This window comes from Martes martes (assembly GCF_963455335.1).
Source record: "Martes martes genome assembly, chromosome: 16".
Taxonomy (NCBI): Eukaryota; Metazoa; Chordata; class Mammalia; order Carnivora; family Mustelidae; genus Martes; species Martes martes.
Genome location: NC_137904.1, coordinates 21,708,749 through 21,815,833, shown reverse-complemented (window position 1 = coordinate 21,815,833; position 107,085 = coordinate 21,708,749). Strand labels below are relative to the sequence as shown.

The 107,085-nt window shown below is 38.8% G+C and overlaps 1 protein-coding gene across 1 annotated transcript; it reads left to right on the top strand.

Annotated features, from left to right (window-relative positions):
* Positions 1 to 22,527: 22,527 nt before the first annotated feature.
* CPD (carboxypeptidase D) lies at positions 22,528 to 99,003 on the top strand. Its single transcript, XM_080826855.1, has 21 exons — positions 22,528 to 23,311; positions 29,220 to 29,467; positions 54,072 to 54,214; positions 55,007 to 55,176; positions 56,022 to 56,371; positions 56,852 to 57,043; positions 58,756 to 58,923; positions 67,539 to 67,648; positions 75,520 to 75,622; positions 76,113 to 76,255; positions 77,721 to 77,890; positions 81,425 to 81,748; positions 83,954 to 84,149; positions 86,535 to 86,670; positions 87,600 to 87,731; positions 88,727 to 88,822; positions 88,925 to 88,989; positions 92,950 to 93,081; positions 93,610 to 93,795; positions 94,220 to 94,319; positions 95,840 to 99,003. The coding sequence occupies exons 1-21, from the start codon at positions 22,578 to 22,580 to the stop codon at positions 96,064 to 96,066; spliced, it is 4,125 nt and encodes a 1,374-aa protein (XP_080682981.1). The 5' UTR covers positions 22,528 to 22,577; the 3' UTR covers positions 96,067 to 99,003.
* The last annotated feature ends 8,082 nt before the right edge of the window (positions 99,004 to 107,085 follow it).

Below are 107,085 nucleotides of genomic sequence, written 5' to 3'. Positions count from 1 at the left end.
TGCTCAGGTAAGGCATATAGAAATACTTTTTATAGGGACGCCTTGATGGCTCGGCAGGTTAAGCATCTGCCTTCAGCTCAGATCATGATCCCAGGGTCCTGGGATCAAGTCCTACATTGGGCTATTTGCTCAGCAGGGAGCCTGCTTCTCCCTCTGCTTGTGCTCTCTCTCTCTGACAAATAAGTAAATTAATAAAAGTCTCCTAAAAATTAAAAAAAAAAACTTCTTGTAAAAGCTACATAATGATGAAATCCAGCCAATTTGGATATTTCAGAATAAAAAATTAAGGGAATGGGGGATATATGATATAACAGGACTAGTCATGAAGTTGAATCTATGTAAATCTAGAAAGAAAGCAAAGCAATTACAGGTCATTCCAAAACAAGTCCTCCGTGTTTGAACAAAGAAGAGCCAGCATGCAAAGTGAGGAGGACATCCATGTGGTGGTGTGGCCCAACACAGGGTGTCAGAGCCTGAGTGGAGCAAGGATGGCATCCACGTTGAGGAGCAGCCCCACACCGGGAGTCTATGCAGGGTCCTGGCATTGGAAGGCTGCTTGAGTGTAAGGCATTGGAGCCTGTGCAAGGTAAGAATGGTATCCAGTGGGGTGGTTGGGGGGGGGGGTTGGTGGCAGTGTGGGGGGTGTTTGGTGGCGGTGGTGGTGGTGGCTGAGAGCAGAGTGTCAGAGTCTGAGCCAGATGGCAAAAGTGTCCATGCACGGAGGTGACCTGGCGAGGGTGTCAGAGCCCAAGCAGGGTGAGGAGGACCTCTCCATGGCAGCACAGACTGGCACCTGAGAGCACTATGAGAGCTTGAGCCTTGTGAAAGAGAATCTCCGTTGGAGGGCTTAAAAAAAAAGTGTCTTGTCCTTATTTGTGATTTTTCCAACAGCATGTAACTATTTTTTTAAATGGGCACACACAGACTTTTTCTCTGACATCGCAGCTACCTACGTGGGAGGAAACAACACAGAAAATGGTTTTAAAGTCTTATTTGATATGTATGTATACAAATGCTGGGAGTATCATATTAATCAATCACATGATATGGATTCCTTTCAACTGTGTCTTGCTTTTCTAATACTTTTGGCTATATCATTAAGGAATTTTGGTATGCTAATGAAAAAAAACATTTTAATGCTACTCAAAGAATATGAAGTGGGTAGACTGTAGACAGTGAGACTTCCTGGACCACCTCACTTTGCTGTGCCCATTCACTTCTTCCCATGGCAGGTGCACGGAGCTTAGTCAGTGCTCAGGCTCCCAGGGTTTTCTGGGACTCCGCTGCAAAGGCTGAACCCTGAAACCAGCTATGTCTTTCCTTGTAGTTTCACACTTGTTATACTTTTTTTTTCTCACCTTACCACCACCCAGACAAGCTCAGCCTCCCTTGCTACATCAGCTTTCGGTGGCTTTACTTCCTGGCTTCTGGGAAACCGCAGCCACCAGAGTTTTTGCAGGCTAAGCAGTGCCCCCATTAAAAGCACGCAAATTAGAAGGTAGATGCAAGAGAAGCACCAGTGCAGTATCTGAGGGCAACAGGGGGAGGAGAGCTCCATTTCCACAGCTTTCTTCACCGTCATCCTCTGGTCAAGAGGCCTCTCTGGTCTTCACTATTTCAGTAGCTGTCTCCGGGACATTGTTGCATTAAATTCTTCCATATGAAAGAAAGCCTGCTTTCAGGACACTAGAAATGTCGTATTGGATCAGAATAATGGTTTGGGGGGCTCAGGATTTCTATGGCTGGTGGTGTTGTCGATCCCTACTTTGTAGTATCTACAAAGACTAGTCTCTAGTTTCCCAGTTGGTGCTAATCTGGGAAGTTTTGTTTTTGTTTTTGTTTTTTATTTGCCAGTAATGAAATAAAAAGTATAAGAATAATACAGGAGAACATACCCAGTGTCATTTTGGGGAAAGAACTGTTTTTTTATCCTGAGGATGTGTCCTTCTTCTTTCTTTCTTTTTTTTTTTTTTTATTTGACAGAGAGAGAGAGAGCACAAGCAGGCAGAGCAGCAGGCAGAGGGAAAGGGAGAGGCAAGCTCTCCGCTGAGCAGGAAGCCTGATGCAGGACTGGATCCCAGGGATCTGGGATCATGAACTGAGCCGCAGGCAGCTGCTTAACCAACTGAACCACCCAGGCGCCCCTCCTTCTTACATTTTTAACTTCAAAAATATACCTCCTTTTATGAAGAAGATGAAGTTATCATCTTCTAACTGATAGTAGATGGCAGGTTACTGTTCTTCAGGGTGCTTATTTGGCAAAACAAACAACAGACAACTTCATGTCAATCCGTGGGTGGTCTTTTCTCAGTACTCTTTTTTTTTTTTTAATTGTGGTAAAATACTTATAACTTAAAATTTATCATATTCACAAATTTTAAGGATACAGTTCAGTGACATTAAATACATTCACCCTCTGGGCAGCCCTCACCTCCGTACCCCTTCAGAACTTTTTATTTTGTAGACTGAGATTCTTTTTTTTTTTTTTTAAGATTTTATTAATTTATTTGACAGAGAGACACAGTGAGAGAGGGAACACAAGCAGTGGGAGAGGGAGGAAGCAGGCTCCTCGTGGAGCAGGGAGCCCAATGTGGGGCTCGATCCCAGGACCCTGGGATCATGACCTGAGCCAAAGGCAGATGCTTAACAACTGAGTCACCCAGGTGCCCCTGTAGACTGAGATTCTGTCCCAGTTAAAGAGCAATTCCCCATTCCCTCCTCCCCTCACCCTCAGTAACCATCATTCTGCTTCCTGTCTCTATGAATTTGACTCTAGGTACCTTATCTAAGTAGAATCATATAACGTTTGTCCTTTTGTGATTGGCTTATTTCACTCAGCATGATGTCCTCAATCTTCCCATATAGGGATAAATAATCTTCAGTATTATGTATATACCATATTTTATTTATCCATTCTTCTGTCAATGGACATTTGAAGGCTTTCACCCTTTGGCTACTGTGAATAATTCTGCTATGAACAAGAGTATACAAACATTCTTTTAAACAAAATCAAGATATAATTTACATATAACAAAATGCAGAGATTTAAAGTGAACTGTTTGATGAACTTTGAAAAAGGTATTGATTAATGTAACTGTCACCTGAATCAAAATACAGAATATCTCTATTATCTCAGAAAGTTTCCTTGTGCCTCCTTTCAATCTCTCCTCCCCAACAACTGTTCTGACTTTTATCACCATAGATTCATCTTGCCTTTCTAGAACTTAAAATAACTGAAATTATACAGTATGTACTCCTTTGCGTCTGGCTTCTTTTGCTCAGTATAATGTTTTTGAGCTTCAGCGACATTGAAATTCACTCTCCTCTATTGCTAAGTGTTATGCCATTGTATGAATATACACAATTTGTTTATTCATTCTCATTTGGGTTGTTTCCAATTTGGGGCTATCATAAAGCTGTTCTGAACAATCTTGTATATCTTTTTTTGTGGATATATATTTTCCATTTCTCTTGGATAAATGCCTAGAAGTGGATTTGCTCTCATCAGAGAGGTGTATGGGTAACTTTATTAGAAAACGCCTAACAGCTTTCCAAAGTGTTTTATTTTTATTTTTTACCATTTTACCTTATACTCTCCGGCAATGTATGAGAGTTTCCATTTTTTGTACAATTTTGCCTTTGGTATTGCCAGTTTTTTTTTGTTTTGTTTTGTTTTGTTTTTAATTAACCAATGGGGCACCTTGGTGGCTCAGTCAGTTAAGCATCTGCCTTTGGCTCAGGTCATGATCTCAGGGTCCTGGGACTGAGCCCCACATTGGGCTCCTTGCTTAGTGGAAAGCCTGCTTCTCCATCACCCACTCCTCCTGCTTGTATTCCCTCTCTCGCTGTGTGTCTCTCTCTCTGTCAAATAAATAATAAATAAAATCTCTAAAAAATTTTTTTAAACCAGTCTAGTTGGTGTGTGATGGTGCTTGTACAACTTTATATCAATTCCCCAAGGCAATCAATTTCAAGGAATATTTCAGATTAGCTTTGCTAGGATAGCACTCTTCAAATAAAAAACATAGCTTAAACTAGTTTAAATGGAAAACAGTCTCTATTTCCTCCTCAAGCTAACCATGGACCACAGAGTTGGAAGGAGCTGCTCTCAGAAATGATTGAAACCACCCCCAGATCACTTCTGTATAACCTGTTCTCTCTGCCTCTATTCACATGTTGGCTTCATTCTCAAAATTCACTTGTCCCCGCTGAACTGGAACATTGTCTTCAGACAAGTCTAGGCTTTCATCCATATAGTCTTCTACCTGAACAGAAAAGAAATCATCTTCCCATTAGTTCTGGTTAGAAACTGATCATTCTAGCTTGGGGTACACGCAATCCCTGAACCAATCGCCATATTTATGGCAGAGACCAGCCTTGGTTGTGTGCCAGTCCTGTAGCTGTAGAATGGAGAAAGTACGATTGGACTGTTCCACCATAACTATGTTTGGAATGGGGAAGAGCAGTTTCCAAAGAGGTTGAGTACTCTTTGAGGCAGGTAAAACAATACACATCTATATATTCATCTTGATTTTTAAGGATGTTTCTAATGCCATGAGATCCCAAAGTCCTGGAGCCCATGTTCTTCACTTGACTGACAACCATAAGTCAGAGATATAGCCCAGACACTTCTTTTTTTTTTTTTTTTTTAAAGATTTTATTTATTTATTTGACAGACAGATCACAAGTAGGCAGAGAGGCAGGCAGAGAGAGAAGGGAGGAAGCAGGCTCCCTGCTGAGCAGAGAGCCCGATGCGGGGCTCGATCCCAGGACGCCGGGATCATGACCTGAGCCGAAGGCAGCGGCTTTAACCACTGAGCCACCCAGGCACCCCAGCCCAGACACTTCTAATCACACTTAACTCATTGTACATCTTTCGGCTATGAGTCGATCTATCCAGCCATGACTTAAGCACTGGGAGGGGACTGCCACTTGAATGACATCCTTTTGGGCCCAGTAGCCAAATGCTATCTAGGCCTCCTAACAAACAACCTACCCCACCTTGCTAACATGTCAACATTCTCTCTTCCTATATTCCCCTTTGGCTACTTCTTCTTGCCTTCAGAACACAACTCCAGTCAGCAAATCACTGCTTTTATTTTCTCTCCCATTGTCCAGCTTTTAACTTTGGAAACTTTTTCTGCAATTCCCAGGCTCCAAATCTAATTATTTTGGCTCTCAGAAGCCATCTCAGGAACTCGCTTTTCCTTCCTGGCCTTGGCCCATTCCTATACTGGTTTTTGCTGGACCTGTTATACACCAAGTCCTGCCTAGTTTAACGTTATACCCAAGCTTTTGTCTCTGGGCTCCATTGCTACCCAAGTTCAGCTTTGAGAAGTGACGTGTAATTCTAGTGCTCAAGGCCATGGTAAAGAAGCCCACATTTGCTGAAGCCATATCTTTATGATTGGGGTCGTATAACTTCCCAGTTTCTATATTTCTAGATATTCTCAAGGTACAAAATGATTGAGAAGATGGAAGCCATTCTGCTTCCCTAATATCTTGGTGTTCTCAAAAACCACACTTTCTCCACACTTTGAAGCACTACTACCAAAAGCTCATTCAGTATCCTGATGAAAGAGACCAATGATTTTGTGGGCTTTTGTGGGATTTTGTCAATAAGCAGGTTGGTTCTTTTTCGAATACCAATTCTTCCCTTGTTCCCACCCCATCTTCCTTTCACTCATTAACAATCATGATGACTACCAGAAATTGGGAAAGAGAAGAGCAGTCATGATGGCTAGAAAAGTAAGAGTCATTTCCCCATGAGCTTTTAAAGGGCAGGGAAAATGCCCAGAGATGGGAGGAGGAGCAATATGGCAGAGGAATAGGAGACCTAAATATCAGCAGGTCCCAGGAGTTCGGCTAGACAGTTATCAAACCTACAAACTCAACAGGAGATCAAAGACATGAAGAGAAGTAATTCAAGGAACAGAAAAGCAACCACTTTCTGGAGGGTAGGATGTGCAGAAAGGTGAATCTGAGGCAATACATGGGAAGAGAGACTGTGGGGAAGGGGCCGGCTCCCAGCAAGGAGTGGAGCAACAAAATTGGAACTTTTAGAAGTCTGCTCCACTGAGGGACGTCTCTCCTCCAGAGGCTAAGCAGGGGGTCGGGAGGGTGGGGGGTGGAGCCCTTGCAGGGATAGTGTGGTCTCAGGACTCATGGGGTCACAGAAAAGACCAGGGGTGTGTGAGTGTGGCAGAGCCCCCAATTATCAGAGCAGGGAAGCAGACTACAGAGATGGAGCTGAGGAGGGGGCTTTCAGCTCTGGGTTACCTTAAACCATGATCCGAGCCAGAGTCTGGCCATTGCTCTTTGAGCAGAGACCCCACAAGTGGCAGATTTGGGAGACTCACCTTCCACCTCCAGGAGGAGCGGTGCAGGAGCACGCTGCAGGTTTCTGCTGGGTTTGGAGACTCCAAACAGGGCCGTGTGCCAAAGATAGAAATGCTTGGTCACAGGCCGGGGGAGCACAGAGTGCTGCCGGAGACCAGGGAGACAGGAGAGATTGACTGCTTTTCTCTGAGGGTGCACTGAGAGTGGGGCCCTAAGCTCTCAGCTCCTCCAGCGGGAGATTTGAGGCTGCCATCTTCATTCCCGTCCTCCAAAGCAGTATGGAAAGTGTTCAGGGAACAAAAGCTACTGAGAGCAAAACCGCGCAGATTGCTCAGCCTGGCCCCTGGCAAGGGTGGTGTAATTCCGCCTCGGGCAAATACCTTTTTAAAAATCTTTTTAAAATTTCATTGTTATAGTCATATTCTATTCCTTCATCATATTTAACCTTATTTTTTGTATACAGATAGGTTTTTCTTTCTTTAAAATTTTGGGATACAGTTCATTCTAATAGATCAAAATATACCCTAAACCTACCACATGGCTTTGTTCTAATCTCCAGCCAGATCACATTCTTAACCTCTCTCTTTTTTTTTTAACCAACTTTTTATCTTATCAATTCCTTTTTTAGAATCTTTTTAAAATTTTCATCATTCATCATTCTCCATCCCTTCATCGTGTTTACCTGTATTTTTGTATACATATAAATTTTTCTTTCTTTATAATTTTGGGAGGTACTTTCTTCTAACAGACCAAAATACACCCAAAATCAAGTGTGTGGCTGTTCTATCCACCAGGCAAATATATATGCATATATATGTATATACATATTTTTTTCCTTCTTTTTATCCTCCTTTCTTCTACCCCTGGTTTCAGGTCTCTTCTGATTTGGTTATTATGTATCTTTCTGGGGTTGTTACTAACCTTTTAGTATTTTGTTCTCTCATTCATCTATTCTTATCTGGATAAAATAACAAGGTGGAAAAACCTCAAAAAAAAAAATGAACAAGAGGCAGTACCAACAGCTAGGGACCTAATCAATACAGTCATTAGTAATATGTCAGAACTAGAGTTCAGAATGACGATTATCAAGGTGCTAGGTGGCCCCCCAAAAAACATGCAAGATACTAGAGAATCCTTTTCTGGAGAAATAAAATCCCTTTCTGGAGAAATAAAAGAACTAAAATTTAATCAAGTTGAAATTAAAGAAAGCTATTAATGAGGTGCAATAAAAAATGGAGGCTCCTACTGCTAGGATAAATGAGCCAGAAGACAGAATTAGTGATATAGAAGACCAAATGATGGATAATAAAGAAGCTGAGAAATAGAGAGACAAACAACTACTGGACCACAAGAGGAGAATTTAAGAGATAAGTGATACCATAGATGAAACAATATTAGAATAATTGGAATCCCAGAAGTAGAAAGAGGGAGAGGGACAGAAGGCATATTAGAGCAAATTATAACAGAGAAGTTCCCTAAGTTGGTGAAGGGAACAAGCATCAAAATACAGGAACAAGAATCAAAATCCAGAGAACGCCCCTCAAAATCAATAAAAACAGGTCAACACCCCGTCATCTAGTAATAAAACTTACAAGTCTCGGTGACAAAGAGAAAATCCTGAAAGCAGCTTGGGACAAGAGGTCTGTAATATATAATGGTAGAAATACTAGATTGGCAGCAAACATATCCACAGAGACCTGGCAGGCCATAAAGGACTGGCATGATATATTCAGGGCACTAAATGAGAAAAATATGCAGCCAAGAATACTATATCCAGATAGCCTGTCATTGAAAATAGAAGGAGAAATAAAAAGCTTCCACGACAAAGAAAAACAAAGAATTTGTAAACACCAAACCAGTCCTACAGGAAATACTGAAAGGGGTTCTCTAAGCAAAGAGAGCCTAAAAGTAACAGACCAGAAAGGAACAGAGAGAATATATAGTAACAGGCAACTTACAGGCAGTACAATGGCACTAAATTAATATCTTTCAATAGTTACTGAATAGACCTAAATGTAAATGGGCTAAATGCCCTGCTCAAAAGACACAGGGTATCAGAAAGGATAAAAAAACAAGACCCATCAATATACTGTCTGCAAGAAACTCATTTTAGACCCAAAGACATCACCAGATTTAAAGTGAGGGGGTGGAAAACAATTTACCATGTAAATCGACATTAAAAGAAAGTTGGGATGGCAGTCCTTATATCAGATAAATTAGATTTTAAAACAAAGACTATAATAAGAGATGAGGAAGGACACTATATCATATTAAAGAGTCTGTTCAACAAGAAGATCTAACAATTTTAAATATCTATGTCCCTAACAAAGGAGTAGCCAGTTATATAAACCAATTAATAATAAAATCTAAGAAACACATCGACAATAATACATTAATAGTAGGGGACTTTAACACCCCCCTCACTGAAATGGACTGATCATGTAAGCAAAAGATCAACAAGGATATAAAAGACTTTAAATGATACACTGGACCAGCTGGATATCACAGATATATTCAGAACATTTCATCCCAAAGCAACAGAATACACATCCTTCTCTAGTGCACATGGGACATTCTCCAGAATAGATCACATCCTGGGTCACAAATCAGGTCTCCACCGGTACCAAAAGATTGGGATAATTCCCCGCATATTTTCGGACCACAATGCTCTGAAGCTAGAACTCAATCACAAGAAGAAAGTTGGAAAGAACTCAAATACATGGAGGCTAAAGAGCATCCTACTAAAGAATGAATGGGTCAACCAGGAAATTAAAGAAGAATTGAAAAAAATCATGGAAAGAAATGAAAATGAAAACACAACTGTTCAAAATCTTTGGGACACAGCAAAGGTGGTCCTGAGAGAAAGTATATAGCAATATAAGCCTTTCTCAAGAAACAAGAAAGGTCTCAAGTACACAATCTAACCCTACACCTAAAGGAGCTGGAGAAAGAACAGCAAAGAAAGCCTAAATCCGGCAGGAGAAGAAAATAATAAAGATCAGAGCAGAAATCAATGAAATAGAAACCAAAAGAACAGTAGAACAAATCAACGAAACTAGGAGCTGGTTCTTTGAAAGAATTAATAAAATTGATAACCCCCTGGCCGGACTTATCAAAAAGAAAAGAGAAAGGACCCAAATTAATAAAATCATGAATGAAAAAGGAGAGATCAAAACCAAAAGCAAAGAAATACAAACAATTATACACCAGCAAATTTGACAATCTTGAAGAAATGGAAACATTCCTAGGGACATATAAACTATCAAAACTGAACCAGGAAGAAATAAAAACCTGAACAGACCCATAACCACTTAGGAGATTGAAGCAGTCATCAAAAATCTCCCAAAAAGCAAGAGCCCAGGGCCAGATGGCCTCCGAGGGGAAATTCTACCAAACATTTAAAGAACAATTAATACCTATTCTCCTGAAACTCTTCCAAAAACAGAAATGGAAGGAACACTTCCAAACTTATTTTATGAGGCCAGCATTACCTTGATCCCAAAACCAGACAAAGACCCCATCAAAAAGAAGAATTACAGACCAATATCCTTGGTGAACATGGATGCAAAAATTATCACCAAAATACTAGCCAATAGGATCCAACAGTACATTAAAAGGATTCTTCACCACAACCAAGTGGGATTTATTCCTGGGCTGCAAGGTTGGTTCAACATCCACAAATCCATCAATGTGATACAACACATTAATAAAAGAAAGAACAAGAACCATATGATACTCTCAATAAATGCTGAAAAAGCATTTGACAAAGTATAACATCCTTTATTGAGCAAAACTCTTCACAGTGTAGGTATATAGGGTACATACCTCAATATCATAAAAGCCATCTATGAAAAACCCACAGCAAATATCATTCTCAATGGGGAAAAACTGAGAGATTTTCCCCTAAGGTCAGGAACACGGCAGGGCTGTCCACTATCACCACTGCTATTCAACACAGTACTAGAAGTCCTAGCCTCAGCAATCAGGCAACAAAAAGAAATAAAAGGCATCCAAATCACCAAACTGAAAGCAAGAGAAACACTCATGTTTAATTAACATAACAAGAATTTTGTCATCCTTCTATCTAGAAAGAAGGTATTTTAATTTGAGCATGTATGTAAGGTTTCGTGGCATTTTAAACAATCTTATTTTGAATTTTCTTCTGGGAAGGCGACACCGTGATCTTTTCAGTGCTTAAGGCCTTGGGGGGGGGGGCTTTCTTAATCTGATCTTAATTGTGTTTTTTCACTTCCATATGTCCAGAGCCTTGTCCTGGGTCTAGCATGGAGACCGCGCTTAGTCAAGGTCTGTTGAATGAACTAATGGATGGGATATCTGCAGAACAGAATGCCGGGAAAGAGGCAAAGATGAGAGTGAGGGGTGGGGTGGTATTGGGAAGCAGCATTTGAGAATCTGCTGGAAACATCCGCTCCGGTGTCCTTAGAGATTGGCTGTAATTTCCACTCCTTCTGTCTTTGCTTTGGTTGGATGAGTTCACCTTACTTTCTCTGGCTTCGTTGTCTTCTTGTTCCTTTTTTTGGGTGCTGTGAAAAGTGGTTCCCTTCTCTAGTGAGTATATGAGCTGCTAATTGCTTCTTACAAGGGTCATTTTGCAAACCCACTGCCTTGTTCTGTGTCCCCGGCACTGGGGGTCTCCTGGGAGATTTGGCCCCTTTGTAGGCTTACGGCATTTTGGTAGCTGCTGTCTCCTTATAGCTCCTTATACTCCCTTGTGCCATTTCCACCCAGACCTATAACAGAAAGATGACTGCAGATTGTTCCCATAAATAGCATCAATCTCTTCACCTTCTGGAGCTTTATCGTGTACTCTTGAGATGGAGTCCAGCTGGCTGGGTGTGAATGTGCGTTGTTTGTGCCAATTCAGTCTCGGCAAGTATTTTCATCAAAATTAGAGGCTGGAATTGCTGGCTGCCGGAGCCTCCCTGGTAACTGACTACTTTTCTGGTTAGGGGGGTGTGGGTTGTGCTCTGAGGTCTTTATGCAAGAGTACATAATCTCAGTTACTTGCTCTTTTTTTGGAGGGTGTCTTTGGATCTGGGCATTCCTTACCACATCTGGGCAAGAGAGCACCTGGTCCTGTTCGAATGTGTGGCTAGAATCAAGGGCCCTCCTTGGGTAAACCTGTAAAATAGGTATAAGGTATTATCCCCAAAAAACTAGGCTATAGTTAGCCCTTTCCCAGCACAGAATCACATCCAAGAGAAATCTGAATCCAAATCCCATAAAAGCCTTGAAAAGTAAAGTATGGTTAACTCTACATTTTGCTTTACAATTGACCTTACCATTACAGAGCACGTATTCTCTCTCCTAAAGTCTCACTTCTTTTTTTTTTTTTTTGAAAGATTTTATTTATTTATGTGACAGAGAGCGATCACAAGTAGGCAAAGAGGCAGGCAGAGAGGGGGAAGCAGGCTCCCTGCTAAGCAGAGAGCCTGATGCGGGGCTCAATTCCAGGACCCTGAGATCATGACCTGAGCTCGATCCCAGGACCTTGAGGTCATGACCTGAGTCGAACGCAGAGGGTTAACACACTGAGCCACCCAGGCATGCCTGAAGTCTCACTTCTTAAGAGCTTCCTCCAATTTTCCTTTTTTCTCTGAGAATCTCCACCCTCATACATGCCCTTTATTACCCTCTCCCCTCTTAGGGCACTAGTATCTTTTTAAAATTTTAATGGAGGCACAATTCACATAACATAAAATTAATAATTTTGTTTTATTTCTTTTTAGGTAGGCTCCAGGGCTGGCATGGAGCCCAATACAGAACCTGAACTCACGACCCTGAGACCAAGACCTCAGCTGAGATCAAGAGTCAGAGGCTTAAAATAAATCATTTAATCATTTTAAAGTGTACGACTCTTTTTTTGAAAAAAAGATTTTATTTATTTGGGATAGAGAGACAGAAACAGAGCATGAGCAAGGGGAGAGAGAGAGGAAGAAGCACATTCCCTGCTGAGTGGGGAGCCCAATGCGGGCCATTCCCAGGACCCCAAGATCATAACCTGAGCCAAAGTCAGACGCTTAACCAACAGAGCCACCCAGGTGCCCCTAAAGTGCACAATTCGATGGCATTTAGAACATTCACAACGTTGTGCTACCGTCAGCTTTACCCAGTTCCACAATATTTTCATCACCCCAAAAGGAAACCCTAGCTCCGTCAAGCAGCCATCCCCCATTCCCCTTACACTTGTGCTTTGTGTAAGTTCCCTAGGTGATTCTAAAGGGTGACCAGAGTTGAGAACCATCAGCATCAAATAATCCCGTGTTTCCTGGGGCTTCCTTTGCTGACATCTCCACTCTTTACCCCAGCAGACTAAGCAGCCAAGCCAGCCAAGCCAAAGATCCTCCATAGAAATGTGGGGGCAAAGTCTGTTTTTGGCTCCAGTCACACAGCAACCCTATTCTTAGTATTTCTCTCCTTCTCCTGTCCCACGCACCTATATTCCACTCTCATGGGCCCAGCTCTCAAGCAGCTGTTAGCTGAGTCCTTTCTAAGGTAAGAATCCCCACCTTTGCTGCCCCACCCCTGGTCTGAGCTAAGATTGCAAGATCCGTGACATGTTGCCTATGAATTGAGAGAAAAGCCTTTCAGACTCCAAGGAACCCCTCTCTAATGGTATATTTCAGGCACTAGACATGTGGGGAAAGTGAAGGACTGTTTGGGGATCAAAGAAGCCTTTCCCAGTTTGTCCATTACCTATGAATGAGGCATGTACTGAAGAAACTGGCTGGAAGATCGTTCTGGTCACCAGTTACTTAATCTCTCAGACCCTGTATTCTCACCTGAAAAATGAGGACAATAAAACTGACCCCAGGGATGCCTGGGTGGTTCAGTCCGTTAAGCATCTGCCTTTGGCTAAGGTCGGGATCTCAGGGTCCTGGAATCGAGTCCCACATCCGGCTCCCTGCTCGGTGGGAAGCCCGCTTCTCCCTCACCCTCTGCCCCTCCCCACCAGTCTCTCTCCCTCTGTTGCTCTCTCAAAAAAACAAACAAAAAAAACACCAAACACACAAACAAAAACCACCAAAACAATAACAACAACAACAAACTGACCCCAAAGGGTTGTATTTCAAAAGTTGCAGCCACAGAAATTATTCTGGTTGAAGATGAATTTATTAAAAGGATATTGGTTTGTTCGTGGAATTGCTAGGAGGCCTGGAAAACCCGAGATTCTCCCTGGAGAGTCACAATGCCCCAAAGCAAGCAGCAGAACTAGGGGAACTGCTCCTACTGTCACCAAGTACCACCTGCTGTGGCTTACCCTGCCACAAGCCCTGGCACTCAGAGTGCGGTGTCCTGTTTGCTCCCTCACCTGGAAACTATGGGTTGCGGCCACGCTCACTCCACTGCGGTCAGAATGAATTTCCCACAGTCTCTGCCTCTTTGTGTCACAATTCAAAGTGCGTCTCAGGTTCACCTGCTTGGCCAAGCCCAGGCTGTGGGCCAAGGTCCCGGGAGAGCAAGCACCTGGCATGTTCAGCCTGTGGAATGGGAGAAGTTCCCGCCTCCCAGCAGGACTCATGAAGGTGGAAGATTCCCTAAAAGAAGGGACGGGATCTAGATATTGGAGAGCCAGAAATGAGGACAAGTGTTCCTCTTCAAATTGTGGGGATGAGCAAGACGGACTGTACGGAAAGCACATTGTAAGCTCTAACACTCACACGGGTGTTAGTTACAAGCACTGCCTATTCACACGGTTACTTATTCACGTATTTCTTACACATTCCACCATGTTGCTTAATTCACTGCATTACGGCACTTCCTCTTCCTTCTTCCTTCCTTCTGTCTCATACACACTTACTTACGTGCTTCCCCCCACCCCCCACCACCCCCGCAGGACAGGGCACATAGATATACCTCATAAACATTGAGAGAGTAAAGTGTTCCAGTGCTAGTATGGTGATGCAGGTTGGTATAGGTTGGTTGTCTTCCCAGCTTCCATTCTCCTCTTACTTTTTGCCATAGGCCCTGGTTTCCATTCGGGGATCCAGGCAGTGCCTGGGATCAGATTCTGTTCGGGGCACCAGCTATGGAGTGCATAGCCTAAGTTAAGCCAATCAGTGTACTCCATCTCGCCTGTAGTGATTGGTTCAGGGGTGGCCATGTGACCTAAGCTGATCCAATCCAAATGAAACTCAGCAATATTAAGAGGACAAGGGCATCCTGTTTCTTGCTGAGTGTGAATGAGAAATGGGATGTGGGGGAGCTTCGGACAGCCCCCATGGGACCACAAAGGGAGACAAACTTAGAATAAAGTGAACATTGCAGAAGGCAGGTGCTTGGTGACCAATTTAGTCTCAGGGTAAAGCTATGCCTCAATGCAGACTTCTCAGTTATATGAGCCAATAAATTCCATTTATTATTCAAGTTAGAATGAGTCAGGTTTTCTCATATGTATAACTGAAGGTATTTGATACTTGCTTCCCTCCCTTTCTACCTCATGAGACTAGAACTTCTGTCCATTTGGTGCTGGCTAATAGTGAGTTGTTGTCTTTTGTTTCGTTTTGTTTTGTTTTGTTTTGAAATACAGAGCCGAATCACTGTGGTGGCATTATGATTGGGCAGCAGCATTTCTACAACCTAGAAACACGTCTAAGTAAAATTTAAAGAACAGGCCTACCTAACCAAGGTAAATTGAAAGCGATTTCAATCAACATGTTTCATTTCTCTTTGGCCCGGGAAGATACAGACTCCAAGGACGTAAGAGCAAACTCTATGAAAACAAAAACAAAAAACAAACAACAACAAAAACATAAAGCAAAATGGATTCCATCTAACTCACAGAGAGAAGTTCTGTGGTGTTACACCCTATCTGGGTGATCTTAAAGCAGATTTTCTAGAAGCATAGTCTGGGGCAGGGATTCTTGGATGAATGATTTACTGAGGAAGTGCCCTCAGGAGAAACCTATAAGGGATTAAAGGAAGGCAAGATAGAGGAAGAAGCTAAATAAAGATGAAAGAACTCTTACTTAGCCTGATTCCACATAAAGCTCTGGGTCATAAATTGCTCCTAAGTTTTCCCATCCAGAGGCAAGGGACCCTGCATCTATGACCCTGGTGGGATAGTGGAGTGAGGAGCGGGGAGGGGCATACAGGCCGTGTGTGTAACTTGACAGGGATTTCTGGGCAAAGCATTTCCTGTCAGCTAAGGAAAAAATCTTCCAGAAAAGGGTGCAGGAGTAACAGCAGCTAGGGGATGGATATGCTGGCTTGGTAAAGAGGATCTGCGCAGTGAACCAACAGCATCTGCAAGAACGGATGTGGCCAAATCTTCTCTCAAAATTTTCTTACTTCACCCATCTTGAGGCTTCATTCCCTTTTTAAAAATTCCCCTCCAGAAATTAAATCGTTCTTGTGTTTTGCTGCTGGGAACAACAGCAGCACATTTGTGAAAATTTGAATTGGATATTGCTTCATGTTTTCTTCATCCTCGTCTCTTGTAGGCACATTTTTGTCAGTTTCTCTAATTCTTCTTTAAGTGGACGTGTCTACGGCCCTCAGTTAATTCTCCAGTTAATTCCTCCACAGGCACTAACCATGTGTCTGGTCACCTGAAAAATGCCTTTCACTTCTTTGTTAATAACGACTAACCCGATAAAATTGGTTTTCCACATTCTTCTTTTTAAGATTTTATGTATTTGAGAGAGATTTAAGATTTTATTTACTTGAGAGAGAGAGAGAATGAGAGAGAGAGAGAGAGAGAACATGAGAAGGAGGAGGGTCAAAGGGAGAAGCAGCCTCCCCGCTGAGCAGGGATCCTGAGGCAGGACTCAATCCCGGGACTCCAGGATCATGACCTGAGCCAAGGGCAGTGGCTAAACCAACTGAGTCACCCAGGCACCCCATTTTCCCACAGTCTTCAAACAGTTTTCACCAACATACATTTCAACTTCTGTTTTAGACTTGGTTGCTTATTTCTTTCAAACTCTCTTTTTGTAGGTCAGATGCGCACACCAAGTACGGACAGCTCAGAGTGGGCTGAATGAAAGGAGCCCCAGGGTGTGACGGCAGGAGCTCTGGAAAGATTTTGCAGATAGGGCTGGAGTTCCCAGCTCTGCCATGTGTCTAGCTAGGGGACTTGTCTGAGCTGGTTAGTGGCAGCTTAAATCTAGAAACTTTTTAGGCTGCCCTGCTACCCCTAAAGAGTTGTTGTGCACATGAATGAAATAACATACATGAAAGCACGTTTAAGGTGATATGGTTACACCAATTTGCTAGGTATTGACATCATGTCTTTCTTTCCAATCCCAAGTTTGCTTTCAGATGGTTACTTTGGGTCAGAATGAGATGACTTAATCTCTTACTCGTGCGTGTTTCTTGGCCTGCAAGGTGCTAGGATCGGACATACTCTTGCAGAGGCAACCAAGAGCAAGTGGTCACTTGTCTGGGTGAGTTAACACTAGAGGAACTTGGGCATGGAGCAAAATTCAAATGAAATGGAGAATGTAACTGTGATCCAGTCTTTCTCTTGTCTACGGTCATCTTCTCAGGGGCCCCCCATCCCTTCAAGCTGGCTTTTCAGAACCCAATTCTTTGGACTCTAACTATACTTTTTAGGCTCCCAGATGATCTCCTCAACAAACAAACAAACAAAGAAACCCTTCTGTTCCATGTCCCATTAGCTTTGAGGTATAGAGGACATGATAAAAACAGCTGGTCCCTATTACGTATTAATGACTAAAAAACATAATAAAAAAATAAGTATCAATGACTGAAAACTATTATTATTCTCCATTTCTCTCTCCCACCTTCCTGTCTTTTCTCGAACTTCTGACACCTACTATAACATCCTTACTCTCTGCTGATGGCCTTATTTCCCATTTCATTAAGAGAAGCAGGGCACCTGGGTGGCTCAGTCGTTAAGCTTCTGCCTTGGGCTCGGGTCATGATCCCAGGGTCCTGGAATCGAGCCCCACATTGGGCTCCCTGCTTGGTGGGAAGCCTGCTTCTCTCTCTCCCACTCCCCCTGCTTGTATTCCCCCTCTTGCTGTGTCTGTCTCTGTCAAATAAATAAAATCTTAAAAGAAAGAAAGAAAGAAAGAGGCGCCTGGGGGGCTCAGTCGTTAAGCTTCTGCCTTGGGCTCGGGTCATGATCCCAGGGTCCTGGAATCGAGCCCCACATTGGGCTCCCTGCTTGGTGGGAAGCCTGCTTCTCTCTCTCCCACTCCCCCTGCTTGTATTCCCCCTCTTGCTGTGTCTGTCTCTGTCAAATAAATAAATAAAATCTTAAAAGAAAGAAAGAAAGAAAGAGGCGCCTGGGGGGCTCAGTGGGTTAAGCCTCTACCTTCACCTCAGGTCATGATCTCGGGGTCCTGGGATGAAGCCCCGCATCGGGCTCTCTGCTCAGCAGGGAGCCTGCTTCCTCCTCTCTCTCTGCCTGTCTCTCTGCCTACTTGTGATCTCTCTGTGTCAAATAAATAAATAAAATCTTAAAAAAAAAAAAAGAAAGAAAGAAAGAAAAAGAAAAGAGAAGCAATCAGAGAATATCCACTAGCACTCCACCTCGCCTACCCACTTACTTGTACCTATGCCCGTGTATTCTGGGTGACTACAGATCAAGGATCCGTGCTCCTACCGAAGGCCAGCCCTTCCGCTGGTGGATTAGATCCTGTGACTTCAGCCATTTTCCGCCCTATTGTATCATCAGATTTTCCCTCTTTACTAGATCATTCCCATTAGCACACAAACAACCTATAATTTCTCCCACCTTAAAAACAAAAAACAAACCCATTCCCAAGTATTATTTATTTATTTGACAGAGAGAATGACAGAACACACGCAGGGGGAACAGAGGAAGAGGGAGAAGCAGGCTCCCCACCAAGCAGAGAGCCCGATGCAGGGCTTCAAACCAGGACCCCTGGATCATGACCTGAGCCGAAGGCAGACTCTTAAGGACTGAGCCAGCCAGGCGCCCGCTCCTAGTCTCTCTTGAACCCTGTCCATTCTGGTTTTTCCTGCACCACTCTGCTACAGCTGGTCTTACAAAGGTTACCAGGAACCTGCGCATTGCTAAATCCAAAGATCAATTCAATTTCATCCTCATCTTAAAGAGATTTTCTACTGCCTTCCTTGTCTTGGACCATGGCAAGGCCATCCATCTGGGCGCTCTCGTTAGCTTGTGAAGTCATCTTTTTCTTCTTTTTCTTCCCTCTTACCCACGCAGTTGTTCAATCTTGTCAATCCAACAACCCAAACATCTTTCTAATTTATCTTTTGCTTTCTAACCTCACAAAGCTTGCCAGACAGCTCTTGTCCAGACGGTAACTACTCTTTAGCCCTCCCCACACAGCCCCTGCAATTCTCTTGCTAGAACAAAGATGTAATCCACACCACTCCCCTCAGAAGCAGCTCTGTAAGTTTCCCATTTCCTGTGCAATAAAGCAAAACCCCCCAGCATAGTACTGAAGTCCTTTCACCATCTGGCCCCAGCCTGCCTTCACAGCTCCTCTCAACACATCTTATATTCTAGCCACCATTCACAACCTGCCGCTATCCCTCTACCCTTGCCGGTCCCTCTGCCTAGAGTGCCCCTTTTTCCTTTTTTTTTTCCTATTTGAGATTTCTTATTATTATTAAAAAAAAATGATCTCTGAAAGCTTGTAATATGCAAACTATGCCATAAATATTATACATGCATTGTTTCATTTAATTATCAGAAAACAGAAATAACTTTATCATGTTTAAAACAGCTGGGGGGTGGGGTGCCTAGGTGGCTCAGTCATTAAGTGTCTGCCTTCGGCTCAGGTCATGATTCCAGAGTCCTGGGATCGAGCCCCGCATCAGGCTCCCTGCTCAGCATGAAGCCTGCTTCTCTCTCTCCCACTCCCCCTGCTTGTGTTCCTTCTCTCTCTCTGTCAAATAAATGAATGAAATCTTAAAAAAAAAAAAACAACAACAACAAGAACAACAACAAAAAACAAAAAACCACCTAGGAAATGGTTGATCTAGGATTTCAGCTTGGTTCATGATCTGACAGTATTGGTGAAAATTTCTCTGACTCATCACAATTAGTTGCCTTTTCCTGTGTTCCAATAGCATTTGTTGTTGTTTTGTTTCATTTTAGTTCACTACACAAAAGCAGTTTTATTACAGAGGTTAAACATACAGACTCTGAAGCCAGACTCCACGGGTTTGAGCGCTAGATCTGTGGCTTGTCAGCTGTGAGACCTTGTGCCTCAGTCTTTTTATCTTTGAAATGGGAATGATAGTAGTACCTTCTTCAGGATAGTTGTGAGGATTAAATGCATCAGCCAACAGAAAGGGTTTAGCACAGTGCCTTTGCATAGCTCTGGCCCTATGGGTATACACTGTCCTGTCTATGTTCTATCTTCCTCACTAGACTCTGGCCTCCTGGGAGAAGAGAATCTCATTCATCTTCCAGTCCTCCTGTGCCCAGCAAAGCAGATCTTTCACTAGAGTGGGTGCTCCATAAACCTCTATCAAACTGAATTTGTAAGTTTATGGGTGTTTGTGTCAGGCAATGTGACATTTACAAGTTCATGGTTTATGCTGTTCTTCAATTACCTTCAAGTCTTTTAAAGAAAGTGATCACCAAAGTCAACAAGGCCATCCAACAGCTCTGTCTTGTTTTGAAAAGTCCAGGTCTTTACCGCTCTGCTTTTGTGAACAGGAAGCCTTTTCACCTTCAAGCTTTTCCTAACTTCCTTCATTTGTGAGGCCAGCACTTTCCCTGTGGGGGAGGAGGAAAGGGACACTTGTCACAAGATTCAAGACTTCTCTGGGCCAGCTAGAGGTATGTAGCTGGAGGTTTCTCCTCCAGTGAGCCGTGGCCAGGGTCAGGTTTCACTTTTAGCAACTGGCACAGTGTACCTGCTAGGACCGGAGGCTCTAGACCTGAGAGAGGTCTGAGGATTCCTGGGAGGGCTCAGGCTCAAGTCATATCACATTGTCTCACTGCCCTCAAGCTTATTTATTTACATTTCAAGGCTGCTTCCCTAGGTGAGGCTGCGGGAGTGAGGTGGCAGGAAGAGGTTTCAAAGGAGAGCAAAAATAGTAGAAAAGGAAATATTTGATTAGAGCTTAACATGTCCCCTGGGGTTTCTTTGATTTGGATTATTGTAAAAGTGCATCACATAATGATTAAGCACTCCCCAGGAGGAAGTGGTCTCTGTACCAAGTGGGGGCTTCTGTTCCTGATGAGTTACGCTGCTGTGTATGATGTGGACTCAACCAAACGAGGCATTTATAGCACCAGTCACAGTGACTGTGCTAAAGTCATCATCATCACCTAAGCCTGAGCTCTCTTCTCTCCTATATCTTGGTGAACACCTGCAAAAGTTGCTTAGGCTGTAACTTGGAGTCAGCCTACAGTCCTCTCTCTCGGCCACCAGACCTTATATACTTCCTCTCCCGAAAGTCTTTCACATCCATTTCCTTCTCTCTGCTTCCACGGGCATCGCCTTTGAAGGTTAAAGGCATCATCCTCTTGGATTGTATCTTCCTCACGAGTTTCTTGGTCTCAAGCCCTAGGCCTTCCACTCCATTCTCTATGTTAGGGTCAAGGGGATTTTTCAAAATTAAAATCTACCTGGTTTACAATCCATCCATGGCTCCCCATGGTCTTCTCTATTATGTGTTCCCCAGACCCTGGCTTGTGAGGCTTTTCGGGTTCTGGTCCTGCTTCTCTGGCTTATGTCCTGTCAGGTCACTTCCACACCTGTGAGCACCTTCACATCCGTAAGCTTGATCTGCACCCAGTCCTCAGAACATGGAGTAAGTGTTCTCAGGCCTTGCAGTTTTCTGGGCTTGCTCCTCCTTCTGCCCAGAATTCCTCCTCTCCCCTTCAGCTTTTCTTCTCCTTTTCTCCTCCTCAGGTTGAATGAGGTTTCTCTCATATCATACCTGAATATCTCTATCAGAGACTGTATCTGATCTCTATCTTACCAGCATCTGGCTCTGACATACTGTAGTTGCTCAATAAATATTTGACAGAGAAATTAATTAACTCTTGACTAGTCGTATTAGGGTTCAATCATAGTTCAAGAAAGGCCTTGAAATGCCTGGCTCTGAAAGAAGGAAATACCACAGTTATTGTAATTATGTTGTTAGATGGGTAAAATTTCACAATTGATACAAAAATTGTGAGGTTTTGTGTTTCTTTAAGCTAAAGTGACTGAAGCTTATTTTAAAAACCAGTTTAAAAGGCCTTGTCTCTAGACAATAAAAAAACCCCTATTTGCCAGCTTTGACAAAACATTGAGTTCAGGAATTATACTCACCAAGCAAGTGTTTCCAGAAATGTCATACCTGCTTCTTTAAGAATGTCATTCTAAGGCCACAATTAAACAAATAACTCTTTCAGGAGAGTTGTGAGAGGGGAGAAAGTGAACTATGAAATGAAATCTGCCGACAGAGGGCTGAGACCAGCACACACAAGAATTAGTGGCAGTGAAATAACCTGGAGTGACACCTAAGGACATATATACATTATACACGATTATACATCAATACAAAGGGAGCCTACTACGTAGCAGATTTCTGCTAAACATAAAGAAGACACCTTCTTTCAACACAGAAACTAAAAACTGGAATGGACTGCCTTGTGAGGTGAGCTCTAAGTGTCCCAGTGTCCCACTGTCCTCAGTGGCTTGCAGGGCGCTGGGCTCAAGCCAAGGCAGGACGGCTCCAGTGGAAAGGGAGCGGGGTGGAAACGGCTAGGGCGTCCTTTGGCTCTTTCAAGGTAGATTCTTTCGAACCTTTTGATTATTATTATTTTTTTTATTGTAGTTCTTTGATTCTTTGGAACCTTTTGATTCTTTCGATTCTCGGTTCGAAGCGTTAAAGCGCAGCGGGGAAAACCTGCAACAAAGATGGGAAGGGAGCTAATAAGAGTACTCAGATAAGAGTGGGTGAGAATTTAACGGGTAAGCCATAAAGGAAAGATTGCGCGAGTAGAGGAAACGCGGAGCAAACGCAGAAGAGGAAACGGGGAGGAGGGAAAGCGAGGGAGAGGAACCCGAGGGAAGGAAGAGAGCAACCAAATTACTCCGGGACAGGAGGAAGGCACGCCCAGAGAGAAGCTGCTGCTTTAAGGAAAGCCCCGCCCCCTGCGTGACGCCGCAGCAGACCCGTCCACGATTGGCTGCGACTGGAGGGCGGGAGGGGGGTTGCTAGGCGCGGAGGGGATCCGGCGGGCCCCCGCCTCCCGGAGCGCGGAGCCGCGGGAGCGGAGTGGGGATTAGCGGAGCTGCTGGAAGATGGCGAGGGGCTGGGACGCGCGGCCGCCGTGGCGGCCCGGGCGCCTCCCGCTTCTGCTGTGCCTGCTGCCGCTGCTGCTGCGGAACCCGGCCTGGGCAGCGCACATCAAGAAGGCGGAGGCGACAACTACGACGAGCGCAGGCGCCGAGGCGGACGAGGGCCAGTTCAATCGCTACTACCACGAAGAGGAGCTGGGCTCGGCGCTGAGGGAGGCGGCGGCCGCGGGGCCCCCGGGCCTGGCCCGCCTCTTCAGCATCGGCAGCTCGGTGGAGGGTCGGCCGCTGTGGGTGCTGCGCCTCACGGCCGGCCTGGGGCCGCCGCCTCCTGACGGCGACTCGGGGCCGGACGCTGCGGGGCCGCTCCTCCCCGGCCGACCGCAGGTGAAGCTAGTGGGCAACATGCACGGCGACGAGACCGTGTCGCGCCAGGTGCTGATCTACCTAGCCCGCGAGCTGGCTGCTGGCTACCGGCGCGGGGATCCGCGCATCGTCAGCCTGCTCAACACCACCGACGTGTACGTGCTGCCTAGCCTCAACCCCGACGGCTTTGAGCGCTCCCGAGAGGGAGACTGCGGCCTCAGCGATAGTGGCCCACCCGGGGCCAGCGGTCGCGACAACAGCCGCGGCCGTGACCTCAACCGCAGCTTCCCCGACCAGTTCAGCACCGGCGAGCCCCCAAACCTGGACGAAGTGCCCGAGGTGCGCGCCCTCATGGACTGGATGCGCAAGAACAAGTGAGTGTCATAACCCTAGCCCTCCACCCCCACCCCAACTCGCCCATCCGCGTGAGCCTGCGAGGTCAGAGGCTGAGTGGGCATTCAGACAGTGCACTCAGTAGGCATTCAAACAGTGCTTGCTTGCAGGCCCAAGGGACGGGGGTAGTGAAGGTGGAAGGCGACACCTGGTAACCGGGGCAGGGCCCAGGCCGCTTAGTCTCTTGTCCCACTAATAGTCCAAGAAGCGCTGCCTAGAGGCTGTCATTTGTTCAACCGATGCAAAGAGCTGTTTGGCTAGAAGCGAGACTTCTTTCCGACATTCTGCTTCCTACTGTCACAGGATCATAGAATATGAGCAGTAGAAGAGAACTTAAGGGTAACTCCTTAGGTCAGCTCACTCATTTTATAGATAAGCCGTTAATACTGCTATTATTACTGTAGGCACTGTGCTAAGTAAGCTCTTTCCCTGGACTGCATGATCTCACTTGATGTTGGTCACAACCTCATGAAACAGACATCGTTAATATCCCTGTTTTGCATAAAGGGGAAATTGAGGGTCAGAGAGGTTAAATAATGTACACAGTAGGAAGTGTAGCTGGGACTTGGATGCAGGCAATCTGACTCTTTGTCAGTGCCCTTAAAACAGCTGTAGAGGGAGGCTGTAACCCATTAATGATAAATGACACTCTCTGGGTCTTGGTTATTTGGAGGAAACTGGTTCTCTTCCAGTCTCTTCTTCTGACTCAGCTAGGGAGCATATGGCTATGGCTGGAGAACTTGCACAGAGCTGATACTTTCATCTGTGAGCTGCTTCATTTTAGCTTCTCTGAGAGGTTTCTGATGCTATTTGTGTACTTTACTAGTGGGCCAGAGCTGAATGGCTAATTATCACATTTAATATCCTAAGTGTTATTAAGCACTGTGTGTGTTGTAAAAAATTAAAAGCAATAGGACCTCAAGAAATTGATAAACAACAAGAGAATATTATAAATATCTGTGAGATGTGTTTATGTACCCAGTTAAACTTTACAGGAATTGTTCCTACTGACAAAATGTGTGTGGTCTGCAATAATATTCCATCTTTGTGGAAGAGGTAGAACTTGAACTGTGTCTTCAGAGATGAGTAGGATTTTCAGCAAAAAGGAGGAGGAGAGGAATAAAAGAAGAGAGAACTTACTCCAGATGGAATAATGTCTGAAGTGAGCATGTACTTCTTCTCTTTTCAGGCTTTGCCAGCTTCCCTTTTTCGGCTTTGCCCCCGTATCCCCATTTTTGTCTTTCATAAGGCTTGCGAGGCAATAGTTCGTTTTTCCCTCCTGATTTAAAGATTTCTAAGTGACAGATACAATAAAAGTAATAATGAATAGAGAAGTTTCTCTCTGGGACTTGGGATCATCTCATCTACAAGATTTCAAGGCATGTAACAGACCTAGAAAATTCATAGGCATTATTACACTCCTAGATTTTTTTTAATCTTCCACCTTTCACTTTGCTCCTCCTTTTGAGATCCCTTGTAGATATTTAATTTCACATACATATTCTGGGAAGAATTTTTTTTCTTGTAAAGATAACCATGCCATGAGCTCTGAACATTTGCCTAAGAAACATGACTTTAATGTATATCTTGCTGTCAGAAGCTATGATGGCCAGGGCTTTTCTGGGATGATATATCGAATGAACTGTTTGCATTGCTTAAATGAAAATGCCCTGGGGCGCCTGGGTGTCTCAGTGGGTTAAAGCCTCTGCCTTCGGCTCAGGTCATGATCTCAGGGTCCTGGGATCCAGCCCCGCATGGGGCTCTCTGCTTAGCAGGGATCCAGCTTTCCCCCTCTCTCTCTGTCTGTCTCTCTGCCTACTTGTGATCTCTCTGTCAAATAAATAAAATCTTAAAAAAAAAAAAAAAAAAAAAGAAAGAAAATGCCCTGTCATGACCCTTGCAGGGATATAAATTCCGTGACTAGATTTTTCTCATCATTATTAGTTCTGCGGTGACCAGAAATGAAAATGAGCTTTGCCTTGGTGCAGGTCACCTTGAGGCTATACCAAAAGCCTTAAACTTTAAATGTGGAACCAAAAAATTTGCCCTTGGTTAACTTTTTCATATCATAGCGTTTAATGATTATAAGTTTTGGTTTGGGCCAGTTAGTTCAATGATAGGAGCTTGTGATGAATTTACAAGTTAATCTGTGTTTTTTGTCATTACACAGAAAGTAATTTTGTTCTGTGGCTATGGACTATCCCAGTCATAACGAACCACGTTTCAAACATGTAACTCTAATAAGAAGGGAAGGTAGGTGCCTATATAGGGTGAAAAGTACATCTATCCATCCTCATTTTTCACAAATAAACTCAAAATGTATATTCTTTAGTGATAAATTAGTAACAGGACACTGATATGTAAATAAAATTAGAAGCATAAGCATACACACAATCTGAGAGTGATTCCTGGAGTCAGCTCTGTGAATAGGAAATTTAAGAACTGAACACATCAGTCTAAATGGGAAAATTACCTTTTTCAGTGTATTTTCTGAAATCATTTAAATAATTTCTAGATATGTTATTCACCTGGCTAGATTAGAAATAGATTTTTGTTGCTATTTTGGGTATGTAAGAATTTAAGACTTATTTCAATAACTTCTGCTTAGGAAAGTGAATTTTATTTTCTTTATTTACCTTATACTTCACCCAGTGGTGTTTCTGTATTATTGATAATTGACACATACTTAGGAAAATGTACAAGATTTTAACCCCATCATGAAAATAAAGATTTTATAGTTTTCTTGGCCCCCATTTTTTGCATACGAGGCTTCTCTAATTAAATATATCTGCTTAGACTTTAATAGGAGATTAGCATATAAATGATTTTTTGGTAGTTGTTGAAAAGTATTATCTTATGGCTGGGGGTGGGTACAAACTACTGTTGAGGGCCTTGTGTTATATCTGTAGTTTCCTGAATCTTTAGAATTTATTGTATCAGACTCAAGTTCTCATAAATTTTATTTATTTTTTGTTTTTATTTATTTTTAAATTTATTTGAGAGAAAGAGAGAGAGGGAATGAATGTGGGAAGGGAGGGACAGAAGGAGAGGGAGAGAGAAAATTTCAAGCAAACTCTGCACTGAGCTGGAGATGGGGCTCGATCCATGACCCTGAGATCATGACCTGAGCCAAACTCAAGAGTCGGACACTTAACCCACTGAACCACCCAGACACCCCTCAAGTCCTCATAATTTTTTTTGTTGTTGTTTTGTTTTGGTTTTTTGTTTGTTTTGTTTTATTAACATATAATGTATTATTAGCCTAGTCCTCATAATTTTTTTAAAAAGTTATTTATAGGGTTATCTGGAGGGCACAAGAATTAACTTAAAGATTGACTTTTTAATATCTATAGATCTTTATAATATGTTTAGGAGGTACCTTAAATCTTATGCAAGGAATAATATATGATCTGAAGTCAAGTATTAGGAACATTTGAAAGAATTGATTTGCATGGAAGCCATAAAATACTTTTCAAATAAAATCGGATTGACATGCAAAGTTGGTTTGATAAAGACTAAAAATGATAAACTTCTAGCCACGGTAAGAGTTATCACTTTGTCTTGAAATCCTTATAAGAGTGGCATTCATACTTTTAAGACTACATAAGTCAAGTAAGGAAAATCTAACAATTGAATTTTATCACTCAGGCAGATTGAAATATTTTGTTGTTCTTGAAGTATTCAGTTAGACCATTTTAATATTTCTGAGAAACATTGCCAGAAATGCCAAACAGTGAAAACAGCATTTAGTAGAAAATCTCAGACGGACTTTAATAAAGTTTTAATTGAAAATATACAATTAAAGTGGCTTGCTTCATTTATTTAGAATATGCAGTTATCCATTTTATTTTACAAGAATATGAGTGCCATGAGGACATTTTTGTGTTTGTTTGTTCCCTTTTGTATTCCTTAGTGCCTAGAACGTTGCGCACATAGTTGTCATAGTGGCTGAATGGATTACCTGAACTAGGCTAGCCTTCTTAATCTTTCCCAAAATCAGAGCGGGAGAGAAAAGTACTTAAATTACTTTAGACATACAAATCTGAAGTAAATTGATAATACCTTAGCGGTGAGGGCCAGATGGGTAGAATGGAGTTTAAATGCTAGAATATATACTTAGGCTTTGTTTCTGTGTCATTCTATCACCCAAGAGCTAGCACTGGTAGTGGGGAGTAGAATGAAAGTCTGAAGGCAGTGATTCCCTGATTCCCTAAGTAGGATGCTAGATATCTTTAAAGGAGTGAACATTCGTTGAGCAGAAGATATATAGCAGTGGTTGTGCTGAAGGTGTTGTACATGTAATAATTCTTATGACAACCCTGGGAAGCAGGTAGCTTCAGCCCCCATTTTACAAATGAGAGAGAAACTGGGGTTGAATGACTTTGGGGGCAGTAACTTCTTCCTGATCATATTTTATTACTGGCAATATCATATTTATTACTGAGTGACATTATATTTATTACTGAGTGACAGCTCTGGGAGACTGAATGTTCTTGCCCACATTTGCCTGGCTCCAAAGCCTGAGCTATTGCTGCTCTACCAAGTGGCATTCTCTGGTGTCTGGAAGATTGCTAATTATAATTATATATGTTAGTTTTTAACTAGTCTCTTTTCATAGTCTATTCTAGTATTTAATCACTATTTTTATTGGCTGAGCTTTATCTTCTGATGAACAGATTCTGTGTTACAAGTAATTTTCACTTTTTGATATTTTCTGGGATGGTACTGACCACGCTTAAAATAACCTTTCAAATTAGACATACTATAGGTTTAAGTTTCTTTGAAGCATATAGAAGGAAATGTTATATATAACCCCCTTTAGAGTGTCTGTAGGTCAGTTCATTTCAGCCACCAAAAGGCAGAAGCAAGAAAATCCAATTTAAAGTGCAAAGAGGAAAGTGTTTAATCTGTAGTCACATTAATAGTTTGAACTGTTCCATGAGGGAAAGATGTATAAATAGGACTTCAGCATGTTTTTGCTTTTACTTTCACCATAAAAGGAGTTCTTCAGTATTTCTGTATCTATAAATTTCACCAAATTATAAACTGGTTCACTTAGAAGTAGAAACATAAAAAAAAAGTTTCTTTTATGGGAGCAGCCCTGTCTCCATGTCAGTTTATTTTTTAATGGACCAATCAGAAACCTTGGGCTTAGAAAGCTGCTTCTATGGTGATGCACTGAAGGACTAATCTTCTCTGTGTTATATTGTTTTTCTCTGAAAGCAGCTCACTGTATCAGGTTCTCCCCACCCCCAGTCTTCTCAACTGTGGCTTCTCTCTTGAAAATGTGAATTTAGTATATTGTGAAACTGGAGTCAGGCAAAACACATACTTTTTAAATTAGACTCCCTACCTTAAACATTTTGGGATAGTAAATATAAAAAATCATGAAGCTTATTAACCTAACTCACGTATTCAACACATATTTATACAAGCCACGTTTTCTACAATGTTAACATGTTATGAAATACAAGTATTAGGTTGAACTCTATGAAATTGTCACTTTTGTAGGTCAAGAAGTAACTGAACACTGGCAAGTTCATACTGTTCAACCTAACACATACATTTGAATTCCCTGAATTAGTTGTCTCCCGGAACGTTAATTTATACTGTTACTCAGCTACTTTTTCAATGATGGCAAAATTCTTTAAAGTTACTTGAGGTTGAGTTAAGTTGCAAAAACTGCCTGAAATTTGTTGAACTGATGTTTTCTTTCCTTTTCTTTCATTGTTGTTGTTCTGCTTCCAGTAGCTGATAGTGTTATCTCTTCTAGTTCTCTAAGAGATACCTGAGTTCATTTATAAAAGATGTAGAATTTTTAAATACATGGCATTTTCTGTACCTTTTTTTTTTTTTTTAAGTGACATGTGCTTTGGTTTTTTTCCAAAGGTTTGTGCTTTCTGGAAATCTGCATGGTGGCTCCGTGGTAGCAAGCTATCCTTTTGATGACTCTCCAGAACATAAGGCCACTGGAATCTATAGCAAAACCTCAGATGATGAAGTCTTTAAATACTTGGCAAAAGCCTATGCATCAAACCATCCCATAATGAAAACTGGTGCCCCTCATTGTCCAGGAGAGGAAGACGAGACTTTCAAAGATGGGATCACAAACGGTGCACATTGGTATGATGTGGAAGGTATGGAAAGCCCTGAATTTGCTATATTTTCCCCTTTATCATTTGACTTTTCTCTCTTTTCTTTTTCTTCTTCTTCTCCCCTCCCCTCCCCTCCCCTCCCCTCCTGTAGGCTGTGTGCCCAATGTGGGCATGGACTCCCCCCCACCGCACACCCTGACCCCGAGATCAAGAGTCACATGCTCTACTGACTGAGCCAGCCAGGTGCTCCTCATTTAGCTTTCTTGTGAATACTCTGAGTGGAAAAGAGGAAACTTTGAGGAATTCTAATTTTTAAAAATCTTCTGTTTTTTATTTCGAAATTTTCAAACCCACAGTACAATTGAAAGACTACACGAAGGCCTATATATTCTTCATTTAAATTCACCAACTTTTGTTATTACCCTAAATGTTCCTCCTCTCCCGTCCCTTCCCTTCACACATTCTCTTTTGCCAAAGCATCCAAAAGTAGGTGCAGATTCCTTAATACTTCACCTGTAAGTACCTCAGCATGTGGTTTCCAAGTACCAGAACATTTTTGTGTACAACCATATATTATTATCATAACTGAGAGGTCAACAGTAATTCAGTACTACCACCCTACATTCTGTCCATCACTCGAATTTCCTTTATTAGTCCTCAGATTTCCTTTATAGCTCCTTTTCTTCCAGATCAGATCCAACCAAAGTTCAATCATTGCATTTTGGCTCTTGTGCTTTTGTGGTTTCCCCAGTTTAGAACCATCAATATCAATATTTTCTTAATGATAGTGAATCCTTTGAAGATTTCAGGCCAGTTTTCCTACAAAACATCCCATATTCTGGATCCTGGTCCAATTCCCCAGCAAGACTCACATAGATTACATCACATCATATACAGACACATAAAGTACCTGTGCCATGCGTCCATTGTAGACATCTTAGTTAATGGGCTGACCACCAGTTCTCTCCCTTTTATATAAGGGCATGGTTTCCTTTTATATTTTAAGCTATGGGGTGATCATGGAATTTTTTTAAAATTGTGGTTGAATACACACATATAACATGAAATTTGTTATTTTGACCATTTTTAAGTATAGAATTAAGTGGCATTCATTACATTCACAGTGTTGTGCACCCAATGTCCTCACTACCTACTTAAGAAACTTTTTCAGCATCCCAAACAAACTTGGTGACAGTTAAGCCATAATTTTCCATTCCCTTCTAATCTATTCTCTATCTCTCTGGATTTGCCTATTCTAGATATTTCGTAGAACTGGAATCACACAATGTTTGTCCTGAGTCTGGCTTATTTTACTTAGCCCGATGTTTTCAAGGTTCTTGCAATTTGTAGCATATCTCAATACTTCATTGCTTTTTATGATGAAGAAATACTCCATTGTATGCATATACTCCATTTTGTTTATCCACTCATTTATTGATGGGCGCTGGATTGTTTCCACCTTTTGGTTGTGAATAATGCTACTTGAACATTGGTGTACAAATACCTGTTTAAGTCCTTGTTTTCAGGGCTCCTGGATGGTGCAGTCAGTTGAGCAGCTGACTCTTGGTTTCGGCTCAGGTGTGATCTCAGGCTTGTTAGGTTTGAGCCTCACATCAGGCCGCATGCTCAGTACAGTCCGCTTAGGACTCTCTGTCCCTTCCCCTCTTCTCTTCCCGCCTCTATTCATGCTCTCTTTTTCTCTCTAAAATAAATACATCTTTAAAAAAAAAAGTTCTTGTTTTCATATCTTTTGGATATGTGCTCAGGAGTGGCATTGTTGGATCATACAGTAATTTTCTCTTTAACTTTAAGGAACCATCGAGTTGTTTATTTACCCCAGTGGCTGTACCATTTTACATTCCCATCAGTAATATATAAGGGTTCTCATTTTTCACAGAATATTATTTTTAAAAGAGTTGTTAAAGTAAGTTTGTTTACCTTTTCTTTTCAAATGTTATATAAGCAGCTATTGTGCTTTTTAAACTTTGGATGTCCTTTGAATAATAACCTTTTTCTTTTTATGCAGTCTTAGACTATTTAATTAAGACTAAGCAGAAGGAAGAAGTTAATTCATGGAAATGTCATCTGTATAAACTTTTTCTCCTCTTAGAATCTGCTGATGGTAAATGCCTTAGCTCTTCCTTATTTTTTTAATGGCTGTGAGTTACATTATAAAGTGTCTTAGGACATTTCTTTTAATGGGCCTTTATTTAAACCTTTGGATTATTCTTTGACTTTATCTGTCAAGCACTGTTTACTCAGATTGGATCCTAAGTTTGAGGACTTGATACTTTGAGGGTCTTTTGATTCCCCTGTAGTTTCTGCTAATATTTCTTGTATGTAACAAACATCCACAAAGAGGTTTAAAATAATTAGAAGCCATTTCTGCCCATGACAACTAGAGATGATTTGAAAATCATTTAATTTCTTTTATAGGTAAGAAACATACTTTGATGTTTAATCCCATTTCAGTCTTCAGCAAACATATTTAATAAAGTCTGACTTTATGAACTAATGGTTTTATGATGTAGTCAAGTTGCTTCATTAATTGGAGATACCATTTAAAATAATGTGTTAAAAGTAATTTACTTTTTTTTGGAGAAAATTGCAAACAGAAAGAAATTTCTAATTGATGATTAAAGAAGGCAAATCTATGTTATACTATTAAAAAAAATAGGGTGCTGCCTTCACAGTAATTAAGGTTATTTGGTTAAATACAATATCTGAAGACACTACATTTTGCTGCTGCCACTATTATTGTTTTTATGAACATCAACTTTACTCCTTTTCTAGCTGGATGGTCAGATAATATTTTCTGGTTATTTCTACAACTAGCTTATATCTCTTCCTACCCCAGCAATATTGAGCAGTTTTAAGAGTTTCAGCAGGGCAAATTCACTTTGTTTATCTTATCCAGGACTGCAGTGAGTAAGATATTGTGAAACCTCGTGACTAGGCATGTACTCAGACCCGGATGTCCTGGAGTAATTTGACTGCCGCTTTATGTGATGTATTTAGAAATTCTAGCTCGAAGTAGTATATACTTTTAGAGCTAAAAGCGAATGTATTGATCTACTCTAACCCTTTTGCTGTATAGGATATCAAGACCCCAAAGAGGGAATAACTTGTGCAATAGCATTTATTCCTTCAGCAAATATTTACTGAGCTTCTGCCATCTCCCATATACTGTATTAGGTAATGGGAGTTTGAGCCAAACAGGAGCAATTCCTGCTGTCAATGATTAGACCGTGTTTTAGGAGTATGGGATGCGGGGTGATCTGGTTCCCCCATGTTCACATTGGTTAGTAGGGTTGACCCAGCATATCTAGCTGCCTATGTGGGTGGGCCTTGCTTCTCTCAACATGTCTCTCAAATCTGCAGGATCCCTCTAGGGAATGACTATCCTAATAAGGCCTCTGAATGAGTAGTCATGCTCTGCTGCTAAAGTCTCCTTATTGTGTGAGAGCCTAAGGCAAACTTTTTCATGGCGCAGGCCCTCTTCTGCTGCTGCTGCTGCTGCTGCTGCTGCTGCTGCTTTTTTTTTTTTTAAACCACAGTGTGCTAATTTCTTTGCCTTTTGTCTACCATTCTTTTTTTCTTTCTTCACGGTTAAGGAGACATAAAAATCATCTGATGGTTTAATATGTTTATTCCAAAACAAATTTAATGAAACTGAATGGTAGTTTTAGGTCAACTTGTAAGAATTGCTTTCTTTTAACTTACAAAATTTTAAAAAGGACAAGTAGCCCCAGGCCACCTATAATTGAAATTATATGATCAAAAGTCACAATTTGATATAATTTTTAGAAGCTTTCTTAGGCAGAATGCTGTTATATTTTTTTCTTGCAGATAGAAGAACTCTGGAAGGCAGTGTAGTATAGTGGCTAAGGGCAGAGCTTTGGAATCCTGCTGCCTTGAGTTTGAATCCCAGCTCTGTCGTTGACTAGCCACGTGTGTGCAAGAGAAATAGCGTGTGCGTGTGTGAGAGGCGGGGGTGGGGGGAGAAAGAGAAGTTTGCAGAAGTAAAGTAATTTCTCTGAGACTCATTTCCCACATACATAAAAGGAAGACAAATACTATCTACCTCATAGGATTATGAGGCCCAGGTGAGAATGGATATAAAGCCCTTAACCTAGCAGCTGGCATCGTGGGTGCTTATATCTGGTGGAATTTAAACTTCAGGAGGGCAGGAACTTGATTTATTCAGTTTTCAGTTTTCTGTTTCTAGCACATAGAGCTGTGCCTGGTCTATAGAAGGTAAACAATAAGGCTTTTTTGAATTTTGAATAACTGAATCCTTGCATCTGAGAAATGAGTACACAGTTATTTAAAATCTTAGATGATGTGTAGACAAGATAATCTTACAAAAATTTATAAAAATATTCCTCCGAATTTTGTTCACACTCTGAGAAAATAAGTTATCTTACTGGTAAATCTGAGATGACTGTTTTTCAAACTTTTTTTTTTTTTAAAGATTTATTTGAGAGAGAGAGAGTGTATGCGCACAAGTGGGAGGGGGAGAGGGGGAGGGAGAGAGAATCCAAAGCGGACTTCACACTTGGAACATGGAGGCCCACACTGGGATCAGTCTCACCACCCCGAGATCATGACCTTAGCCGAAACCAAGAGTCGAATGCTTAACTGACAGTGCCATCCAGGTGTCCTGAAACTTTTTTTTTTTCTGAAACTTTTTTTTAAATTGTAATCTAAAATGTAAAATTACCTTTTAGTCATTTAAATACATCTCATATATGTGTGTACATAAAACCGAAACAATTTCATGAAATGGTACTTTGTGATATATTCTGGTATTGCTTTTTTCTAGTCTCTACTAGTTCATTAAACAAAAAATGCTTATCTGAACCTACTTATATATCTCACAGTCCACTAATGGGTCATGACCTATAGTTTCAAAGTATACTGTTTATGGTTACTCTTGGTAAAATTGATTTATTTTCAAATTCTAAGTAAAACACCTTATAAACAAAACAAAACACCTTATAAATTGCATGTAGTAACACTTACTATTTAGCCTTTTTTTTTTACCCTGTCTTGTTTATGTTAGCCATTTCCAGTGAGGACTGAGCCATCCGTGTTTATCTGAGATCACCTACTTTTAGACTGTTTTCCTTATATAAAAGAGTACTGAGATAAGAAATTGGTCAGAAATATTGTCAGGCATGTGTGTGGGTCATGTGAGCCTGTGCATTCTCTGATTAATTAGGTCAGCTGCCATAGTCTTTAAACATTGCTAACTTGGGGCTGAGTCTTTTCAGACTGGTAATTATGAATTTTTTTTCTCCTCTGGAAGAAGAAAATGTCTGTGGATTTATCAAACTTTCTTTCCTCTTCTTTTGTACTTTATTTCAACCTTTTCCCCCTTCTCCTTTTATGGGCAGAGAGTTAGGAAATGTGGCCAGATAGCATATAATGTAACTAATTCAGTTTTTTGTGTGTGAGAATAAACTTCTTTGGTCCTGTGGGCAGCTGTTCTCTGCATAAAGTGGAGGTCAGACTGAGCAGCACTAATATGCTCTAAATATTGAGGTATATTTGGCTTGAGGTAGATTGTTGCCAGCAAGGGGAAAGCATGGGGAAAATAATTACCAAATTGTTTTGAACAGCATGAAGCTTATACTTGGTCCAAAAAATGAACTGAAAAGCTTATTCTTGGGGAGCACACTCTGTGTCATTGAACAGGGCATTATGGTGAGGATGTGGAGAAGAAGGAACTCTGGTACAGTGTTGGTGGGAATAGAAATTGGTGTAGCCATTGTGGAAAACAGTACAGAGGTTCCTCAAAAAATTAAAAATAGGGGCGCCTGGGTGGCTTAGTGGGTTAAGCCTCTGCCTTCGGCTTGGGTCATGATCCCAGGGTTCTGGGATTGAGCCCCACATTGGGCTCTCTGCTTGGCGGGGAGCCTGCTTTTCCCTCTCTCTCTGCCTGCCTCTCTGTCTACTTGTGATCTCTCTCTCTCTCTCTGTCAAATAAATCTTAAAAAAAATTAAAAATAGAAATACCATATGATCCAATAATTCCATTATTGGGTATTTACCCAAAGAAAAGAAAGACACTAATTTGGAAAGAGATATGATATGCATCCCTTTGTTTATTGCAGTATTGTTTACAATAGCCAGGAGATGGAAGTAACCTAAGTGTCCATCAGTAGATGAATGGATAAGGAAGATGTGGTATACACACACACACACACACACACACACACACACGTGTATATACACATATGTACGTATATACACAAATATGTGTATATGTATATACACAATGGAATATTACACCGCCGTAAAAAGGATGCAGTCATGCCATTTGAGACAACATGAATGGAGGATATTACACTTAGTTAAATAAGTCAGACTGAGAAAGACAAATACCATATGATTTCACTCATAAGTAGAATCTAAAAAAACAAATGAATAAAAAAACAAATAGCCTAATCAGACGATGGAGAACAAATTGATGTTTGTCAGAAGGGAGGGAGTGGAGGCTTGGGCAAAGTAGGTGAAGGGGAGTGGGCGATACAGGCTTCCAGTTATGGAATGAAGAAGTCAGGGGAATAAAATGCGCAGCATAAGGAATACGGTCAATGATATCGTAATAGTTATGTGTTGGGATAGGTGGCAGCTGCACTTGCAGTGAACATGGCATGGTGTATGAACTTGTTGAATCACTATGTTGTACACCTGGAGTTATACTCAAATAAATAAACAAAAAGCAAACAAACCCAGGGCATTATGAGTTAATTATATGATGCCAGGAAATTGGAATCTGTTTAAAGCAAAGAAAAAAATCAAATGGACAGTGCAGAACTGAAAAAAATGCAGTATCTGATATTAAGAATAGACAAATCCATAAATACAGTAGGAGGTTTTAAACATGTCTCAGTATTTGTTAGATCACAAAGACAAAAATATCAGTAGGGACACAGGTTTAAATAACAGAAATAAACCAACCTGACTAATGAACGTATACAGAATATTGTTCTTGTATCTAATTTTCCTGCATCTTTACTAATCTGAAGTAGAGAGGAAAGGTAATTTACCATTAGTTATACTTATGTGTCTGGTTCTATTAGTGCTTGTATTACTTTGTTTTTAAAATTATATATTACAGGCAAAGTAGCAAAAAACCCTAAAGCGTTCTTACACCTTTTCTTGTTTCACACTTTAATAGCATCAAGTTTAAACTTACTAGCATGACACTAAAGGGCCTAGAGTCTGACTCAAGCCTAGATTCCTGGTCTTCTCTCTTACCTCTCCTCTCTTCTCCTCTCCTCTCCCCTTCTCTCCTCTCCTCTCCACCCCTCTTCTCTTCTTTCCTACCTCTCCCCTGTCATTGAACTGCTTGTCCTTTCCCCAAAATGTGAACCTTGGGCTATTTTCTGGGATGCTTTTCTCCAGTTCCACTGTGGATGGAAACTCTAGGGTAGTAACTGTCACTCTCTGGCCTTCCCAGAGCTTTTTGTTAATATCATCAATATGATGCTTGTCTGGTTATGTTAATAGTTTTTTGTGTGTCCTACTAGACTGTGAATTATTTGATACGGTCAGTGTGTTGCTATTCATTTGGAGGGCTTTTTTTGTTTCTGATTTTTTTTTTTTTTTTGGACAGAGATCACAAGTAGGCAGAGAGGCAGGTAGAGAGAGAGGGAGGGGGAAGCAGGCTCCCTGCTGAGCAGAGAGCCTGGTGCGGGGCTCGATCCCAGGACCCTGGGTTCATGACCTGAGCTGAAGGTAGAGGCTTTAATCCACTGAGCCACCCAGGTGCCCCTGGAGTTATCTTTATACAAAATGTATTGGCAGGGAAAGAGTGCTAGAGGAAGAGAGACTAGGGAGGTGTTCACAGTTCTTTGGTGCAAGGTTTTTTTTGGAGATAAGGGCTTTATCTAGAGGGATGCCAGGGGAATGAAGAGGGAGTGTGAGATATAAGAAATTGTTGCAAAAAGAACTACAGGATTGACCATCCGTTAGACGGTAGAACAGAGTGTCAAAAAGAGGGACCCAAGATCTAACTTGGAGGTGATTGAGCCTAGGAATACTAATTGGAGGAGTATGTGTGTTTGTGTTCGTGTTCTCTTCAGGTGAGAGAGGAGTGAATATCAGGGTTGGTGCTTGAGGTACTAGTTACTAGTTACAAGTGCCCATTGGGCAGTTGGGAAATAGGCTCTGGAGATTGGGAGAGAAGTCAAGATGATAAAGAGATTTAGCAGTTTTGAGATAAGGAAAATGTATGGCAGCATATATGATTTTGAAAATTGAATTGGTATTGTTTCCTGACATAATTTAATTGCTTAGAGCTGGAGCCAGAAATTCAGCTAGAATATATATGTATAATAGAATACATAGGGGCGCCTGGGTGGCTCAGTCCATTAAGCATCTACCTTCAGCTCAGGTCATGATTCTAGGGTCCTGGGATGGAGCCCCATATCGGGCTCCCTGCTAGTGGGGAGCCTGCTTCTCCTTCTCCCTCTCCCCCTGCTTGTGATCCCTCTCTCTCTCTCTCTGTCTCTGACAAATAAATAAATAAATAAATAAAGTCTTTGAAAAAAAATAGAGTACATATATAAATGAACAGATGGGTGGGGTTTTGGTTTTGTTTTTGTTTTTTAACCTGTAAAAAGTATATGTACTTCTGGCATTTCGCTCTGGGATGTTTTCTTTAAGCAATGCTGGAAGTTCACATATTAATTCTCACGCCATTGTTCATGCTTGAAGAATACTATTGATAATCAAATGTGCATTAGTAAAGTGCTTTTGGTCTTATCTGAACTTGTACATTAAGGAGGTACTTGGACCTCTTTCTTCCTTTTTCTCTATTCTAATGTGAATGCTGCCTAATTTGGAAGGAAAGCAAAAAGGTAAAACAGTCCTCAAACAGAATATATTTGCTTCTACTCAAGTCACGAGTTTGCTTTAGTAAACTGAAATATACAGCCTGATATAAAATCTGACCTTTAAGAGCAGCACAACTGTGTATTTTGTAATATGATAGACTTATTATGTGAAGGTGGAGAACCATATGTTAATCACTACTTTAGGATTTGGTCCCTAAATCTTCAGATCTGAGGTCTAGATAATCAGGTTTTTTTTCTTCTTTCTTTTCTTTTTTCTATTTAACTCAGGAGGTAGAAAATGGGAAAGTACTTTAAAAAAAGGAAAATGCAGTTCAAAGAGCTGTGTGCGAGATTGTGTTGACCAACTTAAACAAAATTGAAAACAGATGCAGAACTGTGTAATTTAACTTTGTAGAACCATATCATTAGCAAATATATATTCAGTGGGAGTGGTGAAGGAAATAGATAAAGTTGCTGAGAATACAAACACCAAATTCAGTTAAGATTTGCTCAAAGTAAACTTGAATTTAAAGACCAGGAATATGGGGAATTTTTAAAGGGCCTCTGTTTTTTTCTATTCATTTGATGCAGATGTCCCACTTAAAATTTTTTGAGCACTATGCTCATTAGGTTTTAAAAATATATCAGGGAGTGCAAAATTATCACTTATTAACTCACTTATTATCTATAAATAAATTGTTCACAGATGTCAAAATTGTGAGAACTTCTCACTGTCCTTTGAAGTAGATTTTTTTTTTAAAGATTTTTTAATTTATTTGTCAGAGAGAGTGAGAAAGAGCTTAAGCAGGGGGAGTGGTAGCCAGAGGGAGAAGCAGACTCCTTGCTGAGCGAGGAGCCCCATCTGGGACTCGGTCCCAGGACCCTGGGATCATGACCTGAGCCCAATGCAGACACTTAACCAACTGAGCCACCCAGGTGTCCCTGAAGCTTTTTGGTTTTGTTTTTTAAAGATTTACTTATTTGTCAGAGAGAGGGCACGTGCACAGTTTGGGGTAGTGGCTGGCCGAGGGAGAAACAGGCTCCCTACTGAGCAAGGCAGGGTGGGGGACCTCCCAGGACCCTGGGATCATGACCTGAGCCAAAGGCAGATGCTTAACCAACTGAACCACCCAGGCATCCCTCCGTTGAAGTAGTTTTATTAAAGAAATATCACTAAGCTCCAAATTTGAATCTACAGTGGAAATTGCCTATCTATATTCCTATACTCCAAAATGGTTTTCCTATAGAATTTCCTAACATGTTGTAATTTTTTTTCTATAAAATACTTACAAGGTTCTTGTATAATACAGTTTGATGCTTTATAGTTTGGCCCACTAAGGCAAGTTAAAACAAACTTGCTATGTTTAATTCTTAACACTGAAGCACTGATTATATTTTTTTCTATTGACTTTCTGCTTGAGACATAAGAGTGAGTTATTCATTAGTTCCCTGTTTTTGAATGAAGGGTTGAACTTATTTAAGTACCTCTCCGCCCCCAAGAAAGCTAGATCTCTCTAGTGAGAACAGTAATGGGGACTGGTTCCATGATAACAATGAATCGAGTGACTAAAGCATATGAAAATTTGTTGTTAGACAAATGAAGGAGTTTAATGGGTATGAGTAGATCCTTTTATTGGAAGATTTAGCCACCCGTAACAATTACTGTTAATCACAATTTGTTGTACTACTGGACAGTTTGCTAATGGTTACATTTTTAGTCTTTTTTTTGATGCTGGTAAAGGAATGAAAGGATTGTAAGTTTCATAGTATATTACATTCAGTTTTTTCCAAACAAAACTTTGGATTGGCAAGGTAATGGTTTTTTTTAAGGTTTTTTTGTTTTTTGTTTTTTAACGTAATCGCTACAACATGAGGCTCTAACGCACTACTCTTCTGACTGAGCCAGCCAGGCACCTGGGCAGATAGGTTTAAAAGCAAAATTTGTACCATTTTTCTTTCTTTGTCAATTCTTGTGAGTAGAGGAAAGAATCTAAATCAGTGATTTTCAAACTGAGATATGTGTGGGGAGAAGGAAGAGACCTGTTTTGATAACTTTAAGGAAATAAATTTCCAGATCTTCCATTCCTACTCTTTCCTAAAATTAAAAAATATTTTTGGGGTACCTGTGTAGCTCAGTCAGTTGAGCGATGGATTCTTGATTTTGGCTCAGGTCATGATCTCAGGGTCATGAGCTCAAGCCCCACATCAGTTCCGCATCCAGTGGGGAGTCTGCTTGGGTTTCTCTCTCTTCTCTCTCTGCCCTCCCCAGTAAAATAAATAAATCTTAAAAAAAAAAAAAAAAAGATATTTTCAGTAATTATTACCTGTTTATTGCTTAGTAAAATTGATAATTTTGGGGCGCCTGGGTGGCTCAGTGGGTTAAAGCCTCTGCCTTCAGCTCAGGTCATGATCCCAGGGTCCTGGGATCGAGCCCCGCATCGGGCTCTCTGCTCCACGGGGAGCCTGCTTCCTCCTCTCTCTGCCTGCCTCTCTGCCTACTTGCGATCTCGTCTGTCAAATAAATAAAATCTTTTTAAAAAAATTGATAATTTTGCCTTTCTGATAAATTTTATGCCAGTAGTTATTATAATAATTCAATCTAAAAGATAAAAATTAGCTCTTAGGGCATTAAGGTAATTGAAAATTTAGGAAAATTTACATACATATACATACATATTATAGTTTGAAGTGTTATAGGATGATCGGTGTAACACTCTGAACCATACAAGGATATCACATTCAAATAACCTGTGGATGAAGCAGAATGGAAATGTAAGTAAGAAAAAGGGAAGATGTAAAATTCTTATTGTTAAACAAGAGTATATGTTCACACAAGTTTTATATAGATGATTCCAGGAATTAAATCTATATATTTTTTTTTGTAAAGTTTTATTTAAAAATATAAAAATTTATACCATCTAGGAAACTATACTGTTTGCAACTATTTAAACTGAAGAGGAAGACTTTTAGATGCCAACTATGTGAAGCACTGCATAATTTTTCAAAATTATTTTAGTACGAATAAACAAATTTGAAGGTCATTGGCTTAGCTAGCCCCCTGAGAGAGAAATGGATAACAGAGGTGTGCTTATTTATGATTGTTAATAAGTCAGATAAATAACAGACCCATTTATACTGTTAGTAAAATATTTTGTTGCTTTGAGGCATGCCTGTAATGAATGTTCCACTCCCCAAATTTAAATTTTCTTTAACTGGATAAAGATATTGTTCTGAGGTCTGATATTTAATCCTTTAGCCTGTATTGAGCCACATGACACCACCTTAAAAAAAAGCAGACACATTAACTGAATCTGGAAGTAGCCGCAGCTGTCAGTAACATCAGGCTTATCTACATTTTAATGGCTGTTCTCTGTTACAGGAAACTCTAGCTTTGTATAGGTAGGGTTTTATTTGTTGTTGGGGCAAAGATCAAGACAAAAAGATCTCAACCAGCTGCCTAGTTACGATTACTCATTGACAGTTAGTATTGGGAAAATAAATGTTAAGTTTAACCCAGATAGCAAATAATGCCTATTGGTAGCACCTCACAAAACTCAGTTAATATCTTCATTTGTTTCTAGGTTTTTTTTAAGATGATTTACAAAAAGTAATTGCTAAAGTGAAACTTGAAGCTGGTGAATAAAAACTTTATGATATTCTAGAGTTAGGGTAGCATTTTAATCTTTTTTTGTATTGCAAATAAAAATGAGTTTACTGCTGTTCACGTTGGTGGGTTCCTATGAGTTTAGAAATATGTGGATTAGGAAGATACCACAACTTGTAAGTTGCCTTCTGAGAGTAGTTTATTATTATAGACTCAGGAAATGTGCTTTACTTTTAGGAGATTTCATTAAGAAAAGGATATCCTGTATATAGCTTTCTATTACTGATTTCTCTGTAATTCCATCATGTCAAAGAATATACCTTGTATGATTTCAGTTCTTGTACATTTGTTAAGTTTGTTTTACAACTCAGGATATTGTCTGTCTTGATGAGTGTTCCATTTGTACTTGAAAAGAGTATGTGTGTTGCTGTTGTTGGGTGGGGTGTGCTCTAAATGTCCTTTAGATCTACTTGATGGTAGACTTGAACTACAGTGATTTCTTGGTCAATTGACCCTTTTATCATTAGGTAGTATCCCTCTTTAAAACCCTGCTACTGGGGCGCCTGGGTGACTCAGTGGGTTAAAGCCTCTGCCTTTGGCTCAGGTCATGATCCCATGATCCCAGGATCCTGGGATCGAGCCCCGCATCAGGCTCTCTGCTCAGCAGGGAGCCTGCTTCCCCTCCTCTCTCTCTGCCTGCCTCTCTGCCTACTTGTGATTTCTGTCTGTCAAATAAATAAATAAATAAATCTTTAAAAAAATAAAATAAAATAAAACCCTGCTACTTTTCCTTGTTCTCAAGTCTACTTTGGCTGATACTACTCTAGCCCCTCCATTTTTCTTTTGTTTTATGTTTGCATGGTATATCTTTTAACCTTCTTTTACTTTTTTTTAAAGATTTTATTTATTATTTGACAGAGAGAGACACAGCAAGAGAGGGAACACAAGCAGGGGGAGTGGGAGAGGGAGAAGCAGTCTTCCCGCTGAGAAGGGGCCCAATGTGGGGCTCTATCCCAGGACCACCTGGCGCCCCACCTTCTTTTACTTTTAACTTGTCTGTACCATTATATTTAAAGGGAGTTTCTTAAGGTGCCTGGGTGGCTCAGTCCGTTAAACATCTGCCCTCTGCTCCAGGTCATAATCTCATGCTCTCTGCTCTGCAGAGAGCCTGCTTCTCCTTCTCCCTCTGCCTGCTGCTCTGCCTACTTGTGCTTGCTCTCTCTATCAAATAATAAATAAAATCTTTAAAAAAGAATAAAGGGTCAGGTCATGATCTCAGGGTCCTAGGATTGAGCCCCGCATTGGGCTCTCTGCTGGGCAGGGAGATGCATCCCCCCACCTCCCCCCCCCCCACCCCCGCCTGCCTCTCTGCCTACTTGTGATCTCTGTCAAATAAAATAAAATCTTTAAAAAATAAAGTGAGTTTCTGATGGACAGCATGTAATTGGCTCTTGTTTTTCAATTCATTTGACAATTTGTCTTTTATTTTTAATTTGTTTTTTAAGATTTTACTTGGTTGAGAGAGAGAGAATGAGCGAGAGAGAGGGCACATGAGGGGAAGAGGGAGAAGCAGGCTTCCCACTGAGCAGGGAGCCTATGGGGGGGGGGGTGCTATCCCAGGATGCTGGGATCATTACCTGAGCCGAAGGCAGAGGCTTAAAGGACTGAGTCACTGAGGTGCCTCTGGCAATTTGTCTTTTAGTCTGTATGTTTATACCATTTACACTGAATGTAATTATTGATATGTTTGGATTTAAGTCTACTTTTTAATTATTTTCCTCTTTATTCCCTCTTTTTTATTCTACTGCTTCCTCTCTCCTGCCTTCTGTGGGATTGTTTGAATGTTTAGTATTTTATCTCTTGTGTTTTTTTACTGTATCTCCTTTGTATGGTTTGTTCTGGTAGTTGCTCTAGGAGTTACAATTTACATGCTTAATTTTTCACAGTTCTATCACAGGACTGATATTTTACCACTTCAGGAGGAATGCACAAATCTCACCACCACACTGTACCCTCCCCCACTTTATGTTGCAGTTGTCATTTGTATTATGTGTATATGCATTGAAAACCCCACCAGACAGTGTTAGAATTTTTGCTTTCACCTGTCAAACATACTTTAAAGAACTTAAGAGGAAAAAAACAGTTCATTGTATTTACCCAGATATTTACCATTTCTTGCTGTTCTTTCATTCTGGAAATCCCGAGTTTCTCTCTGGTGTCATTTTTTTACCCGAATAATTGACTTTCTGTAGCATTTCTTTTATTTATTTTGGTTTTGGTTTTGGTTTTCATTTATTTTTTAATTATGTTCAATTAGCCAACATATAGTACATCATTAGTTTTTGATGTAGTGTCCAACGATTCATTAGTTGCATATAACACCCAGTGCTCATCACGACATGTGCTCTCCTCAATACCCATCCCTTGGTTATCCATCCCCCCACCCCCCTTCCTTCTGTAACCTTCAGTTTGGTTCCCGGAGTCCAGAGTCTGTCATGGTTTGTCTCCCTCTCTGGTTTCTTCCCAGTTTTCCCTCCCTTCCTCTGTGATCCTGCATGCTATTCCTTATGTTCCACATATGAGTGAAACCACATGATAATTGTTTTTCTCTGCTTGACTTATTTCCCTGAGCATAATCCCCTCCAGTTCCATCTATGTTGATGCAGGTGGTGGGTAATCATCCTTTCTGTTGGCTGACTTCAACATTTTTTTTTTTAAAAGCAAGTTGGTTTGTGATGGATTCTTTAGTTTTCCTTCACTGAGAATGTCTGTTTTTGCCTTCATTGCTGAAGAATATTTTCACTGGATATAAAACTCTAGGTTTTGGGTTGGCAGGTTTTGTTTGTTTTATGCTCTTGCCTTCTGGCCTCCACAGCTTTTGATGAGAAACTCACAGTTATTTGAGTTTTAGTCTGTATTAGTTGTTCTGTATTAGTCTGTTGTTCCCCTGTATGAGCATATCATTTTTCTATTACTGCTTTCAAGAGTTTTTCCTTTGTCTTTGGTTTTGAGCAATTCGATTATAAAGTATCTAGCCATGAATTTTTTTTTTTTTTTTTTAGTTTAACCTGTTTGGGATTTGCTGAGTTTCTTGAAATATAAGTTTACATCTTTTGTCAAATTTGGGGACTTTTCAGCTATAATTTCTTCATCTTTTTTTTTTTCTTTTTTGGCATTGTGCCCTTTTCCTCTCCTTCTGAGACTCTAGTGACAAGAATGCCAGACCTTTCGGTAGACCTTTGTCCCTAAAAGTATTATTTTTTTCTCTGTTATTTACATTAGGTAATTTCTGTTTGTCTGTCTACAAGTTAACTCTTCCCCCTTGTCAGTTCCATTCTCCTGTTGAATTCATCAAGTAAATATTTAAATTTTGGTTATTGAATTTTTCATTTTGAAATTTCCACTTTGTCCTTCTTTATATCTTCTGTTTTTTTATTTCAAGAATGGTTAATCTTGGGGCGCCTGGGTGGCTCAGTCATTAAACGTTTTCCTTGGGCTCAGGTCGTGATCCCAGGGTTCTAAGATCAAGGCCCGCATCTGCCCTCCCTACTCAGCGGGAGGCCTGCTTCTCTCTCTCTCTCTCTCACTCCCACTGCTTGTGTTCCCTCTCCCACTGTGTCTCTCTCTGTCAAATAAATAAATTAATTAAATCTTTTTTTAAGAAAAAAAAAAAAAAAGAATGGTTAATCTTGCTTCCCTGGAATGTGGCTAAAACAACTGCTTTAAGCTTAGTCTGATAATTTTAATATCTAGGTCACATTGGGGTTGGTGTCTATTTTATTTTTTCCTTTCAAGTGGTTGACATTTTCCTGGTTCTTTGAATATCAAAGAATGTTGGGTTATAGGCTGAACATTTTGGATCTTCTGAGATCCAAGTCTTGTTTAAATTCTATAAAAAGTGACAACTTCTTTATTTATTTTAGCAGTCAATGACCCAGGTAGGCTCAGTTGTAAGTTTTGACTTGCCTCCTATGGGCTGTGATGGCAGTTTGAATTTTCAAAGCATTTGCAGTTCTGTTCAGATCTGTTCTATGTACTTACCTCCCAAGGGCCAGTCAGGAAGCTGTCTTGTTATTCAGTTCTCCATGCTTTTGGCATGTTGTTAGGGTCATACCCACACATTGCAGTTCAAGATTAAGCCCGGTAGTTTGTAGACAGTTTATGGGATCCCCTTCTTAATATCCTTCCTTCTCTACAATATCACCAATAGTCCCTAGCTTCCAAGGTCTCCTAATATAGATGATAAATAAAGACATGAAAGGATGTGCAATATTATTTGTTGTCAGGGAAATACAAATTAAAACTACAATGAGATCCCACTGTACACCCACTAGAATATTTAGAGTTAAAAATCTGACCAGTTGCATGAGCAGTTTATGTGAGGATGCAGAGAAACTGGAACATTCATGCATTGCTGGTAGGAATGTGAAATGGTAAGCCACTTTGGAAAATTGACAGTTTCTTATAAAGTTAAACTTACATTTGCTGTATAACTCAGCCAAGCCACTCCTAGATATTTATCCAAAAAACATGAAAATATATGCCCACACTAAGGTCTATGCACAGCTTTATTCATGATCACCAGAAACTGAAAACAGCTCAAATATCCATCATATGTAAAAGGATAAACAAATTGTACTACATCCATGCAAGCGAATACCAAGTAATAAAAAGGAGAATTTATATATGCAACAGTATGAATGAATCTCAGAAGCATTGTGCTGAGTAAAAGTAGTCTCATACAAAAGGCTTTATACTGCGTGATTTCATTTATATGACATTCTGGAGAAGGCAAAAATATAGGCAAAGAAATTAGATTAGCGGTTGCCCAAAACCTGGGAGCTGGAGGAAGGGAACTTTCTGGGATGAGACAAATGTCCTGTATCTTGATTGTGGTGGAGCTTATATGAATGTACACTTTGCATTATATACTTAAGAAGGATGACTTTTATAGTATATAAACTATGACTCAATAAACTTGAGTTTTAAAAAAAAATCTGTAAAACAGCATAGCATGTTGGTTAGATTGTCAAAATTGTTTTGAATCAGTTAACTCATACTTAAGTATAGGGAAACTGAGAAACTGTATGTTTCAAAGAAGAATAAAGTTTAAAGTGTCATGCAAAAATATTTATTTTTATATGCTTTAAAAAAAATAATTACATTCAGGGGGCGCCTGGGTAGCTCAGTGGGTTAAGCCGCTGCCTTCGGCTTGGGTCATGATCTCAAGGTCCTTGGATCGAGTCCTGCGTCAGGCTCTCTGCTCAGCAGGGAGCCTGCTTCTCTCTCTCTCACTACCTGCCTCTCTGTCTACTTGTGATCGCTCTCTGTCAAATAAATAAAATTTAAAAAAAAAAATTACATTCAGTTAGCCACTGTGTAGTACATGATTAGTCCTTGATGCTGTGTTCAGTGATTCATTAGTAAAGTGTAACACCCATGCTCATCACAGCATGTGCCCTCCTCAATACCCATCACCCTGTATATGCTGTTTTATAACCTTTTTTGTTATTATATGGTAAATATCATGCCCATAAATGTGTGTCCACAATACCTTAAATAGTTGCACAGTAGCCCATTTTATATAATTGTAAACTGATCCCTCATTTTTGGATAGTCAGGTATTTTTCAGTTTTATTCTCTTTCAGTTTAAACATTATAGTCCTCTTCTTTGTAGCTATTACCTTGGAATAAGTTCCTGGAAAAGAAATTTCTCTGTTAAGGTCATGCCAAAGATGCCATACACATAATTATTAAATTGTTACCCAGGAGTGTTCTATACTCGCTTATTTTATGGGGTTTTTTTCTTAGTCTCTTTAAAAATTTTTAAGGTAGTTTTTTGATCAACATATATTTTACAGTTGTTAATAGTTAAATCTATCATTTTTTTTCCTTTTATGCCTTCATGCTACTTTGCTACCAAACTTAGATTCTTCTCATCCTGAGAGTACAAAATATTCATGTTGAGTTCCAGTTTTGTTTACAGTCTCATTTTTACATCAAATTCCATATGGATTTAAGTTTATTTGGTATGATAGGAGGTAAAGCTCACCTGTATTTTTTATCACATAGGTACTAGTTGTTCATGTAACAATTACTGACTAATTCATTCCCCCTTGATTTTATTTCCAATATTTACATGGCTTCCTGTTAAATAGGGTCTTATAAAAGGAAAATTTGGGGAATACATACCAAGATTTAATGAATATTTTGTATTTCCACTAGATTCTATGCTGTAAAGCTATGATTAACTCCACAAAGATGTGTTACAGTTAAGTACACTCTTCACTGTAATATTTCCTCAAATCTATAGGACCTACAAAAAGAGTTTTGTCTCCATGAATCTGACCTTTAGTTTTAGATTGTAGAGTTATAAAAAAAAAAAAAAATCACTACAGTGTGTGATCTGTGGGGCTAGAGTCCACTGAATGTAATTTCTTCTCTTAAAGTCTTATTTTAGAAGACTTCTATCCTTCCTCTCTTCCCCTACCCTGGGAATATATTTCTATGTGTCATTGATTGGCACTGGCTAGCTATAGTACTATTAAAGTTTAAAAAGCTGATTAGATAATACTCCAAAATATTACTGTAAACTTGGTCTTCGTGTTGCTCTTAGCTAGTGTTTCTTAAATTGCTACTTAAGTAAGACAATTAAGGAACAGACAAAAGAATGCCAGAACTCCAGCCTGGTTATTATAGTGTTGTAAGCCGTCTACTTCCCTACCTTCTGGCATAATTAAAGTATGAATTGGCCATGTTTGCAATTTAACACAGCTAGTAAGTTTTACATATGCAAAAAACATGAGCTCACACATGCCTTGCTCTGAAATTGTTATTTTTATGTGTTCTGTGTTCTGCTTCCTCACCAAGACTCTAGACTATGAATGAAGATATGTCTCTTATTTATAAATCCCTATAATCTTAGTATAACGTCTTAAATACAATGACCATTGTACTATGACCAATATAGTAGTAAAAATTGGAAAAGATTAATAAATATTATGTATCATGAATAGTATGTGTATGTCCACATGTGAACATACAGGTGAGAGTTAAGCAAAGATGATCATAGATGCCAGACCCAGAGTTCATACCAAGATGCTGGACAATAAGAGAAGGTCAAAAGATGGATACCTTGCCTTCTAAGAAGAATATTAAGACCAAGTTACTGGGCTTTTGGTGGTTATAAACTTACATATATTCTGGGAAGACAAAGTCTTTGACATCTCTATCTAGATGTTCAATGGGCAGCTCAAATTTAATACATTCAAAACAGAAATCTTAATTACCTACTTAGTTTCATTCTTTCAACAGATATTTCCTGAAGGGCTACTGTGTGCCAGGTACCGTCTGGTGCTTGGAATATCCATCAGTGGGTATTATCTCTGCCCGTGTTGCTTATAATCTAGTCGAGAGAAATAGGCAGTAAATAATAAACTTAATAGGTATATTGTTAAGTACTATAGAAAAAAGAAAAAGTACAAAAGATGAGTGGAATTGTGAGTGTTGGTGGGATGGGCTTGGGGATAATGATGGGGAGAAGCAAGTAGCAACTTTAAATGGGGAAGTCAAGTTGAAATTGGAGCAAAGAGCTGGAGGAATTAGTCAAGCAGGGATATCTGGGAGAAGAGCATACCAGGCAAAGGGAGTAGCTAGAGCAAAGACCCGAAGTCAGGAGGTACCCAGTGTATCCAGTGAACTGCACGGAGACCATTGTGGCAGATGCAGAGCCAGTCTTGGAGAGAGTATGAAAGAAGGTTAAAGGGGGAAGGGAAATGGTAGAAGACAAATCACATGGGGCCTTAGGCCTCTGTAAAGACTTTGGCTTTTAGTCTGAGTGAAAAAGAGGGTCATCATACAAAAGAGTAACATCTGACTTAACATTTTAACAATTAATTTCGCATCTCTGTTGAGAAATGAATATAGAAGGGCAAGGGCAGGTACAGGGAGAACTGTTAAGAGTGATTGAAGAAATTCAGGCAGAGAAAGGCTGGTGGCTGGTACAAGGGCAGCAGCCATGGAGGTGAGGAGAAATCTTTGGATTCTGGATTTTTCAGTTAGAGCTACCATGAGTTTCTGATGCTTTAGATTGGAATGTGACTCCAAAGGTTTTTAGCCTGAGCAGCTGGAAGAGTGGAAGTGCCATTAGCCATAATAGGAGAGATTGCAGGTGGAGCAAGTTCGGAGAAGATGAAGATACGTTAAGTTTATGATATGCAAGTAGAGATGTTGAATAGGCAATCTGGAGTCTGGGAAAGAGGTCTTCGCTAGAGATAGAAATTTGAGAGTTGTCAGCATGTAGATAATATTTAAACCATGAGACATCAAGGGAATAAATAAGAGAAGAGGACCAAAGACAGAGCTTAGGCATGTCATAGCTTTTACCTTTGTTCTTCTCCTTTCAGATAGTTAATGGCACTACTATCTCCCTAGTTTCTCTAGCTAAAAATCTAAAAATCGTCCTTGATTCTGTATAAACAAATCCTTTCTAAATCCAGATCTGCTTCATCTCCCCTACCAACAGAAATCTTAATTATGATCCAAGCCATCATTTTTTTCTAATTCTTCACTCTGCTTCCCCTTTTACCCCTCATCCCCCAGTCATTCTCCACCCAGCAATCAGAATGATCTTTTAAAAAGGCAATTCATGGGACACCTAGGTGGGTCAGTTAGTTAAGTGTTCAGCTTTCAATCTCAGCTCAGGTCTTGATCTCAGGATCATGAGTTTAAGCCCTGAGTTAGGCTCCATGTTGGGCATGGAGCCTACTTTTTTCCTTTTTTTTTTTTTAAGGCAATTCAGATTATATCACAACCTCTGTTCAAAACTCTCCAGTGGGGGCACCTGGGTGGCTCAGTGGGTTAAGCCTCTGCCTTCGGCTCAGGTCATGATCTCAGTGTCCTGGGATCGAGCCCCGCATCAGGCTCTCTGCTGAGAGCCTGCTTCCCCCTCTCTCTCTGCCTGCCTCTCTGCCTACTTGTGATCTCTGTCTGTCAAATGGGTAAAATCTTAAAAAACAACAACAACAACAACAAAAAACCCCTCCAATGTCCTGTATGGCAAGGGAAGCAATCAACAGAGTAAAAAAGCAGCCTATGGAAAATACTTGTGAACCATATATCTGATAAAGGGTTAATATTTAGAATATGTAAAAAAACTCCTACACTCAAACCTCTCAAGTAATCTGATTAAAAGTGGGCAAAGGACTTGAATAGACATTTCTTCAAAGAAAATATACAAATGTCAACATATATCTGAAAAATGTTCAATATCACTAATCATCAGGGAAAAGCAAATCATAACCTCAATGACTTATCACTTTATACTCCTTTGGGATGGTCAATCTAAAAAAAAATAGCAAGTGTTGGTAGGGATGTGGAGAATTTGGAACCCTTTGCGTGGTTGGTGGGAATATAAAAATAGTGTAGCTACTATAGGAAACAGTATGGAGCTTCCTCAGAAAGTTAGAAATAGAATTACCATATGATTCAGCAGTTCTGCTTCTGAGTATATATACAAAAGAATTGAAGCAGGATCATGAAAAGATATTTGCACATTGAGGTTCACTGCAGCATTATTTACAGTTGCCAAGAGACAACCTAAATGTCCATTGACATTTGGATAAAGAAAATGTGGTATACACTTATAGTAGAATATTATTGTGCCCCAAAAAGGAAGAAAGCATGCCTGATAAAGGACTGTGATCTAAAATACATGAAGAACTCTTAAAACTCAACAGCAAAAAATAACCTGATTAAAAAGTGGGCCAAAGACCTTAACAGACACCTTACCAAAGATGTTACAGAGGTGACAGGGGCCCATGAGTGGCTTAGTCAGTTGAACATCTGACTCTTGATTTTGGCTCAGGTCATGATTTCAGGGTTGGGGGATTGAGCCCTGCATCGGGCTCTGTGCTCAGCACAGAGTCTGCTTGTCCCTCACCCTCTGCTCCTCCACCAACTTGCTCTCTCTCTCTCTCTCAAGTTAATAAATAAAATCTTTAAATAAAAAAGAGTTATACAGGTGGCAAACAAGGAAATATGCGGGGTGCCTGGATGGCTCAGTCAGTTAAGCGTCTGCCTTCTGCTCAGGTTGTGATCCAGGGTCCTGAATGAAGCCCTGCATTGCATCGGGCTCCCTGCCCAGCAGAGAGTCTACTTCTCCCTCTGACCCTCTCCCCACTCATGCGTGCTCTCTCTCTCTCTCTCTCTCTCAAATCAATAAAGTTAAAAAAAATAAAATAAAAGATGCTCCACATTGCATGTCATCAGGGGAATGCAAATTAAAGCAACAGGTTACGGGCTCCTGGGTGTCTCAGTTGGTTAAGCGACGGCCTTTGGCTCAGATCGTGATCCTGGAGTCCCAGGATTGAGTTCCACATCGGGCTCCCTACCCAGCAGGGGGTCTGCATCTCCCTCTGACTCTACCCCGTCTCGAGCTCTCTCTCTCATTCTCTCTCTCAAATAAATAAATAAAATCTTAAAAAAAAAAAAAAAAGCAACAAGCTACTACTTCCTACCTACCAGAATGGTCAAAATCCAGAATGGCCAAAATCCAGAACACTGGCAACAAATGCTGATGAAAATGTCGAGCAACAGGAACTCTCTTTCATTGGTGGTAGGGGAATGCAAAATGGTGCAACCCCTTTGGAAAACAGTTTGGTGGTTTCTTAAAAAACCGAACATACTCTTACTGTATGATCTAACAGCTGTGCTCCTTGGTATTTACCCAACGGAGTTGAAAACGTATGTCCACACAAAAATATGCATACAGATGTTTATAGTGGGTTAATTCATAATTGTCAAAACTTGGAAGCAACCAACACATCCTTCAGTAGGTAAATGGGTAAGATAAACTGTGGTACAGCCAGACAATGGCATATCATTTAGCACTAAAAAGAAAACTATCAAGTCATGGAAAGACATGGAGGAACTTTAAATACCTATTACTAAATGAAAGAAACCAATCTGAAAAGGCTATATACTGTGCTATCCCAACTCTGTGACATTCTGGAAAAAGCCAAGCCATATGGAAATAATAAAAAGATTAGTGGTTGCCAAAGGTTAGGGAGGGGCAGGGCTTATAGGTGGGGCACAGTGAATTTTTAGGGCAGTGAAACTGTATGATACTGTAATGGTAGAAACATGAAAGATCTCTCTACCGTCTCAATTTTGCTATGAACCTAAAATTGCCTTTAAAAATAAAATTTATTGGGGTGCCTGGGTGGCTCAGTGGGTTAAAGCCTCTGCCTTCGGCTCAGGTCGTGATCCCAGCGTCCTGGGATCAAGCCCCACATCGGGCGCTCTGCTCAGCAGGAAGCCTGCTTCTCCCTCTCTCTCTCTCTGCCTGCCTCTCCCTCTCTCTCTCTGCCTGCCTCTCTGCCTACTTGTGATCTCTGTCTGTCAAATTTTAAAGAAAAAAAAATAATAATAAATAAAATTTATTTAAAAAAATCAAGTGACAGGAATGGTAAGGTAATAAACTTTCTACAGAACGAGTATGTGGGCTTATCTGGGTGTAGAAGTGGTGAAAGTGGTTAGCTGTGGATGCTTAGTTCCCTTTTTACTTCCCTCTTCCACTGAAAACATTTTGAAAGGGTTTTGTTATGTCTCACCCTCTCCCCCCCTCCTGATTTGTGCAGCTGCATCACCCTAGATTTTGCCTTTTTTTTTTCTCTTGTTACCTTCTTGATAAAGGGAAGTACAATTAGAATAGTAGGCACTTAATAATGCTTTGGTATGAACATCCTTCACAACTTTAAGATCATATATACCTTTCATGCGCATGCTGTCAAAAATCTTAACCTCTCTCTGTCTATCCTACTTCTCACATTTGTAAAATGGGTGAAGTAATACCTACCTTATACACTTGTAAAGATTAAATGTTAATATTCTTAAAGCTCATAGGACAGGTCTGGCATATGGTAAAGACCCAAATGTAGAGCTGTTAACATTATACTGTTGTTATTAACTGGTGTGTTTGTGCTCTTCTTAACTGTTCATCCTGTCAGTCAAATACATTTCCTTTATGTATATTCCTTTTCAACATATATTCCTTTAACCTTCCTTCTTAGTCTCCTCTGTAATCCAAGAGCCTTCCCCAATTTCAAACAGTGGAAAATTTATAGATGCAGAGATGGCCGATTTAATTTGTTTGGTCTTTCTGAGAATAAACATTTTTTCCCTTATGTTACAGGTGGTATGCAAGATTACAATTATGTATGGGCCAACTGTTTTGAGATCACATTAGAACTATCTTGTTGCAAGTACCCACCTGCTTCTCAGCTTCGACAAGAATGGGAGAACAATCGTGAGTCTTTGATCACATTGATTGAAAAGGTAAAAGTAGCTGACTGGAAGGTTGGGGAATAGAAATAGCAGATGATATAAGGGAGAAATTCAGTTGCACTGGAATAACAATCTTTAACAGTTCTTTTCCTCTGGAGGGCTTTCTCTGATTGACTTAGAACACTTCATAGACTGAAATAATCGGCCAAACTTGTACTGTCAGGTTCTTACAATGTCATGTGATCATATTTGCTCGAGAGCCTTTACTACTATATGAACCATGGACATCAGTTTAATTTAAATATCAGGCAGGATAATATACTATTGAATATACCAGAAATTATTACTTAATTGGGGCGCCTGGTTGGCTCAGTGGGTTAAAGCCTCTGCTTTCGGCTCGGGTCATGATCCCAGGGTCCTGGGATCGAGCCCCGCATCGGGCTCTCTACTCGGCAGGGAGCCTGCTTCCCCCTCTCTCTCTGCCTGCCTCTCTGACTACTTGTGATCTCGCTCTGTCAAATAAATAAATAAAATCTTTAAAAAAAATTATTACTTAATGAAAAATTATTACTTGTTGAGAAAATTAGAAGTCTCTTTTGGAGGAGAAGGAATTTCGAAAGCATATTACTAGTCTACATGTCAGACATGTGTTAAGTGTAAGGGGCAATATTTTTTGTTTATATTTTATTTTCACTTGGAGGCGTTGAAAAATATTTCAGCAAAATAGAGACACGACCTTATTTATTTTTTTTAGAAATTCTAGCATCAATGCAGAGAGGGGTGATGTTCTCTTGCCTTCCAAATTGTCTTTGAGCAGTCTACTTTTGATTCATGTTTTTTTAGGTTCACATTGGAGTTAAAGGATTTGTTAAAGATTCAGTAACGGGATCTGGTTTAGAGAATGCAACCATCTCAGTAGCTGGTATTAATCATAATATCACAACAGGCAGATTTGGTGATTTCCACAGATTACTTGTTCCTGGAACTTACAACATTACAGCTGTTTCAACTGGGTAAGAATTTAGAATTTGAAAATAGCAAGCCTCTGTTTATAGCTAAGAGAGAAATACAGTCTAGGAAACATTATTTACTGTACCTGGCTTTTATTTTTTCCTTGTTTTCTGATTTTTTCCCTTTCACAGCAAAAAAATAGTATTGTGGAGTCTTGGGACATAGTCTATCAGTATAACTGGATATGAAGCATAATTGTAAAATTTTGAGGAAGGACAGTTTTAAAAGCTTAAAAAGATGGTCAGCTTTATAAAGCATTGCCTCAAAGCTAACTGAGTACCAGAATAGAAAAAACTCAGAGCTCTGGGAAAGACATTTTAAAAAGTTGCCCTAACATCAGCTTTCTAATATATGAATTGAGTGGTTTACCCTCCCTGGCCACCTTTCAGGAATCTCAGTTTGCTAAGGATTTAATTGAAAATGTTTCATTTAATTTTGAGCTTTTCTATTTCGAAAAATAGTTGGAATGTCAGTGTGATAAGGCACAGCAAAGGATTGAATGGTTTATCCCTTCTTTGAGTACTGTAGCAATTGTCATGGTGGGTTAGTGACCTCCATCTTTCATATTATTCTTTCCTTTGCATGTAATTTTTGGTAAGCATTCTAATACATGGAACTGAGAAGATGGTAAGAGAAGTAGTTCTTTAAAGACTTAATCTGGGATTCTCTGAGATCATGTCCTAAAAGTCTTGAATTTACCCATTTATCTTTATTTAGTTTGAGTTTTGATAGACCACCAAGTGTAAGAGTATGAAAAAGCTGTTGTGCTTTTATGATGTTAAAGCATTGTGTGTTTGAATTTAACTCCAAGCCACGTACTTTTAAAAAAAAAAATTTTTTTTTTCAGGTATATGCCACTGACAATTAATAATATAATAGTGAAAGAAGGACCGGCCACAAAGGTGAATTTTTCCCTTAGGCCAACTGTGGCTTCAGTAATCCCTGACACAACTGAGGTGGTAGTAACTGCTAGCACAGTCGCTCTGCTTAATAATCTTCCTGGAACACAATCCTTCCACCAGCCAATTCAGCCAAAGGACTTTCACCACCACCATTTCCCTGATATGGAAATCTTCTTGAGAAGGTTTGCCAATGAATATCCTAACATCACCCGACTTTATTCATTAGGAAAATCAGTAGAGTCAAGAGAACTTTATGTAATGGAGATATCTGATAACCCAGGTGTCCATGAACCAGGTAATAAGCATGGTCTTATACATAATTTCAGTAATGCCTTTCAGAGCTATGTACCGTATTTCTGTGTTTCATCTAGAAAAGTCACCTTAAGTATGTGTAACTGGAACAAAGAAAATGTAACCAATCTTTTGCAAGAAAAAAAGAAAATCCATTTCATAATCCATATTAGGCACGGTATTTAATATGCTGCATAGATTAGATTTTTTTTCTGCTAATGGTATTTTTATTTTCATATTATATGGCATGTGTGTGCATGCTTGAGCATGTGCACACGTGTGTGTATGTGTGTATGCTTTGAGCCTGCGCAGATGTATATATTAGTAAAGAACCTACTTTATAAGGTACTTTTTCCTGTTTCTTTTGCCAAAATATCTTTTCTTAAATTTTTGGTTCAAGGTCTTACATATGTTGGGGAAAAAATAGAGTCCATGGTAAAATAAAAAGGAAAAAAACTCTTTTGTGTAATTATTTTGTTTTTAGGTGAACCAGAATTTAAGTACATTGGAAACATGCATGGAAATGAAGTGGTCGGACGGGAACTGCTATTGAACCTCATTGAATACCTTTGTAAGAACTTTGGAACAGACCCTGAAGTGACAGATTTAGTCCGCAGCACTAGAATTCACCTTATGCCTTCCATGAATCCTGATGGGTATGAAAAGGCCCAGGAAGGTAAAGAATAGCTATCTATTAATTCTTAACCTTTTTGGTTATCATATAGCATGATTATTTGGGAGTAGAAGAGAATTTGAACTGGTTGTTTCCTTGGAATTTATTATTTTCTTATATAATTGTTCTGGCTTTTGTATTCTTGTAAGATAGGCTAGTTCATTCAACAATTATGATATCAGGTTTACATTTAATGGCCTTCTCCACTTCGGTAACGTCTCTTATTTCCTAAAAATAATATAAGATTTTAATAAATTTTTCCATTTTAACAATAATTTTAAATAACTTAATTATTTGATTAAAAAGAAATTAACAAATAACTTAATAAAATAACTTTAATTGCTTTTAAAAATTACCATTACCCAGTAATCTTGTTAAATCACTGTATTGGGAACACTGTCGCATAGGTGAAAACTCAACACCAAATCTCTTTTTTTTTTTTTTTTAAGATTTTATTTTTATTTATTTGACAGACAGATCACAAGTAGGCAGAGAGGCAGGCAGAGAGAGAGGAGGAGGCAGGCTCCCCGCTGAGCAGAGAGCCCCATGCGGGGCTTGATCCCAGGACTCTGGGATCATGACCTGAGCCGAAGGCAGAGGCTTTAACCCACTGAGCCACGCAGGCGCCCCACCAAATCTCTTTTGAAGCCAGTGACTCTATATTGACTCCCGGTTGTGCTCCGTGCATATTCTAAACCTGCTGAGGTATTGACTTACCACTCCTCTGCCTTCTCTGGGCCAGCCCATATCCCCCCTGAGGCAATATAGTCAGAAGAGGGTGGGGGGCAAGTTGCTTACAGGGGCCACTTTATGCCGAACACTAGGAATGTGAAAGTCTGTTTTTTCCCACCCGCGGTTCCGTCCAGGCAATCATACCAGTGAGTAGAGTAGGTACCACCATATGAATATGCAGCCACATGACTCTCACTGACTGAACACTGAGAGAATCAACTAACGAATCAGCAGGTTAATCCATTTTTTATTATTCAGTGTACTTCACTAAGGACCTTCCTTATTGTCAGTCTCACAAATCCCTCCACATTCCTCTTTTGAGACCTTTGCTGAGAGATAGAACGACTCACTACCAGTAAACCCCCCAGTAGGTTTTTCTCATTCACTTGCAAAATTTTCTCATTGCTATGATTGTAATAGGATTCCCACTCCTTATTAAAAAAGAGTAAATTTAAATTCAACCCTTTCTTCATCAGGATAAGCTCCCAACTGTGTTCTTGACTGACCACCTTTTTGTGATTATTTAATGTAAGCATATCAGTTTTCTTCTTTTCATTCGGTCTGTTTCTTTAGGGTGTTTAAGTGACGTGTATACCAGGACAACAGAACCTCCCTCTGATCAGTCATGTCCACTCGACATTGTGATCGTGTCAGTGTATGGATTATTGGCAATTGAGCAATACTATTTTTTGAGCCAGTACTTTAATATAATTTCTGTAGTTGGATTTTTTCTTCCCCTCAAAGTATGAACAGAAGGCAGAAAAGAAAGGATAATGGTTTCATCTTTCTGGTGAAAAGATCTGGAGGAGATACACTTTTTTAATGTGCAGTACTGAAAAATGTATGTCTTAACCATAGTGTGATTAATCGTAGTGAAGGCTGATGTGTTCACATTTACTTTTGGATTAAGATAGCTGAAATATTATGTGTTGGATTAAAATGTAAGTGAAACATGGCTTAAATTTAAATACTTTCTCATACAGGAGATTCAGTAAGTGTAATTGGCAGAAACAACAGCAACAACTTTGACCTGAACCGAAATTTCCCAGACCAGTTCTTTCAGATCACAGATCCTACCCAACCGGAAACTATCGCTGTAATGAGCTGGATGAAGTCCTATCCGTTTGTACTGTCAGCAAACCTGCATGGAGGTAATAGCAACCTGATATTCCAGTAATTAATTCTTGTTGAAAGCATTTGAAAATCCTGGTGGAATGTTATCTGTTTATAGTTTCAGGCTATCTTAAAATGGGTATCCTATTACCGATTTTACAGCAGGAAATAATAAAGATCTTTTCTCATTGCTTTAAAAAAATTTTTTTTAAATTAACATATAATGTATTATTAGCCCCAGGGGTACAGGTCTGTGAATCGCCAGGTTTACACACTTCACAGCGCTCACCATAGCAGCACATACCCTCCCCATAATCCAACCTTCTCCCTACCCACACACCCCTCCCTGCCCCCCGCCCCGCAACCCTCAGTTTGTTTTGTAAGATTAAGAGTCTCTTATGGTTTGTCTCCCTCCCAATCCCATCTAGTCTCATTGCTTTTTAAGCCAATTTCCTATTTTCCCCCTTTTCTTTCCTACTCTTCCCCTCCCCTATCCCCCCTCCTACATTCTTCTCCCTCTCTCTTCCTCTCTCTCTCCCCCTGTCCCTCTCTCCCTCCTCTCTCCCCCACCCTCACTTATTTCTTCAAGTGTTTTATATGTATCCTTCACATGTGTTTTATATTCATTCCTCTCACTAGGAATTTGGTAACATACTCTCTGTCATTCAGAGAAATTGAACACTAACAAACTGGAAATCTTTAGTCCTATTCTTCACTAGAATTTAATACTCTTTTATGTAAGTTTAGAAGACATTCTCTTATTTTTTCCTTGCTATGAATTAAACTGTAGCACTGTGGCCTCATTCTTCTGTAGTGTTTGGGCGTATACACTTTCATAGAATTCAGCAGGAATTGGTCAGTTGGATAGGATGAGAGGTCAAGATTAAAAATCATCACAATGTCTAACTAGGGCTATATGAGTAAGAGTGAAAGTGTAAATACCAAAGAGAACTGAAAACATATGTCTACATGTAAACTTGTACATGAATATTCATAGTAGCATTATTCATAATAACCTAAAAGTATAAACAACCCTAATATCAATCATCTGGTGAGTGGCCAAATAAAATATAGTATACTCATACAATTGATTATTATAACATCAACAGTTGATTAACATGTATTTTGTACGTTATGTGTATGCTTAGAATATACTGTATGCTTAGACTAAAGTAAGCTTGAAAACAAATTTATGTTACCAAGAAAATCATTTTTAGAAATACATTTATTCATTTCTACAAAATCATTAAGAAATACATATATAGTATTGTATTGATAAAAATCTGCACGTAAGTGTATCCATGCAATTCAAGCCCCTGTGATTCAGGGGTCAACTGTTCAATAAAGCTGGGTTTTTGTGTTGTTTTTGTCTTTGTTTTAAAGAGCAAAGTTATTAGCATCAAGGGTAAGGGAAGTAATTAAGTGTCAACATATGTTGGATTATCTAATAAAGTATCAGAGCTGAAATTTGATGGAATATAGATTAACCTGCAATGTTATTTATTTATTTTTTATTCTTTTTACCTGCAATTTTAGAATGACAGTACACACTTATGTTTATAATACTAGCTACATTCCAATGAATATAATTTATAGATTGACTTATGTGGTATTAAGACCTTGGCATGGTGGGAGATACATCTCCAATCATGTGGACTTGTTTCTTTCCAGGACATATTTTGCTACAGACTTCCCTCTTAGAACCACTTTTGCTACTCTCAAAGGTTTTGAATGAATGTGTTTTCATTTTTCATTTGTTTCTATGTACTTTTTTATTTTTCTTTTATTTCCTGATTGACCTATCCATTTTTTAGTAACATGCTATTTAACCTCCATGTATTTGTGGTCTTTCCAGATTTTTTCTTGTGGTTAACTTCTAGTTTCATAACATTGTGGTCAGAAAAGATGCATGGTATGACTTCTGTCTTTTTCAGTTTGTTGAGACTTGGTGTGTGGCTCAATATGTGATCTGTTCTGGAGAGTATAACATGTGCAGTTGGAAAGAATGTATATTCTGCTGTTTTAGGATGAATATATCTGTTAAATCCAGCTGGTCCAGTGTATCATTCAAAGCCATTGTTTCCTTGTTGATTTTCTGTTTAGATGATCTGTTCATTGATCTAAGTGGAGTGTTAAAGTCCCCAATTATTGTATTATTATCAATTAGTTCCTTTATGTTTATTATTATTTTATGTATTTGAGTGACCCCTATTAGGTACATAAATATATATTCTGAGGATTTTATTTATTTATTTGTTAGAGAGAGAGAGAGCGCACAAGCAGGGGGGACAGCAGGCAGAGGGAGAAGCAGGCTCACTGCTGAGCAAGGAGCCCGATGTATAACTCGATCCGAGCACCCTGGGATCATGACCTGAGCCAAAGGCAGACACTTAACTGACTGATCCAGACATCCCTGGGTGCATAAATATTTACCATTGTTATATCTTCTTGTTGGATCATCCCCTTTATTACTCTATAGTGTCCTTCTTTGTCTCTCATTACAGTCTTTGTTTTATTTATTTATTTATTTATTTTAAAAAGATTTTATTTATTTATTTATTTATTTATTTGAGAGAGAGAGCGCAAGAGAGAGCATGAGAAGGGGGAGGGTTCAGAGGGAGAACCAGACTCCCTGCTGAGCAGGGAGCCCAATGTGGGACATGATTCCGAGATTCCAGGATCATGACCTGAGCCGAAGGCAGTTGCTTAACCAACTGAGCCACCGAGCGCCCAGTAGTCTTTGTTTTAAAGTCTGTTTTGTCTGATTAAGTATCGTTACTCTGGCTTTCTTTTGACATCCATTTGCATGATAGATGTTTGTTTGTCCATTTCCCCCACTTTCAGTCCGCAGCTGTCTTTAGGTCTAAAATGAGTCTCTTGTAGACAGCATATAGGTGGATCTTGTTTTTTATCCATTCTGTCACTCTCTGTCTTTTGATTGGAGGATTTAGTCCATTTATATTCAGAGTAATTATTGATAAATATGTATTTATTGCCATTTTATTATTTGTTTTATGGTTGTTTCTGAATATTTTTTCTGAATATTTCTTATCTTCCATGGTTTGTGATATATTCAGATTTCTTTCTCTTTATTCTTTGCAAATTAATTAATTTGTGAACTGTGGTTACCATTAGGTTTGTTTTTAATTTTTATTTGGTCTTAGGTTTGTCTTTAACATCTTCTGCATATAGCAGTCTATATTAAGCTGGTGGTTGTTTAAATTTGAACCCATTCTTTACTCTTTTCCTCCCTATGTCTTAGGTATATAGTGTCATATTTTACATCCTTTTATTTTGTGAGTTCCTTGACTAATTTTTTATAGGAATATTCATTTTTACCACTTTTGTTTTAACTGCCTTCATACTGTCACTTTTAGTCTCTCCTTTTTTACTCAGGGAGTCTCCTTTCATATTTCTTGTAGGGATGCTTTACTGGTCATGAACTCCTTTAGTTTTTGTTCATTTGGGAAAATCTTTATCTCTTCTTGCATTCCGAATGATAGCCTTGCCAAATAGAGTATTCTTGGTTGTAGGTTTTTCCCATTTAGCACTTTGAGTATATTATGCCCCTCCTTTCTGACTTGGGAGTTTCCTGCTGAAAAATCTGCTGATAGCTTTATGGGGTTTCCTTTGTATGTAACTGTCTTTTGTCTTGCTGCTTTTAATATTTTTTCTTTATCAGTGTATTTTGCCATTTTAATTACAGTATATCTTGGTGTGGATCTCCTTTTGTTGATTTTGTTGGGAGATCTCTGTGCTTCCTGGATCTGGATATCTGTTTCCTTCCCCAGAGTAGGGCATTTTTTAGCTGTTATTTCTTCAAATAAATTCTCTGCCCCCCTTTCTCACTTTCTTCCTCTGGGACTCCTATAATACAAATATTTTTTTTTTAAGATTTTATTTATTTATTTAACAGAGAGAGAGAGAGAGAGAGAGACAGTGAGAGAGGGAACACAAGCAAGGGAAGTGGGAGAGGGAGAAGTAGGCTTCCCGCTGAGCCAGGAACCTGATGCAGGACTCGATCATGACCTGAGCCGAAGGCAGACACTTAACGGCTGAGCCACCAGGTGCTCTGTAATATAAATCTTATTGTGTCTGATGGAGTCACGAGTTCCCTAAGTCTGGACTTGTTTTGCATAATTTTTTTTCTCTCCTTTGTTCAACCTTATTACTTTCCATTACTCTGTCTTCTAGGTCTTTTCATTCCATCAAACATTTAATTTATTGACCCCTTTAATCCTGCTGTTATTCCTTATCTCTGTGTTAATGGTCCCACTGATGTCCTCTACTCTTTTCTCAAGTCCAGTGGGTATCCTTATAATCATTGCTTTAAATTCTCTATCAGGCATGTTATTTATATCTGCTTTGTTTAGATCTCCAGCTGTAGCCTTGTCTTGTTCTTTCATTTGGGACACATCTCTGTCTTCTCGTTTTGTCTAAGTCTCTGTGCCTGTTTCTATGTGTTAGGAAAGTTAGCTACATTTCCTATCTTGAGGATAAGGGCCTTATAAAAAGGTCTAGTATTGTCCTGCTCTGTGTATCATCCCTTCTTCCCCTAGAAGCCTGGTGTTTCTAGGAGTGTCTTCAATGTGTGCTATGTGTGCTCTGCTGTTTTGTCCTGGTTGCTTTATCCTTCAGGCCAGTTGCCTGCAGAGTCTCTCTTTGCCTGTTGTGGGCAGTGTTTGGTCCCTGGATTGAATGAGGTAAGTTTTAACTAGATATGCTCTGGTTTGCTTGTGAGATGAGACCTGTTGCCACCACCACTGGGACTGAGGCCCTAAAGAACTCCCAGTTCAGGAGACAAATTGTGGGCAGGGGCTTAGGCCAGTCTTCTGTGGTGGGGGTCCATGGGGTTGGGACTCAAGCAAGCGAGACTGGGAAGGGTGGTTCTTCCAGAGCACAGAGGTGGGAAGGTGGGGGAATGGGGGGATAGGGCTTGGTGTAAGCAAGTTAGGTAGTGAGTGTCAATGCTGCACTGGTTCCCACAGGTGGCCCTATGCTTATGCTGGAATGGGGGAGGGAGATCGCTCTGGCCAGTTTCTTTGTTCTTGGAGAAGTCTCTTGGTAAATGCTGCCTCTCTGGGACACAGTCTGAGATGAGCAAGTAACCTCCCCACCTTGTGCCCCAGGTGCTCTTCAGATTGCTGCTTCCATGCTATATGTCCACATGCAGTTTTCCCTGCCTTCTCTTCGAGAGCAGTCCCAATGTCCTCTAAGGTCTCCCAGAGCCAAGCATGCCGACATTTAAAACTCCAGGCTTTAAGCCCCACTGGTTGCAGGACTCATGGAATTCAGGCCTTTTTGCTTTCCAAACCAGTTGCTATGGGGGTTTGTTTTCCCCTGTGCATCCCTCTGTCTCTCGACCTTCTCTGCAACCATGGTTCTCTCTCCACTGCAGCGGCCATGATCCATTTCTCTCCTAAACCATGTCTCCACATTTCCTACCTTCTTCTGTGTGGCCTCTTCTCTATGTTTAGTTGTGGAATTTGTTGTGCCAGACTTCAGATTGATTTCTGGGGTATTTAGGGTGATTTGATAGTTTTCTAGCTGTATTCATGGGATGAAGTGAGCCTATGGTTCTCCTATTCTATCACCATCTACCCCTCCCTCTCAATGAAACATTTTGTTTTCTCATCATAAAATCTTTAAATGGGTTTTGAAATCTTAGCAAAGAAATTTAAAAGAGGATTTCTTTGGTGTCAAAAATTTAGAAGGATTTTGTCTTGTTTTGTTTTTAAAGATTTTGTTTATTTATGAGAAAGAGAGAGAGTGCACACAAGCCGGGGAGCAGCAGCAGGCAGAGGGAGAGGGAGAAGCAAGCTCCCGCTGAGTGGAGAGCCCAACATGGGACTCGATCCTAGGACCCTGGGATCATGACCTGAGCTCAAGGCAGATGCATAACCAACTGAGCCACCCAGGTGCCCCAGGATTTTGAAAGAATATAGAGAAAAGTAAAATTCCTCTTTGTAAATTTTGATACAATTTTTGTATTGAGGTGAAATTCATACAAAAAAAAAAATTAATCATGTTAAAGTGAACAATTCAGTGACATTTCATGCATTCACAGTGTTGTGCAACCACCATCTCTATTTAGCTCTAAAACATTTTTCTCTCCCCAAAAGGAAATTTCTTACCTACTAAGCAGTTGCTTCCTATTTTCCCCTCCCCTCAAACCCTGCTAACAACCAGTCAGTGTTCCGTCTCTGTGGACTTGCCTGTTTTGAATATTTCATAGAAATGGAGTCATGCAATATGTGATCTTTTATGTCTACTTTCGCTTAGCATAATGTTTTCAAGTTCATTCAGATTGTAGCATTTCTTAGTACTTCATTCCTTTTTATGGGCAAATAATATTTCTTTTTTTGGGCAAATAATATTTCATTGTATATATATTTCATTGTACATATGTATGTTTATTTATCCATTTTTCCACTGAAGGACATTTGGATTGTTTCCACTTGTGCATTATTATGAATAATATTGCTGTGAACAATGGTATAAAATATCTGAGTCCCTGCTTTCAATTCTTTTGAGTAATTCCGTGTTTAGTGCTTTTTAAAAAAATTTTTAATTCCAGTGTAGTTAACATACAATGTTATATTAGTTTCAGATGTATGATATAGTGATTCAACAACTTTCTACATTACTTAGTGCTTGTCATGATAAGTGTACTCTTAATCCCCTTCACCTATTTCCCCCAACCCCCTATCGAGCTTCCCTCTGGTAATCCTCAATTTGTTCTCTATAGTTAAGAGTCTGTTTTTTGTCTGTCTCTTTTTCTTTGTTCATTTGTTTTGTTTCTTCAGTTCCACATATGAGTGAAATCATACGGTATTTGTCTTTTTCTGACTGACTTCATTCAGCCATGTTTTAGCTTTTTGATGGAAAAGCCATCCTATGATGATTGCCTCTTTATCTTTTTAAGATACTACCAAACTGATTTCCACAGTTGCCATACCATTCTACATTCCTGGCAATGTATGAGGGTTCCAGTTTTTCTATATCCTCATCAACTCTTGTTATTTTCTCTTTTTATATTATAGCCATTTTAGTGGGTAAAGAGTGGTATTTCATTATAGTTTTCACTTGCATTTCTCTGATGGCTAATAATGAGCATCTTTTCTTGTACTTGGCTATTTGTGTATCTACTTTGGGGAAATATCTGCTCAAGTCTTTTGCCAATGTAAAATTTTTTGTCTTTTCGTTGAGATGTAAGAATTCTTTATATAGTCTAGATTCTAGACCCTTATCTGATTGCTGATTTTGAAATATTTTCTCCTGTTCTCTGTTCTATAGATTATATTTTAACTTTTTAAAAATTTTAGCTTTCTTAATAATGTCCTTGACACACAAAAGTTTTTAATTTTGATGAAGTCAAATTTATTTTTTCCTTATTGTTCCTGCTTTTTAGGTTGATACTAAGTATTTTTTAAAAATAGACTGTTTCACAGAAATAAGTCTTTTATGACCTTTTTTTTTCTGTCCTTAGAAAATTGGCTGTTGTAAAAACAGTACTGACTAGAAGTTGATGTTGACTTTTTTCTGTTTGAATTTTTAGATATGGGTCATAATTCTGGGATGAAATTAAATTTTTTTGACACATTAAATTTGTCTAGGAAGAGGTATTGAAATATACTTGTTTTTGTTAGAACTATTTTGGGGAATAGAATGAGCATAGTCCTTCATACTTCTTAAAGAATTTTTTTTTTCTGTGTCAGTGTTTGCTGGTATTTGTTACCACAAGATTACTTCATCTGAATTCAAATTGAATATGTTCTTTCAATTCCATTCCCATGAAGTGGCATGATAAAAAGGGCAAATATCTATCTATGGCTTAGCAGTGGTAGGATATATGGACAGATGAACAAATGAAAACCATGTGACAAATAGGAAAATTAGGGATTTCATCTTGGGGTGGGAGAGTAGGCATATGTAGCTCAGGGCTCTTACCTGAGAAATACCCTAACTTCTTTATGCCCTATGAGGAGCATGAAGGAATTTGATATCATTTACATATGCTTTAAAGCATCACTTTCTTTACCTTAGGTTACGAAAAATCATACAATGCCACTCCAACTAACTAATTTCTAATGTGAGCCAAAGGGAAATTTTTAGCATTTTTTACTGAATGTAGGTCAGGGCTGGCTCTGCTATTCATACATGTTATTTAACCTCTCTGTTTTAGACTCCATATCTGCAAAATGAAGAGGCTGGATTAGTTGACCCTCAAGGATTCTTTCTTATTTTAAAATTCCATGACATTATAAATGTCTGAACTTTACTAGAAGATTGTCACATTTTGCTCATTTTTTCTAATCCTATGTATTGTAAAACTGTTTAAATTAAGCCTGTATACTTCTGGTTTTGGCTCCAACATAAATTATACCTTGAAGTTCAGGTACATTCCTAAGACCTTTCTAGTTAAGGCAGCCTTTAAGTGTCATGCATAGCTATTTAATATTTCACTTATCCAATGGATTTTCTGTTGAGGAAATTAGCAACTTTTTTATTTCTGATGAGGAAATAAGCCTTGGAAAATTGTGTTGGTTTCTTCTCTTGGCACTTCTATTGGCACTGTTGTCAAAGTGTACTTTATGTTGGTACCCATCTTGAAGGAGATAACATGATACATTTTCCTTTTTTCCCTTTGCAGGTTCTTTGGTAGTGAACTACCCTTTTGATGATGATGAACAAGGGCTTGCCACATATAGTAAATCACCAGATGATGCTGTGTTTCAACAAATAGCACTTTCTTATTCCAAGGTAAGCTTGTGTTTAAACAAAAATACTCTCAGATTCATTAATTTAAAAAATGGGTTGAAACGAAGTCTGGTAAGACTCTGGTCAAGAGCTTTCTTCTTGGTTAAGCTTTCCATGATTCCTTTCAGTCAGTCTTAACTGCTTTTTCTACTGTTTCCTACCTCACTTTGAATATACTATGTATTTCTCCATTAGCCTTTAATCTCAAGTAATGTCTTTTTGTCTACAATTTTTAGCATAGCACCTGAATCATAATAAACTAAACATGATAATATAAATTAGCATGCTGGTTTATTTCATTTAACTAGTATTTAAGTTATAAACCTACTTGTAGTCTAAGGTAGAGGCTGACAAGCTCCAGCTCTAGGGCCAAATCCAGCCCATTAACTGCTTTTGTAAATAAAATATTAACACTGCAACTCTATGGTCTCAATCACAGCCTTCTGTCATTTCACATTGCCCATGCCTTCATTGTGAGATTGTTGGGAGTTTCTAACAAGAGAATATATCTATTATTACACTTTAAAAAATAGTTGCCTTCTGTTTGGGCACACCATGAGTAGAAGGATGTCCATGGCATAAGAGAATATTATACCCTCTGAATAGTCAAAATAAAAATTAAGTGATCAGATTTTGCTCATATCCCCATCAAATTTGGTGCCTGATCTTATAGTTCTCCTTTTTATCCTCATTGCGACTTTGAGTTCCTTAGCCTCTTTTTGTTTTCTTTTTTTTTTAAAAAGATTTTATTTATTTATTAGAGAGAGAAAGAACACGAGCACACTTGAGCAGTGGGGAGAGACAGAGGGAGAGGGAGAAGCAGACTCCCTGCTGAGCGGGGAGCCTGACAAGGGCTCCATCCCAGGGCCCTGGGATCATGACCTGAGCTAAAGGCAGACACTTAACCAACTGAGCCACCCAGGCACCCTTTTTGTTTTCTTTGACCTTTAATTCTTTTGATTTTACTTTCTATATCCCACTACTTACGGACATCCCTTTCAGTGATACTCTCACTCACACCTTGGGGATACCCTTTTGACCTACCTGCCCTGTCTTGCCAGTGTCTAATCCACAGTAATTATGACTACATCCCAGAAAAGTCACACAGTCATGGAAATTGACCACACTGTATCTAACCTCAACAGAGCCCTCAGTTCTCCTTGGCAGTATTTCATGTTTTGCTCCTTAACTCTTTGGCTCATTTCCCACTTCGATGATTCTAAACTTTTGTCCTCTATCTGAACCTTCTAATCCCAGCTTTACTCCCCTTATTCTTAGTAGATCACTTTGCCTTGACTAAGTATATCTTTGAATAATCTGATGTGAGTTCATTCAGATAATGTCTTCTCTGTTATTACCAAGTTGTGACTTTCCCATATTTTCCTCCATTTCTTGATCCCACCACATCCTGCTTCTTCTGAAATCTTATGCCTCCATTTCTTCTGTTGTAAATGGGAAAGGTGATAATTAAAAACCTCAATCTTTACTCACAGCCTCCTTTCTCTTAGCCATGATCTGTCATGATCTGTCAATCCCCCTTGTGCCCTGCCATATGGCTTCATCGTGAGGAAAAGCAGACCAAGACAATCTGCGAAGACAGAAGAGGGGGACTAATGAAGGGTAGGCCTGAAGGTGATGGAATGATCACCAAACATAAAGTACACCCAAAATCTGAAACCTAAATAAAGAAGCAACTGGACAGATGAGAGTACTGGAATATTGGGAAGAGATTTCAAAGTATATACAACTTACAAGATCTGGTGCAATTTAAAGGACAGACATAATTTAAAAAGATAGATGGATTTAAAGGGAAATCTTTCAAACTCAACTTCTGGGGCAGAAAAAAGGCAAAAAGAAATGAAGAAATGCCCTTTGGTAATTGGACAGTGAAGAGGAAAAAAAGAAAGAAGGGGAAATGTAGAATAGTACAAGACAGAAGAAAACCATAAAATCAGGAGACTCACAGCTGTCCCCTTACATCAAGGCAGATAAAACAAAAACAAGCTAAAATACCTTGACTGCTAGACTGACAGAAAAGGGCACCCTTAACTAAGAATCATGTATAACAGCCCAGTATCATAAAAATGAGCAAGAGATTAGTAAAATTCATGGAGAACTATTTGAGAAAATTAGGAAATGAAATTTTGCACCTATTGTCTAAGGAAACCTGAACTATCACCAAAAAATAATCAAGAAGCAGAAAACAACTGTAAGTCAAACACTCCAAACAGATTAAATATACCCAAACACACACTGAGTATATGAAAAGCCATGTCGGCTCAGCTATTTAAAAAATGAAAACAGAAATAGAAAAAAAAAGATAGGAAGAGAACAAGACAAAATCATCTCTAAAACAAAAAGAAGTTATAAGAGCTAAAGACCTCATACCTCCCAATTTCAAACTTACGGCACAACTACAGTAATTAAGATACTGCCATACTGACATAACTAAAGATCAGTGAATTAAAACTGAGTACAGAAATAATCTCTTATTTGTATGTTCAGTTGATTTTTTGACAAGGGCACCAAGACAATTCAGTGGGGAAAGAATAATCTTTCCGATAAATGGTGATATGAAAACTGAATAAGCACATGCAAAATAATGAATTTGGGTCCCTTCCTCACATCATATTCCAAAATTATCTCAAAATGGATCATAGTCCTAAATGTAAGAGCTAAACCTATAAAACTTTTAGAAAAACACAGGAATAAATCTTTGTGACATTGGGTTAGACACTGGTTTCCTAGAGCACAAGTGACCCAAAAAAAGATATATTGGATATCATCAAATATTAAAATATTTTTTTGCTACCAAGGTTACCATTTTAGTTTCTGATAGTTGCTACAACAAAGTTTCACCAGCTGGTTGGCCTAAAACAGCAGACACTTATTTTCTCATTGTTCTAGAGTCTAGAAGTCCAAGATGAAGATGATGGCAAGGGTAAGCTCTTTCTGAAGCCTGTAGGGGAATCCTTCCTTGTCTCTTCCTAGATTCTGGTGTTTTGCTGGCAATCTTTGGCATTCATTGGCTTCTAGATTGAGTACTCCAGTCCTCTGTCTTCACATGGCATTCTCCCTGTGTCTATAACCAAATTTTCCCTTTTTATAAAGATATCAGACATATGGGATTAGGGCTCACTCTAATTACCTCATTTTAACGTGATTACCTCTGCAATCAAATACATATTCTGAAGTCTTTGGGTGTTAGGACTTCAATATATCTTCTTGGGGGGATAGAATTAAAAACACATAACAGAGTATCAAGGAAATATAAAGACAACCCACAAAATAGGAGAAAATTACATATCTGATAAGAATCTTATATCTAGGGGTGCCTGGATGGCTCAGTGGGTTAAAGCCTCTGCCTTTGGCTCAGGTCGTGATCCCAGGGTCCTGGGATCGAGTCCTGCATCGGGCTCTCTGCTCAGCAGGGAGCCTGCTTCCCTTCCTCTCTCTCTTCCTGCCTCTCTGCCTATCTGTGATCTCTGTCTGTCAAATAAATAAATAAATAATCTTTAAGAATCTTATATCTAGAATATAGGAAGAACTCTTATAACTAAATAATAAAAAGCCAACCTAATTGAAAAATGAGTAAAGGATTTGAATCCACATTTCTCCAAAGAAGATACACAAATTACCAAGAAGTACACAAAAAGATACTCAATATCATTAGCCATGAGGGAAATGCAAATCAAAACCACAATCAGATAGCCATTTTGTACCCACTAGGATTGGCTATAATTTTAAAAAATGGAAAATGGTAAAGATGTAGAGAAACTGGAACACTTCTATATTGCTAGTGGGAATGTAAAATGGTGCAACTGCTTTGGAAAACAGTATTATAGTTCCTAAGAATATTAAATATAGAACTACCATATGATCTGACAATTCCACTCTTAGATAGATGTCCAAGATAAATGAAAACACATGGGGCGCCCAGGTGGCTCAGTGGGTTAAAGCCTCTGCCTTCGGCTTGGGTCATGGTCCCAGGGTCCTGGGATCGAGCCCCGCATCGGGCTCTCAGCTCGGCAGGGAGCCTGCTTCCTCCTCTCTCTCTGCCTGCCTCTCTGCCTGCTTGTGATCTCTGCCTGTCAAATAAATAAAATCTTAAAAAAAAAAAATGAAAACACATGCCTCACAAAAGCTTATACAGTTGACCCTTGAATATCAACAGGGGTTTTAACTGCCTGGGCCCACTTGTCTATGGATTTTTCCTGCAATACAGTACAGTACTGCAAATATATTCTCTTTGATTTTCTCAATAACATTTTCTTTTCTCTAGTTTACTTTGTTGTAAGAATACAGTATATAATATACAAAATATATGTTAATTCATTGTTATGTTATTGGTAACATAACAGTAGACTGTTAATGGTTAGGTTTTGGGGGAATCAGAAGTTATACCTGGATTTTTGACTGTGTGGGGGCACTGGCACCACTAATCCCGGTGTTGTTCAAGGGTCAACTATACACAAATGTCATAACAGTATAGTAGCTAAAATGAAAGCATATCCATAGTAGCTAAAATGAAAACAATCCACATGGCCATCAAATGATAAATGGATAAACAAAATATGGTCTATTCATGCAGTGAGTATTATCCAGCCATAAAGAGGGATAGAGTACAACAAATTACAACTTGAGTAACTCTGGAAAACATTATGCTAAGTGGAATAAGCCGGTCACAAGAGACCACGTATTATATGATTCCATTTATATGAAATGTCCAGAATAGGCAAGTCCATAGAGATAGAAAATACAGTGGTGGTTGCCTAGGGCTTGGGAGGCAAGGAAGGCCAGAGAGGAGGTTGGAGGAAAATGAGGAGTGCTAATGGGTGTGGATTTCTTATGGGGTGATTAAAAAGTCCTAAAATTACCATGGTGATTATCACACAACTCAGTAAATGGACTTCAAAAACCATTGAGATGTACACTTTAAATGGGTGAGTTATGTTGTATGTGAATTATATCTCAGTAAAGCAGATTTTAAGAACCATAAGAAGACTGAGGGGTAGGGCATCCATTCCCATCCATCTCAGTTTATGTATAGGCCAAAAGGAATCTAGAAGTTATGTATCAAAATATTAAATGATCTTTGGCTTATAATTTTTCTTCTTTTTGTGCTCTTGAATTTTCTAATCTTTTTATAATAACATTTATTATATTTTAAGTATAATGAAATTCAATTAATTCAATTAAGTGAGTGAAGAAACAGCTTTCTGCTGTACAACGTGACAGATACCAGGTGACAAGAAAATTTCAAGGAGGCATTAGTGGAAAAAATAGTGGAGTTCTGAATAAAAATTATTTTATTTTAGTTAACAGTATTACACCAGTGTTAATTTCCTTGTTTTGATCATTGTAGTTTGGTTACATAAGATGCTAACATTAGGGAAAGCTGGATTAAGAGTATATAAAACTCTCTGTACTATTTTTGCAACTTCTCTGCAAGTCTAAAATTAGTTCAGGAGAGACCAAAAGCGAAGACGAAAACTGAGTAGTCTCTTGTCTCTGCTTCCTTATTGCTCTCTCCTCTCAGTTTCTTGTCATCTGTCTTCTGCCTCCATTGTTTTACCTGGAAGTGCCCCCTCAAAGGTTACTAGAAATCTGTTGTTGTTTTTTTTTAACTTTCTTGACCTCTGAAGTCTGACACTATTGTCTTCTCCCCTTGATCTCTGCCCCACTGTGTATTAGAAAGCTCTGCCATTTTTTCTCTTTTGTCAACTGGACATTGTCTCTTTCAATTTTTTTCCCCCTCCATCTTTCAACCTCAGCCATTTTTACCATTTTAGCAATTGCATCCAATTGCCTCACCACTGTGTGGATGTCTTTTTAAAAAATGGTTTCACGGAATGGGAGTTATTTTAAACAGATGAAAAGATGCAGGCAAACAAGAAGAAAATAAACCTAGAGAGCTCCCATCATTTAATATCTTGGTATATGAGTTCTAGACTGTGTGGACTGAGACTAGACATCCTCACCCTCAGTCTTCTTTAAGTTGTCAAGCCATTAACTTGAAAATTTTAATTAGGTTTTTAAAAAATGGTCAGAGGAGAGAGAATTAAAGGAGATGGCAAATGCACCTGGTAAAATCAAAGGCCATCACTTTCTGGGGGCTCATGATCTCACACTTGGATTATTTCAGTAGTACTCTGATGGGACTCCCTGACTTTGGTTTCTTTTTCACATTATTTTGATAAACTTACTAGAGCCATAGATATTTCACATATCACCCTTTCCTTGGAGATTTTTAGTGGCTCTTTTTTACTCTGAGAATAAAGTCAAAATAAAGGAATAGCTACTTCCTAGAACTATGGTGTCTGGAGTGAGGTTTATACTAGATGATCCATTAAGATGTAGGAAGAATATATTAAAAATTCTATTTATATTTTTAAGTTTATCCCTTAAATATTTTTTAATTTTTATCCAGGTTATATTATATGTATTGTATTAGTATAATAGTACACATATATAATTTATAACTGAAAGCATAGATAGACATAGAAGGTACATGCACATCTTCAGTGAAAAAAACAGAAAGCAAGGGACGCCTGGGTGGCTCAGTGGGTTAAGCCTCTGCCTTCGGCTCAGGTCGTGGTCTCAGGGTCCTGGGATCGAGCCCCGCATCGGGCTTTCTGCTCAGCAGGGAGCCTGCTTCCTCCTCTCTCTCTGGCTGCCTCTGCCTACTTGTGATCTCTCTCTGAGTGTGTCAAATAAATAAATAAAATCTTTAAAAAAAAAACAAAACAGAAAGCAAAAGAGCACTACCCAGTGATGGAGTAAAGCAGTGGGGGAAAGCAGTGGGATCATGAGCTTGTAATTGGTATGTTATGTTTATGAAAGGGAATTGTTCATATATATGTGTGTGTGTGTATTTATTTATTTACTCATGTTAAATCCAGGGGAGTTGTTTATATACACATAAATACATACACCACATGCGTGAGCACGCACACACACACACACACACACACACACACAGAGCTTATTTTTTTAAATAAGCTCTATGCCTAACATGGGACTTGAACTCATGAACCCGAGCTCAGGAGTCACATGCGCTGCTGACTGAACCACCCAGGCACCCCGTTTATGTATTTCAAAGTTAAATGGTTGATTCTTAGTAGTGGGAAAATAGGAAATTGTTATTTTTCTTTTCATGCTTTCTATACATTTTTTTTTCTATTTCCACAAGAAAGAAATGAAGTTTTTACTATCTTTCAAAGCTTGATTTCTTCAGGAAACCTCTACTGCCGCTCCGGCCAGTAATCTTTTTCTTCTCTAGATGCCAGCAGCACTTACTTGTGTCTTCATGGCAGTTTTACTCTTCCTCAGGCAAGCTATCGTGCATGCACTATGCTAGACGCCGCTAGGTGCTGGGGACACAAAGGCACACACTGTTTCAGGGAGTAGTGTTTTGTTTTTAGGGAAGAAAAAGACGCAACCTGTTGTAATGGTACAGAGTGCAGTCGAGACAAAGGGGGACCATCTGGAAGTGAGAGAATTATCTTGAGGACTTTCAAGCTTCTTGAAAACATGAGATGAAAACAGGAATATGAAGGCTTTTGGGTGGAATATTTTTGGAGAGGGATTGAGTTGGGTTTTATATTACTTGTAACTGCAAGTCATAACGTCTACTTTTTTTTTTTACAGAGCATGTGTAATTTTGATTTTTAAAAATAGGTAATAAGTTCATATAGTAAGCAATCAAAATGGCATAAAAAGTTCGACATTAAAAAGTCTCAGTGCTTCCCATGGCTCCACTCACCCCATTCCCACCTCCACATACACCCTGTTGGTAACCACGTTTATTATATTGCCTTATCCTTCCTGTGATGCAAACAAATATAAGTAAAGATTCTTAATTTTTTTTTCAGGAAAATTCCCAGATGTTTCAAGGTAGACCTTGCAAGAATATGTACCCTAATGAATATTTTCCTCATGGAATAACAAATGGAGCTAGTTGGTATAATGTCCCAGGTAAACGTTCTTTAATATCAAGGCCGTATAACTTGATGGATTTCCTGTCCCCCTGGATGGTGCTGCTTCTTACTGATTTTTTAATTTTGAGAAAATATCAGTCTTTTAAAAATATTGTTTAAATAATTTAAAACATTCAAATAACCTTTTCAACTATTTTTTAATTTGGTATAGTTGGAGTTTTGAGTAAAGAGATTGTACTAAAACTTTATGAAAGTGTTATATTTTACCTCTGGCTGTTATTAAAAAAACCTTAGGTGTCTAATAAGAAGTGGGTAAGCTATACTTGAATTCTTCTTCAACATGAAAGTGCAGGTGTCTTACCTGTACCATAAGCATCAAGGAGCTCTCAGATGAACATATCACTGTTTCTTAACCAATGTTGAGAAAAGTTGGATTTGGCTTTTTTACTAGGAATGTTGTTTACTTTTTGGGATCTGATCTAGTACTACTTCTTCAGAGTTACTGATTTTAATTTTCTATCCTTTAGGTGGTATGCAGGACTGGAACTATTTACAAACAAATTGCTTTGAAGTGACCATTGAGCTAGGTTGTGTGAAATACCCATTTGAGAAAGATCTGCCAAAATTTTGGGAACAGAATCGAAGATCTCTAATCCAGTTTATGAAACAGGTAACTATTTAGGAGTGAAGTATGAAATTTCTCCCAAGAGCAAAAATACTTTTGTGTGTATATTTGATTTTCACACAGTGATTTTCAAATACACCCTTCTGAATTCAGCCTATTCGTGGTTTAGTGTGTTTATCTAGAAAAGTCATGGTTGAAAATGAGTTTATTTGTGTGCATGGGGAGGAGTTGAAAATGATTAAACAGGATGGTGGTGATTTGCTTTTTTAAAAAAAAAAAGGGGGGGATTCTATATATTTATTTGGGAGAGAGAAAGTGAGTGCACAAGTTGGGGGGAGGGGCAGAAGGACAAGCAGACTCCCTGCTGAGTGCAGAGCCTGATGCGGGGCTCCTTGCAGGGCTCGATCCCGGGACCCCGAGATGATGATCTGAGCCCAAGTCAGATGCTTAACTGACAGCCGACCAGACACCCCTGCAGTGGATCTTTTAGAATAAGGATACCTATATCTTTATCTATCTATCTCTTATACCTGTATCTTCTGGTGCCATTATCTTACCAAAGAAAAATTAATACTAATCCCCTAATATTACCTAGTACTTAGTCCACATTCAAATTTCCCTATCTTTTACTCCAAAATGTCTTTTCATAGCTATATTTTAGAACCAGGATCTAGTCAAGGTTCATGCATTGCATTTGATTATTACATCTCTTTACTCAACTTTAATCTAGAACAGTCCTTCTGTTTTTTAAAAATGACATTTCCCTTTTTTTTTTTTTTAAGATTTATTTATTTGTTTGAGAGAAAGAGAGTGTGAGCAAGTGGGCGGAGGAGCAGAGGAAAAGAATCTCAAACAGACTCCCTGCTGAATGCGGAGCCCCAACATGGGGCTCAAAATGGAGCTTGATACAGGGTTCAGTCTCTTGATCTGAGATCTTGACCTGAGCCAAAATCAAGAGTCAGATGCTCAACTGACTGAGCCACCCAGGCGCTCTGACATTTCCCTTTTAAAAAGGGCAGGACAGGGGGTTCCTAGGTGGTTGTGTTGGTTAAGTGGCTGCCTATGGCTCTGGTCATGATCCAGGGATTGAGCCCTGAGTGGACCTCCCTGCTCAGCGGGGAGCCTTCTCCCTCTCCCACTCCCCCTGTTTGTGCTCTCTCTCTCTGTCAAATAAATAAATAAAATCTTTGAAAAAAATAATAAAGAGGACAGGGCAGGGTTTTTTTTGTAGAATGTCCTATATACTGAAATTGTCAGATGTGCTAAAGTTTAAACAGTGTTAATTTATATTCCTCATGATAAAGACAAACCTAGGCTATGAAAAATTAGCCTTTTAGAAACTAAAATATTTTGCTTAATAGGTGTTTACATCCAGCTTTACTCTCAACTCCTAAATTCCTATTTGTTCCACATGTTTACTTTATTATCAATCTGTTATCTTGGATATGAGCTCCCCAAATAATTAGATGATCTTTACCTTGACCTCTGGGTATCCTTGTACTTTATCCAGGTTCATCAGGGTGTCAAAGGATTTGTCCTAGATGCCACGGATGGCAGGGGTATATTAAATGCCACGATTAGTGTTGCTGAAATTAATCACCCAGTGACTACCTACAAAACTGGAGATTACTGGCGTCTCTTGGTTCCAGGAACTTATAAAATCACAGCATCTGCTCGAGGGTGAGTGAGTGACTGAATACTTTGATATTAAGGGCTTGAGGAAAGACAAACATGGTTCTATTCTAGAAGGTTATTGCCAGAAAGCCCTAGAGAAGTCAAGCAACCTTGAGTTTAATGCTGGGAAGTTTAGAGCTGGTTACACATTTGATTCTCTTCCAGTGATAAAGTGAGTACATAAACTGTCAGACTGAAGAAATCTATGAAATTCTGCACTTTGAACAGGTGCCTACGGCATGTCCAGATGTAAAGCTCTAGTGAGTGATTCCTTCTCTACTGGTAACAATTCTGGGAAGTGCCTATTAGTTGGGAAAAAAGAACAACTGTTCTGCTGCATACTTCTAGTCATGTTGTCCAATAAATACCACCACTTTACATTTGTTCCTTTTTAAAGCTCTTCCACACTTTTTTTTCCCTATCCTCACCTAAACCACTCTCTTTTTTTATTTAAAAAATTTTTTTAATATGTGTATAGATGACACCCAATGTTATACTAGTTTCAGGTATACAACATAGTAATTCAACAAGTCTACACCTTATGCTCTGCTCACCACAAATGCAGTCACTGTACAATGCTGTTACAGTACCACTGACTGTATTTCCTATTTGTACCTTTCATCGTTGGGACTTAATTCATTCCATAACTGGAAGTCTGTATCTCCTACTCCCCTTCAGCAGTTCTGCTCACCTACCCTCCTGCAACAATCATACTATTTTCTTTCTTTATAGGTCTGTTTCTGCTTTTTGTTCATTCGTTCATTTATTTTCTGAGATTACAAATCTGAGTGAAATCGTTTGGTATTTGCCTTTCTCAGTCTGACTTATTTCACTGAGTATAATACCCGCTAAGTCCATCCATGTTGTTGCAAGTGTCACGAATTCATCTTTTCACAGCTGCATGATAGTCCATTGTGTATATACACCATATCTTCCTTATCCATTGGTCTATCAATGGACACTTAGGTTGTTTCCATATCTGGGCCATTGTAAATAATGCTGCAGTAAACATAGGGGTATGTGTATCTTTTTGATTTACTGTTTTTGTTTCTCAATATTGGAATTATTGGATCGTAGGGTACTTGTATTTTTAACTTTTTGAGGAACCTCCATACATTTTTCCCCAGTAGGAATTTACATTCCTACCAGTAGTATAAAAGGGTTCCTTTTTTCTCCATATCCTCACAACACTTGTTATTTCTTGTCTTCTTGATTTTAGCTGTTCTGAGAGGTATAAGGTGGTATCTCATTGTGGTTTTGATTTTCATTTCCCTGATGATTAGTGATGCTAAGGATCTTTTCACATGCTTGTTGGCCATCTGTATATCTTCTCTGGAAAAATATCTATTGAGGTCCTATAGCAATTTTTTAATCAGATTGTTTGGAATTTTTTTGATGTTAAGTCATAGAAGGTCTTTATGTATTTGGGATATTAACCCTTTATTGGATATAATCATTTGCAAATATCTTCTCTCATTCAGTAGGTTGCCTTTTTGTTTTGTTGTTGATTTCCTTCACAGTGCAAAAGCATTTTACTTTGATGTAGTCCCAGTCGTTTACTTTTGCTTTTGATTCCCTTGCCTTAGGAGATGTATCTAGAAAAATGTTTCTATGGCCAATATAAGAAAAATTACTGCCTCTCTTCTCTTCTAGGACTTTTTTTATGGCTTCAGGTCTTATATTTAGGTCTTTCATCCATTTTGAGTTTACTTATGTATATGCTGTAAGGAAATGGTCTAGTTTCATTCTTATGCATGTAGCTGTCTAGTTTTCACAGCACCATTAATTGAGAAGATGACCTTTTCCCTATTGTATATTCTTACCTTTTTTGTGATAGATTAATTGACAGTGTATGTATGGATTTATTTCTGGAATTTCTATTCTGTTCCATTTTTGTGCCACTACCATACTGTTTTGATTACAACAGCTTTGCTTGAAATCTCGAATGGTGATACCTCCAGCTTTGTTTTTCTTTTTCAAGATTGCTTTGGCTGTTCGGGGCCTTTTGTGGTCCTATGAATTTTAATACTCTTTGTTCTAGTTATATGAAAAATGCTGTTGGTACTTCGATAGGAATTGCATTGAATTTGTAGATTGCTATTTAGGTAGAATGGACATTTTAACAGTATTCTTCCAATCCATGAGCATGGAATATCTTTCAGTTTGTTTGTGTCATCTTCAATATCTTTCATCACTGTTTTACAGTTTTCAGAGTAAAGGTCTTTCCACCTCTTTGGTTAATTTTATTTTTTTTTTTGGTCGAATTGTAAATGGAGTTATTTTCTTAATTTCTCTTCCTGCTACTTTGTTATTATGTATAGAGATGCTACGGATTTCTGGGTATTTTGTTTCTGGCAACTTTACTGAATTCGTTTATTACTTCATAGATTTTGGGGTAGCCTTTAGGAATTTCTGTGTACAATATCATGTCATCTGCAAAGCGACATTGTAACTTTTTTACCAATATGGATGTCTCTTACTTCTTTTGTCTGTTTGTTTGTTTGTTTGATTGATTGCTGTGGCTAGGACTTATGGTACTAAAGTGACAAGAGTGGACATCCTTGTCTTGTTCTAGATCTTAGAGGAAAAGTTTTCAGCTTTCTGCCCTTGAGAATGATGTTAGCTGTGGAGGGTGTGGAGTATGATGTTATTATGTTATTATGGAGGTATTGCTGTGGTGAAATTTTCTTTCTTATTTCTAATTCTCTAAGAAAGACAACTTTCATCTTTTTTATAAGTTTTATTTCTACAAAGATACATTTGCTCAAAAAAAGAGAAAATGAACTTATGACTGACTTCTTTGGAAAAAAACTCAATTTTCTTTATCTTCATCATCCTTTACAGAACACCTGACTGTTTAATTTGAAACTCATCATTTTTACCCTCTTGTAGTTCTCTTTGTTGTGTTTTAGTAAGTGTAGACGTTACCAGTGGCTATTTTCCCCTCCCCTTACTGGCTGTCTTATTTCTGAAGAGTTAGTTTGGACATTAAATTGAAGTAAGGGTAAGTACATGAAAACATTTATAGTTACTACTACCTTTTTTAAAAAAAATGATTTTGAATATCTAGTGGTCTGTAAAGTGGATGGATTAGAGCTTCACACTAATGAGAAATGAAATCTTTTCTGTTTTTCTTCCATTTGGCATAGTATTAGAAAAACGGAAACAGCAAGATATCTGAAAACATAGGCCAGGAATTATGTATTTGGTAGATAGATAATGTGCTAAGTTAGTAATATCTCTCAGATTTTTCCAGCCATGTACTCTGATGACAGGCAAGTGAACTCAGATTCCAGGAGACATGAGTTTTACTGCAAATATGAACTTTCTTTTGAGGTCATATATTTAGTCTTAAAAACTCATTCACATGTTACAGTCTACCCATGTCTGTTCTTTGTTAATTAATATTTAAAACAAATAATAAATTATACAAAGTTATGTATTTGACTCTCACAGGATTTATCTCAAGGATTCACATACCCTCTGCAGACTGGGTATTCCCACTGCAGAAGCCTGGCTCTGATCTCTCCTTTATTTCAGGTATAATCCAGTTACCCAGAATGTGACTGTGAAGAGTGAAGGTGCTACTCAGGTCAACTTCACACTGTTTCGATCTTCAGCGGATTCCAGCAATGAATCAAAGAAAGGAAAGGGGGATCGCACCAACACTGATGATGTCAGTGATCCAACTACTAGAGAGTTTGAAACTTTAATTAAAGACCTTTCAGCCGAGAATGGTTTAGAAGGCCTCATGTTACGGTCCTCCTCAAATCTGGCTCTTTACCGATACCACTCATACAAAGACTTATCAGAGTTTCTGAGAGGACTTGTGATGAACTACCCACACATCACGAATCTCACCAAGTAAGTGCCATACTCTCACTGCTTTTCTTTCTGTCCTTTCATTCCCCACCCCTTTTTTTAAGAAGTTACATTCTTTTTTTTTTTTTTTAAGATTTTATTTGTTTATTTGACAGACCGAGATCACAAGTAGGCAGAGAGGCAGGCAGAGAAAAAGGGGGAAGCAGGCTCCCTGCTGAGCAGAGAGCCCGATGTGTGGCTCAGTCCCAGGACCCTGGGATCATGACCTGAGCCGAAGGCAGAAGTTTTACCCACTGAGCGACCCAGGCGCCCCAAGAAGTTACATTAAACATAAGCCATGTTGAATGGTTCTTGTAATTTATTTGGGACCTGCATATAGAGAGAATTGGAGTTTACTTATTTTGAAACAGATATTGCTTAGAGATCTTTCTAACACTGACTCTGGAAAGTGTTATGAAGAACACTGGAGAATTACTTGTTAGATTAGCAATGGATGGTCTGTGCCTCCTGGAAATGCAAAATAACTCTTCCTTGTGATTACTTTGACTGAATAAAAAATGCTCTCCACTTCTCAGCTGCATATTCGTGTCCTGACTGTTACTTGGTATGTTTTATTTTGCTGAGGGCAAGGGACAAATTTGGAACTGTGAGCTCACCTGTCGGGGATCATTCTTTTTTTTCAAATAGAGAACGAAGCCTGGTTGCTGTCATTTTCTGTACTCTGGTCTCTACTCACAGTTGCTATTCCCTGAAGACTTAAGGACAGTGTGTGATTGAGGGTCCTGGAAAAATATGCAGTACTGGCTTAAACAAAGCTGATGCTGAGCCAGCCTGTATCTTCACTTTCTGTGGCTGCCCTGCCTCACTTTCACTGTTTGATTGTAAACCTTCTCTAGGTCTCGTTACAGTCACTCGGAAATTATTTTCTTTGTTTGTTGACTCCTGTTGTCTGCCTGCTGAGGGCTTTATTCTACATTTTCCCCCGAGCTTCGTTTTAGTTCTCTTCTACATAGCTCATGAGCATTTTCTAGCCTCTGACATTTTTTTAAAAGATTTTATTTATTTATTTGACAGAGAGAGATCACAAGTAGGCAGAGAGGCAGGCAGAGAGAGAAGGGGAAGGAGGCTCCCCATTGAGCAGAGAGCCTGATGCAGGGCTTGATCCCAGGACCCTGAGACCATGACCTGAGCCAAAGGTAGAGGCTTAGCCCACTCAGCCACCCAGGAGCCCCGCCTTTGACATTTTTACCCTATTTTTCTTCACTGACCCTTCTAATTTTACCAGTACATTTAGCTTCACAAATACTGGTTTATAATGTTCCTAGATGCAAAGAGTGATACTTTCCTTGACAATACCAATTACCTCTCTTCCTCAACTCATTCTCGAATATTTCTGCCCAATTCAGGTTTTAATATTGTCCATCTTAGTGCTGTATAGAGCTGATAGTCTTTTCTTATTTTAAAATAAAGGGAAAATTCGACATTATTTTTGCTATCCATTACTTAGTTCATTTGTTTTTTTAACCTTCCAATTCAAGACGCACTTTTTGTTAAATATTTTTCCCCAAATTGGCAACACCTGCCAGTGGTGAGACACAAGACAGTTCTAGGTGGTCCACCAGTGGGCACTAAGTATAGAATCATGGGAAACCAATAATTTTTCTATTCTATTAACCTGCCTCAATTAATGCTAATATTTTTTCTATATAACTCTTGTAAATCTCACTTTGTATAAAAGAAAACAGGTCTTAAGCTCAGAACTCTTGGGCAAGCACAGCACTTTAAATGATTTTTGCTGCAATACTAGTATTGCATTTATAATAAAGTATACAGTGTCTTATTTATGTAAATTAATTTACGTTTAGAAAGTAAGGTTCTATACATTTGTGTATATATAAATTTTTTCTAAAAACTTTAAGTTAGTTTAAAAGACATATGTTAGCTAAATAGTAGTATAGATTATAGAAGGTAGGGCAAGTACAGTGAAGATGGTATGAGAATGACTGAATTTGGAGGATCGGTGAACCACGTCATACTCTTTCCTAAATCGGATAATATCTCACTTGTATTTTGTTTTCTTTGGTCAAGGGAAACTAATTCTCTTAAGGTTTTCTGACACAATGACTCATTCTTTAAGGACTTTTAAAGGCTTTTCATGTTTGTTTTCATGTCTTTTTTAAAAATCTGTATGTCAGCATTAACAGAATCCTTGATTACTTCTGACTTTTTGTTTCTGGTTTTTGAAAGTTTGGGACAGAGCTCTGAATATCGTCACATTTGGTCCCTTGAAATCTCCAATAAGCCCAATATATCTGAGCCCGAAGAACCAAAGATCCGTTTTGTTGCTGGTATCCATGGAAATGCTCCGGTTGGAACTGAACTACTTTTGGCTCTGGCAGAATTTCTCTGCCTAAACTACAAAAAGAACCCAGCTGTCACTCAAGTAAGAGAATAGCCTGTTTTGGCATGCTTTAGAAGGAAAATGCTGTCACACGTTGAGATCAGTGCACCATTAAAAGAATTTCAGGGGCTTCGGGGGTCTGACAAAGGGGTCAGAAACCACTGCTTAGTGGCTAGTCAGTAGAACCTGTAACTCTTGATCTTGGGGTTGTGAGTTCAAGCCCAACATTGGGCCTAGAGCTTACTTTAAAAAGTTTTTTTTATTTCCTGTTGGATTTTACACAGAGGCACTTTTAGTGCATTACAAACTTTTTAAAAATGGACCGTCTTTTTCTATCCTCTTTGGTAATAACATCTTTCCATTACATCTCTTTGTGTGTAATTAAGAGGCATAGAAGAAAAAATACTAAAGATTTGCATTCAGTCCTTTACTCCTTTATTTAATAGTCAGATTACTCTTCCAACCTTTACTCACCATTCTGTACATTCTAACTTGAGGGACTTCCATTGCTAGTTACTTATAATTAGGATACTATATTGAAAATGATGTGGAAGACAAATAGTTTTTCTTTTTATGTAAGAAGTTCAAAATTATTGGACATCTTAGCTGCTTAAATTTTAGAAAAAGCAATATGGCGTTGTCTACTTTAGCCACCCGTAACTACAGAAAAGAACTTTGATCCAGAGGATTGGTCATGTATGATTGAATAACCTAGTTCCATTGTTGTCTTAAAGAAAGAAAGAGAGAGTGTGCATCCTCCTAGAGCACTCACTAATTGGCCCTGTCTATATAGACTTTAGGAAAGGGGAAAGGAACTAATATTTGTTTAATACCTACTGTGTGTCAGGAGCTTATACCGAGTACTTTACGTGTGTCATAATTTAATCCTCAATTTATGTTATCTTCATTTTATAGATCTAAAAACTGAGGCAGAGATATTTGATAACCTACAGGGGTCACACAGCTAGTATGTGGTAAAACTGAGATTTAAACCCAAGCGTGTCTCACTCTAAAGTCTGTGCTCTTTTGTTTTACCATACTGCCTCCCCTAAAAGAAATTTGGGAAGCTTTTATGTCATGGTTAGGATCAGAAAGCACCTTTCTGATTAGATGAGATGAACTTCAGTCAGACTTGACCAAAAATTATTTTACCATTTTCAGCAAAGCAAATTGTATTGATTTCTTAATGTGAGTTGTAAGGAGTATCCCAAGGACATTTTGTTGTTCTTTTTTTAAAAAATGGGAGAGTATCTAGGATACTGGGTCTCAATACTGCCTACACATTAGAAACATTTGGGAAGTTTTTAAAAATAAGAGTGCCTGGGCCCCATCCCCAAAGACATCAGTATTCCTTTAAAAGCTCCTTAGGTTATTCTAATAGTTGGCCATATTGCTACCTACTGATATTACGGTTATAAGAAATTCTATGTCCTAGGTAAAACTCCTATCAGGAATTTCAAAACTTCTGGTTTATGAGAATTTGCCTCATTAGGCTTGAGGTAGTACTTGTACTCTAGATTGCCATTTGTTTTCAGTTAAATAAGGGTCAGAATTATCTGGCAAGTTCAAGAAAATATACACATACCCAGAGACCTGTAGCAAAGCTCAAGCATGTACACTTGAGAAAAATATATCTCTCCCAGGGGAGAAAGTTAAGAACCAATGAATTTAGCGTCTCCAATATTTTCAGTCTGTAGACTGTTTTAACAGAATAAATAAGCCAGGGATCACTTATTCTGATTTGCTATCAGAAATAAATAGGATGAAGTATATCAGAAATTAGTTAATGCTGCATATATAGGTATTGATGCCTATGGTTATCCGAAGGAGAAATTATTATGAGTAAGACAAGTATCTACTTTTTTTTTCTTTTGCTGATTTCAGCTCTTCTGTCTCATTGTTTCTAGACATACACTAATACTTGTTAGACTATGCATTTCAGTTTTTAACCCGGAAAATCAGTCTATTATTGGTTTTAGCCAGTGGTCAGCAAAGTTTTTCTATAAAGGGATAAATAGTATATATTTTAAGCTTTGTGGGACAGCTGTTCAATGTTGCAGCTATTCAACTCTACCATTGCAGCAAAAAAAACAGTCATACGAATGGGCGTGGTGGTGTGCCAATAAAACTTTATTTACAATAGCAAGCAGCTGGCTTGATTTAGCCTGAAGGCAATGGTTTCTGACCCCTTTGTACATCATCAGGTTGTCTCTGGGAATATTAGTTGTGCAGTACTTTTATATTTCTTTTTAAATTTGTTCGGAGCAAGAGAGAATTTTCTTTCTATCTATCTATCTATAGAGAATTTTCTATTTATTTTTAGTCCTATGTTTTACATCTGTTTAAAACAAGAAAGACTTTCTGTTTGAGGCATGGAAGGGTATCTTATGATCCACATAGAGCTAACTGATTTCTCTTCTGTTTTAGCTGGTTGACAGGACTAGAATTGTGATTGTCCCTTCTCTAAATCCAGATGGGCGAGAGAGGGCACAAGAGAAAGACTGTACTTCAAAGAGAGGACAAACAAATGCTCACGGCAAAGATTTGGATACAGACTTCACAAGTAAGCCTGATTGTTAGGCCATTAAAGTACTTTGCAGATAATTTTATTTTTCTTTACTAAGAGATTGATAGATTGTGTAGATGCGTAATAGGATTACTTTCCTTCTAGGTTGTACATATAACATATAAATGATAAGCTAGACACTTGTCAAATTTTTCTCCTTTATAATTTGTAAAAGTAATTCAAGTTTTTTCTTAGAAATTCAATCAATAATATTGGAGGGGTTCCATCACTAGCCATACAAATAGATATATTTTCTCTCTCTATCCCCGCATGTACACATGTATACACACATATACACCTGCACACACACAATGTCTGTGTATGTTGATTTGATGGAGTCTTTGATATTGACTTAAATAGGATCATCAACTGTACATATTGTTCTGCAACTTTTTTCATTGAGCATATCTTTATCACTGATCTCTTTCCATTTCAGTACTTCTAGATCTCTAACATAGTCTTATTAATGACATCTTAGTATGCTGTTAATACTCTAGTTTATTCAACAATTTTCCCATTAATGGACACCTAGTTTTTTTCTAATTTTTTGCTCTTGCAAACTGCACTGCGAAAAACATCCTGATTTTTGAAAGTTTTATTTTCTTTCAAAGATGGGTTATATAGTCTCGATATTATTTTTTAAAAGAGAATATATCCATCCCTTTTTGTTTCCAAATAAGCATTTTCTTAAATTTGCTTAAATCATTAACCTTTACACATCATCTGAAGTATATAAAACTCAATATAATCTGCTTTCTAGAATGTATCTTTTATGCTGTTGAGATGGTGGCTTGTAGAGTAATAAGGTATTTATATACATATTTTTAAATTAGCCTCTGATTATGTTCATGTACAAAGTATTTTCTTAGATATTCATCTAAAATTTTAAAACTTGTTATTTTATGTTTGACTTTTATATTTTTTAGATAATGCCTCCCAGCCTGAGACTAAAGCCATCATTGAAAATTTGATTCAAAAACAGGACTTCAGTCTTTCTGTTGCTTTAGATGGTGGTTCAGTACTAGTCACATACCCATATGACAAACCAGTACAAACAGGTATGTAGAATGTCAGTTTATTATATGCTATTCAAGCTTAGATAGGAAATTCCAATTAAGTAATGTCCCATCTAAATTTTTTCAAAATCGTGAGCATTTGTGCACACTCCATGAGCAAATAACCAATCTAGGAAGATTGTACATATATCAACAGCTTAGTTACTTGGAGGAGAGAGGTCAGATCTAAAGATGAGCTGGCTTTATGGAGTGTAGCCATCTTGTCACACTTGTTCAGTTTAGTTCACAAGCATTTATTGAACAATTATTATCTCTGTAGACACTGGGAATGCAAAAGTGAATAAGACACAGTGCCTGCCTCAAGAAACTCACTATTATATGTAACCAAATATTAACAATACAGAATTGTACCCCCCTGCTTAAACCTTGACTGGCTGGTTGCACTTAAGATGAGATGAACACTGCTTATTGAATCTGTCTGAGGCCATTGTATATGGAGGTAGTTTGTGTTGTTTTCAATACAGCTTGAAAGAATTACTGTTGTAGGCCCCAGTTGTCCTAAAATGTAGTAAAATACACCAAAACAAGTTTGTATTTTAGTGTGGTAGCCTCTTATGTAAACTAGCCATTATTACCTTTTTTTTTTTTTAAAGATTTTATTTATTTGACAGAGATCACAAGTATGCAGAGAGAGAGAGAGGAAGGGAAGCAGACCCCCCGCCGAGCAGAGAGCCCGATGTGGGGCTCGATCCCAGGACCCTGAGATCATGACTTGAGCCGAAGGCAGAGGCTTTAACCCACTGAGCCACCCAGGCGCCCCCATTATTACCTTTTAATATAAGGAAGTTGTATATCTTCTTTGTCTGATTATCCTGGGTGAAACAGAACCATGTGGTTAATTATAATAACTCCTCGATAAACTTGGGTGGGGTACAGGATTTACTAGAAGGAGAGAAAGATGACTTTTGTATCCATGAAGTTGAACTTGGAGTAAAATCTTTTGATTTTCTCCAACTTCTGAATTTTTCTTTGTACAGTGGAAAACAAAGAGACTCTGAAGCATTTGGCATCTCTTTATGCAAATAATCATCCGTCCATGCACATGGGGCAGCCCGGTTGCCCAAATAAATCAGGTAAATATTTTCCATACCCTTTGTTCCTGTTGCTGCTTTTGGGTATAGAGGGTGTCTTACCTTAAGGTCTTGTTAATCCTATATCCCTCAATGCTTTTATAGATGAGAATATCCCAGGAGGTGTAATGCGTGGAGCAGAATGGCATAGTCACTTGGGCAGCATGAAGGTATGCGCTATACAATACAGTGAGAATTAAATTATAATTATTGGCCATTCAGTGACAGGATAGGTGACTTTTCTGATACAATCAAAGTGAATGGCATCTGCTTCATGGCTTTCTTAAGACAGCCCTCAACCTCTGACAGCATTTTTTTCCTTTCGTTTTTGCCGTTGCAATCATTTTTTTAAAAATTTCTTTTCAGTGTAACAGAATTCATTGTTTACACACCACACCCAGTGCTCCATGCTATATGTGCCCTCCATAATACCCACCAGCAGGCTCACCCAACCTCCCACCCCCCTGCCCCTTCAAAACCCTCAGATTGTTTTTCAGTGTCCATAGTCTCTCGTGGTTCATCTCCCCCTCCAATTTCCCTCAACTCCCTTCTCCTCTCCATCTCCCCATGTCCTCCGTGTTATTTATTGTGCTCCACAAGTAAGTGAAACCATATGATAATTGACTCTCTCTTCTTGACTTATTTCACTCAGCATAATCTCTTCCAGTCCCGTCCATGTTGCTACAAAAGTTGGGTATTCATCCTTTCTGGTGGAGGCATAATACTACATAATGTATATGGACCACATCTTCCTTATCCATTCGTCCATTGAAGGGCATCTTGGTTCTTTCCACAGTTTGGCGACCGTGGCCATTGCTGCTATGAACATTGGGATACAGATGGCCCTTCTTTTCACTACATCTGTATTTGTGGGGTAAATACCCAGTAGTGCAATTACAGGGTCATAGGGAAGCTCTGTTTTTAATTTCTTAAGGAATCTCCACACTGTTCTCCAAATCGGCTGCACCAACTTACATTCCCACCAACAGTGTAAGAGGGTTCCCCTTTCTCCACATCCTCTCCAACACACGTTGTTTCCTGTCTTGCTAATTTGGGCCATTCTAACTGGTGTAAGGTGGTCTCTCTATGTGGTTTTAATTTGAATCTCCCTGATGGCTAGTGATGATGAACATTTTTTCATGGGTCTGATAGCCATTTGTATGTCTTCATTGGAGAAGTGTCTGTTCTTGTCTTCTGCCCATTTTTTGACATGATTATCTGTTTTGTGTGTGTTGAGTTTGAGAAGTTCTTTATAGATCCTGGATATTTCTTGTAAGTGGAATCATACAATATTTGTCCTTTTATTCCTGGCTTCTTTCACTTAGCATAATGTTTTCATTTGTCTACTTTGTTAGCCTGTATCAGTATTCCGGTCCTTTTTATGGCTGAATAATATTCTATTGTATGTATATCACATTTTGTTTATCAGTTCATCTGTTGATGGACATTTAAGTTGTGTCCACCTTTTGGCTATTGAGAATTACAGGCAGTGAACATTTGTGCACAATATAAGTTTGAACCCTTGTTTTCAATTCTTTGAGGGTCCATGCCTACCAATGGAATTGCTGGTCATGTCTGCACTCTATGTTTAGCTTTTTGAGGAACCAACAAACTGTTTTTCACAGCAGCTGAACTGTTTTACATTCCCACCAACTGTGTACGAGAGTTCCGATTTCTCCACATCCTCACCAACCCTTGTTATTTCCCTTTTTAAAAAAATTACAGCCATCCTGGCGGGTGTGAAATGCCATTTAATTGTAGTTTGGATTTGCATTTCCCTGAAGACTAATAATGTTGAGGATCTTCTCGTGGGCTTATTGACCATTTGTTCATTTTCTTTGGAGAACTGTCTGTTTCTCCATTGTCTATTTTATTTATGTTTTTATTTTTATACTGTTGCCTATTTTTAAATTGAGTTGCTTATCTTCTTGCTGTTGGGTTATAAGAATTCTGTATTTATTTTGGATGTTAAACACTTACATTTGTTTGATTCACCGGTAGTTTCTCCCGTCATGTAGGTTTCATTTCATTTTCTTAATAATGCCCTTTGATGCACAAAAGTTTTTAATTTTGATGAAGTCAAATTTATCTGTTTTTTCTTTTGCTGCTCATGCTCTTGTTGTCATATCTAAGAATTCATAGCCAAATCCAAGGTCATGAAAATTTACCTCAGTGTTTTCTTCGATAAGTTTTATTGGTTTAGCTCTTGTATTTCGGTCATTGTTACATCTTAAGCTGATTTTTGTATATGATGGGAAGTAGGAGTTCAACTTAGTTTTTTTGCATGTGGAAGTCTAGTTGTCCAAGCACCATTTGTTGAAAACACTATTCTTTCCCTCATTGAATGGTCTTGGCACTCTTGTCAAAAATCAGCTGGCCATAGATGTATGGGTTTATTTCTGGATTCTCAATTCTATTTCATTGGTATTTATGTCTGTTTTTCTCCCAATATCTCTGTTTTGATTGCTGTAGCTTTGTGGTAAGTTTTGAAATTAAAAAATGAGAGCACTCCAAACTTTCTATTTTTCAAGGTTGTTTTTGGCTTTTCAAAGCTCCTTGCAATTCCATTTGAATTGAGGATTGGCTTTTTTTTCTTATTTTTTTTTCTTTCTTTTCAAAAAATGCTGTTGGAATTTTGTTAAGGGTTGTGTTGAATTTGTAGATCACTTTGGGTTATATTGACATCTCATTAGTACTGTTTTCCTATTCATGAGCTCAGTTATGTCTTTCCATTTACTTAGGTTTTCTTTAATTTCTTTCTGATAATATCTTAATTGGTTGTCCATCCACTTCAAGTTAGTGATGAGTTGTTAGCAGATGGGTGGTTTAGCTCATCATTTTATTACCATGTGCAACTAGAAATTTGACTTCATTCTCATCTCTACCTGCCTTTCTCCTTTATTTACTAAGAACTTAACGTGTGAGGCACTTTGCTCTACTAGTGATAAATCCTATCCCATTGTACAAATAACCATGTTACAGAATTAACTGATTTGATCTCAGAGAGAGCAACTCTCAGTGTGCCATGAGAAGTTAAAGACAGAAAAGATTACACTTAGTCAGAGATACAGTCTTCTCTTCATAGAGGAAATGGCATTTGGGATGTAGAGATGGTGAAGCAGAACATTCCAGAAAGAGGAAGCAGTAGGGGCAGAGTCAGTAAGCAGTCTAGTTTAGTTAGAACAGGGGGTATAATGGAGAGCGGCAGAAGACAAGAATGGAAAGAGAGTTTGGGGCTCCGAATACTTTGTTTTAGTAAGGAATGGGAAGCCCCTGAAGGTTTTAAGCAGGTATATAGTAACATGATCGGAACCAGCTATGGAAAAATTAATCTCTCAGCAGTGGGTTAGGATAGTTTGGAGGAGGGAGAGACTGTGGTGCAGGGAGACGAGTGAAGAGCAGCCTAGACAATAAATTATGAGGGCCTCAATTAGGGTGGTGAAAATGAAAATGGAGTCAAGGGATGAAGTTACAGAGATATTGCAGAGATACTGACAGGATTTGGCAAATTATGAATGATGGTGACAAACTGAAGTCAGACACAAGAGATTTCATGTCTGTGTGAGAACATGAGTTAATACCATTAACTGAATAAGGAGAAGGGATGGATTTGGGGTTGTGGGGGGGAAGGTGGTATGTTAGGTTTTGGAACCTGTCCACACAAGCAGTTCCTGTGCCTGGAGAATAGCTATCCAGGAAGCAGTGGCTGCTGTCACCAGGAATGTGAGGGTGTCAGAGGGCAAATGCTTGAGCTTCTGCCTCCAGGCTCCAAGAACAGCTGTGAAGTTCTGGAGTTGAGAGGGAAGCTGGCTATCCGAATGCACTTATTTATTCACTGATTTATTCAACAAATCCTAATAAGCCCCCTCTACCTGCCAGCCACCGTGGCAAGCCCTGGAGATATAGCAGTGCATTAGACCTAGTCCCTAGTCTCAGGGACTCTCTTAGCAACAGCCATGTTTGTGACTGATTGTAATACTGAGTGGTTTATTTATATTAGCTGTAAAATGCTTTATAGATTCTTTGTTTATATCACCCAAGTTTTCTTTCTATTGCATATGTTGGATTACATAGTCTCATTCTTACATTTATTAATTTTTCCACATCTGTTTTTGAATTTTGTATTGCAGGATTACAGTGTCACCTATGGCCACTGTCCGGAAATCACAGTATACACAAGCTGCTGCTACTTTCCTAGTGCAGCACAACTGCCTTCCTTGTGGGCAGAAAATAAGAAATCTCTTCTTAGCATGTTGGTGGAGGTGAGCCTTTCCCTTTAACTAGAAGAAAACTCCCAGGAATATGTTCAATGAAAAGCTTTATCAAAACAGGTTCTTTGTGTTTTTCTAATGATTTATATTATTATTTTTAAATATATATATAGAAAGAGTTTTGTTGAATTTATATCACCTAAATAGGTGCCATGATTTCAGATATCTGGAATCTGCTGTAATTGAGGTAATTAAACCCTGTGAGATGTTGCACATTTTTTCATTTGAATATCATGCAGAGACAGCGTACTGTGGTGGAAAGTAAATCCTCAAGACATCAGAAGATTTGGGTCCTAACACTTTAGGTTTTGACTGTATCAGAGTTCTTTTATCCCTTATTGCTCTGAAGCAAGGAATGAGTAGCAAACAAGGCCAGAGTCAGTGGTGAAGGACAAACAAGCCAGTTTTATTCGGGGTCGGGGTGGGGGGGGGGGTGTTGCTTTGTTTGTGTATTATTTTTGTCATGCCGCAAGCTAAGAATATCTGGAAACAAATTTATATTTTGAATATTTTTTACAGGTTCACAAAGGAGTCCATGGTTTTGTTAAAGATAAAACTGGGAAACCAATTTCTAAAGCAGTCATTGTACTCAATGAAGGAATAAAGGTACATACAAAAGAAGGAGGCTACTTCCATGTGCTGTTAGCTCCAGGTGTCCATAATATCAATGCCATCGCTGATGGGTATCAGCAACAACATTCCCAGGTAAGAAACTCAAATTTAATAGTGTCATGTAAATTCTTAATCTTAATAGTATTTCCTTTTTATTTTGAAACTCTTGTCAGGAGTAAAGAAATAAAATGTGTAACTAACTCTGGATTATGATATCTTGTTATCTTTCTATCCTTTAGCAACAAAAAGGAAATTTTTATAACATTTTGTCTACTTCTGAGGACAATGACTATTCTCCTTGGTTTAGTATAAAGGCCTTAGGAATAGTTCTGGGATACAATATATGAAAAGTTGTATTGTATGAAAAGTAAACTTTTTCATAATTCTTTATATTGCATGAAAAGTCGTATGAAAAGTAAACATTTTCATGATTGTTACACTTTATCCCTCTAGGTCTTTGTGCATCATGACGCAGCTAGTTCTGTGGTAATAGTCTTGTTACACTTTATCCCTCTAGGTCTTTGTGCATCATGACGCAGCTAGTTCTGTGGTAATAGTCTTTGACACAGATAACCGGATATTTGGTTTGCCAAGGGAGCTTGTGGTAACTGTATCAGGTAAAGAAATTTAAATTTTTAGTAGTTGAGGTTAAAACCAGTTCTCTTCCTGAAACCAATATTGTACTATATGTTAACTAACTAGAATTTAAGTAAAAATTTGAAAAAAAAAAAAAATCAGTAAAACCAGTTCTGACATTTCAGTTTGAGAGTGGATCACCTCCCCATCACCTGAAGCTGATCACTTTTCTTCTAATATCGCTTTATCTAAACATTTTTTTTGGATTTTCCCGGAACACTGGTCTCCTGTATGTGTGTTCTCATGGCTTTCTCCCTCATGTTTTCAGGTCTATATTCAAATGTCACCTCCACAAAGAGGCCTTCCCTGATCACCCTAGCCAAAATAGTCCCCATCTCACTTTCTCTACCCACTTTTTTTTATTAAAGAACTTACTACCACTTGACATTACATTATATATTTAGTCATTTACTTGTCTATATTTGATCTTTCCCACTAAAACATCATCGCTCTGAGCGAACAGGGAGTTTATCTCCATTTCCAGCGCCTAGGACCATGGCTGGCATGTAGTGGGCCTTAATGAAGAGTTGTTTACTGAATGAATCATTTGCTTTATATTAAGATTGTAAGTTCCTTGGACTTTGACTTATAGTCTATTTTTTTTAAGATCCTGGAAGGAAGAAATATTTGTTTTCTCCAGGATTAATTTGTGCCATAGCTTGAATCACTGAGATTAGAAAGAAAAAAAAATGTAGTAAAATAATAAGTGCTCTGCTGTATTGTATCTTTTTGACACAGAGAACCTTGGTTCATTTCTAAGTGCAATTTGGACTTGACCCAGAATACCCAAGTTTTATTATAGGGTGTGGGAGGAAGAGATTCTTAGTTAATAGAGAATGGTATATTGGAAACATGGTCAAATCATAGAATCTATTGTGGAGTGTTTAAAATAAGGAGTATTAGCTTGAATCAGATAAAGTGTGAATAACTTAGTGGTTAGAAACATAGGAGCTAGGAGTCAGCAGTGGTTTAAATCTGGCTTTCCCACCCATTTGCTGTCATGGACTTAATTTTTATTCTGATTTTATTATTTTCTGTTACTAAGACTCTTATTTTGATAACCTGTGTATAAATATTTTGAATAAATGAGGGGTTTGGGATGAGGTAAAATTTACTGAAAAGGATCAGTAGAAGTCACTGATAGAGAGCCCTTTGTAGAACAGTAGACAGTTTGGTTTCACTGTGGTAAAAGAAAAATATGTGTATACGTACACATGCACGAAGAAAGCTCTGGAAATACACTCACAAGAGTTGTTAAAAGTGATCTCTAGTTAATGGAGATGTGATGTGGAGTTTTGGCTTGGGGTTTTGGTGTTTTGTTTATCTCTATTTTTCTAATTTTGCATAGTCAACATGTACTGCCTGTGTAATAATAAAAGGTTGTTTCTCAGTGTATGAAATAAAAATTAAATAAAGGGCATATCATCAAAAGTGTCATTGTGAGCAGCTTATTTAGATGCTTAAAGTGGAACAGCACTCACATGGTGATCTTGTTTGGCAGGTGCCACCATGTCAGCCTTGGTCCTCACAGCTTGCATTATTTGGTGCATCTGCTCCATCAAGTCTAACAGACACAAGGATGGCTTCCATCGGCTCAGGCAGCATCATGATGAGTACGAAGATGAAATTCGCATGATGTCAACAGGCTCCAAGAAGTCCCTCTTAAGCCATGAGTTCCAGGATGAAACGGACACTGAAGAGGAAACACTATATTCTAGCAAACATTGAAACACAGACTCCGCACATCTCCCAGCATAAATACCAAGCGAAGTTACAGTTCCTTTTGGGAGACACTGCATTAAGAAGAGAGACTCTCTTGCTTCTTCAAAGAGCTTTGGGAAGTTAACTTGCTAAATGTGTATCCTCTGAATTTGGCTGGCAGTTTTGAACTTCCCCTCCTTTAAGTACTCTTACTTTAAAAAAAAAAAAAAAAAAAAGATCTGCTTTCTATTTATGCAGCAGATGGGACAGCCACTTTGTTTTTCTTTTTAATTTAAGATGAGCTGTTTGGAGCTTATGTTATAAAGCCAACTAGTGGATGTTATATTTTGCACATCAGGTGTTTACTAGTGGCTTGACTTTTTCTCTTTATTTTAAACGGCCAAAAGAATCCAGAAACATTTAGGCAGGGACAGCAGTCAGAATCTGACATAAAGCTTTAAAAACTCAAGGTTTTCTCAACCTACTGAGAAGTACTTTTCTCTAGTTATTAAATAGCTGGAGTTTCTCTTATCATTCAGGTTTAATGGAGGCTGAATTGATTTCTAAATATATATAACATTAGGAAATGAATAAATGGGCTTCCGCATTTGGCTTTCTACTTGTTCCAAGGTTAGATCAGAACTGGTGGGCTATGCTCTAAAGCGGGATTTCACTACCTCTCTTATAAGGTTTAGCAAAGTTCTAAATACCCCCATTTTAAGGGAGAACTTGTTGAATTTGCTGTAAAAGATCTGAATGTCCATTTGAATAGAACTGAGAGGGAGATCTACCAAAAGCTAAAACTTGTGTCGCATATCTTTCAACTTGGTAATGATCCCACAGGTGCTGCTGCTTTTTATCTGTGAAGCACTAGTTTATTCTAGGAATGCCTAATTCTTTAATATTTCCTAAATTTGAACCTTTTTCTGTGTTGTACACTTATGGCTTTCAGATGACCCGACAATGTACAAGATCTGAATTCAACTGAAAACATCTAGAAGTGTAGAAGAGACCTACTTGCACATTCTTTCACCGACATTTGAACACAAAATACCTACGGTTCATGCTCCAGTTCAAGCCTACGGATATGCTACTGTTACTGAAATAGCTTGGGCAGTCTTATTCATATAGGCCTCTGCAAGTGATTGGGTTCTTTGTCCTAATGTTTGATTTGACAGTCTCTTTTTGATCAACCAGTTTTGTTAAAAATTCAATTGAAAGCATTTAAATATGGCTCCCTCCATTAAAAAAAAAAAAAGTGTAAACTATGGACTGCCGTGTGCTGTAACACTGTGGTGAGAAAGTATCATCTTCACTGCCACTCAGGTTATTGCAAAGACCTGAAAGATTTGCATTTTACTGTGTCTATCATATCATGCTTTTCAATGGAATTGATGCTTTTTGTAAGTATGAGTCTTACCAATGATCTAATGGTTTAATACCTTTGAATGTTTTTAATGGCCAAGTTGCTGCTGAATTTGTACTAAATCAGGGGATCAAAAAACTTGCTGTCATCCTTTCAAATTGTATTCTATATCTATTAATGTACTGGTCATCCCAAAGCCTTCATATGGAATGGCTTATCACCTGTGTAGGTCATTCCAAGTTTTGTGAGGAATGTGCCCAAAGTGGCTTTATATAAAGAGATTTGGTTTAGCAGGAATAATGAGGTCATGACACTTGTTAGTGAGTATCTGTGATACATTTGGGTGGTTCAAGGTTAAGCCATTCTGATATTAATCCTAGTATTAACAACTCTAAATTCTGAGCCCTTGCCACCCACTCTCACCCCACCACATACACAGCTAATACTTAGTGAAATATACATGATTTAATGTCTTCAAACAATACTTTACATTTTCTTTAAAGGGGTGATGTGGTAGCATTGCTCTTTTTAGCTTTACTTTTTAAGAGTACAAAGTCAAAACCAACAAAGAGCCTGAGTGGCTGGTCCTGCTTGGGACATTGCAGGTAGAAATGAAACAAAGTTGATGGGACAGCCTTTTCTTTATTAGCATTGGTCTTCACTAGAGGGTGCCTTTTAAATTCATTTCTCTTTTGAAATAACCATGTCTTTAACTGTTCATCACAGTGGCTGGAGTCCATGTCTTTAAGCATGTATACAATTTTTTTTTAGAAATGAACACACAAATAGTTCTTTTAGTAATTTTTCCTGAAAGTAAAACCAAATTCTGCTATAAATCTTGACTCTTTAATGAATTTTTAAATCATGCATTGCTCTGGAAAATAAGACCTTCTCAGCCTGTGTTAGCTTTGAACATGAATGTATAGGGTCGTGACTACTAAGATTGTGTTCTCAGCCCCGCTTTGTCTCTTATTTGTGGCTCTAATCTTAGACCGCATTAACTGCTTAAGGCATTGAAGCCATATGGAATAGGGAATGCATTTCTTCAGTGTTTCTCCTAGAGACTTTCCATTTCCTTGGAGTCATGGAGGCAAGTAAGTATCACAGTATTAAGAAATTGGCCCAAATCTGAGTTGTGCCTTTCTTTACTCACAAGGCATGTTTTTTGTCCTGGTGATCCGTTTGTAAGCCTTCTTACCTCCCAGCTCCTTAATAAAAGCAAAGTGATTGAGTAGGTAATTTTCAAAGCGTCTGCCTGTGTAAATGTACTTGTACTGGTTATGCAGTTCGGTAAGATGAACTCAAGTTAATTTCAAATGGGTGGAGACCCCTTTTGGTTTTGTTGTATTTTGCTGACCACTTGCTTAGTGTTTGGGATCCCGTCCAGTTGAGGAATGCTTGCACTTCTCACTGGAGGGAATTTGCTTTGGGACTTTGTCGTCCTCCAGAAAGGAAACTTAATGTGTATTTGGCCCAGTGTGATTGACTGGTTAATCTTTGGTAACTTTCACCTGGATGGAATTTGATGAATTAATGAATATTGAACTTAAAAATCATTATGAGTTGACAAATAAATAAAAGGTAGTCCTTATGCCTGAGCTTATTGTGTTTCTGAGCTAATACCAGTAACCATGACCTACTCCGCCATTTCCATTTATTCTCAATACTAAATAGTTTCCTCCTCTTGTTGCCAGAAATGCACTTGTTGCCAGGTTTTGCCCCTGCTGTATTAAAAGCTTCTTGGCTATGAATGCTGTGATGGTGCCCCGCCTATGGTTTTCTGGTAGATTGCTTTAAAAATAGTAACTTTATTGCTACTACAAAAAATTCCACTGTGGTTGATGTTTGGTGACTTTCTACCTAGCAACTTTTTGTAACTCCTTGAGTTTCTGATTTGTTTTAACTGTAGCAGATTCTTTGGGGGTGATTAGGGCCCTTGATTAATGTCAATTAAACTTGGATTTCCAGTTCATAAATATCTCCCAACACCCATTCCTCCAGTCTTTAGCAATAAATTAATTAATATTCCACCTGATTTTCAGAATATTGTCTTAGTTGATTTTGATTAGACAGAACATATTCTGAAATTTGAAAATAGGCTATTATTTTAAGGCAATTGGATATAAATTATGTAAATATGTATGATTATGACTTTTATAAATGGCATAACATGAATGTACTAGCTACATTCTGTGCTGGCCATGTGCAGATTTTCTGGAGGTATGATATAATGGTATTTTTTTATGCTCAGAGTAAAAATCAACTTTTCACCTCTCCATTTTGTCCGAGTGACATTCCCAGGCTCCCGAACAATTCTATAGCTACTTCTCTGAGGTGCCCAACACTCATTCATCTCAAGTGCTTCAGTCTTTGGTTTATTTCATGCACTGTGCCTTCAAAATGAAATTTTTAAAAGGGACTCTAAATGAAGTTGAATAGTAGTTTTAAAAAGTCAATCTGTGTAATTTATGTGAAATCTAATTGTAACAAGGTCCTTTCTGTTTTTTATATGTAAACAGATCTACTAATCCTGTATAAAAGTTATTTTATGATGTTTGTCTTTCTTTGTGTTTTGTCTCATAATCTTTTTTCAAAAGCAATAGACAAGGAAAGATTATTGTCTCAATTTGAAAGCTATGTATTTCATTTCCCTCCCTGTACTAGGGGGAAAATAGTAGGCTAGGAACATAGAGTGTCACCTGTAGAGTGTTTCGTCTTCAGGAATTTACTCAAAAGAAAGCTGTTTCTGAAATAATCACATTGTATAGTAGCCAGAGTTCTCCTTTCTGTTTGTGGCTCAGCTAGATTGATACATGTCCAATCACTCCACAAGAAACACCACAAAAATGGCTGTTGAAAAGTTTATGTGCACATTTCAAACTTGTTTGTTAAAAACTTTGTCCTTTTTCCAAATAAGCCACATTTTATAACGTGTCCTGCCATGTTAGGCACAGTGGTGATGAATTCACCATCCGCTTTCAGTTTTTGTTGATACTGCTGGTCCAATAGAAACAGGGAAAGTGAAGTTATGTAAAAAGATGGGCTCTGCTGACAAGGAACTCATAGTCCAGACCAGAAAAATAGAAATGAGAATAAAGCCGAACTTCCACAACAGTTGGTTCCTCTAAAAAGAAAATCTCTGCTGGAGGGGAACTATAACATGGAGATTTGAATGTGCACATTGGAGTTGGCCTGATCTGTGATAAATTCTCAGCTCTCCCACTTGCTTCCTATGTGGCCTTGCATTGTACAGGTTTCTTCACATTCTCTTAAGTCTTACTTTCTCTACCAGTTAAGGAATAATACCCAGTAGGATTGTACTGATATAGTAATTGACTCAATTGAATGGCCGTGGTAATCGGCATCATTTTCCTTCATTTGCTGTTTTCTGATCTTTTGAAAGAAGAAAGAGAGGTATTGTATCAAATATATGAACAAAAGATCTGTTTATAGGTGTTCATTTTAATTTAGAAGAAATCCCTACACATGAATACAAAAAAAAAGAGAGAGCGATGAAATTTTCCATTATGTAGTCCCATAGATTGTCTATCACATGACAGTAAAGTTTTTAGAATTGTGCCAAATGCTTCATATTTGTTTTTAAATGAAATTAGATTACATTTATGCCTATTCAGTGAGAAGAGCCTTAATTAGCTGTGGCAGGAAGTCTGAATAGTAATAACGGTTCTTTTCCCTTCAATGTTTGAAATATTTTTCTGAATCTTTTTGGTCAGGAGTTTTCTTGTAACTGATCAAGAACCTTTTGGTTTGTATCATAAATAGTGATCTATCAATCATGTTTCATTTTTCAGGTTTCTAGAAGCTGATTGTTCTCAGCAATTACATATGATGTTCAGTGCTAACACAATTCAGTTCTGAATAAATGCCATTCTGTTAGGGCTTCATCTCTTATACTCACCTGCAGCTAGAAAGCCAACTGATTGTATGCTGTTTGTTGCAGAGCTCAGATAAATACCTCAATTATTACCCACAATTTAAAAGCAATGAAATCAGCATATGAAGCCCAACTTTAATATCACAACTTCCACCTGCATTAATCAGTAGAATGTTAAAAAACAAACATGTTACTACTTGTGCATTTCGTCTGAAGTCAGATGGAATCCTATTCCCTATTAACTGTGTAAACAAATGTAGACAAGGCAAACAAGAATTGGAGCAGAAAGTTGTCCAAGTTTAGAGACCAGCCTGGACAAGACTGAAGACAGAAGGGTGAGAAGATTGAAAGTGTGGTCATTGGAAGTGGGAATATATTGAGACGGACACCTCAAATTCAGCAAAGACAATTTATGGATTCAGTTACAAGCAATATAAAAAGGCTGTGATGCAATCGAAGGCAGCAGGTGGAGAAATTAAAGATGGAACATATAGAAAGATTGCAGATTAAATAGAAATTGTCATAACATGGATTACATTCTGTGATGGTCGTTGAGATTGAGGCAAAGCAAGGGGGTCGTGGGGAGAGATCTAGATTGCTAGATCTGAACCACTACTTTTTTTGAGTATTTGAAGTTACTCTAATATTTCTAATTATTATTGTCCCTTACTAGGTATTATATGATTCCAGTAGAGTTGTTCAAGATCAAACAGGCTTTTGATTTAGCATTTGAAGGATGTGAGGCATGCCCATAAGAATTGATCCTAAAGATAGGGAATGGGATAGGTGGTGAGTGGGCTGATTATGATAATGGCTGAATTGGACAACTGGATTTTTTTAGAAAATAATTTTAGAATAGTTTTAGGTTTACAGAAAACTTGCAAAGATAATACAGAGTTGGCAATGGGTTTTTATTTGGAGGATGTGAGCATTGGGAGGGCAACAGACGAAAGATTGTATATATAGTTTCCTATTATTCAGACTTGAATGGAACACATTTGAAAGGGACTGGGCACAGCAAATATCATGTATAGAATCTAATCATGCATGCATAGCCTACGTGATCCAGGTGTCAAGCCATGCAGTGATACCTCTAGGTAACTGAGCTAAACTCAGTTCTCTAATGGACGGTATTTCCATCCTAGATTTGGGGGAGACCTAATGATTTTGCAATGACCAAACATGGGCAAAGATAACCCAGCATGCAGAGAAATAAGACACCACCAATAAGAAAGCAGAAAAAGCCCTATACTGGTTTCAGGTGTTGACAGTATCAGACCCTGTAAAACAAATAAACTGTTTTCAAAGAATAAAAGATAAGCCTGAGACTATCACAGGAAACAATAAAATAACAAATTCCAGAAGTGAAAGTACAGAAGTTAGGATGCACAGTTACAATGGCAAATTGGACACACAGAAGCAGTGACCTTCAAAACAGACCCAAAGAAATTCTCTGACACAGTGCAGAGACAAAAAGGTAGAAAATAGGAAGGCGAGGGTAAAAATGTGACTTAACATAAGACTAATACATGTTTGGTCATCAGACTTCTAGAAGAAAAAGAATGGAATGTAAACTATTTTGAGACAATGATGCAGAACTTTCCCAACTTGAGAAATGGTATCTATCGATTAAAGAAATTCAGTCTAAGTAAGAAAAAGTAAACACCCACACCTAGACAATCAGTGAAGCTGCTGACCACAAAAGACAAAGGTGGGGGGGGTGGTCAGAGAGAAAATAAATTAACTTCAAAAAATTAGCAGTAGGGGGGCGCCTGGATGGCTCAGTGGGTTAGGCCTCTGCCTTCGGCTCAGGTCATGATCCCAGGGTCCTGGGATCGAGCCCCACATCGGGCTCTCTGCTCAGCAGGGGGCCTGCTTCTCCCTCCCTATCTGCCTGCCTCTCTGCCTACTTGTGATTTCTCTCTCTGTCAAATAAAAAATTAAATAATTAAAAAAAAAAAGTTAGCAGTAGGACTAAAAGATTAGACTCACTCCCAACCACGGAAACCAGAGTACAATAAAAATCGTATTTTGAAAGTGCTGGGTAAAACATTAAATAGCTTCCAACGTAGAATTCTACATTAAACATACCATTCAAGAGTAAAGGTCAGCTTCCAGGTAACTGAAGTCACCGACAGCAGCCTGTGTCCTAATGTTTCATTGCAAAATAATGCAAAGAACAAGAAGGGAAAGGGAAACCTACACAAAAGCCACACTCTCAGAGTAACTTGAAGTCAGAGAATTTTGAAACATCAAACTTAAAAAAATGAGCAAAATCACCAGATCTCAGCATGTACTCTTGTATGCCTGCCCCAACACCATCCCAATGCAAGGCTTTATGGAGCAAAGGCAGATGGAGATAACCTGCAAGAAAGATAGCAGGAGGATGACTGTGCAAGGACGTTGCAGATGTTAGTCTGTAACCACTGCCAGAAAGACCAAATCCATCTTCAGTCCAAGTCTAAAAACATGTCCAACTACATCAGAGCACAAACTATAGGGAAGGGGCTTGAAACTGTGCACAATTCAAAGGGGGGCAGGCATGATTTAAAGGGACAACATGAAACATAGCTTTTGGTGAAGGAAAAAAGTGAAAAAGCAGAAGGACCCTTTGACAATTAGATGATGAGGAAGAAAAGCAGCAAAGAGGAAAATTTAAGAGTCTTGCAAGATAAAAGAGTATTGCAAAATTGGAGCACTTAAAGCCCTTCCCTATCATCAAAACAAACCCACAAGAAACCTACTACCAAGTGCTTGAATTTCACTAGACTGATGGAAGACAGCTCAGCCATGAAGCATGGAAATATAAATAACATATGGATACTGACATGGAAAAAGCAAATTTGTCATCACTTGCAGATTTGATTGTGCACCTGAAAAATCAAAATAACATACAGGCTAATTAGAAATAATAAGATAATTCAGTTTGACTTCCAGCTGTGGGTGAATTGGCTTAAAACATAAAGACCTATCCATCAAGAACAATGAGAAAAGCTGGATTTTAAAACAAAACCAAAAACTTGTTTGAAGGATTGAAGAACTATTAAGTTACCAAGGACTTATGGGGTTGAGATCCTAAAGCAAAGGGAATTCAGGGGTGAACATGATAGTAAAGTTTTATCTTAAGTCATTTGTTGATTCATAACCAGTGACTGAGAGAGATACCTGCTAGCGAAGAGGTCAGTCAAGAGGCAGAGAACTCGAGCAGAAGCTGTAGGCAGTATCATTGGGTCAGGGGAAAATACAAATTTAGCATCTATCAAGGAAGAGGGCGCTGCTCAACAGGTTTTCAGTTAGGACATTTGAGTGGCTACATATTAGAAGCAAGGGATAATCAGAGACAGACACATATTTACGAACCCAGAATCCTATGTGGTGTTAGTGCCACCCGGGGCTGGAGTAAGCTGATGTGCCACTACCCGAACCGCTGGCACCAAGCAGCAATAAACTGACTCTTGGGGAAGATAACATCTGAAGCCTCAAATGATTACTACAAATTTTAATTTATAATGTATAATTTATAATATACAAATAATTGAAAGTTATTTCTGTTGTCAAAAGACAAAAGATAAAAGATCAAGTGGAAAAAAAAAAACAGTCCCATGAGAGTTACAGACTTTTCATTTATCAAACAGAAACTTTAAAATAATGGCAATGAATAAATGCAAAAAGGAAAGACGAAGACTTTTAGCAAAGAATTGAAATCTAGTAAAAAGTAAGTGGTTTTGATTCCAGACAAAATGGAGTAGGTATATCTCTCTTCTATTCCTCCTAATAACCAGAGCAAAAAATCTCATGTATTGTCTACAAAACAAATGAGATTCAGGACGGTGGAGAGAAGAATGCAGACCAGTTAGGGACCTCAGGATTCAAGGAATGATATGTGGTGAATTCCTTGGGTTTTCTTTCTGCCTCATATATCCTACAGTGGGTGTTGCATTATATATCCCATAACAGAGGAGCTGGCAATCCAGAAATGCCAAAGGGTGGAGACACAAAAATCCCAGAGAAAATACTTCTGTAGCCAAAGGACACAGAAAGGGGCAGCCTACCAAGATGGAATAGTTTTAAACAATAATTGCACTACCCCAGCCAAATGCTACCGAGAAAACTGAGGCCCATCTCTACCCCTTACAGCAAAGGCTAAACTGGGGGCAAAGACTCCACTTGCGCCTGGCTATAAAGAAGCCAGGGTGGTGGGTGGTGTCAAAGAAGGCCCAGGTCAGGGAGCCTGGAAGGCTCAGTTGGTTGACTGTCAGACTCTTGGTTTCCATTCAAGCAACAATCCCCAAGTTGGGAGATCAAGCCCACCTCAGAAACACACTCAAGGATAGTCCACTTCCCCTCTTATTCTCCCTTTCCTTCTGCCCCTCACCCCTGCACACTCTGAAATAAATATTTTTAAAAAATGAAGATGACGACCCAGGTAAAGAGCCAGGACCTCCATCACAGCACAGTGATTATAAGCAGCCCCCCTCGTTATGGTGTCAGTGGGTGCCATCTGGGGAAGGGTAACAAGGCACCCCCAACATAGCAACTGGGTTATCAACAGAGGCCAGGGGAGAACCTGAACTTCTCTACTTCAACCTTGAAGCAACGAGCCAGTTTCCCAGCACCCCCACCAGCACAACGTCAGAGGAGTTCTGCTTAAACAGAAGACTTAAATATCCAGGGTCTTATAATACCTTAAAATAGCCAGGACTACAACTTAAAAATCATTCATTATACCAAGAACCCAGGAAATTTCAACTTGAAAGAAAAAAAGAGAATTAACAGATGTCAATATCAAGATGACACACATGTTGGAATTATCTGACAAGGACATAAAAAATATTTTAGTGAGAAATTACAAATAAACTTAGGACAAATGATAAAAAGAGTCTCAGTAAAGAAATAGAAAATATGAGGAACTGAACGGAAATTTTAGATTTGAAAAACCCAATAACCGAAATTTTAAAATTCAGTCAACCCCCTCAATAGCAGAATGGAGGGGACAGAAGAAAGATATGGCTGTCAGTGAACTTGAAGACAGAGCACAGAAATTACCCAATATGAACAACAAAAAACAGGCTGAAAAAAATTAGTAAAGCCTCAGATATGGAGAGTACTCCATATCTCTAACCAAAGGTTTAGTATTTGTGTCATTGGAGTCCCAGAGGGAGAGGAAAAAGAGTATGGGGCAGAAAAAAATATTAGAAGAAACAATGGCTGAAAATTCCCCAAATTTGGCAAATGACATAAACCGAAGATTCAGGAAGCTGAGCAAATCTCAAGCAGGATAAAACCAAAGAAATCCATACTAAGACACATCTTAATCAACTTTCTGAAAAGAAAAAGTTTTGAAAGCAGTGAGAGAAAAGATACCTTAGCTGTAATGGAAAAACAATTCAGAGAACAGCCAATTTCTCATCAGAACCATGGAGGACAGGAGGAATTGGCACATTTTCCAGTGCTGAAGAAAAAAGAAAATTGTGAACCTCAGATTCTCTATCTGGCAACAATATTTTTCAGGAATGAAGAGAAAATCAAGACGTTTTCAGATGAAGGAAAACTAGTAGAATGTGTCTCCAGCAGACCTACTCTTTAAAAAATGGCTAAACGAAGTTCTTGAAACAGAAGGAAAATGGTGAAAGAAGAAACCTTGGAACATTGGGAATGAAGAAAGAAAAATGGAAAGAATAAAATGTGGGTAAATACAGTTAGCTTTCCTTCTTTTGAATTCTATAAATTACCGTTGACAGTCGAAGCAAACCGATAACATTACCTGGTGTGGTTCTCACTGAAT

Bases quoted from the DNA above. Each gene is read 5' to 3' on its own strand.
- CPD (XM_080826855.1), top strand. From the start codon at position 22,578: ATGGCGAGGGGCTGGGACGCGCGGCCGCCGTGGCGGCCCGGGCGCCTC. The intron at 86,671-87,599 runs GTAAGCCTGATT...TATATTTTTTAG, and splicing joins TTTGGATACAGACTTCACAA to ATAATGCCTCCCAGCCTGAG. The intron at 93,082-93,609 runs GTGAGCCTTTCC...TATTTTTTACAG, and splicing joins TTCTTAGCATGTTGGTGGAG to GTTCACAAAGGAGTCCATGG.